At 39.7% G+C, this 144,179-nt stretch overlaps 2 protein-coding genes and 1 pseudogene across 8 annotated transcripts; 1 reads left to right on the forward strand and 2 right to left on the reverse strand.

The window, feature by feature from the left end:
• Positions 1-1,305: 1,305 nt before the first annotated feature.
• On the reverse strand, positions 1,306-56,290 carry zgc:174877 (uncharacterized protein LOC570025 homolog). 7 transcript variants are annotated; one of them, XM_051686841.1, is made up of 5 exons: positions 55,070-56,290; positions 33,134-33,360; positions 7,354-7,545; positions 7,050-7,229; positions 1,306-2,252 (listed from the first exon to the last, which is right to left on the reverse strand). In XM_051686841.1, exons 1-5 carry the CDS (start codon positions 56,122-56,124, stop codon positions 2,224-2,226), a joined length of 1,683 nt encoding a protein of 560 aa, XP_051542801.1. In that variant the 5' UTR covers positions 56,125-56,290; the 3' UTR covers positions 1,306-2,223. The 7 variants fall into 7 exon arrangements, with proteins under 7 accessions (XP_051542801.1, XP_051542796.1, XP_051542795.1 ...); XM_051686836.1 differs by having other exon boundaries at positions 6,959-7,229; XM_051686835.1 differs by lacking the exon at positions 7,354-7,545 and adding an exon at positions 32,750-32,941 and having other exon boundaries at positions 6,959-7,229.
• A 3,250-nt stretch (positions 56,291-59,540) lies between these two features.
• Positions 59,541-75,071, reverse strand: anxa13 (annexin A13). Its single transcript, XM_051686861.1, has 11 exons — positions 74,933-75,071; positions 72,290-72,365; positions 71,371-71,465; positions 71,110-71,280; positions 70,932-70,965; positions 69,286-69,365; positions 68,967-69,035; positions 66,628-66,729; positions 66,442-66,517; positions 65,757-65,869; positions 59,541-62,091 (listed from the first exon to the last, which is right to left on the reverse strand). The coding sequence occupies exons 1-11, from the start codon at positions 74,945-74,947 to the stop codon at positions 61,972-61,974; spliced, it is 951 nt and encodes a 316-aa protein (XP_051542821.1). The 5' UTR covers positions 74,948-75,071; the 3' UTR covers positions 59,541-61,971.
• Positions 75,072-143,482: 68,411 nt separating this feature from the next.
• The window catches only part of LOC127434208 (uncharacterized), a 1,866-nt pseudogene continuing 1,169 nt past the window's right edge, over positions 143,483-144,179 (forward strand).

Raw genomic sequence — 144,179 nt, forward strand, 5'->3', positions numbered from 1 at the left:
TCAGAGGAAGTAAGGGAAGAGTGCTTCGTCAAAAAATTGTATGCGAAAATAATTGACAGCACAAAAATAAAGCAAAACAAATATGAAATATGAGATAGAATCATTTACTGAATTTACCCATAAAAAATTCTCAACCAAAATAATCGTTTGTGGTGAAAGATTAGCGACACTAATGTCCACACTAATCTGTTTAAGTTTGAAAACTCTAGAGAACTTCTAGGAAAAAGGAAGTGAGGAAAAGAAACGAGGATGCACAATTTCAGAAGTGTGTGCGCGAGTGACTTTCGAGTGCGGGGTTTTAGAAAGTCTCAGCTTATTTAATGGCTAGACTGGTGGAAATTACAGTTCCAGGCTCAAATCTCTTACAGCACTTTTAACGTCATCAATTTCCAAAGTATGTGGTCATGGAGGATGTTTTTTAAAACGCTTCATTTTCGGTGGAGGAAAACACCTTTATAGTGTGGATGAGAGACATAAGCGTAGCAAAAATAATGCATTTTTAAATGAAAACGTTTTAGCGTAGACATGGCCCAAAAGTGCATCTCTGTGCTCGCAAACTAATCATTCTTTAAACTTCCTGTGAGACAGGAATAATAATGTTGACAGTACTGGGAATAATATCCTTAGACTATTATTTCACACAGCAAATAACATAGGGAACACTGTTAATGTTCTTGGCAATGTCATAAAAACAGTATGGTAACAAACATTTGACGCAGTCTATACTACCATAGCGCAAACTGTGTAAACAGAAATTTTACCACAAAAATGAAAGATGGCACGCAGGTAACACTTGTTTGATGACAACCCTAACAAAAATTGAGAGTTCATGGCAAAAATTGCCAAAAACTTGCCGTCAGTTCACCACTGATCATTTTCAAACGCATATGAGCTTTGCAACAAATGGTCTATTGTTGCCAAAGGTTTGTTGCAGGTTCACAACAACTGTTGAAGAGCTGCAAACTAATGGCAAACATTGTGGCAAATCACAAGCTCATTTGCATGTGAAAATAATGAGTGGCAAATGAGTGGCAAATATGTGGCAAGTTTGCAGCTAGTTGCCAGAACTCTAGATTTTTTTTTCTCCCCAATTTGGTATGCCCAATTCCCAATGCGCTCTAAGTCCTCTTGGTGGCGTAGAGGACGAATCTCAGTTGCCTCTGCATCAATGACCGTCAATCCGCGCATCTTATCACGTGGCTTGTTGAGTATGTTACCACGGAGACATAGCACATGTGGAGGCTTCACGCTATTCTCCGCGGCATCCACGCACAACTCACCATGTCACCCCCCCCCCCACCCCCCCGAGAGCGAGAACCACATTATAGCGACCATGAGGAGGTTACCCATGTGACTCTACCCTCCCTAGCAACCAGGCCAATTTGGTTGCTTAGGAGACCTGGCTGGAGTCACTCAGCATGCCCTAGATTCGAATTTGCGACTCCAGGGGTGGTAGTCAGCGTCTTTACTCGCTGAGCTACCCAGCCCCCCCAAACCAAATGAACCAATTTGCTAAAATTATTTGGACTTCCCATCGCTATATCATTACACTGGCTATGTTTACCAAGGATTTGTTTGCCCAGAAACAAGCTGACAATAGTTGCAACAAATAAAAACACAGGTACAGAAAAAGCAAATACTTGTTACTGCATTTCTAAACTGAAACAATGTAAGGTTTGACACCTAAGTTGATGAGACTTTGATGTGAAATACTTTTTATAAATAATATGTTAACATAAACATACAGTTAAAAACTATTGAAATATTGGATGTTTGTTGATTGTTGCAAGTCAACAAAGTAAATGTAGTAAATGGAAACATCCAATGAAAAAAAAAACATGAATTTACAAAGGACTAAAACAAGAAAAAGTGAGGGGAGTCCTCATGTCAAAGGTTCACCAGTGCCTTCTTGTGAGGGCATCATTAGCCTCAATAGTGAAGTCAGACAGCTGGGTCTAGCTGACCAATGTCACCTCACAAGGCCCAAACAGATCCACCAGAAGTCTTTGTAGCAGTCAGGAACAGTTGTGCGATGGGGCCATGTTGGCTTAGTGGTGGAAACCTCTACTCAGGCTCCACTTCTTGAAGACTGACAGGACCTGCTTATAGTGGTGGATGGCTTATTGAACCCCACTCACTGTAAGGTGTTTATAAGGAAGACAATTTACTTCTTCCTGTGTTCAGAACACTCCTGATCAGATTTGTATGAGACAGAGTCTTGCTCTAACACCAGCCATGCTGGGAGACACGTCCTGTTGGAAAAAGATTGAAATACAGCTCATTAAATACCCTAAATATTCTATAAATCAATATGTCCACTCTAAGATTAAAATGTGTGGCAAAGACTAATTTAACATTTAAGCAGGGTTGCACAATTACATCCTTATAGGCTTGCATCAGCAATACGAAATACTACCCCAAAAGTTGGGACTGTCTGGAAAATGCTAATATTATTATTATTATTATTTTTTTTTTTAAATATACACTCATTTCAAATCAAATGACTGCAACATGCTCCAAAAAAGTTGGGACAGTTGAGTGTTTACCACTGTGTAACATCACTATTTCTTCTAATAACACTTAAATTCACAAGAGATGCGCTTGATCTTTGATCCCTCAGATGTCACAGTCTTAAAAGCAGTCATTCGTCTGTGACATGGGCTCGGGAATACTTTTGTAAACTTTTTTCAGTCAACAGCATTCGCCACTGCATCTACAAGTCTTTACTATGTAAAGGAGAAGCCATACATCAACACTGTCCAGAAGTGCTGCTGACTTCTCTGGGCTCGGTCTCATCTGAGATGGAAAGCAGAAGAGTGGAATCATGCTTTGTGGTCCGATGTGTCCACATTTCAAATAGTTTTTGAAAAAAAAAGAAAAAAGAAGCCGTTGTGTTCTCTGGGCAAAAGAGGAAAAGGACTTTCCAAGCTGTTATCAGCATCAGGACCAAAAGCCAGTGTCTGTATGGGCCAGGGGTGTGTCAGTGCCCATGGCATGGGTAACTTGCACATCTGTGAAGGCACCATTAATTTAACCAGATGCAATCTTTTCCAGGTACGTTGCTGCATTTTTCAGCAGGACAACTTCAAACCACATATTGCCCGGATTACAAGTGCATGGCTGCATTAGCAGAGAGTGCGGGAGATAGATTGACCTGCCTGCAGTCCTGATCTCCAATGATAAATGAGTTGAGCCAGTTCTTCAACAGGTTTGATCTAGGGCCCCCTGCAGCCCTTCAACACCCATCCCCGCACAGCCACTACTCTATACCTGCAGAGACCATCCTCACCAAACATTCTCACCTTCAACCCCCCCCCAAAAGTTTCCCTCTCAAGGCCGGTTTACACTTCTGCATCGAGCCTACACCGTAGGCTCCGTGTAGTGGCCAACGTGGTGGTTTGCATTTAAAGTTCTGCATTGGTGTCTGCATTGTTCTGTATGTACACAGATGTTATTGTATTGAGATAAAAAGCATTCATTTCAGAAATAACTTCATATAATAAATAAACGAAATCAATGTAAATAGTGGATTCAAATTTACTTATTAAAATTTTTTTGCGCTAAAAATGAGTTCATCAAAGTATGTAGTATTTAATATGCATATTATTTATTTTACAAGTTGCCTGCCATGCAGAGAGACAATAAATCAGGCATAGACTGTATGCTTGCTTTTGAGTTACTTATTAATAAATACATTGTGTGGCATACTTTGACAATCGTTGCTGGGAAGGAAAAAAAATCTAATTTAAGAAATAACTGTTTGCTTGACCAACACAAAATGGGTGTCATTTTAAAGCTTAGTCTTTACAATGCATATAGGCAAAATAACCTACTCTGAACAATCTGCTGACAGATTAGAAACTCTGTGCTCTGTTTTCATAATTTATGAAATATGATTATTTACTGTACCCCATACCCATACTGTCAAACATACGCTCAAAACATTGTGCAGATCAGAATGTTTTCAAGTGGAATACAACAAATATTGTTTCACTCACAAACCACATACAGGTGCATCTCAATAAATTAGAATGTTGTGGAAAAGTTCATTTATTTCAGTAATTCAACTCAAATTGTGAAACTTGTGTATTAAATAAATTCAGTGCACACAGACTGAAGTAGTTTAAGTCTTTGGTTCTTTTAACTGTGATGATTTTGGCTCACATTTAACAAAAACCCACCAATTCACTCTCTCAAAAAATTAGAATACATCATAAGACCAATAAAAAAAACATTTTTAGTGAATTGTTGGCCTTCTGGAAAGTATGTTCATTTACTGTATATGTACTCAATACTTGGTAGGGGCTCCTTTTGCTTTAATTACTGCCTCAATTCGGCGTGGCATGGAGGTGATCAGTTTGTGGCACTGCTGAGGTGGTATGGAAGCCCAGGTTTCTTTGACAGTGGCCTTCAGCTCATCTGCATTTTTTGGTCTCTTGTTTCTCATTTTCCTCTTGACAATACCCCATAGATTCTCTATGGGGTTCAGGTCTGGTGAGTTTGCTGGCCAGTCAAGCACACCAACACCATGGTCATTTAACCAACTTTTGGTGCTTTTTGGCAGTGTGGGCAGGTGCCAAATCCTGCTGGAAAATGAAATCAGCATCTTTAAAAAGCTGGTCAGCAGAAGGAAGCATGAAGTGCTCCAAAATTTCTTGGTAAACGGGTGCAGTGACTTTGGTTTTCAAAAAACACAATGGACAAACACCAGCAGATGACATTGCACCCCAAATCATCACAGACTGTGGAAACTTAACACTGGACTTCAAGCAACTTGGGCTATGAGCTTCTCCACCCTTCCTCCAGACTCTAGGACCTTGGTTTCCAAATGAAATACAAAACTTGCTCTCATCTGAAAAGAGGACTTTGGAACACTGGGCAACAGTCCAGTTCTTCTTCTCCTTAGCCCAGGTAAGATGCCTCTGACGTTGTCTGTGGTTCAAGAGTGGCTTAACAAGAGGAATACGACAACTGTAGCCAAATTACTTGACATGTCTGTGTGTGGTGGCTCTTGATGCCTTGACCCCAGCCTCAGTCCATTCCTTGTGAAGTTCACCCAAATTCTTGAATCGATTTTGCTTGACAATCATAAGGCTGCGGTTTTCTCGGTTGGTTGTGCATCTTTTTCTTCCACACTTTTTCCTTCCACTCAACTTTCTGTTAACATGCTTGGATACAGCACTCTGTGAACAGCCAGCTTCTTTGGCAATGAATGTTTGTGGCTTACCCTCCTTGTGAAGGGTGTCAATGATTGTCTTCTGGACAACTGTCAGATCAGCAGTCTTCCCCATGATGGTGTAGCCTAGTGAACCAAACTGAGAGACCATTTTGAAGGCTCAGGAAACCTTTGCAGGTGTTTTGAGTTGATTAGCTGATTGGCATGTCACCATATTCTAATTTTTTGAGATAGTGAATTGGTGGGTTTTTGTTAAATGTGAGCCAAAATCATCACAATTAAAAGAACCAAAGACTTAAACTACTTCAGTCTGTGTGCACTGAATTTATTTAATACACGAGTTTCACAATTTGAGTTGAATTACTGAAATAAATGAACTTTTCCACGACATTCTAATTTATTGAGATGCACCTGTATATATTGAGTAAAAGCCCAGAGACAAAAAAGCTCAAAGTTGTAAAAAGATGCATCTTTAGTCACATTTTCACTAGTAACTTCATGAAATTACAAAATATAAAAACAGCAGATGCTCACAAAAAACTAAACGAGTCCAAATACAATGTGACACGATCACTGATCAGCAGATTTGATGCATTGATCTTAAAATAATCTTTGAGAAAATGCACCACTACCTTTTTTGTCATGCTGGGGGATGGTCTCATGTAACAAAGTGTACCAATCACAGTTGTTGTGGTCTGCCTCAACGTGGCATGCAGTTATATTATTTAAGAGGCGCACATCAGGCTATGGCGTAGGCTAGGCAGTAACCACTGTATACGCATAGCCTACGACGTAGGTTCGATGCAGAAGTATAAATCGACCTTCATACACTCTTAACCGCTGACACCCCCCGGGTCACACTAACCACACACGATCAGGTAAAGAGCTCACCAGGGTAAGCCCAAAGTATACTTCTGTTTTGAAGCGAATGCTTTGTGTCTGCAAAAAGTCGAATGCTCAGCCTTTCAAAGTATACTTCATTTGATTGACTGTGCGCGTATAAACAGGTGGTTGGAGCATGCACGCTACGACTGCTGAGACACTGGACTATTTCTGTTCAGGAGTTTAGATCCATGAATATGTCTTTATATTCCTTCAGACTGGAGTTATACAAATACCGGTATATTCTGACCTCCTCACACAAGCGCTCTTGTTGCGTACGTCTACTGTTGTGGTTTCCACCTTTGTCTCCAGTTGTTTATTGGCGATTACATCTTCTAGCGCTTCTTCGTGACAGCAACAGTTCATCAGTGAGTGTTGCCACCTTGTGGACCCACAAATTAGTGCAAATGATCCCAGGCGAATGTGCATTCTGCTGCTGATGAAATTTTCGTCACAAGTCCTGTACGCGGACGCTCGCGTCTGACTGAATTATACTTTAAGGCTTTAGGCTGCAGGACCTGATGGCATCTGTCCCAGAGTCCTGAGGGCCTGTGCCGATCAGCTGAGTGGAGAGTTTCTGCACCTGTTCAACTTTAGTCTCTGTCTGAAGAGAATGCCAGCGCTCTGGAAAACTTTGTGTTTGGTTCCAGTACCACAGAAAGGGCACCCCACCAACCTTAATGACTATAGGTCAGTAGCACTGACTATCTCTATAACATCAAATAATGTGTTGTTGTAGTACTTTTGTTATAGCACAGGATGAATACAATTTACAAATCCTTTTTGTTTTTATTAGCATCTTCGGAATTGGGGTTTTATTAAATGAGTCATTTCACAACTAAAATCTCATTGCATTTTAAAAATATCACAATAGCACTTGACCAAATCATGCAGGCTTACATTTACACAAGGAAACTTCATGAAGAACCATCCAGATACACATCTGATGCTGCAAAAACTTTCTGCATTCTCGTGTAAATGTGTTGTGTACCTCTCCTCCCTTTCTTCTGTTTCTTGTTCTTGTGTCGTCTTTTTTTCTTGTTGCTGCTGGACTCTGATGAAGCAGTGCTCACGGACTCATCAGAGACACTTTCTTCAGTGTCACATGTGCTGGAGGAACTCTTCCTTTGTCTCTTGTGTGGCCTGGACTCTGACAACAGTGATGTGCTCGCTGTAGAAATGGAGCATAGTTGTAAACAAGAGCAATGAGCACGTGCCAATGTTACAGTATATTATACAGTATATAATATATAAACATAACATATAACATTTATGAACAATCAAGGAAATCACACCTTCTGGGACGTGAACCACACGAGCGCTGGTGAGGTTCTCGATCTGTGTGCGGAGGAACTTGCGATCCTCCTGTAGATCCTGGACCTGTTTCTCCAGAGCTTCAATCCTCTCTTTTTTGCTCTCCAGCAGACACTGAAGTCTAGTGATGGTCTGCATCATACTAGAGGGTTCACCTTCATTAGGAATATTTGCTGTGGAGCAAGAGACAGTCAATTTTGTTTGCATGTTTGGTGTCCCAGGACATTTTTTATTTTTTTTATAAAATAAAGGCACATGTCCCATGTTCTATGGAGTGATAACTCCAAAATAATTTAAAGCATGAAAAGCAGCAATCAAATAATTGACAGCCATTCAACCCTGTTACCAAAGTTATTTTAAGAAAATTTACAAATATTTTCTTTAATTTACGGGAAAGCTAACCATCTTCTATGGGATTGCGTATTTAAAATACAAAATATAAGTAACTGTATTCCACTACAGTTACAATTTAAATCATTGGTAATTAGAATACAGTTACATTCAAAAAGTATTCTGATTACTGAAGAGATTACTTTGCATTTTATTGTCATTTGTTTCATTTAATATTTAGTCCTTTCAGATGAAAAACATTTATCCATATAAATGATGTGATCCAAAGTGCATTTGAACAGCGGTGAAACACTTTCTTATGATGTGTTACATTCATACGAGCAGACAGAGAAGTAAGTTTGAAGTAAGTCTGGAGCAGAAGAAATAGAAATAAACCTTGTGTAAATTGTCAGCTTTACGCTAAGCTAAAATGCTATTTCAAGCCATTTTACATGCACATGTTACCAGGCACGATCATATTTTTTTATCAAGAAAATTCACATTAGATCATAATTTCTTTTTTTCTAGTAAGACCTTTGATATTAGGGCAAAAATTATATTCTTGATAATAATTTTTGTATTGTTTTCCTGTACAAATATCTAAAAATCCTTAAAACAAGATCAGTTTGATTGATCTTGTTTTAGAAACAACACTGCATAAGATATTTAGGTTTTTCAGAGAATGTATTTTTAACATGTGTATTTTGTCTTACTGTACTGGCAGAGTTTTTATAGTCAAAACAAGTGAAAAAATCTACCAGTGCTGAAGAAGTAATCCAAAGTATTTAGAATACGTTACTGACCTTGAGTAATCTAACGGAATACATTACAAATTACATTTTACAGCACGTATTCTTTAATCTGTAGTGGAATACATTTCAAAAGTAACCCTCACAACCCTGACTATCAATAACTAGAAACTGACATGTGGTCACAAACTGGTAAGCCATTTGCAACCATGTTACCCATACTGTTTTTTTTTTTTTTTACTCTTTTAAATAAATTATAAATTCAAATTTAATTTAATGTTAAGTACAAGAAAAACAAATCAGGGTTACAGATTGTTTTTAGACAAATACAATTTTGGTAAAAGGGTAGAAAATGAGCAAATTTCATAGATAATAAAAACTTAAAAAGCACAATATTTCATATGACCTCCAAAGTAGAGGTTGACCAATAGTGGATTTTGCCCACACCAATAACTAAAGTGGTAGAAAAGGCGGATAACTGAATAATTGGCAAGTAGTTTTTAAATGTAAAAAATAAAATAAAAAAAAAACATCTTAGTCTTTCTTTACAATGATGGGCACTGACACAGAGGCTTAAGAGTTCAAAATGAATAAAATCCCATATGCAGTTTATTGTGCAACCAAAATGTCAACAAGGGGCTCTTATTTTGAAATGACAGAGACTTGGCTCAGAAAAAAATGCTCTTTATTTAAGTAGTTACCAAATTAACTAAATTCTTTGTCTATATATTCACCAGATTGGGGGGGTGGGGATTCCAATCTCCACAATTGATAAATTATATGAAATTTGGCCCACAATTGATAAATTATATGAAATTAATATTCTGAACACTGGATGTTGCAATCACGTGCAGCCACATGTCAGTACCCAGGGAGATTTACAGAGTCAATGACAAACATTCACTTTTATTGAACAGAATCCATCAATGAGTCACACCCAATGTGAATGTATTATAATGATGAGAATATAATTATAATACACTCATATAAATGGATCAGCAGAGGTCTGGATGGTAATTTATACTTGAATAAAGACCATTCACACCCAACATGAATTACATGATAATAAATCCCGTTTAACAAACGTTTAAAGAAACAGGTGTTCAAAATATTGTTAATTATACTGTCTTTTGACAATCATACACATGTACATCAAATGCTAGCATTTTAGCATCGTTTATCAATTTGGTTGCAGGAGATGTCTCTGCTGCTGACAGCTGAAAGCATGCTAAACTAATGAGAACATTGCAGTTTTGTTTGCTTATGCATCATCTTCAGAGCATCTAGTTACACCTCACAATTTATGCCACATCACTGTAATCTGGTAAATATAAATGAATAATGACGTACTGGAAACAGCACTGCTCTGAGTGTTTTCTTGATCAGCATCACTAGCAGCCACAGAGTTTGTATTTTCCCACTGGATGAGTTCAGTATCTGCCTCCTGTTTCATCCAGCTGTAGCTGTTCACAGGTGTCTCACAGGTGTCCTGTCTCGTAGAGCTGGAGTCCATCTCACTGCTGGATGAATATAGAGCAGATTCCTGCTGCCATTGAGAGCTTATCCCAACCTGAACACTGCTGGACAATAACCATAGAACATTGTATTATAAATAATTATAATTATTACACTCATATATATGGATCAGCAGAGGTCTGGATGGTGATTTGTACCTGAATAATGACCCTTCACACACAACGTGAATTCTCAGCAACACAAGATTTTAAACAGAAATAATGGATTGCTACTGAGCCTTTTACACTGGGAAGGAGCATTTGTGTGCCGACACAGCAAGTTTTTTTTCGGCTAATTATGAAACGCCCCCATCAATAAAAGTTAAGCTATGGATCATGTGTCAGGAGCCACTGCAGTTAACAAAACCAGTGCAATTGGTAGGGATGGGAATCGTAAGAAATGTAATGGTTCCGGTAACGATTCTTTTAGTTATTTAAAGGAAGAGTAATTTTGAAAAAATATTCGTATTGTATTTACTGCCCTCAGCAGTCTATTGCCAATTGATGAGATCATTTCAGGTTTCTACAGCGCAAATCAGAGATAAACATTGTTGGGCCTCATGTATTCAGATAGAAGACAAAGGCAGGCCTAACAGTCATAAAAAAACATTCCTCAAGCCCCCTCCTTCTAAGTTGTAAATTTTACTGACAAAAATCGCGCCAAAATCAAACAAAGGGAGTCCAAAACAGACTACAGATCCATGAAGCCTTGCCCTCTAAAGGATCGAGCTCTCAACTCCTATTGGATGAGGCACACCACAGAACATCCCTCAAACATGACATCATCAGGACTTCAAATAATTCTGAAATGCTTCCAAAGTTGCTTCCCGCGACTTCGTTCACCGAATACAGACGTAGCTTTTTGCTGCTCTCCGGTGCAACCTCGTGGCTTAAGGAAGTAATGTCCGACTTGAAACTGTAGCCATACAATCTCCATCTCGCTGGACGAGTTCAACCGAACACTCTAACGGATCCGAAGGAGACCGCCGAGCAATTCGCATCTTCATCCGTTGGCCTACAGAAGTGAATAGATTAAAGATTTCTCTTCCATCTTCAATCAAGTCGACATTTCTGAGTTCTCCGCCAGCCCGCCGAGAACCAACAGCCGTACCGGCCGCCGACAGCGCGAGGAAACGGCTCTCGTCATCACACGAGCCTCAAGGAACCGGGTCAAGGTTAAAGGACGGAGGAAAACACATTCTACCTGTGTCCTCATGCGATTCAAGTAAGAGGTTACGTCTGGGCAGAGATAGAATATTATAGTGTGTTATTCTTGTGTTTCAAGGTTTTTGCTTGTACAGTTTACGGACCGCCATGTCCGCTCATTATTAATACTCAGGGTATTAATTATCACAAATTTGTTTTGCTGTATTGTGGTCCAACCAAATTGGATTGTTGTGCATTTTCGCCATCGCGGGTGAGACAGCAACTGAGTTCATCCAGTCAAATAACACAGGACTTTTACGAGCCCCGCTCGTAAAACCACATCTCTGAGTGATGAACACGGCTGCTTTATCTCCAGCTATCGCGAAATCAGCTTTCGGGCTGTCACTTAATAATCTCTCTCTCTCTCTCTCTCTCTCTCTCACTAACCACACTGACACACACACACACACACACACACACACACTGATACACACACACCTTATGTGTTATAGGATTCTTTTTATTTCCATATCTAATCATATCACTGTTTAGTTTGTAGTTGTAAATCGGAAGTTTACTGACTGCATTGTATTAATTATTAATTGATATTACTGCATAAATAAACTTTGTTTATATTACAAAGAGAAGTGTTTTGGTTTCTTTTGCATACGCCTGTGTCATGCTGACGGGATGTCAGTGCTCGGATTCAAACCTTCATTCATTGTTTTTTTTTTCCCGAAAATCGATATTCTTCGGATGTCGATTTTCCTAAGAAAACAATCTAATATTGAGACTGTTTTAATATTCGGTTATTAGTCCCTGATTTCAGGGTGGTGCCCCGTCAATGTTAATCCTTATTAATATTCTATTGATTTTTGATAATTGATAATTATCTTTGATTGAATTTGAATGATCAATAAGCTAGTGTTAATTTTAATTAATGTTTCATCGACGTTAACAGTTAACGATTATCTTTGATAACTGTTGATTTAAAGGATTAAAAAAAAGCTAACATTGATTCTCATCAATGTTCTATTGATTTTAATAATTAATAATTATCTTTGATAATTATTAATTATTGCTAATAACCAAACTTGCTCCTAAACGTAGCACACTACATTTACTGGAGCCCCATATGAGGTTTTAATGAGTTAGATCCAATTAATTAATTTAAATGTTGATTAATAACTACAGAAATAATTACCAATTAATTCTGATAGTAACACTGATCTAAACAACCAGTAAAGCCCTACATATTAATTGGTGCCCCGTGTGAGGACTCCTACGTGCCAGTTCTGTCACAGTGTTATGCATAAGAATCCAAAGTAATAACTTGAAATCCTTACTTCAAAGTTTGGTTCTGTTTGACAATTTATTTCTCAAAACCTGCCAAACATAAGCCAGTGTGGTGTGAAAGTGCTCTTAAGAGTGAATTAGGGGTTGGTAAATTTACTATAGTCTGCTTAAAACCTGCTGTTGTTGTTATTTAACTCCTAACACTTTCATCTAAATGTTACAGAGAGGTGCCAAGTCACTTCATTGACATCCACCAAAGAGAGAACACAGTGAAATTTGCACATTATATAACAGTAAAGACCGTAAGCCACAGGTCGAAGCCTCTCAACTGTGCTTTCGTGTTAGCATTATATCAACTGTAAAACAACAAGCTGTCAGAGCCATTATCACAAGAATTTTTACGGCCCCAGTAAAATGAGTCACCAATCGCCCTGCGTGACTGGAGCTAAAGCTACACAGAGGTTAGTCGACCCAGCACTGCAAGATGTAGTTGCTGCTGTCCTTCGTCTCTCCATAGAGGAGAGAGATAACCTTAACGGCTACAATATTAGTCGTTGTGATGAAGCATTGCAGGAACTAGTTGATTATGTCAACAACCCGGTTGGGAAGCCAATGCGCACAATCCTGGACCTTGTGGGCCAAATGTTCCTCCTTCATCACGGCAAAACCCAACTGCAAACCGCCGAGCACCAGGCCCAGCTCGCACAGCTGCAGAGCAGCTATCATGCGGTGCAGAGGGAAAATCTCAGCCTGCACCAAGAAATTAGGTGCACTCAAGCTGAGAAAGTCCAGGCACAGAAAGATAATGCCCGGATGCAGGAGGAAAATGAAGCCCTGCGCAGGCAGCTTCAAGCTGCCCAGCTAAAAGTAGAGTCTGATCAGGTAAGTGCAGCTGAAACGCATCGCACGACATCTGACATAGAAGAGGGCTCCCTTTTTAGCGATACGCATAGAAATGTGCCCCTGAGAAACCCAGGAACACACGCTAGGAGCCGAGCTGCCCCTAGTGGTACAGTCTCTGACTTCGTCCTCCAAGACACCTTTCAAAATCCTCCAGCGGCCCGCTGGTTGGATGCAGGTGCCCCTCCTTATAGTTGCCCTCCTCAGTCAGTTTTCAGTCACGCCACCTTGCGTTTCAAACCGACTGATTCCACACCACGAAGGGGGGACAATTATTTTCAAGCCCAGAGTGGTGCAAGCGGCTCAAAGATCCCATTAGCCAGGGAGCTGTACGCAACCCGGGGTCCACCCCCACGCGTCGACTGGACTCCTTCCCCACCACGAAGGGGAGGAAGTCGTCCTCATCGCTATAGCGATCCGAGTGACTATGATGTTTCGGGTGACTCGGACGACCCGTGGTCATACCGACACCAACGCTTGCGCATCCGACAACTCGAGTCCCTCGCAGGGGACATAGAACGCTTTGACCCAAATAATCGAGATTCAAACATTGACAATTATCTTAGGGAAATTGAGCACTGCCTGATTGATTTGCCTTACGCTTCGTCGCGCGAAAAACTCAAGCTCATATGGAAGACCACGGTAAGGAGTGTCCATGCGTTCATGGAAACGCTACCGACTAGTACACGAAACCGCTACTCGGCTCCGTGTAAAGCCCTACGCGAGGAGTATTCGCTGTATATCAACGAAGCCTCCGCTACCATAGCTGCTTTCACCATCACCCAGAAGAGGCACGAGCCTCCGCGTGAGTATTATAGACGCCTGAGAACCACGTACTTCCAAGGAAGTAATGCACCAGGTCTGGAGGAGGAACGAGCTTTCAAGTCTCTTTTCCTTCACAACCTCCACGAGTGCGTGCGATATGACGTCACAATGCACTGCAGAATGGGCAACCCCACCATGCAGGAAATCAGAAAGTACGCGCAACTGGCATGGGAGACACGTGTGCGCCCTGCCCGAGGGCATGAAGGCGACGCCAGAGCCCTGGGGATCCAAGCCTCATATGCAGACCTAGCGTTTGAAGGCAACAAAACGCCTCACGTTAAGGTGAATGCTAGAACAGGACCCCAGAGGCGCCGATCATCCTGCCAGCAGGGTAGGCAACAGAACCAGGGGGGTGGTGACCAGACACACCCCCAGGGTCACAGCAGGCCTAAACAACAAAACGTTTGCCGGCCGAAAGGAAATGCGCGTTTCGAACGAAAACCCAAACAAGAAGGTGAGTGGGTAGGCAAGGTTTCAAATCCCCTCAGAGAACAAGATTTGAGAGAGGAAATGGAGGATATAAGGAGACGCTTGACTGAGTTAGTAACTAAGCTTGACGTGCTCCGTTGTTCACCAGGTCCGTTGACCTCCTTAAAGGAACACGGCGCTGAAACCTCATCAGTATGACTAGACGATGTACCCCCTCCCGTTAACGCCAAAGTTTACTTTGTAGGTCGGGAAAAGGGGAACAGTGTCCAAGTTGCTCCCCAAAACAGTCACTCCTAACATGCCACACCCTCCTTTTCTGACCTTCTTGGGCGATCTGTACCGTAAGGGCAACGCCTGACACGTGGGTCATTCAACTCACACACACTACTCAACACCGGTTCCGAAATAGTCTAATGGGTTCCAACACCTTCGCAGAGGTGGCTAGAGCAAAGCTCTCCCTTGGCAAACCGTTATAGACAGAGACCTGCAACGTAAGCGTCACAAGCTACACGCAAGATAGGTCGTCTATCACAAAACGGGCCTGGATTGACACCTTTCAAGGGATGACGCTAACAGACCCTGTTTACATATGTCCCATTAATACGGAACCACTGTTAGTTGGCCAGGACCTACTGAACCGATTGGCTCCGCTCATTGACTGCTGTCGTGGACACATGTGGGCTCAGGTTGACATACCGAGACCACTTGGTCCAGAAAACAGTTCGCCAGCTTCAGATACACACGTCGCCATCGTCCAAAAATCCAGCAGAGACGACGACTCCAATAAGAACAATTACAGGGCCTGAATAAAACCCTTCAGGGTACTATAGTCACTGTAAATTCACAATCCGTTCTTATCAATAACACTTTGCACTCTTTAGGGATTTTGTCAGAGAAAACAACTTATGCGTGTATCGTTAGAGATCTAATGCAGGACCTCAGGGAAATTAGCTCCTCAGTCAACAGTCTGAGTGATGGAAGGATTCCAGCTTACCTGGTCTCCTTAAACCTTGTCAAACAAATCCTTAGATCTGCAACTATCTCCATTGTGCAACCTTCACAGATACACATGGCATATAGTTTTGGCATTGAAATTCCAATCCATGTAAATCCTCAGAACCTCAAAATAGGATTTATCCTCAATCTACCGTCATAGGCAGAATATATATAGACTAAAATCTGTATTTAATGTTGGTTTTCAGAGAGGTAATGCACACATTCACCTCAAAACACCACCAACACTCGCCTACCATGATGAGGACCCCTCGCTCTACCTTATCTCTAACCTAAACATGTGTACCAAGACAAAGTACATTCATTGGGTTTGTCAAAACGCAACCCCTTTGTTAGAGAGGTGACTAACTACCTCTGCGGCCAAAGAGCCGAATTCCATGAACAAGTGTCATGATAGCATGTCCATCAAAGGTGAAGGAACAGAGACAAAGGTAGAGCGAGCAGGCAGTCGCTGGCTCGTTAACACACCAGCCACCGAAGTCATACGACTGCCATGATACAGCCACTAAACTAAGGCCACTAAACTAAGGCTACCAAACCAAACGGTGTTCTTAACTGTTCCCCAAAGAGCCACCATGCACATTGATGATATTGTCCTCCATCTCAACGTCGACAAAAATGATGCAGAAATTGAGATCATGGACGCATTTAGAGGTTACAGCCTCACCGTTGATGACACCCTTCAACAGCAGCTTCAGGCTGAAGGGATGGAATTAGTGAAGTTCAGTCTCAAACCGACTGGCTTGACCACTGTATTTCATAGTCACATAAGCAGATCGTCATCTTACCGAGAACACCCTATCAGTTTGATTGCCCTCTAGCTCCTCCTTAGTGGTTGGATCGTCATCGCAATTATTGCACATGCCATGTACAGGTACATTCAACACATACAGGCCAGACTGGACTCACTTCTCATACAGCCGCGCTTTACACACCAGTCTGAGCCCATCACACAGGTTAACCCCATCATTTCCAAGGATAAGCCATTTTAACCATTAACCATCCTTTCCTCTAACATTTTGTTCCTAGTAACCAATGTCAGGTTCTACTTTGATTTTGTGTTATGACCAAAGAACAACAAAGGATTGTGTTATGGTTAATGCTGTGCCTGCCAATAACTTGAAATGTTTATGTGTGATGAATGTAGCTTTAGAATTAGCTAGAAGTTCTATGCCCAGATGTGCCTCAATCTCTGTCCAGACGATAAAACCTCTGTGAACTCTAATGAACTGTATGGACTGTGCAACCATTTCTCTTTCCTATCAGGAATACATAGATGGCGTAACCCACAGGTTACTGTGAACCGACAAGAACTGTTCGGCCCTTCAGTTGCTCTAAAGATGCTGGACAACAACCAACTCTTCAGAACAAAGGGGGGAATGTTGGGCCTCATGTATTCAGATAGAAGACAAAGGCAGGCCTAACAGTCATAAAAAAACATTCCTCAAGCCCCCTCCTTCTAAGTCGTAAATTTTACTGACAAAAATCGCGCCAAAATCAAACAAAGGGAGTCCAAAACAGACTACAGATCCATGAAGCCTTGCCCTCTAAAGGATCGAGCTCTCAACTCCTATTGGATGAGGCACACCACAGAACATCCCTCAAACATGACATCATCAGGACTTCAAATAATTCTGAAATGCTTCCAAAGTTGCTTCCTGCGACTTCGTTCACCGAATACGGACGTAGCTTTTTGCTGCTCTCCGGTGCAACCTCGTGGCTTAAGGAAGTAATGTCCGACTTGAAACTGTAGCCATACAATCTCCATCTCGCTGGACGAGTTGAGATTACTCTGTGTTCAACCGAACACTCTAACGGATCCGAAGGAGACCGCCGAGCAATTCGCATCTTCATCCGTTGGCCTCCAGAAGTGAATAGATTAAAGATTTCTCTTCCATCTTCAATCAAGTCGACATTTCTGAGTTCTCCGCCAGCCCGCCGAGAACCAACAGCCGTACCGGCCGCCGACAGCACGAGGAAACGGCTCTCGTCATCACACGAGCCTCAAGGAACCGGGTCAAGGTTAAAGGACGGAGGAAAACACATTCTACCTGTGTCCTCATGCGATTCAAGTAAGAGGTTACGTCTGGGCAGAGATAGAATATTATAGTGTGTTATTCTTGTGTTTCAAGGTTTTTGCTTGTACAGTTTACGGACCACCATGTCCGCTCATTATTAATACTCAGGGTATTAATTATCACAAATTTGTTTTGCTGTATTGTGGTCCAACCAAATTGGATTGTTGTGCATTTTCGCCATCGCGGGTGAGACAGCAACTGAGTTCATCCAGTCAAATAACACAGGACTTTTACGAGCCCCGCTCGTAAAACCACATCTCTGAGTGATGAACACGGCTGCTTTATCTCCAGCTATCGCGAAATCAGCTTTCGGGCTGTCACTTAATCATCTCTCTCTCTCTCTCTCTCACTAACCACACTGACACACACACTGTCACACACACACACCTTGTGTTATAGGATTCTTTTTATTTCCATATCTAATCATATCACTGTTTAGTTTGTAGTTGTAAGTCGGAAGTTTATTGACTGCATTGTATTAATTATTAATTGATATTACTGCATAAATAAACTTTTGTTTATATTACAAAGAGAAGTGTTTTGGTTTGTTTTGCATACACCTGTGTCATGCTGACGGGATGTCAGTGCTCGGATTCAAACCTTCATTCATTGTTTTTTTTTTTCCCGAAAATCGATATTCTTCGGATGTCGATTTTCCTAAGAAAACAATCTAATATTGAGACTGTTTTAATATTCGGTTATTAGTGCCTGATTTCAGGGTGGTGCCCCATCAATGTTAATCCTTATTAATATTCTATTGATTTTTGATAATTGATAATTATCTTTGATTGAATTTGAATGATCAATAAGCTAGTGTTAATTTTAATTAATGTTTCATCGACGTTAACAGTTAACGATTATCTTTGATAACTGTTGATTTAAAGGATTAAAAAAAAAGCTAACATTGATTCTCATCAATGTTCTATTGATTTTAATAATTAATAATTATCTTTGATAATTATTAATTATTGCTAATAACCAAACTTGCTCCTAAACGTAGCACACTACATTTACTGGAGCCCCATATGAGGTTTTAATGAGTTAGATCCAATTAATTAATTTAAATGTTGATTAATAACTACAGAAATAATTACCAATTATTTCTGATAGTAACACTGATCTAAACAACCAGTAAAGCCCTACAACATAATACGATTTTTGTAAAATGTGTGTTAGCAGACTTTTTAGAGATATAAATGCAATCCAATTATTGATCCTAACCATATTTTAAATAATTTTATAATTGTATTATCTTCCCTGACGTTCACTGATAATGTCACTAAAGATTTTTGGATGAAAACTGTCATGGTTTAATAATAAATGATCATTTTCTACCCTGTCTCTGGCCCTCTGACTGAAACAATTGGTTTTGGCCACAGCGTCTCCTTTAAACTTCAATGTAAACGCCCACAGTTATAATTGGCTAATATCGTGCAGCCCTTCAAATTCAGCCATATCTGAAACTTAATCGGAAGAGAATAAACAAGCTGTCCACAACATTATAAAGCTACATTTAAGGGTTTACAAATAACGCACATCCAACACATTGCACCCGAATATTTTAAACTTCAAGCACAACAGCACCATAAATATCAAACATTCATGACAAATGAAACATTCATGAATTAAACTGTTTACTCACGGTTATGCTATCAAGTCCAGGTGTTTTTAACTGCCCCATTTGTCTTCAATAACAGTTACTTTGCAACACCTGAATCATATTATGACTGGTTCCCAATCAGCCCACGCTAGGGCTGTCACGATTATGAAATCTGACTGATGATTAATTGTCAAACAAATAATTGCGATAATGACGATTAATTGTCTGTTTTAGGGCTTTCACGATTAAATGTCAAACAATGTCATATTTCTTAAAGTACATGTGTGCTTCATACACCTTTAGAGGTCATTTCTACATATTTAACTTCAAATATATCGATCAAATAATAAAACAGGGATATATGAAATCCTTTTAAGGCATTAAATCTAAATGAATTACATGAAAAATAATGTTTTAAATATCAAGATATTTCTAAATAAAATATTTCACTCTTTTGGTCAACTTTAGTTTTGGTCAATTTTACATTTACACTTGTTTTTGCAACTCAATTAAAATAAAAAAGTTTAAATCCTTTAAAATGTATATTTGTATTATATTTACACTACCGTTCAAAAGTTTGGGGTCACTTGACTGAAATGTTTCTCATGATCTTAAAAATCTTTTGATCTGAAGGTGTATGCTTAAATGTTTGAAATTAGTTTTGTAGACAAAAATATAATTGTGCCAACATATTAATTTATTTCATTATAAAACGAAAATTTAATAAAAAAAGAAAACTGGACTGAATAATAAAGAAAAGCCCAACATAGATGGGAACTCCTTCAGTACTGTTTAAAAAGCATCCCAGGGTGATACCTCAAGAAGTTGGTTGAGAAAATGTCAAGAGTACATGTCTGCAAATTCTAGGCAAAGATTGCTAAATGCTAAAACATAACACAGTTTTGATTTATTTTGGATTTTGTTTAGTCACAACACAATTCCCATAGTTCCATTTATGTTATTCCATAGTTTTGATGACTTTACTATTATTCTAAAATGTGAAAAAAAAAATAAAGAATGAGTAAATGACCCTAAACTTTTGAATGGTAGTGTATGTTATGTAATATTATATTATGCAATAGTAAAATATTTCTGTCCTAATTTCTTCTTTCAAACATTATTTTAATGCTTTTTGATTAAACTCACGAGCCTTTATTTCTCATAATTTTATCACTCCACAGAAATAAAGTGTGCATCTCCTCTGTGTCACTGCATGTCATTACCACTGCGTCATTAACATTTGCTATAAACGATTGTTAAAGGTGCTTTATGTAAGATTGACAAGCGTTTGAAATGGGTACTGCAGTCCAAATAAAAATATTGGAGAGTTGTCTGCCCCTCCAATATTTGACTGAAGCTCATGCGGGTTGCCTGAATGTTGACACGCAAATTAGCCAACTCAGCATCCGTTTGAAAGATTTCTGGGCTTTAAGCTGTCTCCATCTTCCAAAGGCATCTCCAGTATTTATCCGTGTTTTACTACGCCTTTGGTCACGGTGGTTTTTAGACGGATGGCGAGGCTTTTTAAGTCGGGTGGAATCTGGTATCTCTGATCCAGTTCGTTTGCTGCCTTCAAATCTTGTTCAAATCTGGCAACCCGGCGGTGTCCAAATACTATTGGTGAGTGAGCAGTGGGCGGGATCACACAGGCCAAAACATAAACAGAAATTCTGGCCCGGAATGGAAACTTCAATGTAGAATACACTGGCTGTAGCATTGTTATCGGAGAAGCCAGTATTTCAACTTAGCATGTTTCCTAATTCTCCAATGACATATTATGGTCATTTTATGATTTAGTACAGAAAAATATTACATATAGCACCTTTAAATTAAAGTGAAACCGTAGTGCTTTGCATTCACTATCAAAGTTTATATTTGTTCCTTTATATTTTCGCTGGAGTTTGGCGCGAGCCTCAGATGACGGCGTGCGCACTGGAGTGCTTGAGAAGCTCTTTGTGCGCTCTTCCTGCTAGGAGCTGCTCAGTGATGCCCAGATTTCAACTGAATGACACACAAACGCACAGTTCATGGCATTTACATATTCACTTCAAATTCCCTTCTTTGGGCATTAAAATTAACAATTAAAAGTAGGGCAGATGGGTGCAAGACGCAGAGCAGCTGAATGAAGCCGAACAGAGTCTCCTTCTCCGAGTTGTAACTGACACATCTTTTAAAAGCATGGCGATAAAAATGACAACGGTCAAAGACGTCTGTGTAATGCTTGTTATTTGCACAAAAAATTTCAAATTAGTCCAGATGGGTCCCTTTTATTGTTAGGAATATTTGGTCACACTAGGCCTGTCTCTCTCCATCTCCGTTTACGAACTGAGCACCAGAGGGTGGGGCCAAGGGTGCAATGACACGTGTTGTGGGGCATGTAAATACAACTGTGCAATGTCTAGTGACGTCACGAACACACAGTTTTGAAAACATGACTTTTCAAACAGGTGGAAACTATAAATGCTCTTTTTAGACGAGTTCTGAAATTTACAGTATGTTTTTATTGTACAGTTACCTCTTAAATGTCTAAATATCAAGGAAAATTTGAATTTCCATTTCTTAACCCCTTTAAATAAAATTCTAAAACAAGAAATGTGATGGCATAATTCATTCATTTATTAAAAACAACTTAATACAACAAATCTTTAACTACACATGCTCATATGAACAACAGGTCAGTAAATGCACTGCTTGATTAAAGTCTCACAGGTCTGTAATACATTACAGAACAGTAACAGTTCCAGAGACAGTTTAGACTGTTATGTAGTCTAATGTTGTACTTCATGCTTGTGAGACTTCAACAGTTCTCGTTTCATTTCGAGTTGGACATTCATAACTTGTGCGTCAGTACAAGATTAATGCAGTAACTGCTCTGACTGATGTATAAGTGTTTTTGATTCACTAAAAAGAACCGGCTCATAAGAGTCATTTGTTTGGGAATCAGAATACACTGGAAGCAAAAAAGGAAATTCAACAGATTTGTCATGAAGAACATTGTAAACAGACAAATACATATTGCACTTCAGTATTATAATAGTTCAACTGGGTTCCAAAAAATGTATTAATTAATTTGTAGTTTTTGCCCATCATGTTCATTTACATAAAATGTTTTAATAAAAATCTAATACCACTTTTTAATTTCTGTACTGGTGGAAATAAATTCAAACGATTCAATGTCATTCTTCCTTGTGGTTATTTATTGCTAAAGTAAATGAACAAATACAAATCGAGTATTCAACTCAATTAATACATGACATGTATTATGCAAATCTAACAAATATTGGCATTAAGTTCACGTTATTTTGTCAGAGGAGAACTGACTTTTTTTTTTCACTCAACATTTTTCGTTCCTTGCCAAAGTCAGCTTTGGCTTGCTCACTGGGGGCCTAAAGATAAAAATCTTAAGGTATGATTTTCAATTAAGTTTTTCAACAAAACTGTTCATTGGAGACTTTAAGACAATTAAGTCCAGTTTATACTTCTGTGTTGAGCCTAAGCCGTAGGTTTCGTGTACTGTGCAACCCTGTTGCTTGCATTTGTAGTTCAACGTTGGTGTGTCTGGGTTGATCGGCAAGTACACTGCCAAAATGCTAGTGCCTTAAAAAATATATATATATATATATATATATACAAATTATACAGTACATAAACTAACGCAATGTAATTTGTGGATTAAAATTATTTTGAATTATTGTAGCATTAAAAACAAGTTCATAAATGTGAACAATTTAAGTACATTTATTATACATATTGTCTGCCATGCAGAGAAGAAATAAATCAAATACTGGCAAATACTGTATGCTTGCTCTAGAGTCACTTAAATAATGATAAATTAGGCATCCTTTAACTATGATTTTTATTTCATGAATTAAACATTTGTAATCTACTTGGCAACAATGACTTGAGAAGTCCTTCTGATTTAAAAAGAAAATCACCGTTATGCCATTAATAAAACAACTTTTCAGATCTTACTTGGCTTTTCTTCACCAAATACATTATTACTGTTGCTGTGACTTACTACCACACTATACTTGCATATTTTTCTTTGTAACAAAGTGCCTTTGTGTACCAAAAACAATGGTGGTTTCTCCAAAAAATTATGTAACCACTATAGCTGTGCCATCGTAGAACAGTTTTAAAATATCAAATCATGAGTTAGACAAAAGATGGGTTTAGCTTTTTTTTAATTTCTTGCTTTATACAGAGTCTTGGCGCATTTAGATGTTGTCATGTTTAATTAGTAACTACACAGGTAAAACCAGCTGGATTTTTAAACAAATGTAAATAATACAAGTAGATGTACAGTACTGTGCAAAAGTCTTAGGCACATTATATTTTTCACAAAAACATAATACGTCTTAAAACGTTAATTTTATATATTCTGCTTTTAGTGTATGAGTAGGAAATATCAATTTTTAGATTTTGACATTCCCTTTGCAAATAGAATTGAATAGAAGAACAAGGAGCCCTACAACCGATGGTATGGCCCCCACAGAGCCCGGATCTCAACATCATTAGCCGCTTTTCCACTATCAGGCCAGTGTGAGCCAGGGCCATAAACTGGTCAGCTGGGGCCAATAGCCTCAGACCTTGAGCCTCGAGACCAAAATCACTCTGCATTCCCACTATCGGGCCAAAAGCCCCACACCGTTGCCTTAAAATCCACCCTTAATGTGCCGCCCTGGTGCAAGTGACACACAACCTGGCCATTTCAAAAGCCAAACCAAATACACATATTATATAGTTATCTAGAATATCAAGTTCATATTGTATGTAAACGATAGCTAGCCAGCAAGATAATTTACCACTGACAACTCACTGACTTTAACTGCCATTATGTTCCGAGTGTTCTCTCCACTAACAGCGGGACGATGTCCCAGCACACCGTCAAAGACTTTGAACAATTCTGAAGGCAAGATAAAGCCCCAGAACAGTGGAAACGCAACTACTGAATCAGTCTGGGATTACATGAAGAGACAGAAGCAATTGAGACAGCCTAAACACAAGAACTGTGGCAAGTTCTCTAAGATGCTTGGAACATTCTATAAAGCCAACAACTCAGACAAATGTGTCCAGGTGTACCTAGGAGAATTGGTGCCGTTTTATAGGCAAAGGTGGTCACACTTAATATTGATTTAGGTTTTTTTTTGTTTACTGGACTTTGACGTTAAGTGATAAATTAAAGCTATTTATGGTATTTTTTTAAAGACATCCTCACTATACAACATTTTTCGCAAGTGCCTAAAACTTTTGCACAGACAATAAGATGCTATTATTACTGTTCCAATTGACAACATTTGTTTTAACAGTCATTAAGTGTGTGTTTTTTGTGGGTTAGAGTACTTGACTACAAAGTTACTTCATAATGCCCATCCCTAGTTATTGTCATGTACATCTACTTGTGTTATTTCACATTTGTATGAAATCACTGTATAAAAGACCTTATTCACGCTATCGCCATATTTGATTTTTAATGGGATTGACAACGGGGCTGTGAGGGATAGACTTACAGTCTCTTCAATGTGCTGTACTCCGTGCCGGATTTAGGCATGGTGACATGGGCAGCCGCCCAGGGTGGCATCTTGCAGGCAGGCGGCACTGACAAGTGGGCGCCCTGAACTCCACCAACCATGTAATTTACAATCCCCCACCCCCCCCCGTCAACAACTTTGAGGGCATGCTGGAACGGGTTTCGCCCAGGGCGCCATACAAGCTAGAACTGCTACTGGCTGTACTGCAGTTAAATTTTTTTTAATTTTTTTTTATCGTTCCATGGACAAAACATTGATAAAATATCTGTCCAAGAACATTCAGTATACAAAGAACTCCAGACAACATGAGTTGTAGAAAATCAGATGTGATTTAGGATCTTTATACAGCTTTATACCTTTCGTGCCATTGAAGAGACTGTAAGTCTATCCCTCACAGCCCCGTTGTCAATCCCATTAATAATCAAAGATGGCACTAGCGTGAATAAGGTCTATTATACAGTGATTTCATACAAATGTAAAATAACACAAGTAGATGTACATGACAATAACTACGGATGTGCATTATGAAGTAGCTGAATACTCGTAAATAATAATGTAGGTTAAAAATACCAAGACACGTATGTGAAATGTACGTACATTGCTTTATTCACAAACATTACCAAGAACTGTTTCAAAATAAGATAACTGTAACAAACTATGCTTTTCTTAATGGGGAAAAAAAAATGGAATGAATGAGAAGAGAGTAAAAATAACTAAATACATTTTATTCAGAAAAACAAGTGTTAAAAGCTGGTACTTTAGAAAATGAGCTGATGGCACTCTGCTGGTAACACACACACATACTAAGCTTTCAAGTTTCTCAAATCGCTTCACATATTCTTTCCACCATAAATGCGTATCCTCATCCGTTGGTATGAATGACTTTAACAAGAACCGAATACCAACAGACATGTTTAAACCTGGTATTAAGATGAGTCTCCTGTGGCCACTAGTGTTCGGATTTGGAGGGGCGACATACATCAGTCACTATGTCTGTGTGTTACTGCATGACATTTAAGCACAGCAAAGTCAGAAAAGACAAAGTGCTGATAAAACCAATTCACTGTTTCTCCCAGATGCAGCTGAACTTTAATTTAAGCACAAACTTAACATTTCGAGCAGAATTATCTGTTATTTTAGCAGATTACCTGTATTACCCTGAGCTTCAGATATGTGTACTTGTCATCCGTGTCCCTGCTTGTTGATATCCATCACACTGAAGATCTGCAAAGTTCTCATACTTGAGTGTATTTACTTTTTCAAAATTTCCATTCAGATGGTTATTTCCTTTAAAAGCCTTTAAAGCTGTTGATTGACAGGTGAGGGGTGGGGCTTCACTTCTGTCCAGGACGCATTCAGGGCGGATTGGCATTTACACCTCAAATTGTGTTTTTGACTCCCTCCATTTGTTTTTTTTGTGATCTGATCACAAAATGTTTAGCACCCAGTTTAGACCTGTATTTAATGCTGACCACTTGTGATCGGATCACCCAAAACATCTTAACACTAGGTGTAAATGAGCTGAGAAATTAATTTGTGTTCAACAGATGAAAGAAATTCATACACATCTGGGATAGCATGGGGGTGAGTAAATCATGAGAGAATTTTCCTTTTGGCATGAACTCTCTTTAATACTACTGGGAAACTTTATTAGCAATTGAGATGTAAATACATTTAAGAGTTAAAATAGGAGAACAATTAATAACAAGTACTTATTTGCTTTTTTATCATTAATAAATATGACTTATTTGCCTTTTCGTAAAGCATTTTTATAAGAGTTTTATAAACAAAGTTAAATAAAAATTTCTGGTTCAATACAAAAACTAAATCGAGGGCATGTGTGGCTTAATGTTGATTACTAATATATATATATATATATATATATATATATATATATATATATATATATATATATATATATATATATATATATATATATATATATATATATATATATATATACACACACATACATACACACACACACATACATACTGGGGGCCAAAATTTTGGAATAATGTATAGATTTTGCTGTTTCGGAAGGTAATTGGTACTTTAATTCACCAAAGTGGCATTCAACTGATCACAATGTATAGTCAGGACATTACTGATGTAAAAAACAGCACCATCACTATTTGATCAAATCTAGACAGGCCCCATTTCTAGCAGCCATCACTCCTTGAGAAATCATGTTGAATTGATCATTTGGTACTAGAAAATCACTTGCCATTATATCAAACACAGTTGAAAGCTATTTGGTTTGTTAAATGAAGGTGTACACTACAGTCTTCAAAGACAAAGAACAACTGGCTCTAACAAGGACAGAAAGAGATGTGGAAGGCCAGATGTACAACTAAACAAGAGGATAAGTACATCAGAGTCTCTAGTTTGAGAAATAGACGCCTCACATGTCCTCAGCTGACAGCTTCATTGAATTCTACCAGCTCAACACCAGTTGAGTACAACAATCATGTACAACAGTAAAGAGAAGACTCAGGGGTGCAGGTCTTATGGGAAGAATTGCAAAGAAAATGCCACTTTTGAAACAGAAAACAAAAAAAAAATGTTAGAGTGGGCAAAGTAACAGACATTGGACAACAGCTAATTGGAAAAGTGTGTTATGGACTGATGAATCGAAGTTTGAAGTTTTTGGCTCAAACAGGACAATGTATGTGAGGCGAAGGGTGAATGAAAAGATGTTGGAGGAATGCTTAAAACCATCAGTCAAGCATGGTGGAGGAAATGTAATGGTAAACAAGGAAGAATATCATTCCATTCTCCGATGCCATGCCATCCCCTATGGTCAGAAATGAATAAGGGCCAATTTTGTAATGCAGCAGGATAATGATCCTAAGCATACTTCTAAGTTATGCAAAAACTATCTGGGGACAAAGCAGTCCTCAGGAGTACTGACAATGATGGACTGGCCACTACAGTTGCATGATCTTAACCCAATTGAGCTTTTATGGGATCAGCTAGACTGTAAGGTGCGTGAGAAGTGCCCGACAAGACAGCCACATCTATGGCAAGTGCTACAGGAACCGTGTGGTGAAATGTCACCTGAGTATCTGGACAAACTGACAGCTAGAATGCCAAGGTTCTGCAAATAAATATATATAATATATATATATATAAGCGTTTGTCCAAACATTCTATTGACATTTCACCCCACACTTCCTGTAGCACTTGCCATAGATGTGGCTGTCTTGTCGGGCATTTCTCACGCACCTTACAGTCTAGCTGATCCCACAAACGCTCAATGGGGTTAAGATCCATAACACTCTTTTTCAATTATCTGTTGTCCAATGTCTGTTTCTTTGCCCACTCTGACCTTTTCTTTTTGTTTTTCTGTTTCAAAAGTGGCTTTTTCTTTGCAATTCTTCCCATAAGGCCTGCACCCCTGAGTCTTCTCTTTACTGTTGTACATGAAACTGGTGTTGAGCGGGTAGAATTCAATGAAGCTGTCAGCTGAGGACATGTGAGGCGTCTATTTCTCAAACTAGAGACTCTGATGTACTTATCCTCTTGTTTAGTTGTACATCTGGACTTCCACATCTCTTTCTGTCCTTGTTAGAGCCAGTTGTCCTTTGTCTTTGAAGACTGTAGTGTACACCTTTGTATAGCCTTCATTCCTCAAAACAATGATTGACTGAAAAGTTTCTAGAGAAAGCTGTTTCTTTTTTGCCATTTTTGACCTTAAGACATGCCAGTCTATTGCATGCTGTGGCAACTCAAAAACAATCACAAAGACAATGTTAAGCTTAATTTAATGAACCAAATAGCTTTCAACTGTGGTTGATATAATGGCAAGTGATTTTCTAGTACGAAATTAGTAATTTAGCATGATTACTCAAGGATAAGGTGTTGGAGTGATGGTTACTGGAAATGGGGGAAAAAGCAAAAATGAAGGTTACAGTGAGGCACTAACCATAGAAAATGCAGAAGGTAAAAGCATTCATCAAAATAAAATCTTGATTCAAAATTAAAAACAACAGAAATAGAAAACTACTAAATAGTATTTACTGTATTATTATTATAAGCAATATCTCACAAGAGTGCTGTTGTACTGAATAGTAGTTTTAATCAATGTTTTCATTTATAATATTATGCTCTGTTGTGCAGCACTTTATCTGACAAAAAAAAAAAAAAAGAGAGCAATGTTGTGTTTTGGATTATGCTGTGAGGATCTTTACTGAAAGGATTTTATATGATTAAAAAATTGAATGGAATGTTAAAAAAAGTAATTGTTCCACTTTCATTTGATTGTACTTTTATTAATTAATATGAATAGACCCTGTTTTGATGATAAAATTTGCTAGGCATGAAAATGTATCGAACATGGGGGAAAAAAAAAAACTCAAAAATCTTATAATTTGATAACCACATATTAATTCTTCTGCTAAAACTCGTGTATTATTTGAGCTGTTAACAGACACCTTTAAGTCGTCATGGCAATGATGTAACAATGAATGTAACTTTCCACACAAAAAGTTAGAAAGTTACTTATTGTAACAAGCATATTGTTCCCCACTCGTGGCTATACTTTTCACAAATCGAAATTATGTTTTGTGGTAATCAACATTAAGCCACAAATGCTGTCGATTGAGCGTAACTTGTAATGAACCCAGAACATTCCTTTAATAGAGTAACTTGACCTCATGCACAATATGGCCTATTTCATTGAAATTTGCTCCGCCAACGTAAATAGCTTTAAAAGTGGCAAAACAGAATGAAAAGTTGCTCAGTGATGCATACAGTAAAACGTTCCAGTGCAACGCACATTCCTGTTTCCATAGTAACGTGTCGCCAAGCAACGCACAGACAAGAGAAGCGAAGTGACGCAAACAATATAACGTTCTAGTGTGATTTAATGAAATTTCAGCATTATTAGAACGCAGTTTGTCCAATCAAATTAATGGACGTTTGTTTAAATGATTTGGTGGCATCATATTTTGCTGTCTAGCGTTTCCAACTTTCCAATGATGATTCTGTGTAATATCGGAACACTTTCTGAATGCCTTTAGATTACTGTATGCTATATTTAAAATGGCCGGATAACATACCTGTGCCCACTCAATGCCATGAAGCCCCTCGCCTGCAACACCGGGTCAGACAGTCTTTGAATCGCAGTCACCCGCATACTGTGGTTAGTGTAGATTGATCGCGTCCCGGCCTCTTTGCATATTTTGGGCAGCATTTGGGACAGCAGATTTACTCCCAAAGGAACAGCTGTATACCAGATGTCATCGGTGACAACGTACAATCTTTTGGGCTGCAAATAGAGTGCTTTTGCATCGGGAGGGATTTTGCGAAGATATTTCTCCAATGAGGCGACTGGACACAGCGGGTTTCCAGGCTCTTCAATCATATTAACACCCCTCCGATTTTTCCTGGCCATTTCAAATGGGTTGTTTGTTTCCTCGTTTAATGTCATTGTAAAATATCTTAAACCGTTTTCGTCTCTATTCAGAGCAAACGAGTCTGGTTGCAGATGTCGGTTGCCCTCCTTGCCACGGAGTCCAAAATGCAACTGGATGTCATACCAGACCTTATTTAACAGCCCTTTGGGGTTGCCGGGGTCTAATGCAGGCGAGTGTTTCAGTATGTGCTGGTCTTCAGGTGAGATCGGAGGATAATGTGTCGTTACATCCTTACCTGAGCGTCGGATCTGTTTGACAACGCCTTTAAAAACATTGTTGGCGGACATGAATTCAGTGTCCTGCATCAGATTCCACGCCCGACTCAGAGGAGGTTCATTGATGAAGCGGTTCAGTCCAGCTCGAAGACCAATGTAGCTGCTGATACCGTACAGTTCACCCTTGCTAGTCCGAATGGATCCGTAAAATTCCCGCAAAACCGGACAGAGCTCGGACTTTTCGACGGTTTTCAGGTCAATGATGAGCTCTTTTTCACGTAACCATGTTGTGAAACAATTCACGGCCCATACTGTTTGCTTTACAGTATTAGTTTCGCATCGGAAGTTCTCCAGTTCGTCCAAATCTGCAGATGAAATGTTTGCACACCTGGATATTTGTGCTGTTAACACGGGCTCCCCTGCCTCCATCTCTTCCTCGTCGCTTTCACACTTTAGGTCAAAAATTGTTTTCATGAGAAACGCACCCGCAGATTACTATCTTGTATTTATTATTTTAAACAAATGTGATGAAATTCTTCCTGGAGTCAAACAATATGATCATAAACTAACCTTCCCATGATGCCATTAAAGCTCAAATTATCTGAAATTGGTAAGAGATTATGTACACATCATGAGTGTTTCCAGGTTTTCTTTGTTCTTCTTCTTCTTTGAGATACTGGCAGATGGAGTGCTGTGGGCACATACCGCCACCTACTGTTTACTGTGCAGTTACCATGACTGATCCACTCTAACCTAACTACCACTTCTGGTACTCTTACCAAGTCGTGTGAATACGAGGCACGTATATTATCCAAAACAGTATGCAGTTAATGTGTTGTAGCACACAAATACTACCATAACCGTGTTTAGTATTCCAGTAGCATTTAGTAGTGTTTTAAACCAGTCATAACATCAATCTCTATAAAGAAAACAAGTCCACACAACATTTGATTAACTTTTCCACCCCATTTTGTCAACTCTTCTCTGAAGTCTGAAGGGGGATATACTGTATATAAAGGAAGTCCATTTACTGCTTCCTGTGTCCAGAATAGTCCTGGTCGGTTTTGTGTAAGAGTGAGTCTCGCTCTAACACCAGTCGCAGTGGGAGACACGTCCTGTTGGAAAAAATTTAAAATACAGCTCATAAAAATAGTCAAATTCTTTTAGAACCAATACGTTCACTCTTTGAGGTGGATTTACCATTAAAATGTGCTGCAAAGACTATTTTAACATTTAAGTAGGGCTCCACAATTAATTGAATTTATTTGAAAACAAAATTATCACTTTGCTTGTAGTGTGTATTTTGAACAAAGTGCTCTGATCTATTTATACATTTGTTTAATTCCAAGATTTTTTATTTTTTTGAAGCTAAAAACTACACAAATCTAATGTAGCCTGGCGCAACAACAACAGGGTTTTGTGGACAGAGGACTTCACCAGATTGTAAATGAGCTTTTTAACAAGCACATACTGAAGCATCTCAGTTCTAAAAAAAAATAAAAAATATGAGGCTTAAGGATTTTATCCAATCGTCTAGTGATGCCGCTTAACAGCAACGAAACAACAACATCAGAGTTAGATAACTACTGTATAATAAAACACAAATATCCAATGTTATGTTTCAATCATACATTTCTTTGGGTTCATAAAAAAAAAAGTGTGAATGAAAAGATGACAGAGACAGAAACTAAAGTGAACTAAAAAGTGATAGGAGTGCACTTTAAAGACCAGGTACTATGTGAATGCATCAATAACATGGTGCTTTTTTCACTTGATTCACTTTTTGGTCAACTGCAAGAGGCCAACATTCTTTTAAGCCTTGATAACCAAGGAACAATTTGAAATATAAATGTATCATATCACAACTTAAATCTTATTTGCAGTATTGATCAAAATAATCACAATAAGAATTTTGACCAAATCATGCAGGCCTGCATTTACTCAAAGCAACTTCATGAAGAACCATCCAGATACACATCTGCCACTGCAAAAACATTCTGCATTCTCATGTAAATGTGTTGTGTACCTCTCCTCCCTTTCTTCTGTTTCTTGTTCTTGTGTCGTCTTTTTTTCTTGTTGCTGCTGGACTCTGATGAAGCAGTGCTCACGGACTCATCAGAGACACTTTCTTCAGTGTCACATGTGCTGGAGGAACTCTTCCTTTGTCTCTTGTGTGGCCTGGACTCTGACAACAGTGATGTGCTCGCTGTAGAAATGGAGCATAGTTGTAAACAAGAGCAATGAGCACATGCCAATGTTACAGTATATTATACAGTATATAATATATAAACATAACATATAACATTTATGAACAATCAAGGAAATCACACCTTCTGGGACGTGAACCACACGAGCGCTGGTGAGGTTCTCGATCTGTGTGCGGAGGAACTTGCGATCCTCCTGTAGATCCTGGACCTGTTTCTCCAGAGCTTCAATCCTCTCTTTTTTGCTCTCCAGCAGACACTGAAGTCTAGTGATGGTCTGCATCATACTAGAGGGTTCACCTTCATTAGGAATATTTGCTGTGGAGCAAGAGAGACTGTCAGTGAATCCATATTTGCTTGCATGTTTAGGGTCACTTTTCTTTTAAAAAAATATCGAGCTTCCTATTACTCAGAAATCCTAACAATTTACATCCCATCATCGTAATCATTTTAATTATAATGCTAATGAGATCATTTACATTGATTATCAGTAAATGAATAATGACGTACAGGAAATGGCACTGCTCTGAGTGTTGTCCTGCTCAGCATCACTGGCAGCCACTGAATTTGTATTTTCACACTTGATGGCTTCAGTATCTGCCTCTTGTTTCATCCAGCTGTAGCTGTTCACAGGTGTCTCACAGGTGTCCTGTCTCGTAGAGCTGGAGTCCATCTCACTGCTGGGCTTGCTTGGAGCAGATTCCTGCTGGCATTGAGGACTCACCCCAACCTGAACACTGTTGGACAATAATCACAGAACATCATATAATAATTCCTAGTTTATATATATATATATAAGTTGTGCTCAAAAGTTTGCATACCCTGGCAGAAATTGTGAAATTTTGGAATTGATTTGAAAATATGTCTTTTATATAAGGATAGTGATCATATGAAGCCATTTATTTTCACATAGTTGTTTGGCTCCTTTTTAAATCATAATGATAACAGAAATCACCCAAATGGCCAAAAGTTCAAAATGATCAAAAGTTTACATACCCTTGAATGTTTGGCCTTGTTACAGACACACAAGGTGACACACACAGGTTTAAATGGCAATTAAAGGTTAATTTCCCACATCTGTGGCTTTTTAAATTGCAATTAGTGTGTCACCTTGTGTGTCTGTAACAAGGCCAAACATTCAAGGGTGTGTAAACTTTTGATCAGGGCCATTTGGGTGATTTCTGTGATCATTATGATTTAAAAAGGAGCCAAACAACTATGTGATAATAAATGGCTTCATATGATCACTATCCTTAAATAATAGACAGTTTTTTTGCATGATCAGTCATATTTTCAATAACAATGCCAAAATTTCACAATTTCTGCCAGGGTATGCAAACTTTTGAGCACAATTTGTATATATATATATAGAATATAAACAATGCACTGACAATGTTACTGCCATGTACATCTACTTGTCTTATTTACATTTGTAAAAAACACGTTTTAACTGTGCCATTACAAACTGAATGTGATGACATCTAAATGCTCTAACATTCTTTAAAATGCAAGTAATAATAAGAAAAATCCCAATAAACAAAATGGTAGAGTTACGACTGTAACCCTGGTTCCTTAAAATGAGGGAACGAGACAATGCGCCAGGAGTAATGATCTCTGAAGCCCTTTAAAATCATGCTAATTTGGCAGATAGAGCTTGATGCTTCACCCCCAATGCACGCGATATTGCGGGCATACAAGGTGGAACACGGTGCTTATTTTATCAGGATTTTCGACTTAAGGAAAGAAAGAGAATCTCTCGAAACCTTTACACAGAAATCAGTAGTGCAGTCAGCGTACACAGCACCTCATTCCCTCCTTTCAGGGAACCAGAGATACAGTTGTAACCATACCGTTCCCTTTCAAGCCGGTAATTTTGACGCTGCTTCAGTTGTTGGCGCTATGGAAATCATATACCATCGCGCCATGCTACTGATCTGCATGCACAAGCAATGCCTACTTGTCAGTTGGGTAGTTAAAGGCATGACAGAACCTTCCCTTCATATTGCCAAATAGGAAGGGGGAGGATAAAAATAACCATTTAAGGAAGAAAAGTGGCAAAGAAACTAGCCACACAGAGTAGTGAAGCAAACTATATCCATTCACACTGTGGTGAAGACAACTCAGGACAGCCCATGATCTTCAGCTGACATAATTGTGATTCTATTGTAAGGAACGTGGAAATACAGACTCGGGCCACTATTGTTAATTGCATGTTGGGGCACGGGCATCTGACATCAGATCAAATTTACAAGTGCTGGCTAATGCTAAACTTAGATTTTCTAAAACTGTTATTCATGTCGGCACTAACGATGTCCGGCATCTCCAGTCGGAGATCACTAGAGATAATGTTAAAAAGGTGTGTGAACTTGCAAAAACGATGTCAGACACTGTAATATGCTCTGGCCCCCTCCCTTCTCATTGTGGTGACGAGGTTTATAGTAGATTAGTGTCACTGAATGGCTGGATGTCTGAGTGGTGTCTGGAGAATAGAATAGGATTTATAGACAATAGGAAGAGTTTTTGGGGTAGACTTGCTAAACTCCATCCCCTCCAGGGAAGGTGCCACTCTCCTCTCCAGTAATTTAGCTCACAGTCTTAATAGTGATATTATTTGACTAACTGGGACCCAGGTCTGGAAACAGACAGAATGGCTTAACTATCAGTCTGTAAGCTGTCTTGAGATGTCACACAGGTCACATAAACTACAACACATAGAGACTGTATCACCTAGATATCATTTATAGACTGTCTGTTCCCTGAACTACCAAACAAAACCCCTCACTAAATCACTTAGAAAAAATTTGATTTAAGGTCAAACTTGAAAAAATAAAAAAAATACAAATACAAATATTAATATTTGAAGATAAGCATCATATAAAGGTAGGGCTACTAAACACTAGATCTCTTTCAACCAAAACACTTATTGCAAATGAAATTACAGATCATAGTTTGGATGCGCTCCAAATAATGCTTAACGTGGCTTGATTCATGCATCCTTCAAAGACGAATCTGCCCGATTCCAGCCTTGCTGAAGCACCCCCAGATCATCACCGATTCTCCACCTGGTCATCTAATGGTTAGAGACCTGGAGAGGCTTTCAAGCCACAGTGTCTCGCACCCACTGTGAAATCTGGTGGAGGATCAGTGATGATCTGGGGGTGCTTCAGCAAGGCTTGAATCGGGCAGATTCGTCTTTGTGAAGGATGCATGAATCAAGCCACGTACAAGGTTATCCTGGAAGAAAACTTGATCCTTCTGCTCTGACAATGTTCCCCAACTCTGAGGATTGTTTTTTCCAGCAGGACAATGCTCCATGCCACACAGCCAGGTCAATCAAGGTGTGGATGGAGGACCACCAGATCAAGACCCTGTCATGGCCAGCCCAATCTCCAGACCTGAACTCCATTGAAAAACTCTGCAATGTGATCAAGAGGAAAATGTTTGTCCACAAGCTTGAATTTTATCGCCAGGAGTGGCATAAATCACCCAACAGCAATGTGAAAGACTGGTAGAGAGCATGCCAAGATGCATGAAAGCTGTGATTGAAAATCAGAGTTATTCCACCAAATATTGATTTCTGAACTAAACATTAGTATTGTGTTATTTAAAAATTAATATGAGCTTGTTTTCTTTGCATTATTTGAGGTCTGGAAACACCACCTCTTTTTTGTTATTTTGACCAGTTGTCATTTTCTGCAAATAAATACTGTCTGTTTACTAGTCTTGAATAATTACTTAAGAACTTGAAACCATTCTTCCATAATTATCATATGAGTTAGTGTTATTATTTGTTGTGGTTTTGAAGCTGGTATTGAGAATCCTCAAATTTCACTACCGACTACTGAAATTTTGCTATTGTGATAATGTATAGTCTTTATTGTACATGGTAGATCTTGCTGCAATAACATGATGAAAAAGTAGATCTCATTCCATAGAAGTGTGAGCACCCCTGCTGTTAATGATGATGGAGGCTTTCCTTTATTTGACTACCATACGTGACATAAAATAATTATCATATGACAATAGACTCCTCCCCTACCCAGTGCAGTTTACATTTCAAGTTCAAGGAAATCCACTGTTAAAAAGAATTTTTTTTTAAAAGTTCAATTAATGCATGATGTTTCCAAAGTCAATGAGTAATCGTGTAAAATAATCACGATTATGATTTTTGCCATAACCAAGCAGCCCTACTGGGAGATATTATCAGGAAATGTGGAATAAGTTTCCACTGTTATGTCGACGATACCCAACTTTATATTTCTTTGAAACCCGATGAAATTTCACAATTCTCCAAATTAGCACCGAAGACTGAATGGCCAGAAACATCCTTCTACTCAATTCTGACAAAACAGTGGTACTAATTATTGGACCAAAAACCTCTAAAAATAAGCCGCTAAAATATTATTTGACTCTCGATGGATGTACTGTTACATCATCATCAACAGCGAAGAACTTAGGTGTTATATTTGATACCAATCTGTCCTTTGAAAATCAAATTTCTAATGTTTGTAGAAAAGCATTCTTCCACCTCAGAAATATTGCTAAGTTACAACACATTCTCTGTTGCTGATGCCAAAAAACTAAATGCGTTCATGACCTCAAGACTAGATTATTGTAATGCATTACTGGGAGGATGTCCTGCTAGTTCAATAAATCAAAATGCAGCTGCCAGAGTGCTGACGAGAACCAAGAAATATGATCATATTAGCTCCATTTTATCATCGTTACATTGATAACCCGTTAAATTTTGTATTAATTTTAATGTTCTGTTAACTACGTACAAAGCTTTGAATGGTCTAGCTCTGCAGTACTTAACTGGCCATCTTCTAGGGATGCCGCGGTGTGAGATATTGACGGTTAAATTACCATCTGAGAAAAATAAAAATTGCGGTTAACCGGATTTACAATCATTTGCAAATTTTCTTTTTATGCAACAAAAAGGCATATCATATCACTGTTGAATGTGTAAATGGATGCGTTTCATAGGGATATACAGGTGCATCTCAATAAATTAGAATGTCGTGGAAAAGTTCATTTATTTCAGTAATTCAACTCAAATTGTGAAACTCGTGTATTAAATAAATTCAATGCACACAGACTGAAGTAGTTTAAGTCTTTGGTTCTTTTAATTGTGATGATTTTGCTGACATTTAACAAAAACCCACCAATTCACTATCTCAAAAAATTAGAATACATCATAAGACCAATAAAAAAAAAACATTTTTAGTGAATTGTTGGCCTTCTGGAAAGTATGTTCATTTACTGTATATGTACTCAATACTTGGTAGAGGCTCCTTTTGCTTTAATTACTGCCTCAATTCGGTGTGGCATGGAGGTGATCAGTTTGTGGCACTGCTGAGGTGGTATGGAAGCCCAGGTTTCTTTGACAGTGGCCTTCAGCTCATCTGCATTTTTTGGTCTCTTGTTTCTCATTTTCCTCTTGACAATACCCCATAGATTCTCTATGGGGTTCAGGTCTGGTGAGTTTGCTAGCCAGTCAAGCACACCAACACCATGGTCATTTAACCAACTTTTGGTGCTTTTGGCAGTGTGGGCAGGTGCCAAATCCTGCTGGAAAATGAAATCAGCATCTTTAAAAAGCTGGTCAGCAGAAGGAAGCATGAAGTGCTCCAAAATTTCTTGGTAAACGGGTACAGTGACTTTGGTTTTCAAAAAACACAATGGACCAACACCAGCAGATGACATTGCACCCTAAATCATCACAGACTGTGGAAACTTAACACTGGACTTCAAGCAACTTGGGCTATGAGCTTCTCCACCCTTCCTCCAGACTCTAGGACCTTGGTTTCCAAATGAAATACAAAACTTGCTCTCATCTGAAAAGAGGACTTTGAACCACTGGGCAACAGTCCAGTTTTATTTCTCCTTAGCCCAGGTAAGACGCCTCTGATGTTGTCTGTGGTTCAGGAGTGGCTTAACAAGAGGAATACGACAACTGTAGCCAAATTCCTTGACACGTCTGTGTGTGGTGGCTCTTGATGCCTTGACCCCAGCCTCAGTCCATTCCTTGTGAAGTTCACCCAAATTCTTGAATCGATTTTGTTTGACAATCCTCATAAGGCTGCGGTTCTCTCGGTTGGTTGTGCATCTTTTTCTTCCACACTTTTTCCTTCCACTCAACTTTCTGTTTACATGCTTGGATACAGCACTCTGTGAACAGCCAGCTTCTTTGGCAATGAATGTTTGTGGCTTACCCTCCTTGTGAAGGGTGTCAATGATTGTCTTCTGGACAACTGTCAGATCAGCAGTCTTCCCCATGATTGTGTAGCCTAGTGAACCAAACTGAGAGACCATTTTGAAGGCTCAGGAAACCTTTGCAGGTGTTTTGAGTTGATTAGCTGACTGGCATGTCACCTTATTCTAATTTTTTGAGATAGTGAATTGGTGGGTTTTTGTTAAATGTGAGCCAAAATCATCACAATTAAAAGAACCAAAGACTTAAACTACTTCAGTCTGTGTGCACTGAATTTATTTAATACACGAGTTTCACAATTTGAGTTGAATTACTCAAATAAATGAACTTTTCCACGACATTCTAATTTATTGAGATGCACCTGTATGAAGGGGATGCCACTCGAAAGGTCGTTCCAAACAAAAGAATGAATGTAAATTTCTTTCACAAAGGGCTTTTAGTGAAGACTACATTTAAACTGTAATGCCATGTTCCCTTCAGAGTGCCCACATCAAGAGCTCTGTCTTTTGTAGTGAGTAGGGCACAGGGATGATCACTTTCGATTGGAATTCGCCCATGGACTCTAAGCACACCCATACAAAAGGAAAACTGCTAAATTAACAAAAAATAAATAGAAGGAATATAACAAGAGACGCAACACTGCTGATCTGCATGACTTCTGTCAGCATGTTTTTCATACATCATCTTCAGTCAGACATTCAAATGCTCCCACACAGCTGATTTGAAGTCGCTTTTTGGTAGACATGACTCTGGTAGATCTAATTCCTCTGTCATATTTTGGAGTTCGTGTTTTTAAGCCCCAGTTTCACATGAACTGAACGTACACATTCAATCCGCAACACCTGGCCAAGCACCATGTGGCCACCATCTGTAACTATAGTAACAGCTGCTCTAACCATCCAGGCAAAAGCAAAGGACAGGCTTACACTGAAAAACTATTTTTATTTAATATATTTATATAATATATACATAATATTTTTTGCCCCGGGTAAATAAAACACTTCACTTCAACCATAGATTCAACATTCCTGCGGTTAAATTAACCATGACATTAATCGCGGTTACTAGTAAAACCATATAATCATGGCATCCCTACCTTCTACCATGCTATATTCCATCACGTTCATTATGATCACAAATTTCTGGCCTGTTAATAGTACCTAGAATATCAAAATCCACAAAAGGAGGTAGATCCTTTTCCTATTTGGCTCCTAAACTATGGGATAGTCTTCCTAACTCTGTTCGGGACTCAGACACACTCTCTCAGTTTAAGTCTAGACTAAAGACTCATCTAATTAGCCAGGCATACACCCAATTTTTCCATCAACTCATAATTAGGCTGTTTTAGTTAGGTCTGCTGGAACCGGAAACACTTCTCATAATCTATAACTAAGCAATAAATTGAATAGCATCTACTCTAATATTATTCTATTTGTTTCCCTGTCTCAACCTCGGGATTAACCCTCAGGGGTCGACGGACGCGCCGGCACGTCCTGCTGGATTTTTTCCTCATAACAGCGGAAACAACTTAAAATACTCAATTTTTGGGCATACAGATAAGTGTAAGACATCATTAGAGACTATAAAGGGTCTACTTTTATTTGTGTACACTCACAATAACAACAAAACCTTGTGCTTTTATCAAATAAAGAAAATAAACAGGGTGTGCTTTCAGCCGTCTCTGTCTCCGCGAGCATCTTTCTGAAACACGTCATAAAAATGAACTGAAACTCCGCGAATACTTATCACACAAACATGAAACATATGTCTAAAGAAATCTTAAAATGTCTACTTTTAAATAAAACAATTCAAATTTAAAACAAATATTCTCCTGCAATGTAATCTGTATGAAACAAAGCGATGTACAGTTTCTCCTGGCTCAGCTATTTATCCCTAATGTGATCACACCCACCAGCAGAGCGCGCTATTCATACGGTAATGTGCTGAGGCGATCAATGCAAATGGTAAACGCCCCCGAGGCAAGTTTATATATATATATAGAGAGAGAGAGAGAGATATAGATATATATATATATATATATATATATATATATATATATAGAGAGAGAGAGAGAGAGAGAGAGAGATAGAGATATAGATATATATATATATAGAGAGAGAGATAGAGATATAGAGAGATATATATATATATATATATATATATATATATATATACACACACACACACACACACACACACACACATATAAAATATTTTAAAATGCAATTTATTCCTGTGATGTAAAGCTGAATTTTCAGCATCATTACTCCAGTCTTCAGTGTCACATGATCCTTCAGAAATCATTCTAATATGAAGATTTGCTGCTTAAGAAACATTTATTTTTATTATCAATGTTGAAAACAGTTGTGTACAATATTTTTCAGGACTCTTTGATGAATAGAAAGTTCAAAATAACAGCATTTATCTGAAATAGAAAGCTTTTGTAACATTATATACTACCGTTCAAAAGTTTGGGGTCAGTAAGAACTGTTGCAGGATGCATTATATTGATCAAAAGTGACAGTAAAGACATTTATAACGTTACAAAAGCTTTCTATTTCAGATAAATGCTGTTATTCTGAACTTTCTATTCATCAAAGAATCCTGAAAAAAATTGTATATACTGTGTATATGCCCTATGTCAGATATTACATTTTATTATTTTCCCAGGGGAGGGGTCTTTGTCTCCTCAGTTGTGAATCACATCAATATTCATGATCATTCCTCGCAAATGGCCTTTCTAACACTAAAAGTGTCTTACAAAAGTTAAATGACTAAATTGTTTTTTTTATGAATGAGTGATCAGGATGGTTCACATCATTTTGTAACAAAAACTCTAGGCTACAAGATCCAGTTCTCAAAAGTCTTGTGAACAAATGTTTAGTATGTGTTATATGGCCTGATTTCAGTGACTTAAATTTTTTCAAGAACCACGCATAAACGTTATTTTCTCAAAAATACAAACATGTACATACATGTTGTTCACATATTATTGTAGCCGAGTTTGTGCTGAATACAGTGTTATCAGACTTTAGCCATTAATATGTTTTTAAGCAAATGAAAAAAGTACAAATGTCAAGGCATGTCAAAACTTCTCAAGGGCCCAAAAACACCCTCAAACCCCAGAGGGTTAATATTTGTTCCTGCTTGATGTCTGACTCCCATTGCTACATGTGGCTGAGTGATGATGATTTACTGTAGTCGGTGCCAGCCAGACAATCACTTCAGTCTACTACGATGGACTACATAGAATGAACTGATGCCAACTCCAACCGTAATACATGGGACACTTCATATGAGCTAAATACTTTTTATGCTCATTTTGAGGGAAATATCACCGCCCTCGCGGAGAGAGCTCTCGTGGCCGAAGCTACAGAGGTTAGTTCACTCTCCGTCTCTGTAGCGGATGTAACCCGATCCTTCCGACGGGTGAATATCCGCAAAGCCATGGGCCCAGACGGCATTCCGGGCCGCGTCATCAGAGCGTGCGCGAACCAGCTGGCTGGTGTTTTTACAGACATTTTCAACCTTTCCCTCTCTTTGTCTGTAGTCCCCACATGTTTTAAAACATCCACCATTGTGCCTGTTCCAAAGCAATCAAAAATCACTTGCTTAAATGACTGGCGTCCTGTTGCTCTGACCCCCATCATCAGCAAATGCTTTGAGAGACTAATCAGAGATTACATCTGCTCTGTGCTGCCTCTCTCTCTAGACCCATTGCAGTTTGCTTACCGCAACAACCGCTCCACTGATGATGCCATTGCATCTACAATACACACTGCTCTCTCCCACCTGGAAAAAAAGAACACTTATGTGAGAATGTTGTTTGTAGACTACAGCTCAGCATTCAACACCATAGTGCCCTACAAGCTTGATGAGAAACTCCGGGCTCTGGGCTTAAGCAGCTCGCTGTGCAGCTGGATCCTGGACTTCCTGTCAAGCAGACGCCAGGTGGTTAGAATAGCAGCAACATCTCCTCATCACTGACCCTCAACACTGGAGCCCCACAGGGCTGTGTTCTCAGCCCACTCCTGTATTCCTTGTACACATGACTGTGTGGCAACACATAGCTCGAATGCCATCATTAAGTTTGCTGATGACACGACGGTGGTAGGTCTCATCACTGACAATGATGAAACAGCCTACAGAGAGGAGGTGCACACTCTGACACACTGGTGTCAGGAGCACAACCTCTCCCTCAACGTCAGTAAGACAAAGGAGCTTGTGGTGGACTTCAGAAGAAAAGACAGAGAACACAGTCCCATCACCATCAATGGAGCACCAGTGGAGAGAGTCAGCAGCTTCAAGTTCCTGGGTGTCCACATCACTGAGGAACTCACATGGTCCATCCACACTGAAGTCGTTGTGAAGAAGGCTCATCAGCGCCTCTTCTTCCTGAGACGGCTGAGGAAGTTTGGAATGAACCGCCACATCCTCACACAGTTCTACACCTGCACTGTAGAGAGCATCCTGACTGGCTGCATCTCCGCCTGGTACGGCAATAGCACGGCCCACAACCGCAAAGCACTGCAAAGGGTGGTGCGAACTGCCAGACACATCATCGGAGGTGAGCTTCCCTCCCTCCAGGACATATATACCAGGCAGTGTGTGAAAAAAGCTCGGAGGATCATCAGAGACTCCAGCCACCCGAGCCATGGGCTGTTCTCACTGCTACCATCAGGCAGGTGGTATCGCAGCATCAGGACCCGCACCAGCCGACTTCATGATAGCTTCTTCCCCCAAGCAATCAGACTTTGGAACTCTTGATCTCCCACAATCAAAATACATCAGCACTGCACTTTATTACTCTTATATCTCACACCGGACTGTTATAAATTATTATTATATTATATTCTCTCTTAACAACTTACTATCAACCGACAGCCTGAATGTCAATACAGTACATTACAACCTACTGTACATTCTATATATACTTTTTTTTATTGAATAATGTGTATCTATATTGGGTGTATTGTATACTGTACAGTGTATGTTATTATTTGTATATTGTGTTGTGTGTAATTATGTGTATATTAGACTTTAAATTGTGTTGTGTTAATTTGATGTTATTGTAAATTGGTATATGTCTCATCACTGTCATGACTGCTATGTTGATCGGAACTGCACCCAAGAATTTCACGCACCATTGCACTTGTGTGACAATAAAAGTGATTTTATTTTATTTTATTTGATATGCCACTGCCTGAACCTTGGACTAAGAAGGACCTCACCAAACCTCACAGAAATGACCTGCTGGTTGAACTGCAATGCACTTCACTGATCTCTGCCTGCATAACCTTGGTCTAATGATGGAATACACTCTTAAAATGGAATAGATAGACTATTGCCAACAAAAGCCTACATCAGCCAGATGGCAAAGGACAATGTATCTATGTGAACTTCTGCAGTTATTCCTAGATAAACATTAGTGATAACCTCTAAAAATAAGCCGCTAAAATATAATTTGACTCTTGATGGATGTACTGTTACATCGTCTTCTACAGCGAAGAACTTAGGTGTTATATTTGATACCAATCTGTCCTTTGAAAATCAAATTTCCAATGTTTGTAGAAAAGCATTCTTCCACCTCAGAAATATTGCTATGTTACAACACATGCTCTCTGTTGCTGATGCTGAAAAAATAATTCACGCGTTCATGACCTCAAGGCTAGATTATTGTAATCATTACTGGGAGGATGGCCAGCAAGTTCAATAAATAGACTTCAATTGGTTCAAAATGCAGCAGCCAGAGTGCTAACTAGAACCAAGAAATATGATCATATTATCTCCATTTTATCATCGTTACCTTGGCTATCTGTTAAATTTCATATTAATTTTAAAATTTTGTTAACTACGTACAAAGCTTTGAATGGTCTAGCTCCGCAGTACTTAAGTGACCTTCTACCACGCATCACTTCAGTCTATTACGATGGACTTCAGGAGATGAACTGATGCCAACTCCTACCATAAGACATGGGATACTTCATATGCCACTGCCTGAACCTTGGACTAAGTATAGACCTCACTGAAATGACCAGCCAGTTGAACTGCGATGCACCTCAATCATCTTTGCCTGCACCACCTCAGTCTAATGATGGACGACACTTCTGAAATGGAATACATAGACTGTCAATTAATTGCCAACAAAAGCCGTCATCAGCCAAGTAACAAAGGACAATTTATCTACAGTTAAAGTCAGAAGTTTACATACACCTTAGCCAAATACATTTAAACTCAATTCCTAACATTTAATCATAGAAAACATTCCCTGTCTTAGGTCAATTAGGACCACTACTCTATTATAAGAATGTGAAATATCAGAATAATAGTAGAGAGAATGATTTATTTAAGCTTTTATTTCTTTCATCACATTCCCAGTGGGTCAGAAGTTTACATACACTTTGTTAGTATTTGGTAGCATTGCCTTTAAATTGTTTAACTTGGGTCAAACCTTTTGGGTAGACTTCCACAAACTTCTCACATTAAGTTGTTGGAATTTTGGCCCATTCCTCCAGACAGAACTGGTGTAACTGAATCAGGTTTATAGGCCTCCTTGCTCGCACATGCTTTTTCAGTTCTGTCCACAAATTTTCTAACAGATTGAGGTCAGAGCTTTGTGATGTTCACTCCAGTACCTTGACTTTGTTGTCCATTTTATCACAACTTTGAAGGTATGCTTGGGGTCATTGTCCATTTGGAAGACCCATTTGCGACCGAGCTTTAACTTCATAGCTAATGTCTTGAGATGTTGCTTCAATATATCCACATAATTTTCCTTCCTCATGATGCCATCCCTTTTGTGAAATGCACCAGTCCCTCCTGCAGCAAAGCACCACCACAACATGATGCTGCCACCTCCATGCTTCACGGTTGGGATGGTGTTATTCGGCTTGCAAGCCTCACCCTTTTTTTCTCCAAACATAACGATGGTCAATATGGCCAAACAGTTCAATTTTTGTTTTATCAGACCAGAGACATTTCTCCAAAAAGTAAGATCTTTGTCCCCATGTGCACTTGCAAACTGTAGTCTGGCTTTTGTATGGCAGTTGAGCAGCCTTTCAGGTTAAGTTGATATAGATACTTGTCTACCTGTTTCCTCCAGCATCTTCACAAGGAACTTTGCTGTTATTCTGGGATTGATTTGCACTTCTCGCACAAAACTATGTTCATCTCTATGAGACAGAATGTGTCTCCTTCCTGAGCGGTATGATGGCTGCATGTTCCCATGGTGTTTATACTAGCGTACTATTGTTTGTACACATGAACATGGTACCTTCAGGCATTTGGAAATTGCTCCTAAGGATGAACTAGACTTGTGGAGGTCCACAAATTTTTTTTCTGAGGTCTTTTTCCCATGATGTCAAGCAAAGAGGCACTGAGTTTGAAGGTAGGCATTTAAATACATCCGCAGGTACCTGCAATTGACTCCAATTAGCCTATTAGAAGAATGCCTAAAGGCTTGCCATTCATTTTCTGGAATTTTCCAAGCTGCTTAAAGGCACAGTTAACTTAGTCTTCTGACCTACTGGAATTATGATATAGTCAATTAAAAGTGAAACAATCTGTCTCTAAATAATTGTTGAAAAAATTACTCCTGTCATGCACAAAATGACTTGCCAAAACTATAGTTTGCTAATATTAAATCTGTAGAATGGTTAAAAAAATTAGGTTTAATAACGTCAACCTAAGTGTATATAAACTTCTGCAGTTAATTCAGGATGGGCTTCAAAGACATTAGTCATTAATCTTACAGTTCATACAAAATCTTTGTTTAAACACTGGCAATTAACACTAAGTTTACTAATTTTAAATCATGACTTGCACTGCGCAAGTAATATTGGCATTATATTCATGCTGTTAGCCAGAGGGGAACTGGCTCCCACAGTGAGCCTGGTTTCTCCCAAGGTTATTTTTCTCCATCAACCAACATCTTATGGAGTTTTGTGTTCCTTGCCACAGTCGCCTTCGGCTTGCTCACTGAGGTTCTAAATACAATTATGATTTAATTATTTATTTTTATACAGAATTTACAACCATATTTAATCAAACTACACAATTATGACTCTTAGACTTATAGATATTACGGTTTCATTTTGTGTTAAAGCATGATTTTCTGTAAAACTGTGTTTTATACAATTATAAATGATTTGACTTGATAATTGCACTAGGACATTAACATCCGATCAGACGCTGACAGCATTAAGCATGACAAATATTCAAGAAACAACGCACTAGCTTGTAAGGAAGTGAACACTGAAAAATTAGCCCTCCTTCGCAGCAAGAACCTGGAAAGAGAGGGAGGAGACATCCATGTTGTAAACCTGGTCAATGTTTTATGCAAAGCTCACCCCGCAGCTAGGCAGATGTCCCAAAAAAACACCACACTCCTAAACAACGCCCAGGAGGAGGCCATGCTACTGGTAGAGTGAGCTCTAACACCTATGGGAAACTGTATGCCTTGCGAATCATAAGCAAGCGCAATGGCATCGACAACCCATCGAGATATCTTTGGCCAAACCTTTTGAGTTACCAACAAAGTAGACAAGGAGCTAATCCATCAATGTACATGTGTAGTGCCCTCACAAGACAGAGCGTGTGTAGATTTGTGCCTTGTCCGATACAAACAGAAGAGAGAAAGCTTGTAAGGTAGCAACCGGACAGTAGTGGGATGAGAAGATCACAGCTGCCTCGCACATTGCAAAAACTGAACAACCAAGTATAGAGTCCTGCATCCAAATGCTCTTGCAGAAAGTAAAGTATTGGCTGCACAGGGCAATGAGCAGGATCCTATCCTCGGGCAGAACACCAGTCAGTGAACAATCTTTTTTTTTTTGAGGGGGGGGGGCATTTTCTCCCCAATTTGGCATGCCCAATTCCCAATGCGCTCTAAGTTCTCATGGTGGCGTAGTGACTTGCCTCAATCCGGGTGGCGGAGGACAAATCTCAGTTGCCTCCGCGTCTGAGACAGTCAATCCACGCATCTCCACGGCATCCACGCTCAACTCACCACGCTCCCCACCGAGAGCGAGAACCAAATTATAGCGACCACGAGGAGGTTAACCCAACGTGACTCTACCCACCCTAGCAACCGGGCCAATTGGTTGTTTAGGAAGCCTGACTGGAGTCACTCAGCACGCCCTGGATTTGAACTTGTGACTCCCGGTGTGGTAGTCAGCATCTTTACTTGCTGAGCTACCCAGGCCCGCGAAAACTCGCCTTTTAAAGGCATACAACCGCCTCGTAAAGGCAGCTCTGTCCTGTAATATGGTGTCGACCACTGGCTGAGACAGCCCATTTGAGTCCGATAAGCCCCGTTCAGTGGCCAGACATAGAGCTTCCACAGTTCTGACATGGCTGCCAGATCGTACCTCTCGCTTACAAGAGCAGATCCCAAATCATCAGAACTGAGGATGAAGTCTCCATTCCCCCTGTATAGGCATGTGACAGTATTCGGTTATATAGTATATCACGGTACATAACATGCACAATATTGTTATAGTGGCAACTTCAAAACACCATAAATAATCCTAGATAACCTTTTGGCCAATTTCTTTTATTTTTTTGATCATTCAGTTTTTTTGTTTGTTTGTTTTTTTACAACAACGAATCAAGAAAATTCACAAAACTGTGTGTACACGGCACAAATGACACATGCACACTCTGATGTAAACAAACCATAGTGGAAGAGAAATGTGGCTAAAGGAGGAACGCTGCCGACCCTTTATCTGCATTCGAATAGGGATAAGTCGGTAGAGTGGAAGTATTTTGGGTTCCATAAAAATGCAGAGGGATTGTTGGTTGGAGATGGTTTCCATTGGTGTACAAAATGTGGGAGAAAATTGGCAGCGAAACTGCCGTGAACAACATGTCTGCTCATCTGATGGACAATCGTTGTGTTCAATTCAGCAAGATAAAGGTAAGTTGTGACAGTTCTGCTAATTTTTCCAAACTGTTTTTGAAAACAGCAGCTCACCTGTGTCCACAGGGAGTGGTCGTGAATTACAATGGGAGCAGGAAATGAGTTCACATATGTTTTAGCCTCGAGCATGGTGTAAGAACGTGCATGTAAACACATTCATTGTTGTGTACATCTTCTCGTTCCCAGCTTACAACAGCACTGAAAAACGAGAAGCAAGTTACTGACAAATTTAGCTATGGATGTCACTCAAAGACACCTGACCGCCCATAGAACCGTCAACTTCCTGGGCAAAGACATTGGTCGCCTTAGCAGCAATTTGTGACTTTATTCGCACATATCAATCACCATAAAGGTGGCAGCTCCAGATACCTGAACTTACTAAATAGAGAGAACGTCAAGTAATAATAAGCTGTGCAGCTTTAAACTCAAAGGCACGCCAACACAGTGAACCCAATTTATATTTATTTTGTAAGGCTCAAGCGAGAAACTTCAAGCATCAGAGTCTCAGAGGCCACTATGTCCCGTTTTCCTGTCCGCTGGGGGAAATCACAGTAAGTGCCTCAACTAAGGAAGCACACTAATGAAGTCCAGCGATAAGATATCCCTGACATAATCACCACAGTGCACGATTGTGGCTTCGGCTTTGAGAATGAGAACGAGCCGAGAACAAACCATTTCGAGTTTCATGTGACCATAATGAAGTCAATAAATCTCAGAGGGCACGGTGTCAGCATTCCCCAGACTTTCCCCAGGCAATCACAGCGCTCGTACTGAACGAGTGAAGCATTAAATCATCCTCAAATCTCCGTGCTCTATTTCCTGTCCTCACATGCTACGGTCATGCAGTTCTTCAGAAGCCGGAAGTATGACGGGCTGAGAGGGGAACGGCTTTGGCTTTTACAACGAAAGCAAGCCGATAGAAAAGGGTCTCGAGTTTCACCAATTCTCAGAGAACGCAATCAGTCTCAGCAAAGATTCGGGCGTTCAGAGTACGAGAGAGAATATCACGACCCTGAAGGAGAAAATATAGATCAAATAAGCGCCATGCTTCACCTTATATGCTCGTGATGACGCGCGCATAGAGGGAGTGTCAAGCGCTATCTGGCAATGAATTGGCGTAATTTTAAAGGGCTTCAGAAATCGTCACTCCTGAGTGGAGCTTCCCATAGCATGAGCAACTGACGTAGCATCGAAGTGACATACTTAAAAGAGAACCCATCTTCAGTTTAACAAGTGATTTGATATTTTAAAACTGTTATACAATAGCACAGCAATAACGAATACATAATACTGGAGAAACCACCACTAACTTTTTGGTATGCAAAGGCAATTTGATACCAAGACAAATCTGCAAGTATAGAGTGAAGTAAAAATGTATTTGGTGAAGAAAACCCACGCAAGATCTGTAAAGTTATTTATTACAAAGTGATACAAAAGTTGTCCAACATGTCGGTGATGTTGACGAAGATTCTTGCGAACTTGGAGGATCTCGCTGTAATATGTCGATCGATTACGGCGATGGAAATAAAATTCTCTGTGTTAGCTACAAGAGTGACTGATGTTGAAAAACGAATCGATTTTCTGGAATCTTCAGAGAGGGAATTAACCGCTAATCCACCCGCGACCAAAGTTGATTTGGAACATCTCCTTGTAAAGCTTGAAGATCTTAAGAATAGAAGCCACAGGAATAATGTCAGAATTCCTGAGCATGAAGAGGGCAGAGATATGGTGAAATTCCTAGATGAGTTTTTCCCAAGTCTGCTTGACATAACAGGCCACAAGCTGGAAATCGAGTGAGCTCACAGAGTACCAGCTCACAGATCTGCTGAGGGAGACAGGCCCAGATCGATTCTGGTCAGATTTCTGAGATCATCCGATAAAGATCTTGTGTTGCGCCAGGCGAGGAGCAAAGGGAAGCTTTCTTGGAAGAACCATAATATTTTCTTGTTCCAAGACTTTGCGAGTTCGACAAGAGAGAAACGCGATCGGTTCAAGGAATGTAAGAAACTCTTACATCAGATAAATATCTCGTTTGCTTTGATGTTTCCAGCAAAACTGAGAATAGAAACGAAAAACGGTCACAAAGTATTTACATGTCCAAATCTGGCAATGTCTTTTATAGAATCAATGTCTGAGTAAACCATTGGATGTTTCTCATGTGAGTGGACCTGACTCGCTGTACTTACTCTTGAGGAAGCTGGGCGACATTTTAGGTTTTTTGCGTTGGCTCCACCAAGCGGCTTGAGCTTGTTTTGTGAATAACACTTTTCCTTAAAGAAACTTTTGCATTGATGAAAGATTACATTTGCATTGAAGTTCCCGGACAGATTGAGAGTGGACACTACGGATGACCGCAAAATATCTACATGCTCACACAAAGGATGTCTTTTATGAAGTCGACGGATTATGTAAGTCATGGTATATACTTTTATGCAGCCTCTGAGTGAATTGACTCGATTATCCGGGGAACCGGGATGCCGGTTTTGTTTCTTTTTGTATTGGTTCCGCCTAGTGGCTGGAGCTTGTTCTACTGAAAAACACTCCTTTGGAACAGCTGTGGATTAATCTGTTCGTTCTTCGTGCTTATTCCTCCTGCTGGCTGTAGTTTGTTTTGTTGAGTATTTTTACGGGACCTTGGAATGATTACGTCATCCGCTGAACTCATAACAGCCAACTCGCCGAACATTCGTTTGTCTGTCCGAGGAATCTGATCGGTTTTATATCAGCTGGAATTTGTTTTGTGGAAGATCACACCTTTGAGACAGTTCTGTGAATGAATCTACATGTTCTTTGTGTTCATTCTTCCTATTGACTGGGTTTATTTCACTAAGTATTTTCTATTATGTAATTTTGCTTCACAATTTGTGAGGCAAAATTGAGCAATCCGAAGGCAAAGTTGTCGTGGGGACTCGTGGGCGTTCATGGACCTTTTGAGTTTAGAGGGATTGTCGCCGGTTGGCGCTGTAGTGCGTGGGGTTAATGCGCACGTTTTTCTTTTTTCTGTTTGTTTTGTTCGGGGGTTGATTGTTTCACTAATGGGGAATGTGGTCTGCATAATTTTGTTTTTCGCACACAATTTATATATTTTTTTATTATATCGATATGTCAGTTGTTAATATAAGTGTACTATCTCTCTCCACATGGAATGTGAATGGGTTGGGGCACCCCATAAAAAGAAGGAAGGTTATTAATTTTCTTAAACGTAAGAAATATGATATAGTGTTTCTTCAAGAAACACATCTCTCCCCGCAGGAAGCTGAAAAATTTGGGAAGATATGGGGTGGACATGTTTTTTATAGTGCTGGCTCAAGTAAAAGCAAGGGAGTCATTATATTGATAAATAAACATCTACAATTCAAATGTCTCAAACAGATTAAAAATGAATTAGGAAGAGTAATTATTGTTTTAGCTGAAATTCAAGGGCAAATTCTGATTTTGGCTAATATTTACACACCTAACGCTGATGATCAGGGCTTTTTTATAGATCTTGAAGGGATGTTGCAAACCGCTGGCACCCCTCGTGATATAATATTGGGAGGAGACTTTAATCTTTTGATGGACTCAGTCCTTGATAACAGTGAAGCAAAAGTGTGTAAACCCCCTAAAGCAACATTGACACTTCACAGGATGTGTAAAAATCTTGGTTTTGCAGATATTTGGAGACTTTTGAGCCCATCTTTTTTCATCAGTCCATAAGATTTATTCTAGAATATTTTTTTTTTTTTTTTATATCCAAATCCCTCATTTCATCTGTTGTTGATTGCTCAATTGGAAACATTTTAGTCTCAGATCATGCTCTGGTGAGTTTAGAGGTGATGCCACATATAGAGAAAAAGAAATCATATAGTTGGCGCTTTAATGTATCCCTTCTGCAAAATCCTGATTTCCAACAAATGTTAAAGTCCGAAATCAATGTTTATATGGAGACCAACTGGTCCTCAGTATCCTCTGTGGGCGTGGCTTGGGAGGCACTTAAAGCGGTTCTTAGGGGTTGGATCATACAGTATGCCTCATTCATTAAAAAATCCAAAGCACGAGAATTGGTCGCTTCCACCTGAGAGAGCCCCTCCCTGGTTTTGTATTGAAAAGGAAGTTCTTGTCCCTATCTTGCCACTGCAAAGCCTTTCAATCAAACTAGCCGGAGAGGTTAAGTCGCACCCCGTTATTTTGCATTTGCACTCGTTATGGACAAAAGTGTCCAGAGTGTTTAATTCGGATATTTATTTAAACGCAGCCTCGAGCATATGGCTGAACCCTAAACTATGTATTAATAAGTCCCCTTTCAACATTTTGGCATTCCCAGATCTCAGTTTTATAAGTATTTACTGCTTCGCCACCTACTCTGCACTGTTTTTGGGAGTGGCACGCACCCCCCTAAAGCGGCAGGTGCTTTGGGAGAGGTGATTGCTGCTTTTGGAAAAGGCCATGAAGCATCAGTGTATTACTCCCTACTAATTTAGTCTGGGGGATGGAGCCTTGCCTTCTCTCAAGAGAGTATGGGAGAAAGATTTGAATTTGGTATTGGAGGATGCAGTGTGGACTAAGATTCTTAAAAATGTCAAGTCTGTACCTAGAGATGCAAGGGTTCGCCTTATGCAATTTAAGATTTTACATAGATTTTATTGGACCCCCTCTAGATTATATAGGCTTGGTCTTAAATACACACCCACTTGCTGGCGATGCTAGTCAGAAGTTGGAGACACTACCCAAGTCTTTTGGGGGTGTGTTAAGATCCAGGAGTTTTGGTTGAGGGTTCGGAGTTATTTGTGTGATGTATTGAACATTCAGGTTTTGCTCTGTCCCAGACTCTGTATTTTGGGTGATGGGGTGGTCATGCATTTAGGGGATAATCACATAAATAATTGGGTTATGACCAGTCTCATGATTGGAAGGAAAGTAATTTTAAGGGGTTGGAAGTCAAGTGGAGCACCCTCTTTTTTGGAGTGGTGCGTGGAAATGGGGAGGGTAACTGCATTTGAAGAGACGGTAAGTAGAAGGCTGGGGTTTAGGGACTTATTTGCTAAAAAATGGGGCAAATATTTAGTTTTTTTGGGGGACTCTCGGGGAGGGGATGTGGAGAGTGTAGTTTAGTTTAATCATGTATGTTTATTATTATTTAATTTATTTGTGTATGTATGTGTATATATATAATATATATATATATATATTTATGTGCGTGGATGTGTATGTATGTATGTATATGTGTGTGTATGTATATATATATATATATATATATATATATATATATATATATATATATATATATTTATTTATTTATTTATTTTTGTATTGTGTGTGTGTGTTATGTGTTCATTAGGGGTCAGGGTGGGATTGTATTAGTAGGGTTAAATGTAAAATGTTGATTATATATGTGTTGAGTTTTTTTCTGTCATATACATATGAATCAATAAAAATGTTAATTACAAAAAAAAAAAAAAAAAAAAAAGTGATACAAATGCAAAGATGTGACAATATTATTTATACTGTTAAGAGAACTCACGCAAGATTAGAAGTTTTAAAGGGGATGCAAAAATGCAGCAATATGAAATACATTATGAAGAGAATCCTCATAAGATCAGAAAGTTTTATTTAGAATAGTTCACCCAAAAATAAACATTTCCTCATTTGCTCACCCTCAGGCCATTTCGGATGTGTATAACTTCCTTTTTTCTGCACGATGACAGGAAACTCAGGAAGTGATATGATAGGTGTGGGTGAGAAACGGATCAATATTTAAGTCTTTTTAACTATAAATCTCAACTTTCACTTCCACATCCACATCCTTCTTCTTTTGTTTTGTTTTTTGACTATTCACATTTGTTGTGCATATCACCATCTACTGGTCGGGTTGGTCAAAGGTGGAGATTTATAGTAAAGGACTTACATATTGATCTGTTTCTCACCCACACCTATCATATCGCTTCTAAATACATGGATTTAACCACTGGAGTTGTATGGATAAATTTTATTTTGCCTTTATGTGCTTTTTGGGGCTTCAAAGTTCCTGTCACCATTCACCTGCACTTTATGAACCTATAGAGCGGAGATACTCTTATACAAAATCTTAATTTGTGTTCTGAAGAAAGAAAGTCACACATCTGGGATGGCATGAGGGTGAGTAAATGATGCGAGAATTTTCATTTTTTTTTGGGTGAACGATCCCTTTAAGGTGATGCAAGGCAGAGACGCATCAATATTTTACATGTTCAGAGAACCAATTTGAGAAAACCTTTTTTTTATTATTATTATTATCTGAAATCCTTTAAGATACTGTAGGCTTTATTTATACCAAACTATAAACCGGAGAGCATACCTGTTCCAACTCAGTAGCAAGATCCCCGTCGTTTGCAGCACCGGATCAGACTTTGAATCTTGTCTTTGAATCGCAGTCACCCGCATACTGTGGTTAGTGTAGATTGATCGCGTCCCAGCCTTTTTGCATATTTTGGGCAGCATTTGGGACAGCAGATTTACTCCCAACGGAACAGCTGTATACCAGATGTCATCGGTGACAAGATACCTCTTTCTGGGCTGCAAATAGAACGCTTTTGCATCGGGAGGGATTTTGCGAAGATATTTCTCCAATGAGGCGACTGGACACAGCGGGTTTCCAGGCTCTTCAATCATATTAACACCCCTCCGATTTTTCCTGCTCTTTTCATATGGGTTGTTTGTTTCCTCGTTTAATGTCATTGTAAAATATTTTAAACCGTTTAAGTCTCGATTCAGAGCAAACGAGTCTGGTTGCAGATGTCGGTTGCCCTCCTTGCCACGGTGTCCAAAATACAGCTGGATGTCATACCAGACCTTATTTAACAGCCCTTTGGGGTTGCCGGGGTCTAATGCAGGCGAGTGTTTCAGTATGTGCTGGTCTTCAGGTGAGATCGGGGGAAAGTGTGTCGTTTTACCCCTACCTGAGCGTCGGATCTGTTTGACAACGCCTTTAAAAACATTGTTGGCGGACATGAATTCAGTGTCCTGCATCAGATTCCACGCCCGACTCAGGGGAGGTTCATTGATGAAGCGGTTCAATCCACCCCGAAGCGCAAGGTAGCTGCTGACACCGTACAGTTCACCCTTGCTAGTCCGAATGGATCCGTAAAATTCCCGCAAAACTGGACAGAGCTCGGACTTTTCGACGGTTTTCAGGTCGATGGTGATCTCTTTCTCACTTAACCAGGTTTTAAAACAGTTGATAGCCCATACGGTTTGCCTTATTGTATTAGCTTCGCATCGGAAGTTCTCCAGCTCCTCCAAATCTGCAGATGAAATGTTTGCACACCTGGATATTTGTGCTGTTAACACGGGCTCCCCTGCCTCCATCTCTTCCTCGTCGCTTTCACACTTTAGGTCAAACATTGTATTCATCAGAAAAATATCCTTGGATTAAGTAAATTTTATCTTATTTTAGTATAAACGGGTGTGATTGATGTTTCCCTGGCGTCAGACTAACATTTTCATGTCACAAAACATAAGATTATCTGAATTGTTAACGGATCTCCACACAGCCACTAGTGTTTTCAGTTTGTTTCTCTTCTTCGTCTTTGAGATACTGGCGGATGGAGTGGTGTAAGCACATACCGCCACCTACTGTTTACTGTGCAGTTAACATCTCGTCATTTACTCACCCTCATGTCATCCCAGATGTGTGTGCCGTTCTTTCTTCTGTAAAACACAAATTATTTTTTTTATAAGAATATTTTCAAAACAAGTGAATGGTGGCCAGAATTTTGAAAAAGCACATAAAAGTAATCCATTTGACTCCAGTGGTTAAATCAATGTCTTCAGAAGTGATATGACAGGTGTGGGTGAGAAACAGATCAATATTTAAGTTCTTTTTTCTATAGATCTCCACCTTTGACCAGCCTCAAATAGTAGGTGGCTGAATGTGAGTCATTTCCACACCAGAACGTGGAAGTTAAAAGTGAAAGTATGGATTTGAAGTAAAAAAGGACTTAAAGGTGCACTCAGTAATTTTTTCCTCATTATAAAAGTTTAACTCCTAAAGACATGAATTTTTAATTTTGCAATATATGTGGGAAATCATGAGCACTCACATTAAAATGAAGTCATATCAGTAACCTTATAAATGCTGTTTTATTCTACATGGAAAGTGTTCGCACATGGGGGCTGCCATATTGGAATCACATGACCAGCCGAATACTACCCAGTAACCATCCTGTTATTTGACACTTTCACTTGTGGATTAAAGTAATCATGGCTGACTTTAAATACTACATTTCTACAATGGCATCTGTAACTGAAAACTATTGATTTTAAATGATACTGCATCCAAGCCACTAGCTGTCAGTGTAAGTCCAAGATGACACAAAGACAAAAGTTACTGAGTGCACCTTTAAATATTGATCTGTTTCTCACACACTATCAGCTGCTGAAGACATTGATTTAACCACTGGAGTCATATGGATTCCTTTTATGCTGCCTTTATGTCCATTTTAGAACCTTCTGATTTCTGGTCACAATTCACTTGCATTGTATAGACCTACAGAGCTGAAATATACTTCAAAAATCTTCATTTGTGTTCTGCAGAAGAAAGAAAGTCATGCACATCTGAGATGGCATGAGGGTGAGTAAATGATGAGGGAATTTTCATTCTTGGGTGAACTTTCCCTTTAATCACACATTTTTATAACCTTCTAACTCCATTTTCATCACCCCTTCTCTAAGGTCAGAAGGGTTTAAAGTTTGGGATCAAAATCCCGTCAAAAATATTGCAGTCATGGATCCAAATATGATAAGCGGGAATCAAAATAATAAACGTGAATCAAAAAATAATAAGTGCAGATAAAAAAATAATAAGCACAAAATAAATAAAAAGCGCAGGTCAAAATAATTAGCGCAGATAAAAAAATAACAAGCATAAATCACAAATATATAAACACGTTTAAAATATGCTGCAAAAAAAAAAAAAAAAAGAAAAACAGAAAAATTAAGGCAAAGCCATCAGAATTGCAAACAAAATCATGTTTTCCTCGGAAATATTACTGTTTTTTGTGCTTTTTGACAATTTTGCTCATATTTTTATTTTTTGTACGCTTAAGCTGTATTTTTCTTTGCTTTTGTTTGCAAGTTCTGCGCTTCATTTTCCAAAACTTGTGAGTGGAGTTTCATGTAAATCAGGGGGCGTTTTGCATCCCCATTGGTCCACTAGTTCTTGATCGACAGCTCCTCCTCTAGCCAATCATTCGAAGAGGGGAGGTGACGTCACTCCAATGCAACTCCGATGGCTGCTGCTCAATATTATATTATTTGTGGTTTTTGTCTGTTTTGAGTATTTTATGCCAGATCTAGGAAACAATGTGTTGTTAAAACATGCATGAAACATCCACACCAACCCATCCTTTTTTTTTTTTTTTTTTTTTTTAGATATGCAGCCAATAACCTACAAACAAATCTTAATTAATGCCTAAACTAAAACTCTGCTAACTAAATTCATCTGACTCGATACTTGTGTTAACGGACTATGATAACTGCCTACTCGGACAACACATTGTTTCCTAGAGCTGGCAGAAAATACTCAAAACAGACAAAAACCACAAATAATATAATATTGAGCAGCAGCCATCGGAGTTGCACTGGAGTGACGTCACCTCCCCTCTTCGAATGATTGGCTAGAGGAGGAGCTGTCGATCAAGAACTAGTGGACCAATGGGGATGCAAAACGCCCCCTTATTTACATGAAACTCTACTCAGAAGTTTTGGAAAATCAAGCGCAGAACTTGGAAACAAAAGCAAAGAAAAATACAGTGTAAGCGTACAAAAAATAAAAATAAAATATGAGCAAAATTGTCAGAGAGCACAAAAAACAGTAATATAAGCAAGGAAAACGTGATTTTGTTTGGAATTCTGATGATTTTGCTTTAACTTTTCTGTTTATTTATTTATTTTGCAGCACATTTTAAATGTGTTTATATATTTTTTATTCATGCTTGTTATTTTTTGATCTGTGCTAATTATTTTGATCTGCGCTTTTTATTTATTCTTGTGCTTGTTTTTATTTATTTATTTTAATTTATCTGCACTTATTATTTTTTGATTCACGCTTATTAGTTTTGGATCCGTGACCGCAATACTTTTGACAGGATTTTGATCCCATATTACAGGGGCTGACTTTCACTGCATGCTACAGATATAAAAAGTAGCATGATATTTGTGATTGTAGCCTCTGTTCCCTATACCTATTGCCAATCGACCTTTGTATAGGGTCTGAATGTCAGTGACCACCACCGCAAGCAATCTATTCACTAACACATATATACTCTTTCAATATTTTTGACCCTTTATATTTGTATTGCCTTATTTATTGCTACATACTATATGACTGTGAGTCATAAGTAGAGGTTTATTTAAGTTTTATAGGATGTGGTCTGTTACATGTGAGGGCTTTTTTTTTTTTTTTTTTTTCACTTTTTTTACATAAGATTTTTGCAGATGGTTGAAGGTTTGTAGGGGATATTTATGGTTATGGTAAGCATGAGACCATGTAAGGAATCCCTAGAGTCCACTCCCACAGAATGAGACTCCAGGGACATTCAGAAGAGATCACTTTCCAACCAACATTTGACTTCTGCTTTTACGTTTAATTTCTTTATTGTGGTGAACGTGGTTATTGTGGTTTTAAGAGATGGTCACACAAATAAGAGTGCACTGAACAGCTAATTGGACTACATAAAAATAAAGAAAATAAAAAAGTCACACACTGCAAAACATACAGAATAACAATAGCCTACCTGTCATCCAGTAATTTCTGGAATACTCCAAGGTAATTTTGTACTACTTTATTTTATTCAGTTAAATCTAGAATACTACTTTTTTTGTTAATACAGAAGAAAATACTGGTCCAAACTCCAGAGTCCACATTCACTCAAATAAGCAGTTTTGTGATTTTTGCACAATGTTCTTGTTCTGTACGTCTATGCTGCAATAACAGTTTAGTCAACAAATTATAATTCATGAATCAAAACTATCCAAATATATTAAAAACTTTGGTAATAAAGTACATTTTGTGAAGAGAACAATGTTGCTTGTGCTAACTGTTATCTTAAATTCTGTATTTTAGTATCAAATACCTTGGTTGTAGACCATTCTCTTATATTAATATATACGGCAAGTACACTAAAATATATCATGCAAATAATATAAATATAATGCTGTGTTAGTAACAACAACATTACAGACCGGGTGAGTGAAACTGTCAATTCAGAATACTGCTGATGTTTTCACCACAGATATCAGCTGCCTAGAAGTCTTTCTAAAAATAGGCAATACATGTTGCAGTTTAGTGTCTCTTCACATGCTTCATGAAGTCATTCACACGTATTCAGATTTCACTTTCTCATGCATATAGAACTGACATTTTGGTCCCGTCAGATAAAGGTACGCAACAGAATCATGGGCTCTTTATCGCCTTCTGTGGTTCAAACATACGATTACAAGTTACTTAAGAACGAACTGTTTTTATAGCGTCAGTTGTGCACTGCTCCTCCACGTGAATGAAACTGATGGTTTGAGGTAATTTTGGTCTGTGATTACCATATCAGAGCAGATCTGACTAGCTGATAGTAAGAAGAAAGTTATACACACAACTGGCTAGGTAGCTAACTATCCTAGATAGCTATGAGCGAAGGAATTTCTCACTGACTAGCATGCTTTTGTTAGCTAGCTACCTAGCTAACTATCATCCCACTGAAATATCTTACCTGTCCAGCAAGAAAAAAAAAGTAATCTCTGGGTCAATCTTAAATCTCTTCAGATCTCTTGAGTTGTCGGCACTTTTGAAAAGCCAAGCCAATATTTATTCTTGTTTTAGCCTGCACTCTGTCACTTTCTCTTTTTGCCTGCAGGATCTCCACAGTTAAATGTTTCTTGGGCTTGACCACAGGTGATTACCCAGAGGTCAACAAGGATTGCTGTTTAGAACTATCCATGTTCAGTGCTAGCTAGCTAGCTAGCTAACTAGTTTCAAGTCATATGCATCTACCCCATTTACTGTAGCAACCAGCTACAACCACTGCCCCACACCCCCACCCTTCTATACTCTATTTCCCTCCTTTTACCCAGCGCTCACACATGTGCCATACTAAACAAAACGTATCTTCTTTGTTTACGGACATGACGTTAACACAAGAATAGCCATAAAGGAAGCCTAAAATTTCCCGTCAAATCGCACCTGAAAGCTCTGAATGTAAAATCCGTATTGTAGCCTTGTCATAGTGACTCGGGTATAGTAAGAACATGCTTTTGAACACAGATTGTTTTATGTACTGGGTTAATAATGGTATTTTGTTCACTTCTGATTAATTTTTTCTTTCTTTCTTTCAGGAAATCCTTTGTAGTATACCTTTTAACTCTGAGGTTCTGGTGTGGCGAAATACTAGCAGGACAACTCATGACTGCTGTTGGGCAAAAAAATAAAAATGCAGGTCTTACTAAATCTATGTTCAATCTTCAGTTCATCTCATGAAGACAACATAACGTAACAATGCTATTTTGTAATCCAGAACCACAAGACACCACTTCAACTGGCCCATTTTGCCTCTAGAATAAGGAATGTCAAAGAAACTGTTTACAGGATATAGATGCATATTCATGTTTGTGAGGACAGCTGCTTTTGAAACATGAGCGGTGTTATGCATCTACATAATACATAATACAATAGTGAAATAAAAACAAGAATACTGGACAAGAATAATGGATTTTGTAGCTACACCGTTAAGTCAACATGAAATCAGAAATCACCCTGTTTACTTTCCTAATACATGTTCCTGGTCTTACTGAACATGATTTATCAGTGAACATTATTTCAAAGAGAAAAAAAAATTGTCTTCATATCTTTCATCAAAATGTATTAAAGTTCTCTGCTGCTTCATCTAAAGCGACTTTCCTTTTTGACTGACATCACCAAGCCCTCTTTTTTTTAACCCCTCCCCTCCAACTGCACAGCTCCATTCTGATAATGTCCACTTTTCAATTCAATTAATTTCACCCAATATTTCTCATTTAGTGTCCTGTTTCACTCAGAAATACATCACACTGCATTAGTAAAATGGGTTGCGAATGCCATTTCATGTAGACTTTTAAGTGTTTGCATACAACAGGACAGGATGTAAGTCATGTTAGTTTGCCTTGTTTGTGACTATAATAAAAGAACCCTTGATCCACTGTGAGCACTATAGGGGTCTAGTGGTGTATCTCTCAGTGTAGGATGGCCAGCAGGAGGCGCTTGAAATCTCCACCGCATTCTGAGTTGATGGCGTCTTTCAGAGACACGTCATATTTCTCCAGGTACATGTCTTTAATGGTCTCCAGATCAATCTATTCAAACACAGTAGTGCCCATTAGAGGTGGTGATCATCTAGAAAGTAAATCTCATATCAATGGCTATGTTCAAATTATTATTCTATGCTACTTTTACTATTTCTGCAGTATGCATTATGTATACTGTATACATTATGTGAACGTTCAGTATGCATGGTATATCTAGATGATGTGTTACATTTGTGAAAACATGCAGTATACAACCAAAGCACTACTGTATCCCACACTGCAATGCTCTCAACTTGACCTTCCACTTTCAGTGTATGAATGGACAAGAAGCAATATTAGCCACATTTGTGGCTAACCTCCTAACTCATAATTTTATCGAAGCCCCCAAATTATTTTCATTTTTTTACACAAAGCTGGATTCAAAATGCTAAATTAAATGGACACCCCATTAGCTGAATTGAACATGCACATGTCAAAAATGTAGCACACAACTGTTCAAAACGGTTAACATTGCTTACAGCAGGGGTCCACAACCTTTTTTTCTTTCTTACAAATTATGTTATCAGCATAACAGTTTGAATGAAAAGTTTGTGCAAAACCTGATGATCCATGTTATCACAGCAAGACTTGTGAATGTTCCACAGGGCAGCTTGTGTACTTCAATGGAAACAAGAAAATCTTTTGTAGAAAAGGAGTTATCATTTGATGAGACCTAGAAATTGTGGAATACTAAATATTTATTATTAATTTTATGTTATTAGTTTTTAAAATCCTGAAACTTTGTTCATTTCAAGGTTTAATTTAGATTTTTAATCATACCCCACTATGTGTTTGTTTGCTCTTTTCCCTTAATAATGTAGTTTCAAGAGTCTCCATTATTGTGGTATACGGAGCGTATGTGCTAGGTTGAAAAACATTGATAGCGTATATTCTTATGTAAATGAAGTGATGTTCTGAAAAGCAAAAAAGCAACAAATAAAATTGTAGAAATGTAGGCTGCAGTGTCAGAAATAAACCTTTACAGGGCAATATCTGCCCCCCGATTTGATTTTTGGGGGGATTGGGGGAGGAAATGACCTCAAACATAAATTATTATCATACTTCTGCCTTTAAATAGATTAATCAAGACATTTTATGCACTACAAAAAGTACTACATTTTTATTGTGATAAAGACCATTTCAAGACGGTTTAAGGAAGTGACGTTTTTTGTTCCTTGAACATTTCCTGCTAGTTGTGCGTTCCAAACGGGATAAATCACCCTCCGAAGGGCACTTTGAAGGAAGAACAATCATGATAGTCATGCTGTAAGATCGCTTCAAACAGAATTTCCAATAAAAATTACTTAAAGTGAGTTCTGAATGACACTTTTTAGCCTTTCAAAGCTCTCACAGTGGATGGTAAAGTCTTCAAAGGGAATAGGGCATAGGGATGATTACTTATGAATAGAACGCACCCTTGTTCAAAATAACAGCGTGACTCGCGAGGTGCTTCATTCATAGTGACTTTAACACGATTACTAAGCTCCGCAAGTCATTTATTTTTTACATTTAGTCATTTAGCAGACACTTTTATCCAGAAGAAAGAGACAAGAAAAGTATTGAAATCATTAAAAAATAAATCCTTACCTTGTCCGCAGGTCGCACAGACAGACAGCTTCACTGAACGGCTTTATTGATTATAACCAGAGACTATTTAGCAGAGACGGTCACTTCTATTAAAATGAGTGAGAGAAATTGGAACGCCAAATGGTCAACGGATGTAGAAAGCAAGTCCCGCCTTACAGGTAAACGAGCCAATCACCTTTTAGATACAGACATCATCTGTCAATCAACTTGAGTACACGCATGTGCATTAGCAATACAAGCCGGGAAAAATTGTTTTTTAGCGTAATCTGAGGTAAAGAAGCACTATTTATGATACCAGTGTTGTCAGATTGTATTGCTGATTTGAAATATGTTCTTTGACAGTAATCTACCAAACGTTTTGGGGATTTTGGTCTTTTCCCATTCAAGCAGATTTGAGCTGCACTTGTATGCCACTTGTCTACATAGAAAATAGCTGCCCGAGAGCATTTCAAAGATGTTCGCTGAGTGACCCAACATGCTAAAAAGACTTTGTAACAGGAGTGATCATTCCCGCGCCTCTCTCGTGTAGACACTCAGTATCAACAACATGTCTGGATAAGTCACTTCAGGTAATCGTTTGACATTATTTGAAAAAAATACTGTATGTTAACTCAGAGCCATATTTAAAGGATCTGTTAATGATACCAGAAGTTCTGCAGGAAAACTTGCATTCGAATTCCTTGTTATTGTTTACATCCTTGAAATGGTTTATACCTAATTTTGTTTGTCTGAACAACCATTGTCAACTAAAGTTACCCATCTGATATATCCCAATGTCACATGACTTGCATAACATGTTAAAAAGCCAAGCCTGGTTCAAGAGTGGATTACTTGACTGTAAACAGTGTTACCTAAGTATTATTGCTATAAAACTTTACAAGAAAAAATTACTAAAAATTCAAGATTTTTGAAAATGCTTTTCGAAACATACCATGTGCTAAGTAGTTCTAGGTCCCTTATGTTGAGTAAAGACCCAAAATGTTAAAAAAACACCAGCAATGTTATCAGCCAACAATGTTACCCACTAAAGGTAAAATAGTGGACAATAGGTAACATATTTGACATTTTAAGCGCATTCTACAGATATTAAGAGTTGTTTAAAAATGTTCAAATTAAAAATATACAATTTGTAAAACATTAGCTTAGCAGTCATTTGGAACTTTTTAAAATCATGTTCAGTTCAATAAACTTTGAAACAATGTTTTGATGAAATAATAAAAATGATCACTGTCATAATTGTAATCTGAAATATTATCCCTTGCTCATTTTGCTACTGTACTTTCTCATCTTCAGTCAACTGTGTTACCTGTGTGTCAATTACTTTTCTGTAAGGTCAACTACAGTATGTTACAGTGAGTTTTTTAAATAATAATAATTTAAAAAAATACTCAGTTGCCTCCTGCACAGTTATGTATAGTGTAAAGTGACTTCCAAAAGTGTGTTTTGTCCCTCTAGTTAATTTTCTTCCAAAACAGTGCATACAAATTTAAATTGCTTGACAAAATGCAATGACCACTGAGTTCTATTTGCACAACTAGAGATGTATTATCACTTTTTTCATTAAAGTGTTAATGATCACAATTTTTGCTTTTGATAAGTGGTCACATAATCTATCAAATTAAGTTGGTGTGTTAATTATTGATATTTTCCAAAAGTGTACAAAATTACTTAATTTGTCAGTAATATGGTTGACAAATTAAGCTGCTAACATCATGCTTTTTAAGAAAAATGAGGCTACTCTGAGTTTGCCATTTATAAGATCATATTTGTGTTTTGGGGAAAACTTTCAAAAATAATTTCTCACTATCAAATGTCAAATGTACCCGTAATTATAGAATGACCCTTATTACTTTTTTTTTTCTTCATTTGGAAAGTTGTGGAAATGTAATATTGGCATTTTTCTTTTGATGTTGGAGCAAATCGGTAAGAGATATATATTTGCCATGGTCTCCTATTCACTCCCACACACCACTATTGAAGTTTACCCTGCAATCGTTTACTTCCGTGTTCTAAAACCCGAAAGTGTGAATGGGTCCATTAAACAACCTAACATTATTCAAAACACAGAATGTGAACTGGTATCATACCTCGGAGCGACACACAATGATGCGGATGAGAGTGTCTTCGTCAGTGCCGGCACCTTTCATAGCAGCGTTCAGCCTCCGAGCGAAGAACAGCTGAGGGTTCTTAGCACATCGCACTGTGGGTCAGAAAGAGTTCGCCACTTAGCCAATCTTACTTTTCTCTTTTCATTCTTTAGTTTTTCAATTAGAAAGTCTTTTTCCTTTTACACCCTATTTTGTTTAATTTGCCACTCAAATCACTAAAAAACTGTATTTCCATTTTATTTTAGTATTTATATACTAGGCATTTCAATTTAATTGAACGGAGTAATCTTGTACAAAATTAAATGAATAAAAAGTCTGTTTGTAAAAGTGTATCAAGTAATGTTTTTGAACTTTATATTGACACCTATTGGCATGTATGCAGTATTATACAAAAGCAAAAGTTTTCAGTGATGCCACTGTTAAAATACACTATTTGCAAGTGTATTTTGCAGCCATAATTTATTCATTCTGCAACCAAAAGTGTCTCAGAATAGTGAAGTTATAGAAATAAAGGGAGTATTTTTGGAGTCTTTATCTCATATGAATGCACATCATTTACACATTTGTCAAAAATACTATTAATTTCTTTAGAGGTAAAACTTTTTAAATGTGGAAAATCTTCTTTAGTGCACCTTTAAATTAAACAGAATGTTTTAATACAAACCAAGTGTGGTGTAGCAGTCCTTCAGGGTTCCAGAGGTTTCCTTATCAATTGCATCCAAAATTTCTGTACCAGAAATCTGAAGGAAACAAAGGTGAAATCTAAAAGTGATGCAGTGTTATATGGACATTGTTCTGTGGACATTGTTCTACGCTACTACCTGAAGCTTAAATTAAAGCACAAACTCACAGCTTCATAGGCTTTGAATGTGGCCTGCAGTTGCATGTAGTTCCTGGTGGCCAGAATGAAGCTGAAGGTGGACTCATCTGTGCCAAAACAGCCCTCTCCAGCCTGACAGACAACAACAAACATTAACAAACCGAAAGAGGCCTGGAAATGTGACTAAATATTTAAGTCATAATTTTGTCATAATATATCGCAGAGTGATTTCATTCATATCCGTAAGTATTTGTACAGGTACATTCAGTGTGCACATATATTTTTGTACTTTTAGATACACAATGAAAAGTAAGGTAAACCGGGGCTAAAGGCTCCGCAAGGTAAAAGGCTCCATTGATTTTATTTTCTCCCAAAACACTAACTAGCAACAAAAATTACCACAGCGCTTTCCTGAACACCTGTTTGTCACTATACACTGGAAAATGTTCCTGTTCCATGAGATCTTTGCGTGTAATGTCTAAAGGTTTATTTTGTGGCAATCTGATCTAATTTTTTATATTTTTCTTAAAATGCTACAAATTTATGTAGCTAATGAATATCCTGGAAATTATCACATTTCTTTTGAGACAAAATACTTTTGTCATTTTCAGTTTTAAGGTCATTAAATCAAACATTTTCCAATAACTGTCCAATAAGTGAAAGGATAGTATTTGGGGTAAAAAGCCCCCCTGCTGCAGGTGCTAAAGGCCCCTATTAAACACATTGTTTTTCTGAAAAATATTCAAAGTGGGCTCACATTCACTCATCCAATCATTATAGAGATAAGTTTGTTTAAAGAATACTTGAGATGTATAAAATGTCAAATGTGTTTGAAATTAACAGGAAATGGGTGACATTTTCTGAAGTAGTTATTCTGAATAAGCATCATGTTTATTTGTTACTCAGAAAAGTATCTTGCTGTCTCAATTATTCGCATTTGTTAACAAATACACACAATATCACTTTAAGGGTTTATAGTGATATTGTGTAGAAATAATAGTTTTACCCCAAGTGTTACATGTCCCTCACCACCTTTTCTTTTTAAACTGAATTTTAATCAAAACAACTTCCGTTATTATTTATTTTCACACAAATTATGTTGTGCTATCAATATTAAAAAAAAAAAAATCCATTTGTTTGAACTTGATACATTTTGTGACCAGAAAAAAAAAAAAGAAACATTTCCTTAAAGTGTGCCTTATCCCCATTTTACCCTACAGTAACAATGTATTGACAGCTTTTAAAATGTAAACCCATTTAAGTATGTACAGAATTACGAATCCTGTGTTGACTGGTGGGAACAGAAATTCACAGGACCTTCATGAGGATACCGCTGCAGGTGAACGAGTTCAATGCTCACACACAATCCCATGGCGGGACATTCATTTATCTATCAGTTAATGATGGAAGCATAAATGACATCCAGCTGGGACTAATAAAAGTCCAGTCATATGTCTTAATTTAATTATCATAAAAGCACAAAAGTATGAAATATAAGAGAAAGACTGTCAGTGTTATGGTATACAGTAACATTAATGTTTGTTTCCCTCATTTACTGTGTTAAATATGATGCTGTTAAACATATTTATTAAATACCATAAACAGTAAAAGCTACAAAGTTCTGGTCACCATTCACTTGCATTGTATGGAACTACAGAGCTGAAATATTCTTCTAAAAATCTTCATTTGTGTTGTGCTGAAGAAAGAAAGTCATACACATCTGGGATGGCATGAGGATGAGTAAATGATGAGAGAATTTTCATTCTTTGGTGAACTATCCCTTTAAGTAATTTATGAGTAGCTTGTAGTTTGGGATGCTACAGTTTCAAAATAGCTTCCCCCAAACTGATAAATACAACAAAATCAACCAACCAAATCTGTGAAATCAGTTATCTAAGCTGTAAAACACTTTACGTTAGGGCACCTAGACACCAGAGAAAGCTCTGACATAGTGTTTGATGAAAAGTAATCCAAAACACCTATTTTTAGGGTGTGAAAACAATCAGTTTGAACACAAGTATACAGTAAATACAGCTAAATGGATTTTAGATAACACAACTCGACCCTTCTGTATGAAATTCTCATTGGTCAACGAATGCCTAAAACTTTTGGTTGTGTGATGGAGCGTCACTTTTACAAACTCTTGCATTTCCTCTATGTTCTTGCAATGCACCATCTCCACTGAAATCAATGGCTTCACAGCGTTCTCTGACACACTGTAAATTCTAGTCAGTGTGTAGGCGCCCTTATAAGCTATTCTATACATGCTGAGAATGTACATTTCAGTGTCTGTCCAAAGTTGTTCTAGAGGCACCCTTTACATATAAATATGTACAAATACTAATGAGATCACATTGAATGTCTCCTACTTCAAACATTGAGATGGCGTCTTGCTCTGCCAATGTTTCGTCCACATCGTAGCTCTCATCTCTGTTACCCTGCAAGAGAGAGAGAGAGTATTAACTGACCGTCCTGACCGAGGAGAGTGAAATCCAGTCCGAGTCACGTCACTGAACCCTGTCCATGCTTATCTCATGAAAGCAGATCTGAAGCACTGCCAAAAAGCAGAAAGAGGGATGGGTGCTAAACACAGGCTGACAGTGAATGCTTTATTTCACTCATGTCTGCTGAAGAGTCATTTTGTAGGATGTAAACAATCATTTTGAGAAAGAATGAAGAGGTATTTACCTGGAGAAGGAACGTCAGCAGTCTCCTCACATCCCCACTGGTGTCTCCTTCAATGTCTGACTCCAAATCCCTGTCATGCACTGTAGACAAGAAGATATATATTGGTGTTTCTTTAAATACTTTTTAAAACTTTCACATTTTTACATTTTCTTTTTTTGTTAGATGAAACTCATATTAAAACTGACTTTCCTTCAGCATTTATGTTTATACTTTTCAAATGCCTTTTAAGAGTAGATTTAACAGTTTTAGCCTTGTCTCAGACCCAGACATTCAATTTCAAATATAAAGATGCATTATACAAATACAAGTTATTACTTGTTTAAAGCCATGATCATCTAAACAAAGAGTGACATAAACATAAAACATTTCAATATTTATTGTGTTAAAATTATTTCTGTAAGTTTTTCAAAAATTACAGCTGTCCCACAGTTGAGGCATAATTTCCACCAAAGCAAAAATTTTGCTTCTAATGCAGTTTTTTCAAATGTTAGTGTACTTGTTAACCAAGTGGACAAAAGTGTCAATGAAGAGCATGTTTGAGATGTAATTTGAGACAAGTGACGTTTATAGAAAACAAAGAAAATTTAAGATAAATATCACCAATTCCAATCAGATTGTAATTTTGCCAAATTAGAGTGTGAAAATATAATTTAATTGTGTGTATTAAGGATACATAAAATTTTAGCTATGAAATTAGCCTTAGCAAGACGAAGGAGTCGGCCATTTCTTTCAAAAACATCAAAAACTTTATTTCCATCAGCGTCATTTTCAGCACAGATTCTATTAAACGCAATGTGGTAGGAAATTTAAAGGTGCACTTAGTAATTTTTTCCCATTTAAGGAGTATTACTCCTAAAGAAATTAATTGTAATTCTGAAACATAAGTATAAAATCATAAGCACTCACATGAGATGAGGACTGTGTGAAAATGTTTCTAACAGGATTTTTCTCTTTAGAAATTCACAAAGGAAATGACACTAAATGCTGTTGTGGAAGATTTAAGTCTTAAAGCTAGGGTGTGCAATCTTTTCCAGAATTTATTTTTTGTTATACTGGTTGAAAGTCTCTTCACATCCTGATAACAATTAATAATTTAAGTGGTCTAAATGTAAAAAAAAAAAATTATATATATATATATATATACACTGTATCTTCTGTGGAAGGGACAGGACTTAAAAATGATCGACCAATCATTGCATTCGGTCTGAATGTAATGATAGGATGTCCTTCCTGTCTGTCAATCTATATTTGCATACCGCCGCGCAACTTGTTTGCGCAGACGATCACACGTCATCAGCGCAGTTCCTTATGTTTCTCCTGAACCACCAGTAAAAGGAAACAAGAAAAGAAAGACCATGTTAGAAACGTGTCTCTCATCCTGGTGCTTTGACTCTGCTCTGTGTCTGTCTGTCTGTCTGTCTGTGTGTGTGTGTGTGTGTGTGTGTGTGTGTGTGTGTGTGTGTGTGTGTGTGTATTAGAGGAGGCGTGACTTTGGAGACACCTCTGAAGCGAGGGCGGGCTCTATGCTTTCAAAGCTAGCTTGCTAACTGCTAGCCTCTCTGGATTACACATCCTAGCTTTAAGGAATTTTAAAAAAAGTTTGCAGATTTAAGGAAACTGGAGTTGTCAATATGAGTCACTGTTACCTTGGGTGTAGGTCTCTTTGTAAGTGGCAATCTCCTATTAGAAAATAATAAGAAGCGAGTGACTAATTTTAAATACAAAACACAGTGGCAATGAAAAAAACATGTGTACCTACTTTGGGAACTGTTACAAACACAGGAACATGCTCAGATCCTTTCAATTGAAAACAGAGTAACATACAGCATTGGTGGAAGTGCACAGTATCTCCACCAGGACATCCTCGTCTGTGCCCGCACCCTTCATGGCCTTCCTGAGCTCTTTCACAGCAAACACATGAGGAGGATCCAACATGGCGATGATGGCCTTCTCAAAATTACCAGACAGCTCACGCTTCAAAACCTCCTCCAACTCCTACACAGAAAACACTAATCTGTGATTGCCTGCTCTTAGTTTTTTTTTAAGATGTCAAAAATGTACATTCTAAATTTTCAGGGTACTCACATCATCATATTTCTCGAAGTATGCATGTTTGATTTCCAGTCTCTGAGCTGCACAGCGATTGGCCAATATATCTATAATGGCTTGCTCATCAGTGCCTTTAAAAATAAAAAAATAAATGTAATGTATCAAATTTAGCACCAGTGATAACAATGCTTGTGAATATGAGAAATGCAACTTTAAACAACAAAGTTATATTCAAATTTATATACACTGACATAGTTAAAAAAAATTAAAAAAAAAAAATAAAAATACAAAATTGAGTTTTGGATGACTGGATTAAATTTGTTGCCTCAAAGTAGTCTTAATCTCACAATGATTTAGACCTAACAACTTCGGTAGTTTACTAGTTGTCAGAAGATTAAACTTACATTTTCAATTAAAAGTTATTGTTACTGTTGTCGTATAATAACTTTCAACAATTCAATTGGCAATAAAAACAAATTATTAAATTACATTATAGCTTTTGGTGCATTAGGGTATGTATAGGGTGTGTGTGTATATATATTAAACTTTATTGAACTTCATTCTTCCTAAATGCCTTACAGTGCAAGAACATGTTCCCTTCTGCAGCGGCTTGAACATCAACAACACAAAATAGAGCTATTGTTGCTAAATATCGGCTCCTTACACATCACCATAAACACTAATCATGTGGGTCCAAAGAGCAGGACTGGTCAGTTTCAATCAGAAGTTCAGAGCCCAACAAGTTTGGACAATTAACCAGTTAAAAAGAAACAAGGTACTTGGTACAGTACTCTTCTAAAACGACTCACAAAAATGAGTACATTTGTATTTACAACACATACACTACTTGTCTAGAACAAGTGGTAACAACTAATTGTGAAAAATTGACTGATTATAACTAAATTATTTAAGCACATAGATTGCAGTACAGTTAAGTATAAGAATGACATCTTACCTAAACCTTTGCAGGCTTTGCGGATGGCCTTTATGTCAGCAACGACATCAAAGTCGTCATAAGGAACAACTGTTGGCTGTCAAATAAATCCAGAATGGAAAATCACCGTACTTTTCTTCAGAACACTTCATAATTAAAAATGGTAATCATAATTAAGCAATAAGGTATGAGATGCTATTCTAAATTTGTATTGACTATTTTCACAAGCACAGCCTTGAGTACCCTTTGGTTTTTTTTGGTTGTTTTTTTTGAGTGCTTTTTCTTTTATAAATGGCTACTTCATTATACAAGTATTAAGGTCACAAGTTAAATTTTATTAAGAAGAACAGGTTATTTGTGCTGTATTGACCAATCAGCCTCCAGGACTATCCATTTTATAATGTAGAATTTAATACAAGAAATAACAATTGCGCCCAACCACTGTTACATTCACCCCATAGCAGGGGCAACTGTACCAGTGGTTGGGGGCATATACCACTTGGAAGACTCAATGCATAGCAAATAAGAGCACTTCTCCAAGTAAAATACCATTGCATTCTAGGGATGTTATAAAATCTCAATTTAGTGATTACTGATTGGCAGATTCTGCACGTTATTTTATCTATACGTATTTGAGGCATCAATATATTAAAATGATCTGACATTGAAATTAGAAGCCTAATTTGTGTGTTGTTCTATGTCTGGCGTAATAGCTTTAGGAAACCACAAGAGAAGGATATATCATTTACTCAAGCCGGGAAAAGGCACAGGCACCAAATAAAAATGCAGTGCTGCTGGCAGCCCAAAGTTGTGGATCAAATCACCATACACCTAAAAGTTACGAAAGTTTTTGTACTTTATCAAGAATAAACCAATGTTGATTATTGGTTCATTCTTGAGTAGGGGCAGTGGTAGCTCAGTGGTTAAGGCTCTGGGTTACTGATCAGAAGGTTGGGGGTTCAAGCCCCAGCACTGCCAAGATGCTACTGTTGGGCCCTTGAGCAAGGCCCTTGACCCTATCTGCTCCAGGGGTGCCGTATCATGGCTGACCCTGCACTCTAACCCCCAGCCTAGCTGGGATATGTGAAAAAGAAGAATTTCACTGTATATGTGCAAATGTGTGATAAATAAAGATAATTATTATTATTATGATGAGTTTGCAGGTTAGTGTATGAAACTGGTGTAACTGAGCAAAATTATTATACAATTTCTCTGTATGTCACCTTGACTAGGTTTTATTTAAGCAGTCAAACCACAAAAAGACATACTTGAAACTGAATATAATTTGTGTAGGCTCTATGAAAGATACATATACACAATATATCATCCAGTGATGGCTAAATAATCTTTGTGCTTTTTCGAATCGGATGTAATGGAAATTCTGGCGCTGCAGAATTTTCCGCAGCCTCCGGAGTTGTAGCTCGCCGTCTGTCGGCAGCATTGTGCATACTGTAATAGAAAATAATAGTTTCTAATTTTAGAATGTGACATGTCATCTACCAAACGCATCTGGTTAGCGACCCCCTTTAATTTACCCTTCCGCTCACACTTCATGAATGAATGAATGAATGAATGAATGAACATTACATTTATATTTTTACTAAAGTTGTGTTGAGAAACATTTTTGAACAGACAAAGTCTATTGCGCAACGAGCAGCCCTACTTATATATGAAAAATGCTGATATATATCGATAATCATTAGGAAAATCTTCCGGTAATCGATGTGTGAAAAAGGCATCGATCCCAAGCTCATTAAAATAAAATAAAACTGAATAGTTTGCCTTTATATGTGACTAATTATCTACCTGTTAAGAATAATGTTTAATATATTATTTAGTATAAATAATATGTTTATTCCCCTTTAGTCCTGTTGTACCCTTTGGCACAGGTTATTCATGATAACTTTTAACAAACAACTTAGTGTGATAAACTAGATATATTTAAAAGCATCGGAACTTTAGACAGCAAATGAAAACCTTTGGACATCCAAAAAAATATTCTAAGACCACAAAATCACTTTTTGTTGAATAATTTTCACAAAGGAAAATTACTATTTTTTTCTCAGGCAGTGATATACGATATGTGCAGAATAAGTGTCATTACTCCAACTTGTTTGTGACTGGAGAAATGTAGTGCATTATCATTTCCCCCTGAAGAATGCTCAGAGCATCCAGCCTGTCCAAACACAGACTGAACCCAGCTGGAGGCCCCTAGACTGAGCGCTGGAAATGAAACTGTCTCCTCCCAAATCGTTTCCTCTGACTCACATAACGGGATTCGGACACATTCCTCCCCCTTTACAATAACATATGCAATCGAAATCAGTTTAATGCATATGAAGAAATGCATAAAGAAACTAGTTATTCCATTTCATTTAAATGCGTTCGCTGCATGAAACTGCGTGAAATGAAACATATATTACTACTGCATTCAGATTCACTATTTAACCCAACATATATTTTATCGTAACATCGTAACTATCTTTCTTCTTTCTTCTCTACATTAGTCTTTCCTTTTTATTTAAAAAGAGCTTTGTGTTGTTAGATTAGTGCGACAGTCCCATAACAAAACTGTGCGGTAGATGTTGGAGTAAATCTCTCTCTGGCGATCTCGCCGGTTAAAGATGTCTACTAAAGCGAAAAGCATTTAACTTAAATACGCACGTAACAGTTCCCCATGTCGATTGTTTCTGTTGCTCCGATGAACGTGTTTGATGATAAAGATGATGATCAGATGATCTCGCAAAGCAGCTGACCGCTGTCCGAACTCAAGGCCACAAGCGCAAGAGTTTCTGTAAGTGACGTCAGCACGTAGGCAAATAACGGGATGGATTTTAAACGTGTCCTCCCACAGAGCCAACAAAAAAATAAATAAAAACATAAAAACTTAAACATAAAAATTACGACACAAAAAAAAAAAAAAAAAAAAAAAAAAAAATATATATATATATATATATATATATATATATATATATATATATATATAAGATTTAAAAAGGAAACGGAAAGGTTTTTACTATAAAAAAAAAAAAAAAAAAAAAATTATTTGTGCATAATGTGTTACAATCTCATTGACTATGATCTTTATTTCAACATTTAATTAAATGCTGTACTGCACTCTTGTCATTCATTGTTGTATCAACCTCTCTTCAACGTTTGTGAAAAATAATCAAATATGTGACAGAAAAATTATGTAGAAATGTAAAATAAAAAGAAAACCTTGAAGGCTATCAGCTCCTTTTAGGTTGACGCACCTCCTTGTAACCTTCTGGGAACATTAGTTCTAAAAAAAAAAAAAAAAACTTAAAACCATTTGAGAACCTTCTGTATAAGTTATTTTCATGGTGTCCGACAATATATATATATATATATATATATATATATATATATATATATATATATATATATATATATATAAATGCAACGTTAGTTTATGGTTCCTCAACTAAAATGTAAAAATATCCATTAGAGAACATTCTGTAAAAGTTCTTTTTAGGTTGTCGCACAAAAAAACTCCCTCCAACGTTCTGGGAACGTTAGTTTATGGTTATAAAATCTAAACCTAAAGAGAACATTCCTAAAACGTTAGGAAATGGATAAAAAAAAAAAAAAAAAAAAAAAAAAAAAAAAAAAAAAACGGGACCCATACACTAACGTTAGGGGAACATTCTGTGTTTGCTGGGCTTGTACGTCATACACATCTGTGGTATTCATTCAGTCTATACAAGTGTATTTTACAAAAAGTAGATGGCTTTGAAGTAGCCTGAAAAAAGTTAATTAGTCACAATAAACATTACTCAAATTAACAGAAATTAAATGATCCATAGTGCTTTTTAATATGTTTTAATATCACTGTGGCAATTATACAGAGTAGTGATCTTTCCAGCAAAATCTGTTCTGTGCTGATAACAGCATTATTTCTCTCATCTCTGTAGATCAACAACACACATACTGTTACTCTGTCTCCACATTAAAAAACAGAACTTTGATCATATGGAGCTGAGACTAATATATCTGCATGCTCAAATACAGGATGGAAAGCTGAGAAAGCATGCCTTTTTTGTCTCGCATGATAAAATAATTTGTATGTGTGCGTGCTTACAGAGTGAGTACGTTCATATAGCATCATTTTGATTTGAATTGAATGCCATTGATTCACCCTTACACAACTTTCAAGAAAAATCAAACATTTGCATTAGATTGGTTACATATTCCTTATGATATACAATCCAGTTATGTAAGTTCAGTAAGTTCTGGTCTCAGCAGAGCTGGGTTCAAAGTGCTTATTATATATAAATCAAAGTATAGGCTACTTATACCTAAACCTTATAAAGTATAACAGCACTTAGAAGTTTCACTATTTGTATCACACCACTTGTCTTTGATCGTAGCTTTCCAAATAGTGGTGGTGATTTTGATTCATCGTTCATTTTGATTTCATTCAATGATTCGTTCAGTGACCATTTCTGCAGATCACATTTTACACCAGTAGTTAGTGACAAATCAGCATCTTTTATGTAATAAGAGAGTCACTGAGTCATTGAATTTTGGTTCGTTAAAAAGCACTAAGTTGTTCATGTCCGGAACAATGGAAGTGAACAAGAACATTTACATTTTCATTTATACATCTGGCAGATGCTTTTGTCCAAAGCGACTAACAAAATAGGAATAATACAACAAGCTATTCATCTAAAAGGAGACAGTAAAACAAAATGTGCTGCATTATAAAGTTTCAATTGCATCAGAAATATACTATCCAAGACAGATTAGAGTGCAACAATAATAAAAAATTAATAAATAACTAAATAAATAAAAAAATAAATAATAATAATAATAATATATATATATATATATATATATATATATATATATATATATATATATATATATATATATATATGTATATATATATATATTGTCATGTGCTCATGGAAAAGATGTATCTTCAACCGTATTTTTAAGACAGAGAGGGAATCTGCTTCACGGATGGAGAAGGTCATTTCAAGAATCCATGTGCTTGAATGATGGGTCCCAGTGATGTTGTGTATATAGAAAAGTGAAGTGGTCCAAGCACTGAGCCCTGTGGTACCCCAGTAAGTAGCTGATGTGAATTGGACACCTCACCTCGCCATGCTTCCTTGAAAGACCTACCTAAGAGATAGGACTTGAACCAGCCAAACACAGTTCCTGTGATGCCCAGAGTAGAGAAGGTGGACAGGAGGATCTGATGGTTGACTGTGTCAAAGGGTGCAGATAAGTCCAGTAGAGTAAGGACAGATTATCTGGATCCCGCACTCGTCTGTCTCAGTGACTCAGCGACAGATAGCAGGGCTCAGTGGAATGTCCACATTTGAAGACTGACTGATTGCCATTTTGCAGCTTGTTCTGTGAAAGAAATGCAGAGATCTGATTGAAAACTACCCTTTCAAGTGTTTCCGCCATGAACGGGAGGAGAGAGACTGGTCTGTAATTTTGTGCTTGTGTGGGGTTAAGCATAGGTTTTTATTAAGCAATGGAGTTACTCGAGCCTGCTTAAATGCGATAAACGATTAATTTATTAATAGATTCTTTGTGGGGGCGGGGGTAAGGGTTTGCACCAGGGGGCAGTGCCCACTCTGTCAAAATGTTGTATTTGAACCAATTTTCATAATTTTAGTTATTATCTTTTAAATATGTTTTACCTTTTTTGACAGACTTAATATTAAACTTAATTGTAAAATAAATTAAATAAATAAAACAAATTATCCTTAAACTATTTTTGGTGAGCAATTGAAAGTTTCAGGTAGAAGGTGGGGACAGTTGTTATGGTGTCTGGCCAATTGACTGCTCTCTTAATTAGAAAAATACTGTCTGGGGGCCTGGGTAAAAGATGCTGGCGACCACCCCTGGAGTTCGCTAGTTCGAATCCCAGGGTGTGCTGAGTGACTCCAGCCAGGTCTCCTAAGCAACCAAATTGGCCCGGTTGATAGGGAGGGTAGAGTCACATGGGGTAACATCCTCTGGTCGCTATAATGTGGTTCGTTCTCAGTGGGGCTCGTGGTGAGTTGAGCGTGGATGCCACGGTGGATGGAAAAAACTTATTTTTTTCAATGTGACATCTTAGGGTAAAGTGAAAAATCTGTGTCCCTCGGGTAAATTACCCTGGCTCCGACTCTGGCTTTAATTGAGTTTGTTAAAGGGCAAACAGGTGAATGGACAAACTCTGATGAGTGATATCCATCAATAGTCTGATTTACTGTATATTTAAAGGTGTACTGACTTTGACATACATCTGTCACAGATCTTTCAGGCAGCTTGGGATCCATATATGCAGGTATATTAACAGTCAAACTACAAATCCAAATCAGAAATCAATGACAAAGTGAGTAGGCATAAACTCTTTGAAGCTTGAACTCTATTTATACAAGTAAAAGCAGGACATTGGGTATGAACAGGTATGAACAATGGAAATGTGAAGAAACTCTGCAGGGAGTGAGAAACTTTAGTGCCCTTTCTGTGCGTTCAGCAGTAGCAACGTTGTATTTTTACCCTCTCGATCTGTTGTCATTAACATCTTTTGTCTTTAATCTTAGAATTGCTATTTGAACTGTTGGTACTAACGTAACCTTCAATATCAACTCCATGTCAAACCTTCTGAGTGGACTGTATTTAATATTTAGTACAATACTGCTCTCTAGTGGCAAATAAAAACAACAAGAACAACCAAATCTGGAAACTATAGATGCTTGGCATGTGCATGTGTAAATCGATGAATTCATAAAATTGTCTTGCTGGGGATTTTATCTAAGGATAGATTGTATCTACTACTAATAATAATGATAATATAGCCCTATCTGCTAAAAATGTTAATAGCCTGAATATATACTGAAAAACTTTTTGTAAATATCATTATAATGTTTGGAGCACAAGAAACCTGACTTATATATATATATATATATATATATATATATATATATATATATATATATAACAAATAAACAAATCAGATTTTAATGTCAGATATTTAGCAAATGAAGGCGACAAAAGTGATATTTTTTATTCACAAATCATAGGCAAAAATGTCTTTCATATACACACACAGTATTAGCATGCTTTGCTACACACATTATGATATTAATGACATTTTCGTAAATAAGCTATGTACAATATGATAAAGTATTTAGGACTATAATAAAAAAAAAACATAACAAAAATCAAATCTATAATACAAAACAATATAATACAAAATAATAACAGAATACAATGTATAATACAATGTAATATTTATAACATTTTTATAAATAGTCTGTATTCGATCTGGCAATAAAATATATTTAATAGTGAAATATATAATACAAATTAAATATATAATGAAATAAAAGGTAAAGAAATATATAACATTAATAAGATATTCATAAATCGGAAAGCATAGATACATCGGTTTTCTTTCAGACATTGTAATAGCTTGTGATTTACCACCTATTGAAGAGGCAGTTATTATATTTTGAACACAGAAGAATCTTTCCAATTTTTCAGTATCAGCCTTATTTGAACAGTTCTTTTTATGTAACTGTATCAATTGGCAGTTTCTGTAGTGACTCAATATTTGGAGTGCAGTCAAATAAAGCATCGATCCCAGAAATTATTATACAAATTAATTAGGCTATTTGTATTTGGTGCTCTTTTTAAACCATGTGGAACCAGATTGTCTAGGCAGTAAATGAATCACTTGGTCCATGTTCAGAATAAATTGTAATGTTCCAGACAGACAGCAATTAAAACACAAAATATTTTTCATTTCGGTTTGTTCTGAGTAGATACTGTTTTTGTTTCATTTGTTTTTTTCATTTTGTTTTTCATTATAACTAAGTAAAAGAATGGTTAATAACAATTACACTGCATGGGGAAAAATATTTTACCTTTAATATTTTTCCATGTACAGTATCTGTTCATCATATGTGTTTGACACCGTTGATGTCAAACAGTAGGTGGGGATATTTGAGAGCTGATATTAGTGGTTGGTCATTGTGCGCAAGGAGCCAAGCATCAGCAAGTCCACAACATAACTGTATTCCGGAAATAAGCCCAAAAAACTGGACTGCCAACCTTTATAATGACCTTTAAACAAGTAGCCTACAAAGTCGCTTGGAATAAGCGGACTTACAACACTGATCAGGTGAATATCAGCAAAGGAAGAAATGAGGAAAAGCCTGTTAGAAGGTGTATAATCGGCATATAAATAGGATAGGCGGGTAATTAACATCCTGATTAACTGTGCATTTATATGTAGCCTAGTAATAATACACTATACTGTATATAGTTGTTAAAAAGCTTTTCAGCATGTCACATAATGCTACATCCATAACATGTAATATAGCAAAGAAATGTATGATGCAGTGGTTTCCTTCAGGATCACAGCACGTTCAACTAGACAGAGTGAACTGTATTTTGAAGGGCAAAAGTTAGTTATGTAATTCACAACATTTACTGTGATAAACCGTTTGGTGTTGGGATTCATGAAAAAAATTATCAGAAAAAAATAATAACGTTATTAACCTGTTACCAACATGAAAATAACATTTTCACGCCTGAACAATTGAAAGGGACTTCATTCCCGTTTTCGGTTATGTTCTGCAAACATTTTTGTTCATATTTGGTTTCTGTTCCTTGAACCGTTTCTAGTCTCTGGTTCCAGATGTGTGTGTGTGTGTGTGTGGGTACAAGTTTGGCTATACTTTTTTTTTTTAAAGGGCCAAATGTTAAGTGGTCCTTGCTAGCTAAAAATGCATAAATCGGCCAAATTATGTTTTGCTTTAAATCTACTGATATTAACAGGTTTGTGTAAGGTTTAGATGTAGGGTTAAGGTAAATGAAATATAATTCCCTGTATATTAAAAACCATTGCGTCTATGTCTTCACTAACATAGTTAAACAAACCATGTGTGTGTGTATGCCGTATGCCCAAAATTTTTTAGGATTTTGCATATGCCCACCTGAAATAAGTGATGATACGTATGGCCGCTAGAACAACGAGTAGTCTTTTGACCCGATCTACTAACGCGATGTTGCAGCACCGTTGAGTGAATTGTGTGTATATATATATATATGTGTATGTATATATATAGTATATATATATATATATATGTGTATGTATATATATATATATATATATATATATATATATATATATATATATATATATATATATATATATACATACCTGTATATGTAATGCTGAAGAGGCTGAATAGAAGAATAGTGTTTAACACATTGCAGGCGAGTCTGTGTATGCCGAACATAAAACATTGTGTCAGAAGTCAGAAACATCAAGGACTGCTCAAGCCAACCAAGCAAGTAATTAGCAAGTCTACTGAAGGACAACATATTTGTTTAATTTAGTTCCTCGTGCAGTCAAGTCAGATTAGCAGCATTGGCAAACAGTATCCCAGTTCCTGAACCCATGGACATGAAAGGTGATGCATACAGCAACTTGATGTTTTTCCGTGCACAATGGGACAACTGTGAGATTGCAATGGGCCTGGATAAAAAAGACAAAAAGTTTTCTGTTGCCACACTACTGACAGTGATGGGAAAGGAATGCCATCAACTCCAACGCCACCTACACATGCCATCGGCAGATAGGGAGGATCAGACTAAAATACTGGATGCATTGCAATCACATTTTGAACCATGCAAGAACGTGACCTACGAAAGGTTTGTGTTTAATGACTGTAAACAAACTCAGTGTGAGACAGCAGAACAGTTCATTGCCAAGCTAAAGAAATTAGCAGACACGTGAATTTGCTACATTAAGAGAAGAGCTGATCAGCGACCAGCTCACACTAACCACGCTATAGACATGTTGTGCGAGTGAACAGGCACAATTGCAGATACAGAAAATAAGTGGAGGGGAGCAGGAAGACATCATCAACTTTACTTTTCCGTGAAAACTACTCTGAATGTGGCAGGCAGGGGTACAAACAGACAAACATAGCTGAGGATCACAAAAAAGAGGCAACATAACAACTCATGCCATTACTGTGGAACACTGCATGCAAAAGCCAAATGCCCAGCATATGGAGTAACCTGTAAGGCCTGTGGCAAATGGAATCATTTTGCACATGTTTGTAAACAAAGACAACACAAACTACAGCTGAATCTGGTGGAGGAGGATAGGCAGTTCGAAGAACAAGCAGATGCAATGTGGTACATCTCATATGTAAACAGCATGCAAGCCAACCAAAGTAAATGGTTCATCAACCTGAAGCTGGCCCCACACAATGACATGTCATTCAATGATGATCTCCATTATACCCGAAAGTGCCAGCTAGACACAGGCTCCACAGTCAATGTAATTGGCTTTCGCGACCTCCAACGCCTACTGCAAGATGGCAATCCAACTTTAATGCCCAGAAAAGCCATTTTCAAGCTGTATGATGGCACGCTAATTAAGCTTAAGGGAGAATGTGACCTAAAAGCAGGCCATGAAGGATGCACATACATCCTCAGATTTACAGTAATGGAGACATCACATATACTGCTGCTTTCAGCTGAAACCTGCCAGAAGCTCAATTTACTCCAGGTAAACACCAACCATGTAATACATAATATAAACACACAAGGGGCATCTGCTGCAGATGCACCCAGCACAATGGAAGAAGTCATCTCCATGTATGATGATGTGTTTGATGGATTAGGATGCCTCCCAGGGGAGCTACACCTTGAGGTTGTTCCCACAGTCCAGCCTGCACAACAGTTGTCAAGATGGGTCCCTATTCCCATCAAATCAAAAATCATCAAAGCCATTCGTGAAATGGAACAAAAGGGGGTTGTCGCTAAAGTTACAGAACCAACACCGTGGATCAGCAACATGGTGGTTATAGAAAAGAATGACGAGCTGCGCATCTGCATTGACCACACCCCACTGAACAAAGACTTACTCAGATCACACTACCAGATGCCCACAATTGAATAAATCCTTCCAGAAATAGCAAATGCAAAAATATTTACAGTTCTAGATGCAAAGGATGGCTATTGGCAAATAAAGTTGGATGAAGCCAGCAGCTACCTCACCACATTCTGGATGCCTGAAGGGAGATACAGGTGGTTTAGGATGCCGTCTGGAATCAAACCAGCATCTGAAGAGTACCAAAGGAGACAACATGAAGCACTGCAGGGCCTCAGAGGAGTCAACGTGATTGCAGATGACATTCTTGTCTGTGGGTGTGGCAACACTACCAAAGAAGAAATGGCAGATCATGATAAGAATATTTCAGCCCTGCTATAGAGAGCTAGGGAAATCAATTTGAAGCTGAACAAAAAGAAACTTGTTGAAGCTCCCTAGTGTGACTTACATGGGTCACCTCCTCACAAATGAGGGCCTATACCCTGACCCACAGAAAATAGCTGCAGTCCAGAACATGCAGACAACTACCTCAAAAACGCCTCAAGCGAGCATGACACTCACAAATGCAGACACCAGCCTCAGTCTATGCAATGGGTCTTACCTCACAAGACTTTGAACAAGTTAGCCATTCCAGCTGCATTAGCATCTCTACAAAGACACTGGAAAAAATCAAAACACACTCTGCCAAAGACACGCTGTTCCAAAAACGACATGCTTGCATTAAAAATGGGTGGCCCAACCACAAACATGAAGTCAGCCGTTTGCTGCACTGTTCTGGACATTCAAGGAAGAACTTGCAAGTGACAGTGGCCTGATATTCAAAGGACAGAGGATTCTCATTCCTGAAGCTTTGCGCCCTGTTTTTCTACAAAAAATCCTCACTGGGCACTCTGGAATTGAGGCTAGCATGAGAAAGGCTCGTGAGGCAGTCTTCTGGCCTGGCATCACAGATGATGTAAAAAACTTTGTCAGCAGCTGTGCCACATGCAGCAAAAAGAAACTCTGATTCCACACAAAATCCCTCACCTACCGTTTAAGGTAGGAATGGACCAATTTACTGCAAATAACTCTGTGTTCCTAATCATGGATTATTACTCTGACTACTGGGAGATGCCAGACTACAGGCAAAGTGCCAGACTACACCACATCCACAGTCATTGAATGCTGCAAAAGACAGTACAGCAGACATGGAATTCCCCTAGAGGTTTTCACTGACAATGGCCCACCCTTCAGCGGCATGGACTTTCAACAATTTGAAAGTCCAACTCTCTTCCAGACATGATGATGAGAGTTTAACTATCAAATGAATGTGAGGAATGGAGCTGCTGGAGAGGATAACATCATCACCTTATCACAGCCAAAGCAACGGTAAAGCAGAGTCAGCTGTAAAAATAGCAAAAACACTGATAAAGAAGTCTGCCTTGGAAGGAGGAGTCCTCTGGAAAGCAATTCTGGCATGGAGAAACACCCTAACAGAAGGCCTTAACAGCTCTCCAGTTCAAAGACTCATGTCAAGGCGAACATCCACCACCCTACCTACTGGAGAGGCGCTACTGCATCCTAAAGTGGTGGAAGATGTTGTCACAAGAAAACTAGCCAAGAGCACAGCAGTGAAGCAGCACTATGACACTACAGCCCGAGACATGCCAAGCATAATTCAAGGACAGACAGTGAGGGTCCTTCTTCACCCTAACAACTCAACCAGTACATGGGATCTTGGCATTTGTATTGACCAGCTTAGTGACCGTTCCTACATCGTGCTAGTGAAAGAAATACCGTTGTAACATAAAAGACATTCGTCCAGTGCCTGAACAGTTCAAAGTCACCTCACCAGCAGACCAACCCACCTTAAATGATGACTACTGGGGGACAGGAGAGTCCCACGACTTCCCAGTTGGCACAGCACAGCAAATCACAAACAGAGAAGCTATCTTACCCCCTAAAGCCCTGGTTCTAAGACACACAAGAAACAGATCCAACATCAAAGGCCTGCTAGATACTCTGACAACACTGTCATGTAAAAAAAAAAAAAAAGAAAAAAAAAAAAAGAAGAGAGACAAAAAGAGACCTTCAGACAATTGAGAAAAATCTGTTCAACCTGTTAATCTGGATATTGGTTGCCCTGGTTAAATTTTGTTGTGTTCAAGTTTAAGAACTTTACTTTGTTATGTGAAGGGAAATGTTACGATATAGGTGAGCCAATAGATGGCGCCAACTTTTTATGTTATAAAACATGCCACAAAATGGCAAAACATGCCATAAAACATAATTTTATGTATGTATGTATATATATATATATATATATATATATATATATATATATATATATATATATTAGGAATGTAACGGTATGACATTTTCACGGTATGAAAACCATCACAAAAAATTCCTCGGTATCACGGTATTATGGTGCGTATCTTATTAAAAAATAATTTTAGGTTTGGCACATGTCTGATAAACACACAGAAAATGTTTTGAGTTATAACAAGTTCTTTAACTTTTTATTTTTTATTTCTTTAGAACACTTTCTTAATCACATGACATAAACATGAACATAAGATAATCATAAAACAAGTTTAAAAAAGTAATAAGTCAAATGGTTTTTAATATAACTGAAAAATGTAAAATAAATGTCAAATCAGATTCATACTCTATATCAAGTCAGGGTAGGTTGTGATGCAAAAAATAAGCATATTAATGTTATCTGTGCTGAGGTGGGATCGAGCGTTGTTTTAAGCATAAACCATGTTGAATTTTGATAAATAACCCTGAAAACACAACATTATACTATATTGTGTAAATATATTGTGTAAATGAAATCAAGTTAATATATCTTGAGAAAAATATTTTTTGCAGTGTAATGAATGGATGTAATTTTAAAAAGTTTATGAAATCAAATTGAGCCAAACAAGATACATTTGTGACCTGCTCCAACAAAATGAGACATAAGGATTTTAATTTTATTTTCTTTTTTTTTTTTTAAATCATGAAATTCACAAAATAAATGTTATTTTGACAGTCTTTGCCATGACCACCAATCACTGTTTTTGCCTCAAGTTCGATCAGCGTCACTGAGCAACACTCGCAGCCCACGGGTGTATCATTGTGTGTATATTATTACAAGGAGCACAAAATGGAAAATATCAGAGATTTTAAAAGATACAGTATACATTACTAAAAAGTTTAATCTGCATGCCAAATCTGTGTTTCAACCGCGGGGAGTCGGCTTGACATCTAACGTGCGACATTTATCTCATCTAATGCCCGTAGTTCATTATTTGACTAGAACAATAAATTCGAGGGGAGTATATTACCAAAATGTTAAATATAATATTACATTTGTGCATTATTTTGTATATGTGAATTATATATTTTTTTCTTAATCTGTTATTGATGGCTGAGACTTTTCTCGTTCATTCAAAATGACCCAAAATGATGGATCAGTTCACATTTGTAGGTAATATATTAATGTTTTACCACAGTAAATTTGACTTTCCATTTGGTTCTACTCAGCGCTCATGTGCTTGGTCTGACAGAGTGACATGATGTGTTGAATGCGACTTTCTCATCTTTCATTTAAACATTATTTAATTGATTTTTATTTTTGTATTAAATGAACCATTAGTAAATGGAAATATAATTAATTTACTTGGGATTTTATATATATATATATATATATATATATATATATATATATATATATATATATATATATATATATATATATATATATTTTTATTTTTTACACAATACCGTCATTAAGGCAAAGTCCACGGTATGGAAACCGCCTGTTTTTAATACCACGCTATACCGTCATAACGTTACATCCATAACTACAACCTTCATGTAGCTGTGTCTTTTGTACACTGCCATTCGTTGTGTAGCTCTTACTTACCATAGTTCAATGGCGCCATCTATTGGCTCACCTATATCGTAACAGTGGCACTGGCAAGACAGACAGTCCGTCTAAGCTGATCCACCAATCAGAACGTTCATTTCAGACTAACCAATATTATTTTAAGTTTCAGAAAGGGGCGGGATATTTCCAGCGTCTGATGTACAAGCATCTCTGGAGTAACCATAATTTGCAGTATAAATGTATTTCCCTGCTAACCAATTAAAACAAAGACAATGGTTAAAGTAAATCAGTTAAGAATATCAAACAATGTCTAAAATATCCAACATTTATTTCAATTTCGGTTAAAAAGAGCCCATGCGCTCCCTCGTCTCACCCGCACTTACACAGGCTCACACACACTGAGACTCGAGTTTCAACAAATAGAGCCGCATCCCCGCGACTTGATCAATACAGTTTCTATTATCCGAAATAACTTTTAATGTTTCAATGTATTTCGCCCTAATCAGCCTCACATATCTATAATGGAAAGCACTGTGCTACCCTTCCCCCTCTGTTTCGCTCTCACACAAACTCTCTTGGTTGCAAAGTCAGCGCTCCCCCTCGACTCACTGTGATTGTAAACAGTTGTTTAGCAGTAGAAAAGCTATATACAAGAATGGTGACACTCGCTGCTGCTGAGACTTAAACTTACACTTTGACAATTTGAAGCAATGTTATTCCTGAGGAGAGCCACTTTAAACAGGCAATTCAACTCGAGATCTCTCTCAGTTTCTCTCTTTCTCTCGCTCGCACACACACAAAGCCCTATACAAATAAAAGTGACTTGACATGACGCACACACACACACACACAAAGCGCTATACAAATAAAAATGACTACGCACACACACGCACTACCTTGTTACTCCATTGCCGAAAAGCGGCGCATCCTCCGTTGCTAGCTCTAAAGTGACATTTTCGAACTAGCAACGAAGGCTTGAGCTGTATCAGAGCTTGATACACTTGATCAATAGGGAAACACCCTCGCACCCCCTCCCCCTCTCACACACACTCAATGGTAGCAAATGTGTTACACTGTAACACACGCACTACCACCAGGGGTGTACATTATTTTTCAGCAATTCAACGGTCCATCATCAATTATTCCTTATATATATAAGAAATTGTGAAAAAAAAATTGAAATTGTAAAATTTTGGCATTGATTTCTAAAATATGACTGATCATGCAAAAAAACTGTCTTTTATTTAAGAATAGTGATCTTTTGAAGCCATTTATTATCGCATAGTTGTTTGGCTCCTTTTTAAATCATAATGATAACAGAAATCACCCAAATGGCCCTGATCAAAAGTTTACATACCCTTGAATGTTTAGCCTTGTTACAGACACACAAGGTGACACACACAGGTTTAAATGGCAATTAAAGGTTAATTTCCCACACCTGTGGCTTTTTAAATTGCAATTAGTGTCTGTGTATAAATAGTTAATGAGTTTGTTAGCTCTCACGTGGATGCACTGAGCAGGCTAGATACTGAGCCATGAGGAGCAGAAAAGAACTGTCAAAAGACCTACGTAACAAGGTAATGGAACTTTATAAAGATGGAAAAGGATATAAAAAGATATCCAAAGCCTTGAAAATGCCAGTCAGTACTGTTCAATCACTTATTAAGAAGTGGAAAATTCGGGGATCACTTGATACCAAGCCAAGGTCAGGTAGACCAAGAAAGATTTCAGCCACAACTGCCAGAAGAATTGTTCGGAATACAAAAAAAAAGAAAAACCCACAGGTAACCTCAGGAGAAATACAGGCCTCTCTGGAAAAAGATGGTGTGATTGTTTCAAGGAGCACACACACACACACACACACACACACATATATATATATATATGGAATAATTGACGACGGACCGTTGAATTGTTGAAAAATAATGTATATATGCAATTAAACTTTGTGAAAATACTGCATGTTATTGCACCCCTACTAGTTTTTGATGCTCTTTTTTTTGCCTTTTACTGCTGTCGGTGGTGCCTTTTCTCATGTTACAGATCATTTCAATATATATTTCTAAGTAGGAAAACAGTTTCACTATACACAACAAAATTATATATATTTTTCATTATAAAGCACATAATAGTATAATTTCACACAATAAATTCACAGTATGCCCACCTCTTCAGACACAACTACACCACTGGTACATGATCATATCATGGAATTTTTAAGATATCAGCATTCTAGTTCATCAGGACATATTCACCCAATCCATCATTTTTGTTCCACCAGACACTACACAGATCTTGTGGAGATGCAAATGTTCAAATATGTGCTACCTTTAATGGCACCAAGCAGTGCTGACCCATGATCAGTACAATGAATTTGGGGCTAGTGTAACACTACATAATTCCATGTTGAATAAGACCACACTCACACTAACTGATTTCGCTACTCATCCACACTAGAACTGAGATTCCTGCACGCAAAACGGAAAACTATGACATTAGGAAACTGAAAATGTTTTTCAAACAAAAAAGGATTCGTATGGATGTGGCCTAACTGTGCTGTACATAATGTGGGTTTTCAGGTATTGTATTCTGGAAGTAAATATCATGGCTGTATCATGGCTGACCCTGCGCTCTGACCCCAGCTTAGCTGGGATATGTGAAAAAAAAGAATTTCACTGTATATGTGCAGATGTATAATGTGTGATAAATAAATAAAAATTATAAATTATAATTATAAATTATTATTATAATTATAAAATTATACAAATTATTATTATTATTAATTATATAAAAAAAAGCCCTATTAATTTATTCAATAGAGGAATTTATTTTTAAAGATAATGTATAAACATTTCAGGGCAGACCTTGAGCTCTGAGATTTTTAAGTTATGACATATTTTAAAAATCAGTGTAATAATAAAATAATAATAATAATAAAAAAAAAACTGTTTAATAGACACATTCCTGGTGTAGAACTACACTACTCATAATCCTGAAGAGAGATCCACTAATCAGAGAATTTACTGTTACCACAGAAACAGAAAATGTGGCAAAAGAGCTCAACAGTGATATTGTTACATTCCACCCCAGTCTAGGGTTGGGGAAGTAGTAACAAAAGTAATAACAAGGAATGTTTCTTCTACTGACTCAGCACTGCACACAGACCACCATGGTGGTAGAGGTATCAAAAACAAGTATCTTTATTCATAATGAAATGTAGTGAAGCAACAGTCTTCAGGAGGAGGCCAGGCCAAAATAACAAACAAAAGATTTACTTGCTACAAGAGGGAGTGGTAACTAACCTTTTAAAAGAAAAGATAAATAAACAACAAAACTCTTAACTCGACTGCCTGACTAGCATCAAAACAGGAGAAAATAGTGAATGGTGCCTTCCTTCCTACAGCTTCCAAAAAACAAACAAACAAACAAACAAAACAAAAAAAAAAACGTAACTTAATTGTTACATTTAGCAAACCAGGAATAGACAAAGTAGACAAAGATGTAACAATAAACATCTAACAATAGTCTACCGTTCAACGTTTGGTAACACCCTAGCAACAAAATAGCATACAACATTAAAGCAACACAAGGTCTGGAGCAGGAGAAAAGAGAATCCACCTGTGATAGCTTTCCTCCCAGCTTATATCTGCCATCTCTCCCTTCAGCAACCAACCCACGCCGTTGAGCACCTTAGTGATGATTGGCACAGCTATTGTTAATTAGATCAGCTGAAACAAAGAGAGAGAGATAAAAGAGAGAAGAGCAACAAGAAAACAACACAAACCAACAGCACAAAACATTCCACAATGACAAAATAAATCATATTCAGATACATACAGATGTATAATGAATAAACATTTACATAAGAGAAATATATGTTCTGGGATGTGCCTCGTGCCAACGCCCAACCCGCAAGATGTCGTCCTGGTCAACTGCACATGTCGCCCATGCCTAAATCTGCTACTGCCCTGTGGTACCTGGCCATCCCCAAGAAACGACGCAGCTCACATTTATTGGCTGGAGTGGGAAATTCAGCAAGGCATAACTTAAGCTTCAACAGGACGAACTTGGCCTTGACCAACCTATTTGCCAAGGGATGTAATAACTGCCTTTGCAAACTCACACCAAGCAAGATTTGTGTCAAGCAGGCTTTAGACAAACATTTTAACACTAAATCAGGAGTGTTCAAATACTCTTCCCAAGTCATAGAGAAGATCAAGATGTCATCAAGATAAACCTCACAATTTTGTACCCCTGACAACACCTTCTGCAGCAAATGTTGGAACATGTCAGGTGCATTGCACATGCCAAATGTCATAACTGTGTATTGTAGGAAATTGCAGGAGTAACGAATGCAGAGATTTCTGAAGCACGAGGTGTTACAGGTACCTGCCAGTAACCTTTTAGTAGATCTAATTTAGTAACGAAGCATGCATGTGTCTTAGTCATGTGGTTTCCTGTGTGACTTGTTCTTATTGGTTCTTGTATCATTAGTCTTGTTATCATGTTTATCAGTTCTGTTTTGTTATTAGTTCATGTTTATTAGTCTTGTTATCTTGTATATTAGTTCTGTCCTTTCATTGGTTGTCCTGTTAACTTGATTCCCCCAGGTCCGCGAGCGAGTGCCCATGCCTGCCACGGTCCGCGAGCCAGAAGCCTTGTCTGTCCCACAGCCAGCACCTGAAGCCCAATCTGTCCCAGAGCCAGCACTTGAGTCCCCAGCTGCCTTGACCTCCGAGCCCTTTTAGTCCCCGTCCGCCTTGACCTCCGAGCCCTCTGAGTCCCCGGCTGCCTTGACCTCCGAGCCCTCTGAGCGCCCGGCCTCCTTGACTTCCGAGCCCTCTGAGTGCCTGGCCGCCTTGACCACTGAGCCCTCTGAGTGCCTGGCCGCCTTGACCTTCGAGCCCTCTGAGTCCCCGGCCACCTTGACCTCACTGCCTGAGCCCCGTCTGGTCCCCCATGGCCTGCAGTCCCGCCTGGTTCCTAAAGGCCCCCCAACCCAGCTCCCTATTGATCTCCTGTTGTTGTTGTTGTTTGTTTATTGTTGGGTGTCAGGAGCCGCCCATAGAGGGGGGATTCTGTCACGTCTATGTGCGTTTTTGTTCATGTTTTGATTTATTGTTGTTCTTGTAGCCATGTCTTTTAATTTGAAACTAATTTATTTCCTAGTCTGGTCATGTGTCTTAGTCATGTGGTTTCCTGTTTCCCTCATGTTTCATGTGTCTTGTTCTTATTGGTTCTAGTATCAATAGTCTTATGTTTATCGGTTCTGTTTTGTTATTGGTTCAAGTTTATTAGTCTTGTTATCTTGTTTATTAGTTCTGCCCTTTCACTGATATCTTGTTATCTTGTTCCCCCAGTGTGTGTATTTAAGCCCTCATGTTTGCCTTTGTGCTTTGAGTATTGTTCGTTGTAAGGCTGAAGTCATGTCAAGTCTACTCTTTGTTTCTTATGTTTGCACTTTGGGATTTTTAATAAAACTGCACTTGGGTTCTCTTAAAATCTTCATCTCCTGCCTGTCTTCAGCCTGCCTGCATCGTTACACAGGCTCAACAAGAGTTTTGTTTGTGTGTTTGTTTCTTAAAACCATGCCAGCTTCGATGGCTATTTTCATGGTGAAAAACAGGTTAAAATAATACAATTAAAACTAAATAAGATGTTTAAGATTCATTTTTACTAAAAACTCAAACTAAATTTGTACTAATTTTGTTAAAAACCTTTTCAAGGGTGTCCACAGAATAAAACAGTTTTTTGCAAAAGTGAGTCAGTTCAAATGTTTGAATCCACTTTTAAATTCTCCAGATGAGGTTTAATGTGTAGAACAAGTGGGTGGATGTAACTTGTTTTATTTTATTTTTTTTTATATACATTATTGAAAGCTGAGGTAAAAACACTGCTTGGATAGGGCAGATTTTCTTTATTTGTGTTAAGCTAAATTGTGTATCGTAAAGCCAGCTTCAGGTGTCTGTTTTCCAAAGAAACCTCATTAGCCTCCACATATAAAGTTTGGATTGGTGATGTTCTGAAAGCTCCCAAAGCCAGTCGTATACCTTGGTGGTGTATAGTATCCAAAAGTCGAATGTATTATTTTCTGGCTGAGCCATAGACTATACTTCCATAGTCCAGCTTTGAGCGAATCAGTGTTCTATATAGGTTTAGGAGAATTGAGCTGTCTGAACCCCACTTTGTCTTAGATAAAATCTTTAAAATGTGCATGGCTTTAAAACATCTCTTTTTTTAAAGGAATAGTTCACCCAAAAATGAAAATTTGCTGATAATTTACTCACCCTCAGGCCATCCAAGATGTATCTGAGTTTCTTTCTCCATCAAAACAGAATTTAAGATTTTTAGGATTTCATTTCAGGCCGCCTCCTTTAAACAACGCAAGCGAATCTCCTCCATTTTTTTGATGGTCCAAAATGCATATTTAGGGTGCATCAAAATAATCCACACAAATCCAGTCGACAAATAAAGTTCTTCTGAACCCAAATGATTGATTATTTTTAGAAACAAAACAATACTTATATACTTTTTAACTACAAATGTTCGCTTCTGTACATCTCTGTGACGCACGCTCATGAGAGTGTTGACGTAAGCTCGTTGGTAAGATCACGCATGGAGGAGGCGGCAGGAAGTGCGTCATCAGTTTTGTAGCCATGTTTAAAGTATTCAATTTCACCATCGCTACTCCCCACCCAACTTGGAGCCCAAAAAAGAGGGATGCACATTGCTGCAGATTTCCAGCAGATTATGCATCAGGGATATAGGGATGATATACTTGAGCAAAAAGAGGAACAAGTTGCTCAATTCACTCTATTGACCCTTAGCCAATGCCTACTGGGAAGTCTGAAAAGATATCAGATGTTGAGTTATCACAGAGATTTCCCAGGGCATGTCTTGACCAGCCAATTGATTGGATCAAGCCATTCCAACCTTCCGTCTAGATGAAGTAGGAGCCAAAGTACCACGCTGAAACAGAGGCAGCCGCAGCAAACCACATTCCTCAGGGACCAGGATCTCTTCGTCCACCGACACGGGTCGCAACTCACTGCAAACGAGTCATCCTTTTTGTCACTTCTTGCAACAGTATTGAGATCCTTAGAACCTATTTTACTCGGGGTCTTTACAGAGAGATGAAAAAGATAGTGTTTACATCTTAGAATAGGAATGAAATAAAAGAAAGTATTATATATGTAACCATAGCAAGGGAGGCTTAAGGGTTGATCTCTCTTGCCCAAATAGAAGACCCTAGCACTATGGAGGGAAGGAGCGGGCCACTGTTTCTTTCATGAGCTACATCATAAAGGTGGGTCCCGTGCTGTACCCGGGCTCAATAAGAGAAGACAAGTTATTTGGCTACATCTCTAAGGACATAAGCCTTCAACATGTTTATATAGCACACTCTGCTTTTACGTCTAAGTTCAGGGGTGAAAATAGCATAATTGGTATCACGTAACTTCTTTTCAATTACATATGGTCCAGAGAATCTGGCTTGCATATGCAAACCAGGAACAGGAAGTAAATCTAGCACATTAACTCATGGCTGAAAACAGCGCTTAACACTTTTTTTGTCATAAGTTTTCATTTTTTACTGACTTTTAGTAAGATACGTATTAGCTAGATCCCAAGCCTTGTGAAGGTGTTCATGAACAGAGCTAACGTAGTCCAAGACAGACTTATGTGGAGAGTCTTGAGCAAGGAATTGCTCAATTACCAATTTTAGTGGCCTGCGAACTACATGACCAAATACGAGCTCTGCAGGACTAAACCTTAAAGACTCCTGCGTTGTCTCCCTGACAGCAAACATAAAAAATGGTAGGCCCTCCACCAAATCCTTACAAGTCTCTGTACAGTATGTACGCACCACTGACTTAAGAGTTTGATGGAATCGTTCCAGGGCACCCTATAACTCTGGATGGTATGCAGTGGACTGGTGCTCTACCCCTAACACTTTTGCCATTTCCTCCAATACCTTGGGGGTGAAATTCAACACCTGGTCAGTCTGAATGACCTTATGTAAACTGAAAACTGAACAAAACTTGATATGTTCCCTCACTGCAGCTTCAGGGTAACAAGTGGTAGTGCACATCATTAGGATATATTGGTGACCGGATTTAGCTTTAGGCAATGGGCCCAGGCAATCGATGATAAGCCGCTCAAATGGCTCTCCCACAACCGGAATTGGCTGAATGGGGGCTTGCGGAATCATCTGATTGGGGTTCCCAGCGATTTGGCCGCTGTGACACAAAAAAAAAAACATTTGGACATGGCGGATTTCAATCCTGGCCAAAAGAAATATCTAGTGATTCATTTATAATTAATGTTTTGGTGACAGCTAGTTGTCCAGAGCACACATGCTCATGGGACAGTTTCAGAATTTGAACATGATAAAAAGAAGGTTGGACAATTTGGAAAAATGTGAGACAGTCTGCATCAGTGGAGCGTGGTTTCCACTAATGCATAAGAATGTCATCCTCCCAAAAGTAACCTACCATTGCTTGAGGGACCTGCGTCTTGTCTACCGCAGCACTTATACACTTAGCTAGTGTAGGGTCAGAGCATTGCGCAGCAGCTAACTGCTCCATTTACCTTCAAAGGAGGCTTACCTACACTAACTCAGCAGCTTCAAACTGTTCTGGGCTGATATATAACTTACTTTCCACCAATTCAGGCAAAGAAGCTAGAAAGAAATCTAATATGTTAACTACATTTTCAAACTTTTGTGCCTGAGCATGAGTTACAGCACACGCAGGAAAGAAAGAAGGAAATTGCTTAGCGACATCAGCTTGATTACACTCTTCAGGCTTATTGGACTGTTGGGCCTCATGTATTCAGATAGAAGACAAAGGCAGGCTTAACAGTCGTAAAAGCCTGACTGAGGCCTCCGTCATAAATCTTACTGATAAAAACCACACCAAAATCAAACAAAGGGAGTCCAAAACAGACTACAAATCCCATGAAGCCTTGCTCACTAAAGGATCGATCTCTCAACTCCTATTGGATGAGGCACATGACAGAACGCCCCTCAACCATGACGTCATCAGGAGTAGAAATACCTCTGAGATGCTTCCGGGATTTGCTTCCAGCAACTTTGCTTGCCGTGTGTAGATGCAGCTTATCGCTGCTCTCAGGTGTAGCCTCATGGCACAAGGAAGTAACATCTGACTTGAAACTGTGGCCATACAACCTCAATCTCGCTGGACGAGTTGAGATTACTCTGTGTTCCACCGAACACTCTAACGGATCCGAAGGAGACCGCTGAGCAATCCGCATCTTCATCCATTTGCCTGCAGAAGTGAAGAGATAAAAGATTTCTCTTCCATCTTCAATGAAGTCGATGTTGCTGATTTCTCCGCCAGCCCGCCGAGAATCAGCAGACGTACCGCCCACCGACAGAGCGAGGAAACGGCCTCCCGTCATCACCCGAGCCTCGAGGAACCGAGTCGGAGTCAAAGGACGGATGAACACATATTCGTCTGCGTCCTCATACGATTCAAGTAAGAGGTTTACGTCTGGGCAGAGATAGAATATTATAGTGTGTTATTCTTGTGTATCAAGGTTATTGCTTGTACAGTTTACGGACCGCCGAGTCCGCTCATTGCTGCTAATAATACTCAAGGTATTACTGTAATGTACTGTTATCATGAATGAGATCTTCTGTGTTGTAGTCCAACCACACTGGACTGTTGTGTATTTCCGCCATCAAGTGTGAGACCGGCACACTGAGTTTATCCATTAAAGAATCAAAGACCGCGGGGCGGTTTACGAGCCGTCCACCGCGTCTCTGAGTGATAAACTAACAGATGCTTTCTCTCCCACGATTGCGAAACCGGCTTTGGTGCCGCCACTTTAATCTCTCTCTCTCTCTTGTACTAACCACACACAAACGCGACCCCTCACAAACATTCTCGCACACACTTTTGGCTAGTAGATAACTTCATGATAAAGCTCAGCTTTGTCCCTAAGTTATCGTACAAGCAGAGACACGCGGTAAACGGGAAGACGCCATTAGCCGGCTTCTCTCCGCCCACATTCACGGCCATATTCTCTGGCCAGAAATCCCGCATGGTGTACTCTCCACAAGAGTCACATCCGACATTTGTGCGCGTCCCTCCTTACACACACACACACACACACACACACACACCCATTCTCTCTCACACACACACACACCTTCCTCTCATGTGTTATAGGCTTATTTTGGTTACCATATCTAATCATGTCACAGTTTAGTTTGTAGTTGTAAGTCGGAAGTTTATTGACTGCATTGTATTGATTATTAATTGATACAACTGCATCAATAAACTTTGTTATATTTCAAATAGAAGTGTATTGGTTTGTTTTGTAGACACCTGTGTCAAATGCTGACAGGGGGTGTCAGTGCTTGGATTCAAGCCTTCATTGTTTCTTTTTGAAAATCGATATTCTTCGGATGTTGATTTTCCTAAGAGAACAATCTAATATTGAGACTGTTATACTATCTGGTTATTAGTCCCTGATTCCAGGGTGGTGCCCCGGCGATATTAATCCTCATTAATATTCTATTGATTTTTGATAATTGATAATTATCTTTGATGATTGTTGAATTTGAAGGATCAATAAGCTAGTGTTATTTTTAATCAGTGTTTCATCGATGTTAATAATTAATGATTATCTTTGATAATTGTTGATTTAAAGGATTAAAAAAAGCTAACATTGATTCTCATCAATGTTCTATTGATTTTAATAATTGATAATTATCTTTGATAATTATTAATTATTGCTAATAACCAAACCCACTCTTGAACGTTGCGCACTACATTTAATGGTGCGCCGTGTGAGGTTTTAATGAGTTAGATTCTATTATTTAATTTAAATATTAATTAATAACTAAAGAAATAATTATTAATTATTTCTGATAGTAACACTGATCTAAACAACCAGTAGAACCTACAGGACACAAATGGACAGGGAAAAACTTTACCACCAGGCAAATCATTTACTAAAATCATGCTCACCCCTCAAAAGGAAGCCGTGAACGCACACCAATTTTCACAGGACCTGTGATGAGACCAGATTTTAGGTGAACGATATGTAAAGGCACTGAAATGCAGCCCAATATAACACCGCGAATCAGTACATTTGTGCCAGTGTATGACTCTGACAAGAAAGGTAGCATGCTCTCCAGAATTAATGATTGTGCTGCCCCCATATCCCTCAACATCACAATCGGTTTGAACACAGTGTCTTTCGAAAGAGCTATAGAAAGAGTCATCAGACAATCAGCGATCAGACTAGGGCTGAAACGATTAGTCAAAGTTATCGACAACGTCGACAAAAAATAGTTGATAACAATTTTCATTGTCGAATAGTTATTTGATCTCATTTAACGTAACATGAAATCATATGAAACTAATGATGCGCACAATAGCAGCACTTCAGCTCACGCCTGATTGAGAGGAAGAAAACACAGCTCAGCTAGAGTCCAGATGCACTCTAAACTTTCCAAACAGCTTCAGGTGATATAGATTGCAAAGTATGAGGGAATTATACAAAACTACAAAATAAGTAAATACAGAAGCACTCTCATTGTGGAATAAGAGGAGCTGGAGCTGCCGCTCCGCTGAAGCAAAACTTGCATGTCGAGCATCTTTAAAGGAAACACCCCGGAATTACATCTTTAATGCAGTTATATTTAATGTGTTATAGCTTTATTAAAGATCAGATAATAATGAAGCAGGTCATGTAAATAACTACAATCTCCGAAACTGGCATTTCTCTGTGCGGTCAGCGCCTCTTCTATGAGTTGCACGAAGTGTCCCGATCTAAGGATTGAAACTGCACCCAGCTGATGCACACTCTGGCGAGGGGACGCTCGTCCCTCGAGTGTGCGCGCGCGCTTGCTGCAGCTAGAATATAACGTGATGGCTCGCGACTTATTGTATCATAATATACACTGATCAGCCACAACATTAAAACCACTGATGAGTGAAGTGAATAACATTTATTATCTCGTTACAATGGCATCTGTCAAGGGGTGGGATATATTAGGCAGAAAGTGAACAGTCAGTTCTTGAATTTCATGTGTTGGAAGCAGGAAAAATGGGCAAGCATAAGGATCTGAGTGACTTTGATGGGCCAGATTGTGATGGCTAGATGACTGGGTCAGAGCATCTCCAAAAGAGCAGAACTTTCTTGGCATCACGCATCTCCGCAAGGTTGAGCCAAAGGTGGCGCTCTTGGACCCGTGGGCATAAATGCACTGCTATGGTGCGCTCTACCTGGGGAAGCTCGACATATCCCTTAGCCTCTCCGCTGTCAAGGGTAGTCAGAATGGACGATCCTGCAAAGCATGTACGGGCAGTAAATGTGCCTTCCATGACTTCGTTAGCTCCTCATGCACTTCTGGAAAGAAAGGCACCAGGGCGGGGCACGGCCATGAGTTGCGCTTCGAGCCCAGAAACAAATCATCCAGCTGTGAATGCTCAGGGCAGGGTGGAGGGTTCCACTTCAGCCCAATGTTCACAGCACGGCTGCCATCTCAGTGTCTTCCTCATCCTGTGCTCTACCCCCTGTGGGCGGGAGCTCAGAAGATTCGTCCACTTTTGATAGCAGAAGCCCACCCTCCGATGCTGCGACTGAAAGCTCATCCTCGTCACGAGCCGCGAACAACACATTAAACCCGCCCTGAGGCAGACCGCCTGCATCGCTCAACAGCTCATCCGGACAGAACGAGCGTGCTGGGGGATGGGAGGTCCGCGGGGGCTGAGCCAGCAGAAACGCTCCCATGTCCACATCCAGATCACCCGCGGTGCTTGCCGACCTGGCTGGCTGAGTGTCAGCCCAGGACGGACCAGGTTGGGGAGCAGCCGCGGTGGCTCCTTGCTTCATGAAGAAGGAAGTGAGCAACGACCGCAATGTTCTCATGGGCATGTTCTCGCAATAAGAACACAACCCTTCCAAGAAAGCCTCCTTGGCGTGCTGGCGCCCCAGTAGCTCAAACACGGAAGGACATCTTTAAAAAGACGGCAAGCATTTGCGCGAGCTCTTTTAGAGAAAATATACTCTTTTGAATATACTCTTTTAGCACCTGCAGACTCAGGCTGCCGAAGTGCCCAGAAGAAGCACCACACTCGACCGTGCGAGGGTGACTGCTGATATGCGCCGTATAAAATCCAGCAGCGTAGCAAGAGGTGAGAGGATGAACACACAAGCATTCAGCTCGGAAGAAAAAATCTGAATGAGTGATGCATCTTTTATACCCGTATGTCCGGGGCAGAGAGTGGCATGCAAATTCAACTCGCCAATTTTCATTGGCCTTTTCTATTTTAAGCAAAGGTGATTGGGGCTCTCAAGATCGAACCCCTAGTGTCACTACATCGACACAACATCGAGTGAGTGACAGACAGGGAACACTTGATAACAATAGGATTTTTTGCAGTTAATTTTTTACTGAATTAAACTTAATAAAACGTTTTTTTTTCCTTTAATTCAGTGATGTCATTTAGAGGTATTTTTAAAAGATGATTGTTAGCAAGCATGTTTAATACAACCTTTTAAGTCAGGCACAAGCTGAACCGTTGGTTAAAAGTTAACGATTAATTGTTGCAATAATCGCCCGAATAGTTGAATAATCTTTCTATTAATCGTTAGATTAGTCGATTATCAAAATAATCATTAGTTGGAGCCCTAGATCAGACACAGATGTTGCCTGCACAAAAGCTATAATCTTGGGTTTACTAGCGGAATTTTTCTGCCGCTCTTCTAAACTCTTCTAAAGTGGGTGACAGAGTAAACATAACCAAATCAAACTCCATATTCACTAATATGGAGACTCTCCTCCCCCACTCAAAGTTCAAAGCAGCCAAACAAACTAATATATAAGACATTATGTCTCTTGTTTGTTGAAATGTGAACGAGTTGTCCAATTATTAATCAACAAAAGGAAAGACGAGTTTCTAATTTTTACACAATGAAGGACAAGACGAGACCCCAATTGTTACATTCCACCCCAGTCTAGGGTTGGTAAGGAAGTAAAAAAAACGTAAGAACGAGGAATTTCTCTTCTACTGACCCAGCACTGCACACAGACCACCACATAGAGGAATCAAAAACAAGTATCTTTATTCATAAAAAAATTTTGAGAAGCAACAATCTTTAGGAGGAGGCCAGGCCAAAAAAAAAAAAAAAAGGATTTACTTGTTACAAAAAGGAGTGGTAATTAACCTTTTAAAAGAAAAGATAAATAAACAACAAAACTCTTACCTCGACTGCCTGACTAGCATCAAAACAGGAGAAAACAGTGAATACTAACATAAATGGCACCTTCCTCCCTACAGCTTCCAAAAAAAAAAAAAAAAAGTAACTTAAATGTTTACTAGTTAGCAAGCTAACCATAACACCCAGTAAGGGGAAAAAACATTTAGGAAACAAAAAGAAAACTTTTCAGGAGTAGATGAACATGTAACAATAAACATCTAACAACAGTCTACCGTTCAACGTTTGGTAACACCCTCACAACAGCATACAACATTAAAGCAACACAAGGTCTAGAGCAGGAGAAAAGAGAGTTCTCCTGTGATAGCTTTCCTCCCAGCTTATATCTGCCGTCTCTCCCTTCAGCAACCAACCCATGCCATTGAGCACCTTAGTGATGATTGGCACAGCTATTTTAAATTAGATCGGCTGAAGCAAAGAGAGAAAGAAAAGAGAGAGAGAAGAGCAACAAGAAAACAACACAAACCAACTGCACAAAACATTCCACAATGTCAAAATTCTGTAAATCATATTCAGATACATACAGATGCATAATGAATAAACAATTAAATATACGTCAGAAGAGAAAGGATGAGAAAAGAGAGCTGGTTAAATTAATTGATCTGAAATAAAACAGATTAAACAAGGCTAAAATTGCCATTTGTGGCCAAGTAATGTCTTTTCAACAGTCATTCAAATAATTTATATATAACTGGGCGTTAAAATGATTTATTGCACACACACACACACACACACACAGATGAGAAACAAACTATATGATGATTAATAATATTTAGGTACAGTGCGGCTTGAACAGCAGGTCTGGATATTGTGAGACATGTACCAGCAACGCAACTGTATTTTTGAAATAAGGAAAGAACTTAACTGCCCATATTTAAAATTGACTATGAAAAACATACAAAAGCAGACATGGCAACACTGACTTTAACATTCTAACACATTTTAAGTGCTGTTTTGTTCACAAGGTGGCAGCACACTGCAACTGTTGCACAGTGGAAAGTCAACTGGAGCAAGCTTGACTGTATATCAGTTAAAGTACAGTATGTATTTTGCTCTCATCAGCCAATTCAGTATACAGTAGAAGTGTGCATCTTATGTTGTAGTAAAGATGAAAATTACCCCCAGGGTCTTCCCCGGTCCTGGCCAAGCCATGGTCACAGTGACAGTGACTGAAGCTGAGGAGCGTGTCTCTCCCCGGCTTGACAACTTGCCCTGGGCCCCTGGATGTGCAGTTTAAACAGGGGGTATGATGATTTATCCTATCAGGAGCAGGTGAGCTCCATACTCTCACTGTTAGTGACATAAGCTGAGGTGGGTGGCACCCCTCGGCTTGAAGCAGTGCACCAAGGGCCTGGATGAATGAACAGCAGTGAAAAAAATGACTAAGTCAATGCATTGGAAGCAGGTGTGCTCCAGGGTCACAGTGACTGAAGCCGGGGAAAGCGAGGTTCCCCGGCTTGAAAACATGCCCGAGCCCCCTGGATGGTCAGAAAAGCACTCCTTAGTGGATTCCAACTTCCATGGCCACCGTCCTGCTGTCTATATCAACCAGCACCTTTTCTGGGTCTGATGAGCATCGGCATCGGGCGCCTTAACCAGTGTTTGGCGAAAAACAAAAATTGTTTTCCACACTGGTGAATACAGAACAACTTGGAAGAAATTGTGTGTATATATCAGGGATTGTGCACATAGTGTTGTTTATTGCTGTGAACGAGCTTCCTTCTCGAGGGAGTTTAGATGCGGTGGACTCCATGGGAGAGAAAAGTGGTGGTCTTTTTTTAGCCATGCTAGATTACACTGAAAAAAGACAAATAATTTGCAAAAGCATTCAGCACAATCACATGTAATGCCACATATATGTCCCACGACATACAGAACCAGATCATGTCTTTAATGAGTGAGATTGTCACAGAGGAAATTGTGAAAGATGTTGATGATTCATGGTACACTTTGAAAATGATGGAACTAAAGACCAAACTGGATGCGAAAACATTTTTGTTGTAGTGAGATATGTTGATGACAGTCACCATGTGCGAGAGACATTGCTGAAAATCACTACAAGTAACCAATGTGATGCTTTGACTCTAACTGATCTTGTTATCTCAGAACTTACTAACACTGGCCTTAGCCCTGACAAGATTTTAAGTCAGTGTTACGACATGTCTAACGTCATGTCCGGAAAACACGGAGGAATGCAGAAATGATTGCAAGATAAATTAAATTGTGAAGTGCTCTATGCGCATTGCTTTAATAACCAGCTACATTTGGTGGTGGTAAATGCAATGTCATGTGAGGGAGCGATAGAGTAATTTTTCAATGTGTGTAGTTCCCTTTACAAATTTTTTTGGAAACCCACTGTGGCTGCACAATACACTTGAGAAAAACTGAAAAGACTGCTTGATCAGAGATGGACTGGACACCTCGCTACAGTGTCAGTCATAGTAAAATCTGATGACAGCATCGCCGAGATGCGCCGTGAAATCTAATCTACTCGCTCATATAGCACAGATGTCAGACTTGAGGCTACAGGCTTACTGAAAGCAGTAACAGAGCCACGCTTCAGGTTCATAGCTTATATGACCTACAAAATCCTGGGCCTCCTTGATCCTCCTAACAAGTTACTGCAATCTGAAGCTACTGATCTGTACACCAGTATCCAACTAGTCTGCAGCACGTCTGAATGCATTGAACATCTGCGATGTGATGCAGAGTTTGACAAGGTGTGGAATGAATGCCAACAGGTATCAAACACTCATGCCACACCATCTACAAGTAAACGACAGAGACTCATGAACAAAACAATGCAAGATTGTGTGACTGAAAGCACAGTGGGTCAACACGATGGAGATAAAAGTGAGTGCAAACATCTATTTTTTTGCACTTTGGATGTCGTGCTGGGGGAAATGTCACTGCAATTTAGCGAAAGAAATGTGCAGCTGGTAGAGGCTCAGTGTGCTATGGACACTAACAGCCCATTTTTTTCTGGAGGTGAACAAAATCAAACAACTGCTGCAATTAACAAAAACTGAACCGGTGGAATCAGAGTTCATTGTAGCTTGCAAATTTTTACTGAACGAATGTTCAAACAAAGACAACATCAAGAAATGGATCCCACACACTCTGGAAAAATACTGTGGTGTTTTATCTGCAATGCCAACAGTACTGTTGGGACTGAAACTCGGATTAACATTTGGGGCATTGACTGCAATGTGCGAAAATTCCTTTTCCACACTGAATAAAGTTTTCAGTGAGCACAGACGCAGTATGTTGCACCAGTGAAAAGCTCAGCTTGTCCAATTGGCATTTGAGAAGAACCTGACAAGTTCCAGAAGGAAGGAGAGTGGCATGAAATGCTTCTCAGGAGGTTCAACTCAGCATCTAGGACAACTCTTCTAATGGTAAGCTAAACGTTTATGGCACTGGCAGCCGTGTCAGTATTATGTGGTTTCATGACAGACCTGGTCGCCGTGCCAGTATTGTGCTATTTATTGATGGATGTCTGTCTATCATGTGCGCAAAATTATAATTACGCTATTGTAGGGGTGTGTGTGTGTGTGTGCACGTGTGCACGTGCGTGTGTTGCATACAGAGGCATTGTAGTTGGAGCAGTGGCTTTGTTCGTTTCGTGCAAGTCATAGATTTATGTTGAGGTACGTCTGCCGCCCCCCCCCAAATTAAAATGCCCCCAATTCATATCATCCAGGGGCTGGTTGCACAAGCTATACGTACATTACAACTTAGTCTAGTTGTAGCGTAAATGGGCACTAAGTCACAATATACGCACTACTAAATATTTGAGCGTTGCACCATTAAAACCGAAAGGAGGCAGACCAAAGTGGCATTCAGCTGATCACAATGTATAGTCAGGACATTAATAATGTGAAAAGCTACTATTACAATTTGAAATAAATTTTCAGAACTTCTTAAACTACTTCAAAGAGTTCTCATCAAAAAATCCTCCATGTGCAGCAATGACAGATTTGCAGATCCTTGGCATTCTAGCTGTCAGTTTGTCCAGGTACTCAGGTGACATTTCACCCCACGCTTCCTGTAGGACTTGCCATAGATGTCTTGTTGGGCACTTCTCATGCACCTTCCAGTCTAGCTGATCCCAAAAAAACTCAATGGGGTTAAGATCCATAACACTCTTTTCCAATTAGCTGTTGTCCAATGTCTGTTACTTTGCCCACTCTAACATTTTTTTTTGTTTTCTGTTTCAAAAGTGGCATTTTCTTTGCAATTCTTCCCATAAGACCTGCACCCCTGAGTCTTCTCTTTACTGTTGTACATGAAACTGGTGTTGAGCGGGTAGAATTCAATGAAGCTGTCAGCTGAGGACATGTGAGGCGTCTATTTCTCAAACTAGAGACTCTGATATACTTATCCTCTTGTTTAGTTGTACATCTGGCCTTCCACATTTCTTTCTGTCCTTGTTAGAGCCAGTTGTCCTTTGTCTTTGAGGACTGTAGTGTACACCTTTGAATGAAATCTTCAGTTTTTTGGCAATTTCAAGCATTGCCTTCAATCCTCAAAACAATGATTGACTGACAAGTTCTAGAGAAAGCTGTTTCTTTTTTTTTTTTTTTTTTTTGACATTTTTGACCTTAAATTGACCTTAAGACATGCCAGTCTATTGCATACTGTGGCAACTCAAAAACACAAAGACAATGTTAAGCTTCATTTAACGAACCAAATATCTTTCAACTGTTTTTGATATAATGGCAAGTGATTTTCTAGTACCAAATTAGCAATTTAGCATGATTACTCAAGGATAAGGCGATGGAGTGTTGGCTGCTGGAAATGGGGCCTGTCTAGATTTGATCAAAAATGACTTTTTTCAAATAGTGATGGTGCTGTTTTTTACATCAGTAATACTTTGTGATCAGTTGAATGCCACTTGGGTGAATGAAAGTACCAATTTCCTTCCGAAACAGCAAAATCTGTACATTATTCCAAACATTTGGCCACCAGTGTATACCATTCTACAATAAACATTAGTTTTACACAATTTACAAAACTAATATACACATAATTACACACAACACAATATACAAATAATAACATACAATGTACAGTATACAATACACACAATATAGAATATACAGTATACAATAAAAATAATATATATAAAATATACAGTAGGTTGTATGGTGTTGTATAACCATTCAGGCTGTTAGTTGATAGTCAGTTGCCAGTGTGTTGTTAAGAGAAAATATAATTTATGACAGTCCAGTGTGAGATTAATAAAGTGCAGTGCTGATGTACTATATATTGATCATGACAGATTCAATAAAAAGTTAAAAGTCTGATCGCTTGGGGGAAGAAGCTGTCGTGAAGCCGGCTGTTGCTGGTCCTGATGCTGCGATACCGCCTGCCTGATGGTAGCAGTGAGAGCAGCCCATGGCTAGGGTGGCTGAAGTCTCTGATGATTCTCCTAGAGGGAGGGAAGCTCACCTCCGATGATGTGTCTGGCTGTTCGCACCACTCTTTGCAGGGCTTTGCATTTGAGGGCAGTGCTGTTGCCGTATCAGGCAGTGATGCAGCCAGTCAGGATGCTCTCTACAGTGCTGGTGTAGAACAGTGTGAGGATGCGATGGTTCATTCCAAACTTCTTCAGCCGTCTCAGGAAGAAAAGGCGCTGGTGATCCTTCTTCACAATGGCCTCTGTGTGGATGGACCATGTGAGTTCCTCAGTGATGTGGACACCGAGGAACTTGAAGCTGCTGACCCTCTCCACCAGTGCTCTTGATTGATGGTGATGGGGCTGTGTTCTCTCTCTTTTCTCCTGAAGTCCACCAACAGCTGCTTGGTCTTCCTGACGTTGAGGGAGAGGTGTCAGACTCCAGCATGTCAGAGTGTGCACCTCCTCTCTGTAGGCTGTTTCATCATTGTCAGTGATCAGACCTACCACTGTCGTATCATCAGCGAAGTTGATGATGGCATTGGAGCTGTGTGTTGCTACATAGTCATGTGTGTACAGGGAATACAGGAGTGGGCTGAGAACACAGCCCTGCAGGGCTCCAGTGTTGAGGGTCAGTGGTGAGGAGATGTTACTGCCCATTCTGACCACCTGGCATCTGCCTGACAGAAAGTCCAGGATCCAGCTGCACAGCAAGCTGATTAAGCCCATAGCCCGGAGTTTCACATCAAGTTGTAGGGCACTATGGTGTTGAATGCTGAGCTGTAGTATACAAACAGCATTCTCACATATGTGTTCCTTTTTTCAGGTGGGAGAGAGCAATGTGTAGTGTAAGTGCAGTGGCATCATCAGTGGAGCGGTTGTTGCGGTAAGCAAACTGCAGTGATTCAAGTGAGGCAGGAAGCACAGAGCAAATGTAATCTCTGATTAGTCTCTCAAAGAATTTGCTGATGATGGGAGTCAGAGCAACAGGACGCCAGTCATTTAAGCAAGTGATTTTGGATTGCTTCAGTACAGGCACAATGGTGGATGTTTTAAAGCATGTGGGGACCACAAACAAGGAGAGGGAAAGGTTGAAAATGTCTGTAAAAACACCAGCCAGTTGGTTTGTGCATGCTCTGATGACATGGCCAGGAATACCGTCTGGACCCATGGCTTTATGGATATTCACCCGTTGGAAGGATCGGGTTACATCCGCTACAGAGACGGAGAGTGAACTAACCTTTGTAGCTTTGGCCACGAGAGCTCTCTCCTTGAGGGTGGTGTTTTTTCCCTCAAAATGAGCATAAAACATGTTTAGCTCATCCGGGAGAGAGGCAGCGGTGTTCACGGCAGAGTTTTTATTCCCTTTGAAGTCTGTGATGATATTAATTCCCTGCCACATGCTTCTAGAGTAGGTGGTGTTGAACTGTCCTCCAATATTGTCCCTGTACTGGCGTTTGACTGCTCTAATAGTTTTGTGTAGTGCATAACGTCCTGGTTACTTTCGTAACCTCCGTTCCCTGATGGAGGGAACAAGACGTTGTGTCGATGTAGTGACACTAGGAGTCACACTTGGGAGCCCCAAACACCTCTGCTTTTTTGAAAAAAGGCCAATGAGAATTGGCGAGTGGAATTTGCATGCCACTCCCCCAGACATACGGGTATAAAAGGAGCTGGTATGCAACCACTCATTCAGGTTTTAAGCTGAGGAACCAAGACCAGGTTCCAGCCATTTCAGCAGGTAGTTCAGTGTTGTGGCAAAAGGGACACAACGTCTCATTCCCTCCATCAGGGAATGGAGGCTGTGAAAGTAACCAGGACGTTCCCTATCTGTCACTCACTCGACGTTGTGTCGCTGTAGTGACACTAGGGGTCACTATACAAAACACCACAACTAGCTGAACTGTATTACGTGAACTGGCGGTGTGTGACGGGCAGACTGCTGTGTGCCTCATAGCCAGCGCACCAGGCTGTCACATAACCTCCTCCAATGCACTTTTCCCTCTTTTTTCTCCCCAAAAAGAGTGTAATTTGTTAACTGACTGGGTACCACTTGCGCATAGTGCCTTTCCCCTCCCTTGAGGTGAAGATGTGCGCTCTTGACTCCCAGTCGTGTTCACAGACTGTGATCCCTGGATGACTTTCCTCCTTAGCCCTCTGGCAGTTGAGTTGAGCCCTCCAGCCCAGTGCGTGCACTAATGAAACCCTGTACTGAGCAAGGTGCTCCACATGTGCTGGTTCCCCGAAGGCGACCCCATGTGATATCTTCCGCAAAATCGTTTCCCTGTCGGTAAACTGCATCTTCCTTGGGCAGAGACCCCTCTGCCCCCAGTCGCCATGCTCCATTGAAACTCCTCCCCCTTTGGGTAGGACCTACCATGGGACCTCTCCACATGACATACTTCTGACAAAACTTGGTAAGACCATGTGACGTATTCCACTCAAAATACCCCCCCCTTTTTGAGCGGGGTGTGGTCTCCGTGGGGAGCGTGAGATCCGAGAACCATGTCAGGGTGGGCCAGTAGGGTGCTACTAGGATGATCTGCTCCTCGTCCTCCCTGACCTCGACCGAATCGACTCCAAATCAGCTGGACCACCTGAGGGTGGAGTCTACACTCTCCCCTGAGGGTAACCTGATGTGACAGCGTGTCCGCTGTGGTGTAGCAACTTGAGGCACTGCTGACTCCAGAGGAGGAGACGGCGGGCGAGTTGTGTCATGCAGTGGGAGCGTAGACCACCTTGGCAGTTGATGTATGCTACCATCGCTGTGTTGTCCGTCTGGACCAACACGTGCTTGCCCTGGATCAACGGCCAAAATTTCCGCTCTAGGCAGTTGATGTGCCAACACAGCCGCGGGCCAGTCAGGAGCCGGCGGCTGTGTGCCCATTGCATACGGCGCCCCAGCCCGTCTTGGAGGTGTCTGTTGTAACCACAATGTGCCTGGAGACCTGCTCTAGGGGAACCCCTGCCCGTAGAAATGCAAGGTCGGTCCAAGGGCTGAAGAGGTGGTGACAGATCGACGTGATGGTCACGCAATGTGTCCCGCGGCGCCATGCCCATCTCGGGACTCGAGTCTGAAGCCAGTGCTGAAGCGGTCTCATATGTATCAACCCGAGCGGTGTGGCCGCTGCTGAGGATGCCATATGCCCCAGGAGCCTCTGAAAATTTTCAGTGGAACTACTGTTCTCCGTCTAAATGCCTTCAGAAAGTTCAGCACTGACTGTGCGTGCTTGTTTGTGAGGCGCACTGTCATCGAGACTGAGTCCAACTCCAAACCGAGAAAAGAGATGCTCTGAACCGGGGAGAGCTTGCTCTTTTCCCAGTTGACCCGAAGCCCCAGTTGGCTGAAGTGCCGGAGCACAAAGTCCCTGTGTACGCACAGCAACTCTCGAGAGTTTGCTAGGATTAGCCAGTCTTCAAGATAGTTGAGGATGCAGACGCCCACTTCCCTTAGCGGGGCAAGGGCTGCCTCTGCGACCTTCGTGAAGACGCGAGGGCACAAGGACAGGCCGAAGGGGAGGACCTTGTACTGGTACGCCTGGCCTTCGAAGGCAAACCGCAGGAAGGGTCTGTGTCGAGGTAAGACTGAGATGTGGAAGTACGCATCCTTCAGGTCCACCGCCGCAAACAAATCTTGTTGCCGGACGAAAGCAAGAATGCATTTTTGCGTCAGCATCTTGAACGGGAGTCTGTGCAAAGCCCGGTTCAGTACTCTTAGGTCCAGGATTAGTCACAACCCACCGCCTTTCTTTGGAACGATGAAGTAAGGGCTGTAGAACCCTTTCTTCATCTCGGCTGGAGGGACAGGCTCTATCGCGCCCTTGTGCAGAAGGGTAGTGATCTCCGCACGCAAGGTAGCGGCATTCTCACCCTTCACCGAGGTGAAGTGGACGCTGCTGAACCTGGGCGGGTGCCTGGCGAACTGAATCGTGTAGCCGAGTCAGACGGTTCGGGTCAGCCATCATGACGGGTTGGAAAGCACGAGCCACGTGCCCAAACTCCGGGTGAGGGGGACCAAGGGAATGATCACGTTGGACATACTGGCGGGTGGGGCCTCGCAGCAGGGCCGAACTCGAGGTGCCACGTCGAGGGGATTCGAGCCCCCGTGGCCGTGCTGAGTCCAGGGATATCGAAGCACTTACCTGGCTCCCGCCGCCCACCATAAGATTGGCCAAGGAGGGGGGAGGAGTCTCGTTCCCGTAGTCCACCGGACCCAATCTCGCGTGGGCATGTTTGTGCCACAGCTGGGCGCACAGGGGCAGGGGGACTGCCGCTGGAGCACCATACATGCAAAGATGGGACAGTGGACGGTGGTCGTGACGACAGCCGTGCGCACCGGACATGTGACGAAAACCACTCTTTTGTTGAATTTTTGGGTACCGCAGCCTCTTGGACATGTGCCGAAATTAAATGAAAACGAAACAAAGGATTCTCCTCCTGGCCCTCCACCGGGGGATGGAGTGGTCTGCTCACCAGCTCCAGAGAAGCGGGTCTCCTTGCCCCTGGGTCACCTGTCTCAGGGGCGCTTCGAAGCCTTCCTCGGGTTCTTAGCGGCCGGCTGTGAGACGGGTGGCGTCTGCTTCCTGCACTGGGCTCCACGCCGGGGCCGGGCCACGGGGGCGGGCTATGGCAGAGCCGGTGTTGTTGTTGCAGGAGGATGCCCTTGGCAATGAACAGATGGGGTGCGGGGTTTTGAGCCGCATAGGCCAACCTGGGAGATGGGGGCATCAAGGAACCAGCACTGGATCATTCTGAGGGTGGATCCTTCCTGTTTCAGTTTCTGCCTGTAAGCGGGCAGAAGGAGAATGGAAGAGTGGTCCGATTTGCCAAATGGTGGGCGGGGGAGGGATTTGTAGCCATCCCGGAAGGGAGAGTAGCATTGGTCCAAAACCCGGTCCCCTCTTGTGTTGCATATGATGTGTTGGAAGTATTTCGGTGTGATTGACTTGAAATTGGCTTTTAAAGTCCCCGGTCACAATGTACATGGCTTCAGGATGCGTGGTTTCCTGCTTACTTGTACTCTCATACAGTTCCTTGTGTGCCCGGTCTGTGTCAGATTGTGAGGTATGTTCACAGCTGTGATAATGACCGCTGTGAATTTCCCTGGTAGTCAGTATGGCTGACACAGAAACATGAGGAATTCCAAATCAGGAGAGCAGAAAGACTTGATAGAATGTACATTTCTCTGATCACACCAGGATTTGTTGATCATAAAACATACACTGATTTTACCTGAGAGGTCTTTCACTCTGTCTGCTCGGTGCACTGAGAACCCTACGGGTTTGATGGCTGAGTCTGGAATCTCCGCAGATATCCAAGTTTCTGTAAGGCAGATAATGCAGCAGTCCCTAGTCTCTCGTTGGAAAGACATCCACGGTCTAAGCTCGCAGAGCTTGTTGTCTAGAGACTGAACATTTGCCAGTAGAATGCTGGGTAGCGGGGGTCGATTTGCACGACGTCTTAGTCTGACAAGAACGCCGGCTCTCCTTCCCCTTTTCCGGCTATGCTTACGTGGTTGGGCAGCCAAGACAAAGGGCTCCGCTGTTGTGTTTGAAAACAGCAGGTCGACATTGAGGAATTTAAAGTCTGGTTTTCAGTGTGCGATTGAAGAACCAATGTCCAAAAGTGTTTGTCTATTGTAGGCAATAAGGCAGACAACATTCTAGGTGGAAAAAAAAAACTGCAACATTGGGTCGGAGCTCGCAGCGCAGCGGTCATACTCTGCTCCATCTTGGCTCTAGCAAATGTAAATTTTCTTACATTTGCATAGACACAGTAACATACAGTACAATACTGGCATATCGACAGCATCTAAAATGTAATAACGTTATGTATGAACAACTTTAGAGACATACAAATACATGCAAATACAAATAAAATGCATTTACGAATGATTATTGAATCCATGAACATTCAATTCACTTAATTAAATGGTTGATTTTATTTATATAATCAATGAGATAAATTAACATTCAACGCCATCACATATATTTTAAGCATTTAACTAATTTGACAATTTAATGATTTCTTTCTGTTCTGTGTGAACTCGTTTTAAAGGATTATCACTTTAACCAACACCAAACTTTAATGATGAAATCAACCTATAACCAACACTAAAATTATAAAATGAATAAAAATTATTAAATCATTTAATTATTTACGCAGCACAAATTTTCAGTTTGTTTGCCATGGGATACAAAAGGAGTTATGGAGCACCATAAAAAAATAAAAAAGTAATCTATTTTATTTGTGCAATATAATCCAAGTCTTCAGATGTCACGATAGATCTGTGTGAAGAACAGACCCAAATTAAAATCTTTCAGGGGGTATTTGCAATTGGTCACTTCATGCGTTTTTACTGATCAGATTGCTATCCAGTTAAATAAGCACATTCCACTTCTGTGATTATGCTAATGCCGGGCAGTGAATTTAAAAGATGTGATTTATTATTTGATTCCAAGAGACTTTGGCCAGTGTGCGTGTGTGCCTGTGTGTATGCACATATTTTTCCCCTCTGGGCTTGTCGTATGTTAAATACGTCATTCACGTCAGCTGCCTTTATTGTGAGTGTTTAGTTAGTTTCGTCAGGGATCTGCATCAAATATATGAAGAAAAAAGTTCTGTCTCTTTGTAACAGTTCATGGATGGGCAAGGAGGAGGCAGGAACCGGCTGAACAGTAAAGTTTTAATGAGAAACTCAACTTAAAACAAATGTAAACAGACACATAAGCAACGCGGCTGCGTGCGTCTCTCTTGAACCGGCTTCTCCTGCTGCACTTTATCTTGCTCTCCCGCTGATCAGCTGATTCAGCGCCGGCCATGCTCCATCACGGCCCGGCCATGCCCTCCTCCTCATCACACTCCTCTCCCGCCCAATTTAGGCTGAGATGCTGCCATTCCAGCTGTTCTGTCAGCCGATGGTCCATCCCGCCTCCTGCGAACCTGGGGGAGAGACGAGGGGAGGCGAGGGGAGAGGGAAAGGAAGCGGAGACACAGAGAGAGAGAGAAAGGAGAGAGAGAAGAACTTGCTCGCCAGCTCCCGGATGCGCTGTCACCTGGTCCTCAATCCTCCCCTGGTGGACGGCAGCGAGTCCTCCGGCCCCTGGCGGACAGAACCGCTCCTCCCCTTCTTAGCAGACAGCCGTGGTTCCTACGGCTCTTGGTGACCGGGAGAGACCCCTCCGTCCCCAGGCAGACGGCCGCAGCTGCACCCCTGGCAGATGGCAGCGGCGAAGACTCCGCGACGACGCATCCCTCCTCCCTCCTGGGTTTCAGCACCACTGTAACCGTTTATGGATGGGAATGGAGGAGGCGGGAACTGACTGAACAGTAAATAAAGTTTTAATGAGAAACTCAACTTAAAATAAACGTAAACAGACACATATGCAACGCGGCTGCATGCATCTCTCTCTCTCTTGAACTGGCGTCTCCGGCTGCCCTTTATCTTGCTCTTCCACTGATCAGCTGATTCAGCGCCGGCTGTGCTCTATCACGGCCTGGTCATACCCTCCTCCTCCTCACACTCTCCTACAACGTACATCCATTTCATAACTTGTTATTATTTATTGCACAATGCGAGCCCTATGCAAATACTCAGTAACAGCTGACATAGCGCTGTTTGGGCACTGTAACATTTATATGAACAGCCATATGCATTTGCACTTGAGTCTCATCTGAAATGTGTCACAAACCACCTTCTGAAGTGACCAAGTGAAAATACACCCTTATTCAATGTTCTCTGCCTCAAACCGCTGTAGGAGCTGTAAAAGCCATAACAGTCAACTCCCACACTGATTTCAAAACACCAAAATTGCTGCCTATAGAGGTGTTACGACATGATGTCACATTACCTGCGACCGAAAAAAATATATACTGCATTTGATTAAGTTAATCAAAGTGATCCATATTCCGTCCGAATCAACTTACCTCTCTGCCGGTAAAAAATTATGTTCCCTAAGTATGCATTCCAAAGCTTGAACATGATGTTTCCTCAGCTCCCATGGGATTATGGTAGAATAAAGTGTCCAGTCGATCCGTACTTCAGAATCTTGCCACAAATGGAAGCATAAGCGGTAGAAGAATCATGATCTTTACACTTTCATTCAATCAGGCATCTTTTCCAAATGCAATCCAGACTCTGCTTTATAAGCTCACACTGCTGCATTTCTTCACTCGTAATGCCTCGTTGTTTTCACTCAACGTGCATGCGAGTGAGACACACAATCATATCACACGCTATGCTGCTTTCCAAGCAACATTCACTTCATTTTGAATTATGCATCGTGGTCTACTCACCGTGATGTTCACGTCCCTCATCACAGTTGGTCTTCATCAGGATAATACACTAAGTTATTCATCTGTTCTTCTTTTGGGGAAACAATCGTCAATGCATATAGCTGGTGGTTGTTGGTGTCTAGGATTTCTGCTATCAATGTTCTCAGTTCTTTGTTCATCACATCCCTTATACTGTATCTATATTCATGCAATATTTTAGAGTGCTCAGTTCTCACCGATCATGTTAGGTGATTTCTGTATTTCATTAACAGCACAATGCATTTGCTGCGCTAATACAAGAAATAATCAAATCAAAACAAGGGGGTACTAATTCATACATCACTGTTATGTTTTGTTCCGTTCACAAGTCATTCTTGTATCTTGCAGTGTAAGATTTGCAATATTTTGGGTTAATATAAACTAATCATTCTTTTATTAGTGATAGGACTTGAAGCTTCCTAACACTGGGGCTTTATCACATACATTTGAAATTCCAAAGCTCCATTACTCAAGTTCTGCATACAGTTAAATTTGCATCTGCTGGTCAAAGCAATCTCCCATTAATGCTCTTTATGTTATCTTAACAACGGAATATTTTATTTTAAATTACCAATGCAATTTAGTCATTTTGTTCCATTCTCTATATATGTGCTTTTGGTCGGGGAAGTAGCATTTAGTAGCAGGTATGTATTTGCATTAACCTTTGCTGGATTATCACTTCTTTTGAAGCAGATACCGAATATTCAGTTAACTGAAGCTTCACATGTCAGTGATTATGCATATGTGTTGTTGGTTTGACACAGGCTTCAACAAAGTCTCAGAATCAAACATCACATCATTATTCACATTTACATATTTGCCTTTTGATCAGTATCTTATGGCATTCGCCAGTGCCTTCATCTTTCAGTCGTCTATGATTTCAAATAGTAAGATTTCAATTAGTAAGAACCACTTTTGAACCAAGGCATTTTTCATTCCTTAACTTTCATTAATTGATATGCTTTGACCTTATTGTTTACTTTTCATATGATATCGTAGTTAAATTCCTGGATTTTTTTTCTTTCCCTTCTTCTGGAACACCACTCTATGATATTACAGTTCACGTGTCATTTTCCCTTTGTTCTCTGGTAAGTGCATCTATGCTCGCTCCTTTCACAAGGGCCATACACAACGCAAATCATAAATCCTTTTGTCTATGCTTCACTGCAATGGTGGTGCTCCTGCTATTAGCTATGTACTTCTTCTAAGCAGTGCAAATGTGCTGTCCAGGTGGCACAAATGTGGCATATCTTTTGGGCCATGCTTCTATGCACCCCACCACACAGCAAATGTGGTTTATAAATGATAAATGTATTTTATAAAATATAAATTTAATTTCCCTTCACATGGCAAAGCATTGTTTATCTTTGCAGGGGTATTGCACAAACAATGCTTGCCCTTATCATAAGGCTGAAATGCAAATGCTGTTTATCCTTGGCAAAAGTTTTGCACAAACAACGTCGCCCTTATTGTAGGGTTCAAACGCAAACAACAGTTGGTCCTTTTGCAGGGGTTTGTACAAGAAGTGTTGCCCTCATCATTGGGCTTAAACAAAACACATTGTTTGTTTCTTCTGAAGGGGTTTGCACAAACTACATCACCCTTATCTTAGGGCTCAACACAAATGTTGTTTGTCCTTTTGCAGGGGTATTGCACAAACTATTGTGGTGATGAGGGTGTGGCTGAGTGACATCAGTGGAGAGTGAGGCCACGAGAGGAAGAAAGGATTGACACCTGTGGGAAATTATCTCTAACAGCTGTTTGTGTTTGCAGTGAGAGCTGAGAGGGATATAAAAGAGCAGTCCAGTTCGCCGGAGGAGGGAGAGAGAGCGACGCACGCAGCAGTCTTATGTGTGTGATTATTGTGCTGAAAAGCAAACATTTGTGTAGAACACTCAAAAGCATTGTAAGTAAAAGATTTACGTCGACTGTTTACCTGGCCCAAAACCAGTTCCTCTGTCCCATGGGCCATTCAACCCTAACCCTCTCCACTCTCCCCCACAGGCTGGTGAATCACTGCCACGGGTATGGATGTGAAGTCTGAGCCAGTCTGCTGGAGCTGCAAGGAACCTGGACATTTCCAGGACCAATGCCCCATGATGGAAGTGGAGACATTGGTCCAGGTCCCCGACGCACCACAGGCTGCCCCCGATTGATCAGGGGTGTACCGGATACCTGTGAGTATTAAGGGGGGTACCTATCAAGGCTTGGTGGATTCGGGTTGTAATCAAACCTCCATTCACCAAAGCTTGGTTCAGTCTGAGGCTTTGGATACAAGCCGGTGGGTGAAGGTAAGGTGTGTGCACAGGGATATCCAAAATTACCCTGTAGTGATGGTCACTATTCAATTTCGGGGACAAAAACATAGTGTCGGGGCTGCGGTAAATTTCCGCCTCACCCATCCACTAATCTAGGGAACGAATTGGCCAGCATTTACTACTTTTTTTTTCACCCCTTTTCTCCCCAGTTTGGAATGCCCAATTCTCAATATACTCTAAGTCCTCATGGTGGCGTAGTGACTCGCCTCAATCCAGGTGGCGGAGGATGAATCTCAGTTGTCTCCGCGTCTGAGACCGTCAATCCATGCATCTTTTCACGTGGTTTGTTGAGCGTGTTACCGTGGAGATGTAGCACGTGTGGAGGTCCACGCTATTCTCCGCAGCATCCACGCACAACTCACCACACGCCCCACCGTGAGTGAGAACCACACATTATAGCGACCACAAGGAGGTTACCCCATGTGACTCTACCCTCCCTAGCAACCGGGCCAATTTGGTTGGAGACCTGGCTGGAGTCACTCAGCATGCCCTGGATTCAAACTCACAACTCCAGGGGTGGTAATCAGCGTTGTAGGGCTTTACTGGTTGTTGAGATCAGTGTTACTATCAGAAATAATTAATAATTATTTCTGTAGTTATTAATCAATATTTAAATTAATTAATTGGATCTAACTCATTAAAACCTCATATGGGACTCCAGTAAATTTAGTGTGCTATGTTTAGGAGCAAGTTTGTTTATTAGCAATAATTAATAATTATCAAAGATAATTATTAATTATTAAAATCAATAGAACATTGATGAGAATCAATGTTAGCTTTTTTTAATCCTTTAAATCAACAGTTATCAAAGATAATTGTTAATTGTTAACGTCGATGAAACATTAATTAAAATTAACACTAGCTTGTTGATCATTCAAATTCAATCAAAGATAATTATCAATTATCAAAAATCTATAGAATATTAATAAGGATTAACATTGACGGGGCACCACCCTGAAATCAGGGACTAATAACCGAATATTAAAACAGTCTCAATATTAGATTGTTTTCTTAGGAAAATCGACATCCGAAGAATATCGATTTTCGGGGAAAAAAACAATGAATGAAGGTTTGAATCCGAGCACTGACATCCCGTCAGCATGACACAGGCGTATGCAAAACAAACCAAAACACTTCTCTTTGTAATATAAACAAAGTTTATTTATGCAGTAATATCAATTAATAATTAATACAATGCAGTCAATAAACTTCCGACTTTCAACTACAAACTAAACAGTGATATGATTAGATATGGAAATAAAAATAATTCTATAACACATAAGGTGTGTGTGTGACAGTGTGTGTGTGTGTGTGTGTGTCAGTGTGGTTAGTGAGAGAGAGAGAGAGAGATGATTCAGTGACAGCCCGAAAGCTGATTTTGAAATAAAGCAGCCGTGTTCATCACTCAGAGACGCGGTTTTACGAGCGGGGCTTGTAAAAGTCCCTTGTTATTTGACTCTTTAATGGATGAACTCAGTTGCTGTCTCACCCACGATGGCGAAAATGCACAACAATCCAATTTGATTGGACCACAATACAGCAAAACAAATTCGTGATAATTAATACCCTGAGTATTAAATTAGCGGACATGGCGGTCCGTAAACTGTACAAGCAAAAACCTTGAAACACAAGAATAACACGCTATAATATTCTATCTCTGCCCAGACGTAACCTCTTACTTGAATCGCATGAGGACACAGGTAGAATGTGTTTTCCTCTGTCCTTTAACTTTGACCCGGTTCCTTGAGGCTCGTGTGATGACGAGAGGTCGTTTCCTCGCGCTGTCGGCGGGCGGTACAGCTGTTGATTGTCGGCGGGCGGTACGGCTGTTGATTCTCGGAGGGCTGGCGGAGAACTCAGAAATGTCGACTTGATTGAAGATGGAAGAGAAATCTTTAATCTCTTCACTTCTGTAGGCCAACGGATGAAGATGCGAATTGCTCGGCGGTCTCCTTCGGATCCGTTAGAGTGTTCGGTTGAACACAGAGTAATCTCAACTCTTCCAGCGAGATGGAGATTGTATGGCTACAGTTTCAAGTCGGACATTACTTCCTTATGCCACGAGGCTGCACCGGAGAGCAGCAAAAAGCTACGTCCGTATTCGGTGAACTAAGTCGCTGGAAGCAACTTTGGAAGCATTTCAGAATTATTTGAAGTCCTGATGATGTCATGTTTGAGGGACGTTCTGTTGTGTGCCTCATCCAATAGGAGTTGAGTGCTCGATCCTTTAGTGAGCAAGGCTTCATGGATTTGTAGTCTGTTTTGGACTCCCTTTGTTAGATTTTGGCGTGATTTTTATCAGTAAAATTTACAACTTAGAAGGAGGGGGCTTGAGGAATGTTTTTGACTGTTAGTCCTGTCTTTGTCTTCTATCTGAATACATGAGGCCCAACAGCGTCAATACTCGCTGAGCTACCCAGGCCCCCCCATTTACTACCTTATTAAGGGGAATGTGTGTGGATGGGTCCTGCAACAAAGAGTATCGGTGTGTGGTGTGCAAGTCGCTGGCTGGGGAGGTGGAGCCAGGGCCGTCTATGCCAGCTCCACATCAGGAGGACATAAGGGAGGGGGAAGTCTTGGCTTCCCCAGCCCATAGAGGATTTCCTGCTGAGGATTTCCCTCTGGAGCAGACGTGAGACAAGACCCGTAAGCACGCCTTTGATCAAGTGAAGGTGATTGATGGTCAATGCCTCCGGCCAGACATTGCACTTGAATATCTGTATTTTTCAATTATTAAGGATCGGTTGTATTGAGTGATGCAGGACGCTCAGACAAAGGAGAATAAAACCAGTTTATTAGTACCGAAGAGCCATCAGGAAATGTTATTCAAGACGGCTCATTATAATCCGATGGCTGGTCACTTAGGGCAGAGAAAAACACTAGACCTTCTGATGGCCCATTTCTATTGGCCAGGCATTTGCAAGGATGTTCTCAGGTGGTGTGCAGCATGCAATGAATATCAGCTGGTGAATCCCGCGGTCACCCCAAAAGCGCCATTGCGCACCCTTCCATTGATCGAGGTCCCTTTCGAAAGAATTGGCATGGACCTTGTCGGGCCATGGGCATCGCTTTGTGTTGGTTCTGGTGGACTATGCAATGCAATATCCGGAAGCAGTGCCTCTGCGCAACATCTCAGCACGTAGTGTTGCAGAGGCACTCTTCAGAATAATCTCCGAGTGGGGATTCCAAAAGAAATCCTCACTGATCAGGGCACAACGTTTATGTCACGTACACTACATGAACTGTACAAATTATTGGAGATTAAGTCGATTCGGACCAGTGTTTACCACCCCCAAATGGATAGCTTGGTTGACAATTTAATCAGACACTAAAGAGTATGATTCATTAGTTCATGCATGAAGATGCTCAAAATTGGGACAAGTTGCTCGAGCCCCTATTATTTGCAGTATGAAAGGTCCCGCAAGCCTCCACGGGGTTCTCCCCATTCGAATTATTATACGGGTGTCGACTGCATGGTGTGCCCGACATCCTATGGGAAAATTAGGAGGAGGGACCTTCAAACAGAAAAAGTGAAATTCAATACATTCTTGACCTGAGAGCAAAACTCCACACATTGGAACAATTAATACATGAGAATTTGCTCCAGGCTCAAGATTATCAAAGCCGGCTGTATAATAGGGGCACTCAACTATGGGAATTTGCACCGTGAGATAAAGATGGGGTGTGGCCGAGTGATGTCTGTAGAGAGCGAGGCCACGAGAGGAAGAACGGCAAGGATTGACACCTGTGGGAAATTATCTCTTACAGCTGTTTATATTTGCAGTGAGAGCTGAGAGGGATATAAAAGAGCAGTCCAGTCCGGTGGAGGAGGGAGAGAGAGCGACGCACGCAGCAGTCTTATGTGTGTGATTATTGTGCTGAAAAGCAAACATTTGTGTAGAACGCTCAAAAGCATTGTAAGTAAAAGATTTACGTCGACTGTTTACCTGGCCCCTGCTTCCTCCTTCACAAGAGAGCTAAAGAAACTGTCACACTTGTCCTTTTTCAAGGGCTCAATTACAATCATTGTTTACCCCTCTGTAAAGATATTGCACAGACAAGGCTCACCTATTCGCAGAGGCTCAATTTCTAATAAGATAGCCTACCCTTCTTAATGGTATGGCACAATAGTAGTATGTTTGCACAGTCATATTCAGGCTTATGTTTGCATCACTCATTTATATTTCTCATTCTTTCAGATTTGTCCCTCACCTTCGGAAGAACTGGTGTTATCCTGAGCATAATTTATTGGTTTTGTATTTTCTTTTTAATATAAGTCGCATTCAAGGGGTATACAAGGGTGTAAAAGTACAGCCACAATAACGAAAACATTGTAAATGTTAACATGATTTTAGTGATAAAAATCACACAATAAATTAAAAATGACAAAGTTGTTATGTTAGATAGCTTTTCATTGATAAGGTTAATAAGCAATTTTATCATACTAAAATCATGTTAACACATATAATGTTAACGTCTTGTGGCTACAGTGTGTATTTTAATGTTTATGGACTGGCCCCATTTAATTACACTGAAATAACTTATTTCCAAAAATTAGGCCTTTTTGTTTTTCAGGGACAATGTAGAACATTACTGGCACAACATTGTGGCATAATTACTACATTATGCCACAAATGCAAGTTCCTGGGTGTCCACATCACTGAGGAACTCACATGGTCCATCCACACTGAAGTCGTTGCGAAGAAGGCTCATCAGCGCCTCTTCTTCCTGAGACGGCTGAGGAAGTTTGGAATGAACCGCCACATCCTCACACGGTTCTACACCTGCACTGTAGAGAGCATCCTGACTGGCTGCATCTCCGCCTGGTACGGCAATAGCACCGCCCACAACCGCAAAGCACTGCAAAGGGTGGTGCAAACTGCCAGACACATCATAGGAGGTGAGCTTCCCTCCCTCCAGGAAATATATACAAGGCGGTGTGTGAAAAAAGCTCGGAGGATCATCAGAGACTCCAGCCACCCGAGCCATGGGCTGTTCTCACTGCTACCATCAAGTAGGCAGTATCGCAGCATCAGGACCCGCACCAGCCGACTCCATGATAGCTTCTTCCCCCAAGCAATCAGACTTCTGAACTCTTGATCTCCCATGATCAAATACATCAGCACTGCACTTTATTACCCTTACTCTTATATCTCACACTGGACTGTCATAAACTATATTATTATTATTATATTATATTATATTCTCTCTTAACAACTGACTATCAACCGACAGCCTGAATGTCAATACAGTACAATACTGTACATTCTATATATACTATATATACTTTTTTATATATTTTATTTTTTTTTTATTGAATAATGTGTATCTATATAGCACGTATTGTATACTGTACAGTGTATGTTATTATTTGTATATTTTTGAGTGTAATTATGTGTATATCAGATGTTTAAATTGTGCTGTGTTAATTTGATGTTATTGTAAATTACTGTCTCATCACTGTCACGACTGCTATGTTGATCGGAACTGCACCCAAGAATTTCACACACCATTGCACTTGTGTATATGACTGTGTGACAGTAAAGTGATTTGATTTGATTTGATTTGAACTTGTAATAAACCCAAAATATTCCTTTAAATGGTTCTCATTTTTTTACTTGTGCACTGCTTTTAAAACCCTAATAAGTTGACTTCTGTTTGACCTAGGAACAGAATTCCCCACAGCCTCAATTTCGTACTTCATTTAATTTATTAACACTTAAAATATTAAGTCTATGGATTTTTAAGATAAATAAGTTCAAGGAACATAGATATGGTATGAGCCCAAACTTTATTCAAGCACTACTTAATTAAGACAACTTGATTTTTTTTCAGTAATGACAACTTTAGGGTTTACAGTACTGTAGCTTTTGAGAAACTTAATTGTGTCGGTGTTATAGTAAGCTTTAAATTAAATTTGTGTAGAAGAATTTTTTAACCAATAGATCTCTCAACTGAAACTGAATTTTCCAATGTTGATTTCAACTAGTTAAAGCTGGTCCCAGATAGCTTTGACAAGACATTCTGGAAATCTATTAAAGGAATAGTTCACCTAAAAATGAAAATTCTCTCATCATTTCCTCACACTCATGCCATCCCAGATGTGTATGAATTTATTTTCTCTGCAGAACACAAATGAAGATTTTTAGAAGAATATTTCAGCTTTGTTGGTCCTTAAAATGCAAGCATGTATAAGCTTCTCTGTATCCCGACAACTCAAAACATGTCTCACCTTGGAAATGTCCATAACAGATAAAAACAAGATTGAACTAACTTCCAGACATGATATTCAAAATTTTTTATTAGTATCAAAATAGACATCCACATTTCTTACCACCTGCTGAATATTTGGGACCACTTGATTAAGTGCTGACTCAATTTGACTTTTTATTAAACCATGACCGATTATAACTACCTCTGATTTATTAGTATTTAACAATAGAAAATTACATGCTATCCAGTTTTGTATATCTGCTAAACAAGCTGGTCATTTAAATTAGTCAGATCATTGGGATTCAACAACAAATACTACAAGTTGAATTAACTTAACACTTAGGGGGGAATTCACTAAGAATTAATTGTGCCTGGTAAAAGCGGCGGTTATTTGCATGCACTGTCCACACTGGTTTAGCCCAAGATTAACTAAGATAATTATGAAGATCAGGCAATGACGCAAACACATCCATAAAATTGCTGCTGAATGCAATTTGCACATGCAATTTCAATCTTGCAGGCCGATTCTGAGTGCTATATAGTGGAGGATGCAGCAGACCACTGTTATCTGACACACTTTGGTGGGACTGAACAGCATCACCTCACTGTGATCCAGACACCTGAATTATCTCTTTAACATGCGACTACACCGTGCATCTAGAGATATAGTAAGTCAGGTTACAATGCTCTTCTCCATCATTTGTTTATTATTTGATGAATTACTGCTGATATGATCGATACAAACATCTACTTTAAAGAACACTTATTATGGTTTATCAAATATTACTTTTCATGTAGTGTGTTATATAGCTGTTTGTGAATGTAAAAAAGTCTGCAAAGTTTCAAAATTCAAAGTGCACGACAAATGGAGTTATTGACTCCCAAAAGAAAGAACCTATTCTGAACACCTGAAACGAGTCGTTAGTAATTCCAGACTTACTTCCTGTACTAACCTACATAATTTGGTAACAAAAAACCCGCCTCTGGTCTTCATTGGCTGTTCGTGAACAGCTTTGACCCGCCCTAAAACGCTACACTAATTGGTAGAACACAAGCATCTGGACACAAGATGAGAAAAAAGTTTAGAACATAACACAATATAACAACAATCAATATGTTTAAATGCACTTAAAAAATTTAATTTCAGATGGACTAAAACAATAATTTGTCTTTTTAAAATGAATACTAGTGCCACATGATTTGGAAAACATGGCATATTTTGATTATTTAAAAAATATTGCGTTTTGTACAGCAAAAAACTAGTAAGTGAGTCTTTTTGACAAAGATTTGGTAATGTTTTGCCCATGTTCTTCTGCCAATAAAAAGACTTAGGCTTCTCTTTGAGGGTCCACACTTGAGCCCTCTTAAAAAGAACTAAACTCAGACCTTTCTCACTTCAGCCAAAAACAAACAAACAAATAAATAAAATAAAAAACAGTGACACAAAGATGTCTTCTTCATATTCACAATGTTCCTGTCCACTGTCAACCTGTTCCCTGTCTGTCACTCACTCGACGTTGTGTCGATGTAATGACACTAGGGGTTCACTCTCGAGAGCCCCAACCACCTTTGCTTTATTCAGAAAAGGCCAATGAAAATTGGCGAGTGGAATTTGCATGCCACTCTCCGCCTCGGACATACGGGTATAAAAGGAGATGGTGTGCACCACTCATTCAGACTTGTTCTTCTGAGCCGAGCGCATGTGTGTGTTCTTCCCGTCACCTTGCTATTGCTGCTGGATTTTACGGCACATATCAGCGGTCACCCTTGCACGGTCGAGTGTTGTGCTTCCCCTGGGCACTTCGGCGGCTGAGTCCACAGGTATATAAAAGTGTATATTTAAAAGAGTATATTTCTATAAAAGCGCTTGCACAAACGATTGGCATCTTTTTAAAGATGTCTTTTTGCCTTTGTGCTACTGGCTGTGGCTGTTATCTCTCCCTGCCGGATGGTCACGAAATCTGTCTCGAGTGCTTGGGTCGCCAGCATGCCGAGGCAGCTTTTGTGGATGGGAGGTTGTGCCCAATCCTGGATCTTCGTGCCTTGAACAGAGTCTTACACAGGCTTCCATTCAAGATGTTGACGCAGAAGCACATCCTGACGTCTGTACGACATCAGGATTGGTTCACAGCCATTGACCTGAAGGACGCGTACTTTCACGTATCGATCCTTCCTCGACACAGACCCTTCGGTTTGCCTTCGAGGGATGAGCATACCAGTACAAGGTCCTCCCTTTCGGTCTGTCCCTGTCTCCTCGCATCTTTACTGAAGTCACAGAGGCAGCCCTGGCCCCGCTAAGGGAGAAGGGCATTCGTATCCTCAATTATCTCAACGACTGGCTAATCCTAGCACACTCATGAGATCTATTGTGTGTGCACAGGGACCTTATACTTTGGCACCTCGACCGACTGGGGCTTCAGGTCAACTGGGAAAAGAGCAAGCTCTCCCCTGTGCAGAGCATCTCTTTTCTTGGTATGGAGTTGGACACCATGATGGCATGCCTTACGAACAAGTGTGCGCAGTCAGTGCTGGCCTGTCTGAGAAACTTCAGGCAGAAGGTAGCAGTCCCGGTGAAACAATTTCAGAGGCTCCTGGGGCATATGGCATCCTCGGCAGTGGTACTCTGCCTCGGGTTGATGCATATGAGACCACTCCAGCACTGGCTATAGACTCAAGTCCCGAGGTGGGCATGGTGCCATGACACCCAGCACGTTACTATCACACCACGGTGCCACCAAACTTTCAGCCCTTGGTCAGATCTGGCATTTCTATGGGCAGGAGTTCCCTTAGAGCAGGTCTCGAGGCACATCATGGTCAAGACTGATGCCTCGAATTCAGGCTGGTGCGCCGTGTGCAATGGGCAGGCAGTATCGGGACTCTGGACAGGGCCCCACCTGTAATGGCACATCAACTGCCTAGAGTTGCTGGCGGTATCACTGGCCCTGCGGAGGCTTCGGACGTTGATACAAGGCAAGCATGTGTTGGTCCAGACAGACAACACAGCGACTGTGGTGTACATAAACCACCAGGGCGGCGTACACTCACGTCGCATGTCGCAACTCACCCGCGGTGGTAGACACGATCACTCAGGCCCCCTCCACGAGGCGGCTGTAAGCTCTGAAGTGGTGTCACCGGATGGGAGACCCTCACGGCAGCACGACCTGATTACCAGGTTCCTCAAAAGGTGCGAGGAGGTTGAATCCTCCTAGACCATGCCTGATTCCCTCTTGGGATCTCTCTGTGGTCCTACCTGCCTTACAGAGAGCCCCCTTTGAGCCCCTGGAGCAGGCTGAGCTCAGCAATTTGTCGCTGAAGACGGCCCTCCTGGTGGCGCTCACGTCTATCAAGAGGGTTGGGGAACTGCAGGTGCTGTCTGTCACCAGCGAATGCCTGGAGTTCGGGCCGGCACACTCTCACGTGATCTTGAGACCCCAGCCCGGTTACGTGCCCAAAGTTCCCCACACTCCCTTCCGGTACCAGGTGGTGAAACTGCAAGCACTCCCTTCAGAGGAGGAAGACCCAGCCTTGTTTTTGCTGTGTCCAGTTCACGCCCTGCACATCTATCTGGGCCGTATGCAGAGCTTTAGATGCTCGGAGCAGCTCTTTGTCTGCTTTGGAGGGCAGCAAAGGGGAAAGCTGTCTCCAAACAGAGGTTGCCTCATTGGATTGTGGATGCCATTTCTCTGGCTTACCAATCACAAGACCTGCCATGCCCTTTGGGAGTCCGGGCACACTCAACTAGAGGTGTTGCATCCTCCTGGGCACTGATGAGGGGCGCCTCTCTAACAGACATATGCAGAGCAGTGGGTTGGGCTACACCTAATACCTTTGCGAGGTTCTACAACCTGCATAGAACTGGTTTCGACCTGAGTGTTACAGGGTAACAACAGGTAGGCCGGGCAGCTGGTCGGGTGTATCGCTTACATTGCGCCTTTCCCCTTTTAAGGTGATAATGTGCGCTATCTTGTCCAAAACAGTTCCCCACAACTGGTGAACACTGGACGCCTCTTTAGTTCCTTAAGCACTATTCGGTGGCGAACTCGGTGAAGGAGTAACGCCGCCAGGCCCAATACTCGTGGTATGCCCCTTTTCAGGTGAGCCCATGTACTTGGGCTCAGTGCTCCATACGTGGGGATTCCCCCCTCGGTAATCCCATATGATGCATTTCCACTGTTCGGTTTCCCCTCAGGTGAACCCTGTGTTCCCCTTGTCAGAGCTCTGCTCTGCCTCGGCCACTGTTGCTGTGTACCCTCTCTGTAGATAGGGTCCTCCCCAGTGGTATCATTCCATATGTGAACTTCCCCGTCGGTAAGTCCATGTGAGGTATTCTCCACATGTTATCCTCCCTCTGGTAGGATATGGTCTCCATAGTGCTCTCCCTCCTGGAGAGGGAAGAGCACTTCCCCAGCGCTATTCTAGCAGGTGCTCAGCAGGAAATTGCTTAATACAAAAATCAGGAAAGGCCACCGCCTGTAACTTCCTGGAGTAAGTGCCTCCTCCCACCCTTATCGGGACGAAGAAGACACCATACCTAACTCGCTGGAAGATCACGACCTGGTCGAGCGCTCGCTGTGAGGTACCCAGCAGCCTACCCGTGTCTGCTCCTCCATACCTCGTGACACATCGACACAGCGTCGAGTGAGTGACAGACAGGGAACGTCTTGTTTACTTATGTAACCTCTGTTACATTGTGTCCCTCCAGTCGCGGCACTGAACCGACCGCTGACATGGCTGGGACTCTGAATGAGTGGTGCATGCCATCTCCTTTTATTCCTGTATGTCCAGGGTGGAGAGAGGCATGAAAATTCCACTCGCCAACTTTCGTTGGCCTTTTCTGAATAAAGCAAAGGTGATTGGGGCACTACATCAACACAACGTCTCGTTCCCTCCATCAGGGAACAGAAGTTACATCAGTAACCAAGAAGTTCTTCTTGATTTTAGTTTCTTTATTAATAATTGTGTCTCTTTATCTGGATCACAACGATGACAATTTGGAAGTGTCACAGTCTGTCTCCCTCACGTTCTTCAAGGACTCTTATTTTGAAGTTTTCCTCAGGACTACATCTCCCATGTTTCACTGCCCTCATCACTTCAATCTGTTCTTCATTATCCACACCTGTATTCCATTCCCTCATTTAGCTCCTTGTGTTTAAATACCCTCTAGTTTTATTCATTCATTTGTCAGTCATTGAAGTGTTACGTTGTGTTTATGAAGTGTTTCGTTGTATAATGTTAGTCTGTTTAGCTTTATTGTTTGTTCCAATCCAGCGTTTGTTATTAAAGGATTTAAAGTATTTACTCCAGCGTCTCCTCTCTTCATCTTCCTCTCCAAGAACCCAGCATTACAGATGGGCTGTCCTACAAAGAATACTGATTCACTTACCTGCTCTTCCAAACATCCTCCTCTACTCCAGCGATCCCACTAATCCTCCTCTCCCAAGAAAGCCAGACCTCAATGAGCACAATACATTGAGCATGGAGCTAACAGGGGTTTTCATGAAACTGTTCAGGCAGGATCTTCCGCTCTTGGAATATTCCACCAAGTTCTTCCAACTCGCTACAACAACCACCATATCGGATATGTACCTCAAGTCCATTTACGGTATGGGTTTAAACTATTACCGATCAACAGCGCTTCCTGAGGCGGAGAATCTCTCCCTTGCAGATTATATCCTTTCCACACTGAACATCCATCATCTTCCATTACCATGGTTACTCCTCTCCCAGCTTTCTCTATGACTTCCATGGCTCCTTGCTCTATGCCTTCCACGACTCCTGCTTCCAAGCCTGCCACGGTCAACGAGCCAGCACCCACGCCTGCCACAGTCAAAGAGCCAGCGCCCATGCCTGCCACGGTCTACAAGCCAGTGCCCACGCCTGCCATGGTCAATGAGCCAGTGTCCACACCTGCCACGGTCAATGAGTCAGAGCCAGAGCCAGTGTCTGTAGCCTCGACCATCCCAGAGCCAGTGCTTGTAGCCTCGATCGTCCCAGTGCCAATACCTGTTGCCTTGACCACCCCTGAGCCAGCTCACGCCAAGTTAATAGACCTAGACTGTGTCTCCTCTCTTCCTCTTCCTCTCCCTCTCCAAGAACACAGCATTACAGGAAGATGTCCAAACAACCGGCAAAACCAACGTCTTGGAAAGTTCTTAGTATTTGTGATGACTTTTCTAACTTTTTACACACTTTTTTCATTAATCATTTCACAATTCTCAAATGCAGGATTCACAGTTTAATCTCTCACACACAGCATAGCTCAGTATAAACACAGCACAGCCAACTCAGCCAATATAAAACAATGCAGTTGTTTTTTTTCAATTTTATAAACAACTCAACACAGCCAATATGTATATACTGTTCAACAGATATCTACACTGTTTAGCCCGGGCTTTATAAAATAATACTTTCTATAAATCAATATTTCAACTATCTCAACACCCCTCTTGGGTGAACACACCTCTTGTGTGTACCTGCCAGTTCAGCCCTTCCAGTGGTGCTATTTTGAGAAACAATGCCAACCATCAAATTGTAGACTCGTTGTTCTCAGCCAGTTCAAAGGCCACCATTCAAAACGGGCTCCCTCTCCTCACTGGTGTCACCAGAGGAAGAAGGGTTTTAACACACCCCTCTTTGGTGAACAATGGCAGAAACATTTTATAAAATGAAATAAAACTGAGATATACATTTTGTAGGACTTGATGCAAAGATTCAGAGGTAAAAAACATTTTGATTTTAATGTGTTCGGATGCGGAGTTATTAACAAAAATGTAAATGTTCTTGTTTTAGTGCCACCTTGTGGCCGATTCTCACAAAACTTGGTACACAGCCTCATTTTGACACTGTATACGAATATCTCAAGTTTTGAAATGGCTGGCCATTCAAATTTGATGTTATTAGCTGCTGAAATTTCATTGACTGCTGGCAGCCATGTTTGTTGATTTTTCCAAATGATATTTGAGTGATATGTTAGCCTTTTGGCCATATAAGATGCATGCCAATTTTCAACATAACTGATCATACAGCTGCGGATTTATGAACGTTTTTCAGTTGAAGCGCCCCCTAATCTCAAGTATTTATTAAACGTTTTGTTTCAAACCAATAGTACTTAGGGCAAAGTTGTTCAGAATGAGGAGGTTTACAGCATGGTCTGAATAACGTGTTTCTTTTTTAAACATAGCAGTATATACAACAATTTAGTTATTTATATAGTTATTGCTCAATGGGGCAATTTAACTGGTCATGAGATGGATAGCCTGAGGGAAAAACTGTTCCTGTGCCTGACGGTTCTTGTGCTCAGAGCTCTGAAGCGTTGGCCAGAAGGCAACAGTTCAAAAAGGTAGTGGGCAGGGTGAGTGGGGTCCAGAGTGATTTTTCCAGTCTTTTTCCTCACTCTGGAAGTGTATAGTTCTTGAAGGGGGGCAGGGGGAAACCAATAATCCTCTCAGCAGTCTGAACTGTCCTTTGTAGTCTTCAGATATTTGATTTCGTAGCTGAACCAAACCAGACAGTTATTGAAGTGCAGAGGACAGACTCAGTGACTGCTGAGTAGAACAGTATCGGCAGCGCCTGTGGCAGGTTGAATTTCCTCAGCTGGCGAAGGAAGTACAACCTCTGCTGAGTCAATGTGGGTCTCCCACTTCAGGTACTGTGAGATGGTAGTGCCCAGGAAACTGAATGAATCCAGTGCTGCCACAGTGCTGTTTAGAATGGTGAGGGGGGTCAGTGTTGGGGTGTTCCTCCTAAAGTCCACAATCATCTCCACCGTTTTGAGCGTGTTCAGCTCAAGGTTGTTTTGACTGCACCAGACAGCCAGCTGTTTAACCTCCCTTGTGTATGCAGACTCATTGTCATCTCGGATGAGGCCGATGACAGTGGTGTCATCTGCAAACTTCAGGAGCTTGACAGAGGGGTCCTTGGCGATGCAGTCATTGGTGTAGAAGGAGAAGAGTAGTGGGCAGAGCACACATCCCTGGGGGGCACCTGTGCTGATTGTACAGGTGCTGGAAGTGAGTTTCCCCTGTCTCACAAGCTGCTGCCTGTCCGTCAGAAAGCTGGCAATCCACTGACAGATAGACATGGGAACAGAGAGTTGGTGTAATTTATTCTGGAGTATAGCTGGGATGATGGTGTTGAAAGCTGAACTGAAGTCCACAAAAAGGATCCTTGCATATGTCCTTGGTCTGTCCAGATGTTGAAGGATATGATGCAGTCCAATGTTGACTGCATCATCCACAGACCTGTTTACTCGATAAGCAAACTGAAGGGGATCTAGAAAGGGTCCAGTGATGTTCTTAAGGTGGGCCAACACCAGTCTCTCAAAGGATTTCATGACCACAGACATCAGGGCAACAGGTCTGTAGTCATTAAGTCCTGTGATTTTTGGTTTCTTTGGGATGGGGATGATAGTGGAACGTTTGAAGCAGCATGGGACTTCACACTGCTCCAGTGATCTATTGAAAATCTGTGTGAAGATGGGGGCCAGCTGGTTAGCACAGGATCTAAGACATGCAGGTGAAATGCCATCTGGGCCCTGTGCTTTCCTTATCCTTTGTTGTCGAAAGACGCGGATCACATCACCTTCACAGATCTTAAGTGCAGGTTGAGTAGCAGGAGGGGGGAGGAGGGGGGTTGCAGGAGGTGTTGGTATTTGTGTGAAGTGAAGGTCAGAGTGGGTGTGGGGTGTGAGATTGGGCCTTTCAAATCTACAGTAAAAAACATTCAGGTCGGGGGGCGCTTGCGGACGCTGAAGAAGATGACCACCTAAATTGTAGCTCCGCTCCTGATTGTTTAATAAATTGCTACCCTCCTCAATTTAAGTTAAAGAATCTCCTAATTAAGGAGACCGCAACCTTGCGGTCACAGAAAAAGAAGAAACAAACTGCGTCAGCTGAAACGTCTTCAACTTCAACGGAACAAACGGACCCAGTTTTGAACGAAATACGTGCGCTTAGTAACTGATTAGGGAATATCGATGGTCGTTTCGACACTATCGAAAGTCGTCTCGATGCTATATCGACCTCAGTTTCTGCAGTTCATGAGACTTTATCCAACTTGTCACAAAGAGTGTCTTCAAGTGAATCCCGCTTAATGGAAGCTGAAAGCAGAATCTCTACCACAGAGGACGCTCTACTGGCCTGCGAGGGTGAACTCTCTGCTTTGACGAAAACAATGATTCAGCTTCAAGCTAAAGTGGATGACTTAGAAAATCGAGGACGACGTTTTTCGGGTAAATCGTCGGTTTACCAGAAAAAGCTGAGGGCTCTACTCCGCTCCCCTAATTCCTGAGGGAAATGATACCGAAATGACTCGACCTCTCTTTTGGTCTCAGGCTTGAGACTGAGAGAGCGCACAGATCGCTCGGACCTGCTCCAGGAGTCAATGACCCACCACGAAGCGTACTGGTCAGATTTCTGCGCTACGCGGACAGAGAACGCATTCTACAGGCAGCACTGAAAAAACGGCAAATTATTCACGAGGGCAAGCAGGTACGCTTCTTTCAAGATTGTTCAGTGGATGTGATGAGGAAATGGAGGGAATTCGACGCTGTGAAAAAGATTCTAGTCGATCGCAAAATGTTCCGTGGATTCGTGTACCCGGCCAAGTTGCGTTGTCTTCATGATTCGGAGCTTCACACATTCAGCGCTCCGACCGTGGTGGAGGAGTTCATAGAGACTTTGCAAGAAAAGTGATAAAGGGATTCTTACTTATTCTCTTATCTTTACCATACTCTGAGGTGTAGTGACTTAATTTTCCCGAGTTCTCACATGCCATTTATTCGTTTCTAATCTGTTCGGAATGGCAGATGTGATTGTTAGTTCATATAATGGACTTTTTATATTTTCCGTCATTTTTTCCTGTATGAGTACTCCGAGATAATGTCTATTTTACTGGAGCAGATTAACGTAGCATCTCTCTAAATAGGTATGATCCTGAACCTTATGTTGGTAGCAGGTATAACTTTTTTTACCTGAGTCCAATGGGGTACAGAGAACTAGGCTTAGGGGGATTTAGTTGGCCCTGTCAGTTGGGGACAGAGCCGGGGGTGGGGGAGAGGGAGTTGTTTTTTTGTTACCTGTTTTTTGAGGTTAAAAATTTGCCCATCAGGTATTTTTGTTGTTTTATCTTTTTGTTGAAAATTACATTAACAGTCTTTTATCTTTTTGCACTTCATTGTAATGCAGAGCTTGACTAGATTTATGACATGGAACGTTAAAGGATTAGGGCATGTGATAAAAAGGAAAAAAATACTGACTTTTTTAAAAAAGGAAAAAGTTACAGTTGCCATGCTTCAAGAAACTCATCTATCGGATTATGAGCATCTGAAATTGAATTGAGATTGGGTGGGTCAAGTGTATTATTCTTCATATATAGCTAACCTTAGGAAAAGAGGTACGATTATTTTAATTAACAAACACTTGCCATTTATTTTTGAAAACCAAGTTAGAGATCCTGAGGGTAGATTTATTTTGGTCACAGGCCTTATATTTGGCCAGCATATTACAATGTTGAATGTTTACGCACCTAACGAAGACTCTCCCAAATTCATGTCCAAAATGATTTTGTTATTTAATGAACACTGTAAAGGTCTAGGAATCTGTGCTGGAGACTTCAATTGTGTGATGGATGAAAGACTAGACAAATCTTCGTCAGGTACTCTAGTCAATCCTAAATCCTCTTTGGTTCTCAAAAAATTATGTAAAGATACTGGTTTAATTGATAGCTGGAGAGAAATGAACCCTCTCACTAGAGACTATACATTTTACTCCAACCCCCATGGTTCGTATTCAAGAATTGATTACATCTTTATTCCAAATACTTGTTTCAATCTTGCATCTCAATACCTGAAACATGGAAAATAGCAAATATCTGCGTAATACTTAAGAAAGATAAAGACCCACAAGGTTGTGCATCATACAGACCAATAAGTCTACTTAATACAGACTCTAAGATACTGGCAAAAGTTCTGGCATGTAGGTTAGAGAACATACTACCGAAGTTAGTTAAGCCGGACCAAACAGGGTTTGTGAAATCGCGTTATAGCACAGATAATATACGCCGACTTTTACATTTTATTAATTTTGTTCAGAGTGAAGGGCACCCTGCACTTGTTCTCTCCCTTGATGCTGAAAAAGCTTTTGACAGAGTCGAGTGGGACTTTTTGTTTGCAACTCTTGGAGAGTTTAACCTAGGGAATAATTTTATTAGGTGGATTCAGTTGCTTTATTCTGATCCTAAGGCAACAGTAATTGCGAATGGTCTCACTTCAACTCCGTTCTGCATAGGGAGAGTTGCTTTTCGCTCTAGTCATTGAACCCTTAGCAGAACTCATTAGACAGAGCAGAAATTTCCACGGCATTATAGTGGGAGGAGAAGATCATCGAGCATCACTTTACGCTGATGACGTATTTATATTTATGTCTAAACCAGAGCAATCTATTCCAGTATTACTGGAATGTATTTCTTATTACAGTAGTTTTTCTGGTTATAAAATAAATCTTTCCAAATCCATTGCATTACCTTTAAACGTCTCTTCTTTAGAACATTTAAAATTAATTTCCCCTTTCCAATTATCAGAAAATGGCTTCAGATATCTAGGCATTTTTGTCACAGCTTCACTTAATGATCTTATAAACAATAATTATATTCCTCTTATAGAGAAAATCAAGCTTAACTTGAAAACATGCTGCTTACTCCTGATCTCATTTCTAGGGAGAATAAATGTTATAAAAATTAATGTACTTCCCAAGCTTTTATATTTATTCCAGTCCATACCTAGTTATTTAGCAAATTCATTTTTTAAAGATCTCAACAAACACCTCTCAAAGTTTATCTGGAATAATAAAAGGCCACGTATCAAATTTTCCAAATTAATGAAGCCAAAAGATAAGGGTGGGATAGCTCTGCCAAATTTTCAGTTTTATTATTGGGCAGCCCAGATAAAAAATATGATCAGTTGGTGTAGTGAGAGGACAAATTCTGTTTGGCATAAGATGGAGGAAACAGCTTGCGCCCCATTACCAATTAGATATTTGCCATTTGTTAAGAACTATACAAAGCTAAAAAAGGTTTCGGAACATTTTACCATATCAAACACTCTTCGAACCTGGAGGGATGTTAAGACATACTTAGGAATTTCTGCCTCTCTTTCCTTGTCTTCCCCACTTTCTTTTAACCCTGATTTGCCTTTAACGTTGCAGAAGACTGGTCTTTCAGCATGGCTGAAACTAGGAGTCTCTCAAATATCTTGTTTATTTTCAAAGGGCACTCTAAAGTCTTTCCAGCAGATTGTAGAGCAATATAAAGTTCCAAAGTCCAATTTTTACAAATATCTTCAATTGCGGCATTTTTTAAGACCAAAGATAGATAAAGAAGAGTTGAGAACCGAAACAACAGAGATTGAAGACCTTATACTGAATCCAATTTGTTTAAAGGGATTAATATCAAGGGCATATGACATCTTGTCTAGTAATTGCACTTCTGCCTTGCCGGGACTGAAGGGTGTTTGGGAGAAGGATATTGGTCAAACCATTGATGAGAATGACTGGGCTATTGTATGTGATAATATTTACCCGAAATGTACTTCTCTTGGGATCCATGAGCTTAACTTTAAATTTTTTAATAGGATATATCTTACACCGATGCGTATTAAGAAGATGTTTATCAATGTCACAGGCCTGTGTTTCAAGTGCAAGAAGGATAAAGGTACATTCATTCATTGTTTTTGGTACTGTGACAAAATTTTGCCATATTAGAAGAAAATACATAGAGTAATGAAAGATCTTCTTGAATTAAACTTTGATATGACCCCAGCTTTGTATTTATTGAATCTTAATGTGAACAGTTTGTTTAAAAAGGATGCAATACAGTTATTTATTGTCCTGGTATGTTTAGCTAAAAAATGCATTTTGTTACTTTGGTCTGCATCACAGGCTCCATCTTTCAAAATGTGGATATCACAGATTGCTACGTGGTTGCCACTTGAAAAGCTCACTTATGATAAACATAAAAAATCTGACAAATTCTGGCTGATATGGTCTCCCCTTTGGGAATACACAAAAGAGCTCTCTTGATGTACATACAGGACTGTTTTTTAATTTCCTTTAATTTCCATTTAATTCTTACTTAAAGACTGCTCTAAAACGATGTGATCCTTTATTATTATTATTTATCATTTGTTTTTCTTTGCTTTTTTCCATTCATTTTTACTTCCTATTTTTAAGGTTTTGTACATTTTGTAACATGGATATATGATGTGATACTGTTAATGTTATTTGATTCTGTGGGCAAACAATAAAAGAAATAAAATAAAAAAAAAATAAAAAAAATTCAGGTCGTCAGCCAGTTGTTGGTCCACCACAGGGTTGGGGGCAAGAGTCCTGTAATTCATAAGTTGTTTCATGCTACTCCACACTGATGCAGGGTCGTTAGCTGAAAACGTGTTTTTCAGCCTCTCAGTGTATCTTCTTTTAGCCACTCTGATTTCCTTATTCAGTGTGTTCCTAGAGAGACTGGGGTATAGTGCCATATTTGTGCCAAAACTAAAAAACTAAATAGAACGTTTTGGTAGCAGGCATTTTAAAAGTGGGGGGTGGGGGGTGGACACTGCTATCAGTAGGTGGCTCGCACAGATCCAACACTTACAGTGCAGCATTAATATATTACATTATATATTAATGTAACATCCGAGGTTATTACCCCTCCTACCAACCACCAGAGGGAGCCCTCTCCCGAATACTAACTCTGTACCGTTTCTTCGTTGGTGACTTCCTGTTTGAACTATATAAATACCATGCTGTTCCATTTTGATTTTGCGAAGTATTGCCAGTTTACCCTGCCTTACCAAGTGTTTTTCCATTACCTTTGCTGATTGTTTTCATGTTATGACCATTGCCTGTTTTCCTGTATTTACTGCCTTTTGGATACCCCTTTGTTTTGTTTGGCTTGTTGGACTGTCTTTTTGGTTTATTGGATTATACCTCTTGCTTTATGACTACCTCTATTTGCCTGCTGATTTGGATTGTTTGCTTGTGTTCATAATAAACTTCCAGCACATGGATCCTAACACCATCTCTATGGCCAGTTCATTACAGAATACTTCACCAAACATGGATCCAGTGGAAGTTTCACAGCTCCAGGCCGCATTCGCGCACCAGTGTGAGGTATTATGGGGTTACCAAGACCAGCTGAACAACCTACGAGCTGTCAACGAATGTTTGACACAATACATTCACTCACTGCCAGCTCCCCATGCTAAACTTGTGAAATTTGCTCTACTTGATAAGTTTGATGGTTCTGCTGAAAAATGCTGGGGTTTTTTATGACAATGCAAGGTATTTTTCTCAAATCAGCCTGAATCATTTGATCAAGATGCCAGGAAATGTTCTTTTTTGATGTCACTGCTTACTGGCAAAGCTCTCGATTCAGCGCTGCTGTTTGGGATAAAGATACTCAAATCCAGGTTTCATTTGATTACTTCGTTCAACAAATCCATGAAGTCTTTGAGTATTCAGAGATATCCAAGATGTCTCTGTTCAGCTACTTCATCTATGCCAGGGTCATCGATCAGCAGCGGTTTATGCAGTTTTGTTCAGGACACTAGTTGCTCAGAGTGGGTGGAATGATGTCGCTCTGAAGACTGTTTTCCGCAAAGGGCTTAACCTGAAACTCAGGACGGAACTGACCTGCAAGGGTGAAGGTACGAATCTTTCTGAATGCATAACTATGGCCATCAAGATTGATAACCTCAGGTCATCTCAACGCTGCATGCCCATACAAGAAATCAAGTTCTCCTGAGTCAAGGCAAAATGTGAGTACAATGAACACTGTATCACACGTTTCACATAATTTTCTGTTACCTGTAGAGGTCTCCAGTGGTGATCATGTAAAGAGTTTTACAGCTTTAGTGGATTCTAGTGCTGCGGTTAATCTCATTAATCAAGAGATTGTACAAGAACTCAACATACCCACCATTCAATGCTCCCCAACGATTAACATCACCACTGTTGACAACACTGCTATTGGTATTGGCATAACCAAACAGACTGTTCCGATAACCATCAAGGTTGGACTTTTTCATGTAGAAAAAATCTCACTATATGTCATCAACTCACCCAAGCTTGCTCTTATCCTGGGTCATCCCTGACTGGCCATCCATGACCCATAGATATCTTGGAACCAAGGTGAGCTCACGCAATGGTCAAGTTTTTGTCAAAAACATTCTCCATGTTGCTGTTTCCATGCCTTGTCTTATCACCAGTATTGAGAACTCTGAATCACAGAAGGAGCCCATGATCCCAAAGGAATATGCAGAGTTCAGTGAGGTGTTTAGTAAAATCAAATTTTTGATTGTTTGCTTGTGTTCATAATAAACTTCCAGCACATGGATCCTAACACCGTATCCATGGCCAGTTCATTACAATTAATATATGATATAATTATTATACTAATATATATGTATTATATACTTTTAATATTTGTAGTAGATTCAAGTATTAAATTAATTGCAAAATTAGCTGCAAAAATAAAGGGCATCTTTTGAGCACTTGTTTCTGTTTCACCCATGACAATAAAAGACTGCGCACAAGCTGGTAATGAATAAATTATTTAATTACAATAATGACAATTGTGCATGTGCACAATTTAATTTTTTACACTGAGCTTGTGCAGTTTGGGATTAAAATTTATCTAGTGTTTTGACTACGTTCACCAAAATTAGTTCAGATCCATTTAATGATTCGTTCAGTGACCTTTTCTAATAATGCCAGAAGGTCTTGTGTTCTTGTGTGAAATGAGTTAGTCATTGAATCAAAGATCAAAAGAATATTTAAATCCTCTAAAATTTGTATGTCTACAGATCTACAAAGAGACTTTAGTAGAGGTTATAAGAACAAAGCAAATCTATCATTTCCCTACAGTTTGTGAGTTGCTGAGCATGACTTTTATCAGAAGATAACAATTATAGTCTTATAGTAATTGAGTTTTAATAACGTCCGTACATTTTCATGTATAAAAGTGTCTACATATCAATTCACTTCAGTAAAATGCATGTGTTCTAAGAACGCAGCAGATCTATCTTTTTTTTTTCTTGCAGTTTCTCAACTGCACACCAACATAAAGGTAAAAAACAGGAGCTGATATTAAAAATGGCTTTACATATTTAACACAGATCTAATAATCTGCTTTAATTGGCAAAAATAACCGATCAAACTATTACCTCAATTTAATGTAAAAAGCATAACTTAATGAAGACTCATGTGCTGATGTAAACTCCACTTACAATGTGTGCTTAAAAGGATTGTCCTTTTTGTTTTTGTTTTTTGCAGTGCATTTCACATACTGCTGCCAATCAAGAATGACACACTGTAAAAAATGTCCGTAATTTTAACTGTAAAAGACTGTAAAAATGCTACGGTATAAAACCCTTAATTGGTAAATGTATAGTTACCTTAAAATATACGGTACAAAATTGTAATATATTTAAAGACAATGCATGTAGTTTTACGGAAACATTTTGTCTGATTTTCCCGTATAATTAATGGTAAAAATTACTCATGTTTAACAAGAGTACATGTACTTTTTATGGTAAATTATTGTTAAAATTACAGTAAAAAAACAATCGTGTGTTCCCAGAATTCCCTGCATACCCATTACATTTATATTTTATGGGAATAGTTGTTTCTTCTTATTTTTTTAATATCAGTTATGTATGGAGTGTTCTGTTATATTTTATGTAGTTTAGTTAATGTTTATTGTATTTTAATTTCACGTGTTACCCTGATGGTGTTTAGTGTTTGTGTGAATGACACGGAGCACTGTCTCTACATGGTTATTGGTCATTGCTCCTGGAAGGGCCACTATTGATGAACTTTGTAACGTCTGTGTAAGATCAGTGATGGCTAATTACACTTTGTTTAAAAAAAACCCTTTTAGTCTTTTGACATTTGCATATAAATTACTGACCTGGCCTCCGCGGTTACATTTATATGGGTGCTAAATTGCAGATGGTCTTTATCACTATCAAAAGGATGCTAAAACAGGTCGCCTCTGGAGTGTCTCCATCAAGCTTCAAACACATTCCACAGAAAGGGGGGGGTGACCCCCGTGCCAGGCACCAGAGCAGTTGTCTGTCTCCAGTAATTCCAATACACGTCACACACACACCTAAAGACATTTTCTCTATTTAGGCCATAGTAAGCAGTTATAAATGTATCTGCTATATGCATGTGTTGTATGTATATTCCCCTATTATATTAACTTAGTTAAAACCCTTTACTTGTATTAGTTAGAGGTTAAATGCCTATATTCAAGTGTATGAGTGTATCTCTGCTTTAATATCGTCTGGAGGTTACCTTCTTGGTATCAAAATGATCTTCTCTTTATTTCTCACACAATAATGTACACCATGTGATCGTGAAATGCATCGAACAATTCTTACTATGTTTTGAATTAAAAGCTGCACTAGCGGTCCAGATCAGCAATAAAATGCGACTGGGCCATAAACGGAGACAAAGGATGTCTCTCCCGCTCAAAATGCATGCCTCTGATTGGCCACTCCACCCACAAAATGGGTGCGGCAATGAACTAGTAAAACTCCAGAACGCAGACTAATCATTCGCTCAAAACTCTTCTTCTTGAGACCAACACACTCCAAAACTCTCCTCTTGAGTTTAACCTTCTGGCAGTGTTTACCTTCAAGTAACTTTGTGGATTTGCTGTGGACTTCTTCAACTCACTCCTAAAGAAATCGTCGAGAACCTCGTCTACCGCATCAAGACTCTTATTCAGCAACAAACCAAGTAACCATTTACAACTGATTAGATGCGTGTTTAAGTTTGAACCCCTTTTAAGGTGAATTGTGCCTCTGATGATTCTCATTTAGGTTGTGGTTAATTGATGTGAAATACTGCCCTTCTTTGCTCTCTCTCTCCTTTCCTTACTTTCCTTCATTCTATATATGTATGTTTTGCTTAGTTTGTTTGTATGTTAGTTATAGTTTCATTTATTAAATCCCTTATATTCACAATTGATTGTCTCTGTGTTCCGCTCACAATTCAAAGTCACTGAATGTTGCTCCTTGCTACATGCTAAACTACTGCTAGCACTGTATAAGTAGGAAGGCTATCGTTCCTTGGCCAGGAAAGTAATCTTCCTAGAATTGATAAATAATTATATTGTCTGCTCGGTGGACGGACAGATCAAGTAATTGTAATATCGATTCTGCTACAGTTAATTCTAAGATCTAATCTAAATATTTATTATTAATTATAACCAGTTATAATTAATTATAAATAATTCCCTTTTTAAGCTAATTTGCTACATATATTAATGGTGGAGAATGCGGGCACATTCAAACTTTGTGTGTGAGAACTCAGTATCAATTTATTTGTGTTTTTGTATTATGTGCGCTCAGAGTGAGACAAGCCGCAACGCGGACTCACTCTTTTGATTGAATGGTTAAAGCCACCTCCAGTACTGTATTTTTAACGGCCTCTATTTGTCTAACATTTAGACACTGTTAATTGTAATTGTAAAAGTAAACTGCAGTTCATAATAGTAAAATCGTTCTGTAAAGACGAAGAAACCTCTTTGCAGTACATTTTAATATTATCAAAATCGCCTGTTGGAACGAAGAAAACTTCCTTCATTGCGATTAAAGATGGATTTGAGCGATGCTCCTCTTATCATCTTTTAAAGGCCTTAGGTGATTGTATCGCTAGACTGAAGTTATTTGTGTTGCAAATTTCATTCAACTAGATGATCGTTACTCTTGCGTTAACCATTAACGTACGAATGGGTGCCTAATTCAAATCTAATCATATCTAATTGGTATGTAAATGAGAGTTTTAAAAACCTTGATCAAGTGATAATTTGTGTAACAACAGCGAAGAAACCCTGTTGTGTATAATTGTTATTGTGTAACAGGCAGCGAAGAAACCCTGCCACACACCTTTGTGCAGTTAATTTGCACAAACTAAAATTCGGTTCGGATCAAATTGCATTGTACTTGTGATCGTTGCAGTAAATCAGCCGCTAGAGCGAGAGCAATCACACTAGACTTGCTCAGATTTAATCACAGTACCTTTGATTAACACTAGAGGGCAGTTTAGTTAAGTGTCTAGCACTTCTCAAATTTCACCTCTACCCTCTTTTCCTCTGAACCTTGGGTGGCTCACCCACGCCACCTTGTGGCCATTCTCAGTAGGTTGGTTTTCCTTGGTTAAGCCCTGTCATTGCATTTGAAAAACTTATTCCAATTCTTCCTTGGTTTGTTTTAATTTATTTTATTATCATAACTTTTATTCTTCTCCTTTTATTTTTAAATTTTTTATTTATTTTTTTATTATTATCATTCTGTATTATTCAGGCCTCTTTCTCTCTTGCCTTAGCCACCCACTTTTTAAATTTAGTTCAAACAGTGTTTGAATTTAAATGTAAAATTAATCTCTGTATTCTAGCCATTTGTGTGCACCTATAGGTAACACTCCCTCTAGTGCTTAGTTGGTGAACCGACGGTTGCCTCCACTGCAGATCACAGTGAGCTGCCACGGGATCCCGACTGGATCACCTCGATACATCACTAAGCCTAACCCATAGAATACTGACCCTTCCAACTAGCGAAACCCCAAAATCAGGTTTCTCCTCAACCTTTTAAGAGACCGAACCTTTGAGAATCATCAGAGAAAGCCGAGTAATAGATTGACTACCCAAGCTGCCAAAGTCTTTAGATGATCACGCCGTCAACAATCTTTTGTTAGATCCTTTCCGGTGCCCCACAACAATTAGACTCACCTTGCCATTCACGGCTGAGATAACAGGTGCCAAGTCTACCCTCCGTTAACTGTTTGTATCCATCAAACAGACCGAGCATAGAACATAGAAATTACTATAATTGTAGCCCGCTAACGCTATAAGGACTTGCATTGGCCTGTGTGCTGCCCTCCCTCTCTCTCTTCACCAGTGAGCCAACATGTCTCGATCATCCAGCCCTGATGCCCACTGGGATCGACTAGAGACCTGGCTGAGTGCCCTGACTAGCACCCTTATTCCTGAAGCCGCCGGGGACCTGCAGAACATGAGCTGGGAACAGCTTGACGACAACCTGAGCACCTTGATGGCCCACGATCCGACACAGGACTACAGCCACAAAGAGCTGGCCAAGATTGTCGGGTCACTGGCCCATAACCTCCTCAGCCAGGCAAAGCTGAGTGAAGCAAGCATCTCCCGCCGGGAACAGGAAGCAGCAGCGCTGAAGCTCCAGGCTGAGGAAGCTCAGAGAAACTGGATGCACGCTCAGAGTCAACTGGACCAGCTAACCTCGGAGACTCAGCACGAGCACAGGACAGCGGACGAAAAGGACCCAGAGCTGCAGGAGGAAGTAGAGAGACTCCAGAACGCCCTGACTGATCTCCGTGTAGATACAGCACGACGAGAGCAGCAGGAAAAGGACACCAGAGAGGAGCTGAGTAAAAAACTCCAGCAAGCTGAGGCTCTCCTGAGGAGAGCAGAGACTGAACTTAAAGAAAGAGAAGCCAGGGCCAAGGCCTGTGAGGGCCACCTGCAAAGTGCCCGGGCTGAAGTCAGTGCCCTGGCCCAACAAAGAGACTATTTGAAAGAAGAACTTGACACAGTTCACCGAGAGCTTAAACATTCATATAGACTGCAAA

The sequence above is a fragment of the Myxocyprinus asiaticus genome, chromosome 44 (assembly GCF_019703515.2).
Source record: "Myxocyprinus asiaticus isolate MX2 ecotype Aquarium Trade chromosome 44, UBuf_Myxa_2, whole genome shotgun sequence".
NCBI lineage: Eukaryota > Metazoa > Chordata > Actinopteri > Cypriniformes > Catostomidae > Myxocyprinus > Myxocyprinus asiaticus.

Coding starts and splice junctions, on each gene's coding strand:
- zgc:174877 (XM_051686836.1), bottom strand. CDS start 56,124: ATGAATACAATGTTTGACCTAAAGTGTGAAAGCGACGAGGAAGAGATG. Junction 33,361..55,069: donor TTGCTACTGAGTTGGAACAG/GTATGCTCTCCG, acceptor ATTGTCCAACAG/TGTTCAGGTTGGGGTGAGTC. Junction 7,230..7,353: donor TGTGGTTCACGTCCCAGAAG/GTGTGATTTCCT, acceptor CCATTTCTACAG/CGAGCACATCACTGTTGTCA.
- anxa13 (XM_051686861.1), bottom strand. Junction 66,730..68,966: donor ACGCCATCTCAATGTTTGAA/GTAGGAGACATT, acceptor GTTGTCTGTCAG/GCTGGAGAGGGCTGTTTTGG. Junction 65,870..66,441: donor GGACTGCTACACCACACTTG/GTTTGTATTAAA, acceptor TCTGACCCACAG/TGCGATGTGCTAAGAACCCT.